The 144179-nt window shown below is 38.9% G+C and overlaps 2 protein-coding genes and 1 long non-coding RNA gene across 16 annotated transcripts; 2 read left to right on the top strand and 1 right to left on the bottom strand.

The window, feature by feature from the left end:
- The first annotated feature begins 23624 nt into the window (after window positions 1-23624).
- GPR151 (G protein-coupled receptor 151) lies at window positions 23625-27257 on the top strand. Its single transcript, XM_082454239.1, has 2 exons — window positions 23625-24777; window positions 25093-27257. Exons 1-2 carry the CDS (start codon window positions 24159-24161, stop codon window positions 25428-25430), a joined length of 957 nt encoding a protein of 318 aa, XP_082310365.1. The 5' UTR covers window positions 23625-24158; the 3' UTR covers window positions 25431-27257.
- A 1536-nt stretch (window positions 27258-28793) lies between these two features.
- Window positions 28794-88570, bottom strand: TCERG1 (transcription elongation regulator 1). Of its 14 annotated transcripts, XR_014261650.1 has the most exons (25): window positions 88457-88570; window positions 81874-82099; window positions 79503-79655; window positions 78013-78454; window positions 77583-77702; window positions 73452-73694; window positions 69154-69216; window positions 67753-67953; window positions 66915-67027; window positions 65695-65783; window positions 55616-55776; window positions 54232-54288; window positions 54021-54087; window positions 52889-52939; window positions 51364-51499; window positions 50460-50549; window positions 44670-44788; window positions 40514-40664; window positions 35797-35961; window positions 35351-35533; window positions 33221-33400; window positions 32471-32554; window positions 31064-31164; window positions 30147-30240; window positions 29735-29870 (listed from the first exon to the last, which is right to left on the bottom strand). XR_014261650.1 is itself a non-coding variant. In XM_082454072.1 (24 exons), exons 1-24 carry the CDS (start codon window positions 88513-88515, stop codon window positions 29669-29671), a joined length of 3435 nt encoding a protein of 1144 aa, XP_082310198.1. In that variant the 5' UTR covers window positions 88516-88570; the 3' UTR covers window positions 28794-29668. The 14 variants fall into 14 exon arrangements, 13 of the variants coding, with proteins under 13 accessions (XP_082310198.1, XP_082310193.1, XP_082310203.1 ...); XM_082454072.1 differs by lacking the exons at window positions 30147-30240; window positions 52889-52939 and adding an exon at window positions 52613-52642 and having other exon boundaries at window positions 28794-29870; XM_082454067.1 differs by lacking the exon at window positions 30147-30240 and having other exon boundaries at window positions 28794-29870.
- LOC309657215 lies at window positions 83404-101950 on the top strand. Its single transcript, XR_014261711.1, has 3 exons — window positions 83404-88438; window positions 88685-88792; window positions 100093-101950. It is a non-coding gene; the product is annotated as an uncharacterized lncRNA (long non-coding RNA).
- Window positions 101951-144179: the final 42229 nt, after the last annotated feature.

Consider the following 144179-nt stretch of genomic DNA (forward strand, 5'->3'; position numbering starts at 1 on the left):
TGGAAGAATCAACACTGTGAAAATGACTCTACTACCCAAAGCAATCTACAGATTCAATGCAATCTCTATCAAACTACCACGGGCATTTTTCACAGAACTAGAACAAAAAATTTCACAATTTGTTTGGAAACACAAAAAAACCCCCAAACAGCCAAAGCAATTTTGAAAAAGAAAAACGGAGCTGGAGGAATCAGGCTCCCTGAATTCAGACTATACTACAAAGCTACAATAATCAAGACAGTACAGTACTGGCACAAAAACAGAAATATAGATCAATGGAACAGGATAGAAAGCCCAGAGATAAACCCACACACATATGGTCACCTTATCTTTGATAAAGGAGGCAAGAATATACAGTGGAGAAAAGACAGCCTCTTCAATAAGTGGTGCTGGGAAAACTGGACAGCTACATGTAAAAGAATGAAATTAGAAAAATCCCTAACACCATACACAAAAATAAACTCAAAGTGGATTCGAGACCTAAATGTAAGACTGGACACTATAAAACTCTTAGAGGAAAACATAGGAAGAACACTCTTTGACATAAATCACAGCAAGATCTTTTTTGATCCACCTCCTAGAGTAATGGAAATAAAAACGAAAATAAACAAATGGGACCTAATGAAACTTCAAAGCTTTTGCACAGCAAAGGAAACCATAAACAAGACGAAAAGACAACCCTCAGAATGGGAGAAAATATCTGCAAATGAAGCAACTGACAAAGGATTAATCTGCAAAATTTACAAGCAGCTCATACAGCTCAATATCAAAAAAACAAACAACGCAATCCAAAAATAGGCAGAAGACCTAAATCGACATTTCTCCAAAGAAGATATACAGATTGCCAACAAACACATGAAAGAATGCTCAACATCATTAATCATTCGAGAAATGTAAATCAAAACTACAATGAGATATCATCTCACACCAGTCAGAATGGGCATCATCAAAAAACCTACAAACAATAAATGCTGGAGAGGGTGTGGAGGAAAGGGAACCCTCTTGCACTGTTGGTGGGAATGTAAATTGATATAGCCACTATGGAGAACAGTATGGACGTTCCTTAAAAAACTAAAAATAGAACTACCAAATGACCCAGCAATCCCACTACTGGGCATATATCCTGAGAAAACCATAATTCAAAAAGAGTCATGTACCACAATGTTCATTGCAGCTCTATTTACAATAGCCAGGACATGGAAGCAACCTAAGTGTCCATCGACAGATGAATGGATAAAGAAGATGTGGCAGGTATATACAATGGAATATTACTCAACCATAAAAAGAAATGAAATTGAGTTATTTGTAATGAGGTGGATGGACGTAGAGTCTGTCATAGAGAGTGAAGTAAGTCAGAAAGAGAAAAACAAATACCGTATGCTAACACATACATATGGAATCAAAAAAAAAAAATGGTTCTGAAGAACCTAGGGGCAAGACGGGAATAAAGACACAGACCTACTAGAGAATGGACTTGAGGATACGGAGAGGGGAAGGGTAAGCTGGGACAAAGTGAGAGAGTGGCATGGACATATATACACTACCAAACGTAAAACAGATAGCTAGTGGGAAGCAGCCGCATAGAACAGGGAGATGAGCTCGGTGCTTTTTGACCACATAGAGGGGTGGGATAGGGAGGGTGGGAGGGAGAGAGACGCAAGAGAGAAGAGATATGGGGATATATGTATATGTATAACGGATTCACCTTGTTATACAGCAGAAACTAACACACCATTGTAAAGCAATTATACTCCAATAACGATGTTAAAAAAAAAAAAGAGTACAAGGAAGAATGCGGAAGCAGGAAAAACTTAATCAAATTGGAGTTTTCAAAAGATGACTCTGGTTGCCGTGCCGAGAGAAATTACGAGAAGAACCTGGATGAAGACCAGAAAAATTCAGACGGACTTCTTAGGAGGCTCTCTCTCAGAGCAGAACTTGAGGGCGGGCTGTGGGTCACCAGCCAGAGGGTCACTCCGTCTCCCAAATTAAAAGTAAGACACCATCCTCACAAGTGTGGAAATAGTTATAGGGAAACAAGGCAGAATATTTAGAAGTCCAACAATCCCACAAAACCTGGAGTGTGTGGTCATTCCTACAGCAGTAGGCTTACTGTAAGTACTTATTAAAAATATTTTTATTATAGATACTCAGAGTAATTTATTACTTGAAGGAGAATTCTTGTCTAACAAGCAGGTCAACTCCTATCAGGATTCCAAAACAAAAGCTTCTTGTCATCTTGAAATTTTTTTTTTTTTTAGAGATTTATTGATTGATTGATTGCTATGTTGGGTCTTCGTTTCTGTGCGAGGGCTTTCTCTAGTTGCGGCAAGCGGGGGCCACTCTTCATCGCGGTGCGCGGGCCTCTCACTATCGTGGCCTCTCTTGTTGCGGAGCACAGGCCCCACACGCACAGGCTCAGTAGTTGTGGCTCACGGGCCTAGTTGCTCCGCGGCATGTGGGATCTTCCCAGACCAGGGCTCGAACCCGTGTCCCCTACTTTAGCAGGCAGATTCTCAACCACTGTGCCACCAGGGAAGCCCTCATCTTGAAATTTTAATCCAGTGGAGACTGCACAACTTCCCCCTGAAATATTAAAGCCACTCTACCTTTGTTGTCTAGACTTCACTCTCCCCCCTTTTAAAGAAATACAATGGAAATGTCCTTTTAGAAAAAGAGACAAATAAGACTGGGCCATTTATAATCCTGGGATCCTACAGATTTTTTTTTTTTTTTTTTTGCCCTGAATGATGCTTTAAAAGAAATTAAGCAATCTTTTTAAATCAGAAAATTTCAGAGAGAAATCTGGAATGTTTTCTCTCCTGAAAAATCAGACCTGGCAACACGAGGGCTTTCTTTCACAAGACAACCATCAGAGAACTGAGTGCAAGTTTGTGCTTTCAGACCTGGAACCCCTCTCCAGCTCACTAACGTCTCCACCACCCGTACCATCTAGGCGTCTGAATTCATACACGCTACACCTCCTTGGTTTTAGCATCAGCAAGGTATGTTAGTCTCTCGCCCTCTGCTGACAATTCCATGCAACTGCACAAAACTACCAAATTATTCCAGCCTGTTGATTGGAATAATTCGGTAGGTCAGCCGCCCAAAAAACAAAATTCTTTACCAAAACCAAAACAAAAATTCCTGACCTCCTCCCAACATCAGATGATATGTATTCAAAAAATGCAAACTGGGCTTCCCTGGTGGCGCAGTGGTTGAGAATCTGCCTGCTAATGCAGGGGACACGGGTTTGAGCCTTGGTCTGGGAAGATCCCACATGCCGCGGAGCAACTAGGCCCGTGAGCCACAACTACTGAGCCTGCGCGTCTGGAGCCTGTGCTCCGTAACAAAAGAGGCCACGATAGTGAGAGGCCCGCGCACCGTGATGAAGAGCGGCCCCCACTTGCCGCAACTGGAGAAAGCCCTCGCACAGAAACGAAGACCTAACACAGCCAAAAAATAAATTTAAAAAAAAATGCAAACTGAATTTGGTTTTCACAGAGCACCATTTGAAAGGTGCACAGGAATGCCAAACATCAAATACAAATCGCTTATTTCAGTTTAGATTTATTTGTGAAGAGAATTCAGAATTACTTCATTTACATAACAAAGCTTTAATTTTTTCCAAAAATAGCGTATGCAATCATTTCCCACCATATTCCTGAATATGATTAAGGCACATTAATTTCATCCCGAAGTTTCCGTGAGCTACACTGCACTTAATCATCCCAAAGATTGTGATGCTAAACTAATGTCACAACTCAGTGCTCACAGTAGCCATCACAGGGGTCAAAACAAAACAAGAGGCTCTTTGTCACTGAGTTGCTGCCAAATGCAACCCTCCAAGCAGGGGAAATCACCGCCTCACAGGGCATCCCCAATCTGCGTGCAGAGATTTTATAGCCCATTGCAACTTGATGTACTTCAACAGCTCTATTTGGAAAGTCATATATTCAATTAAAGAGATCCCTACTCTATTTTTTACCACCATTCTCTTCTCTCTAAAAGATAAAATATGACAAGAAAGCAATGCTTTGATCATACCCTGTAAGTTAATCACCAATTCCCAACTAGCAGCAGGAACAGCCAAAGAATACAAAATGTTACAATTTTTGCAGCTGAATTGGAAGTCTAGGGGTAATTGCCAAGGACACCTAATCAAAGACTCCCATGGAAATATGATAAAACCCACAGGTGTGTATGACCAATCCGAATTAGCAAAAACAGAGAATTATCAAACGGAGAATTATCATTCTTACAGAAATTCTGTTTCATGCATTTCAAGTACAGCGCGGGATCCCAGCAGAGCTTTGCCCTATTAAGCAATTAATTAATGTAGAAAATAAATACTTCAACTACATATATTTGCTTGCAATGAATGTACTTTCATCTTTTAAATCCCCAGTTTCCTGGGAGTCCCTGAGACATTTTCAGGGGGTCTACAAGATCAAACCCAATTCTTAGTAATACTAAAAAATTATGTGACTTTTTCACTCTCATTTGCTCCTGAGTATACAGTGGACTTTTCTAGAGGCCACATGATGAGTGATACATCCACAGACTGAATGCAGAAGCAGACCAAGAGAATCCAGCTCTATTCTATGAAGCCAGGCTTTAAGGAGATTTGCAAAAACGTGGAAAAATACCACTCTTCTCACTAATTTTTTTTTTCTCTTTTTGGCCACGCCACGCGGCTTGCAGGATCTCAGTTCCCGTTGAACCCAGGCCCAGGCAGTGAAAGCCCAGAATCCTAACAACTAGTCCATCAGGGAACTACATTTTTTTGTTTTAGAAAGTATAATTATTTCTTATAAAAGTATTGCTTAACATTAACATGTAGTGGGTTATTATTTCTTTTAAATTAATTAATATTTTTAAATGTTCTCAGCTTTAGTTTCGAATAAGGTCAATTTCCATAGATATAATCACATAAACAAAAAACTCTGTGGGGTCCTCAATAATGGTAAAGGGGAGAACCAGAAAGTTTGAGAACCACTGTTTTAAACAGTTTTCCTGCTGCTTCCTAGATTAAGCAAACTCTCAGAAAACTGGTTTTACCTTAAATAACCCTTCTTGCATCACTGATGAAAAGTGTGGGTCAAGTGTTCAGAGTTCAGCGCTCAAGGCTCCAGCCGGCCCAGGATCCACCTCCACTCACCAAACCTACAGTCTTCACTTCTTTAGCTGAGGAATTCCATTCCATCCCACTTGCTAAAGGCCATGCTTTAGAGTGATTATAATAATCACAGCTCATCAGTTTTTAAGATTTGATGAGACTTACCATTTGCCAGGCATGTAGCCTTCCCCATCCCATTCATGAATTCTTAAAAAAGTGCTTAGAACAGTGCCTGGAGTGTGGTGAGCCCTCATTAAACATTAGCGATGATGCTGGTGATGGTGGTGATGTTGGTGGTGACAGCTGCCTAACAATAATCCTGTGAGGGATGTACTGGTATTATTCCTCATTTACAGATGAGGAAACTGAGGCACAGAAATGTTACCTGCTCAAGTTCACCCAGGTAGTAAGTGGCAGAATTGGGATTCCAACCCAATTCTACCTAAGTCTTAAGTCCACGGGCCAAACACTTCTGCCATGCTGTACACCAGCGTTTCTCACACTTTACCATGCAGATGAATCATCTGCAGTCCTTGTTAAACGCAGATTCCGATTCGAGGGTCTGGAGTGGGACCTGGGATTCTGCATTTCTAACAAGCTCCCAAACAGTACCCACACTGCTGGTCCTCCATCCACAGTTTAGAAGAAGATTGTACACCTCCTCTCATGGGCATCTTTAACCATTTCTTATTTCCGTGTTCATTTTCCTCTGTCTATACTCAAACATGCTTATCCTAAAAGTATTTTTCATCCACGTCCCATTCAACAATCGTCCCTGACCTTCATTCAACTTGTATTTTGTATGTTAGTCACTGATGCCCACAAACTACCTTTTTTGTTGTTGTTGAAGTATAGTTGATTTACAATGTTGTGTTAGTTTCAGCAAAGTAATTCAGATATATATCTATTCTTTTTCAGATTCTTTTCCCTTATAGGTTTTTACAAAATATTGAGTAGAGTTCCCTGTGCTATACAGTAGGTCCTTGTTGGTTATCTATTTTATATATAGTAGTGTGTATATGTTAATCCCAAACTCCTCATTTATCCCTCCCCTCCTTTCCCCTTTGGTAATCACGTTTGTATTCTATGTCTGTGGGTCTATTTCTGTTTTGTAAATAAGTTCATTTGTATCTTTTTTTTTTTTTTTTTTAGATTCCACATATAAGCGATATCATATGATATTTGTCTTTGGCCTACTTCAGTTACTATGATAATCTCTAGGTCCATCCATGTTGCTGCAAGTGGGAAAAAACAAAAACAAAAAAACCCAAAAAACTACCTTTAGAACAAACACCACAATCATTCTTTTCTCCATCAGCTGAACTAGTGTTCTGAGCTGTCCGCAAGGGGCACTGCCTGCACATCAGTAGTTCAGGTTAGGCAGCAGGCTTGGTAGAGTTGTGGAACTGCATGATTACATGAACATATTATTAAAAATGGATGGGAATTGGAAAAATTAAATCGCAGGTGGTGACCAGAAGCATAAGTCTCAAACAGAGCACAACTGATACAGCAATAGCCTTGATTAAGTAGGCCAAAATGAAATAAAAATGAAAACTCTTTGGCCTTAGTAGAGGCTTCATGACAATAAGCTGTGTTTGTTTATGAAAAACAAGAAAATTAAGACCTTGTCTGATTCCAAGAAACAGATTGAATATTAATTCTAGAGCCAAGTTATTATTGGGTAATTTATAATATTTATTAATTGCACCTTGAACAGAGCTCTGTCTCATCGTCCCCGTAGGTCACCTCCACACACACCTCTGGCAAAAAAGTCTCTTAAGCAATGGTATTGCACATAGCACACAGTAAGAAAGAGTGAATTCCTGTATGATGGAATCTAGTAGGATCCCATTTTAAATCACATATATGTATATAATTTATTTGTAAATTTGGATAAAGACATATATGGAAGGGTGTTCACCAAACCACTGAGTTATTTTTACAGTAAAGCAGGGCTGCTGTTGAGAGGGGACCCCAAGGAGGAGATATCTAGGTTCTGGTCAATATGATGGGAGAAATAACCACTTCAAATGAGAAAGAGAGACAGTGTTTATTACATTTGTCCTATTCACCAGGGGCCTCCCTTTGATAACTCATTACCTACTGTTACCATTATTGGAAAGAAAGCCTATTTTGGAGACAGGTTAATGAGTTGGAGTTCAAATGCCAAAGCCAGAGTACCTGGGTTCAAATTTTAGGCCTATCACTCACTAGCCATGTAAACTTGAATCCATTACTTCATGCAGTGGAATGCTCAAGATTGGGTGGGACAAGACCTTGAAATAGATGACATGAAGAACTCAAAGCCTCAACGTGATTCAATTATTCATGTAATTCCTGTGCCCACATAACACAGGTAATGCAAATGACAGTAGCAAGATTTAAAGCCAATTCACTGATCTCCAGTGTCATTTGGCATTTATGCACAGGAATAGTTCTTTCTAAAAAATAATTGGTTGGTTCTGAGTAAAGAATATACCCAAGGATGTTGGGAAGGGCCTGGCTTAGATCAGTGACACGAGATCCTAAGGATGCCCCTTTCTCCCCAACCTATGCCCTGTCCCATACAACAATAAAAGAGAACACTCAAGCACCATTTTAAAGATGCAGATCAGGTGATAACACAGAGAGTTACTTATGACATAATAGAAAAAGAAAAAGCAAATTTACAATGGCATCTAGCGGTATCCTTTCAAAATTATATATGTGTATAAAATGTATTTGAAAGTATGCATATAGAGATATCTGGGAAGTATCATGTCTCTCCTTTCCATGCAGCCTTCCCTCAGAAACCCAGGAACACTCCTGCCTCTTAGCTTTTAAACCCTTTTCTGGACCTTGTCAGTGACTTATACCCCCTAGAGTTTCAGGGAGGTACCTCAACGGCCACAGCAGTAAAAGAGGGGGCCTCGGAAAATAGGACCATGATTCCACCCAACACTTGCTTCACACAGGACAGCTCCCCTTTTATCTGTCCAGTTATTGGACTTCTACCTACGATTTCATCTGAAAAAATATTTTCAACAGCTAAAGTAAGTGTGAACAACATTGGCCTTAACATTAACGTGGTACTTTCTTTACAACGTTTCCGATGACATAGTCTTATATAACATTACAGATGATCTTTTCACCAAAGTGCATGCTGTTTCCCCAGAGTTTCTTCAAAGACTTGACAGGCCCTTCCTACTTCCTTGATTCTCCCACAATTTCTAGACTATCTTCATACCTTGTGTTGAATGATTGAAGAGTTCTTTCACTAGGACATCCATCTTTAGGGGAGATTGTCAACTAACCAACACCCCACAAAGTTCCATCAAAGACTAGGACTCAGTGGTCTACAAATCTCCATTGGCTCTGCCCATGACACCTGAAATCCTGTCTTACTATTATCTCCCACCCCAAAGACACCTCCTTTTCAGAAGCATTTCTTGAAGCTATCAACAACCATTCTTCAAACGACATTTGATACCAAGGAATTACCAAATACAATATTATTCTCAAAAGTAAAGTAACTACATGGGCCTGGGCTAAACTTAAACATCAGATACAGAAGAATAAAGAACTGGGCTGTCCAATTTGGAAACCATTAGCCACATGTGATTATTTCTACTTAAATAATTTAAATCAAATAAAATTTAAAATTCAGTCCCTAAGTTGTCCTAACTGCATTTCAAGTGTTGAATAGCCACATGTGGCTAGCAGCTCCCATATTGGACAACGCAGATACAGAACATTTCCATCATTATACAAAGTTCTATAGGACAACATTGATATAAAGGCCACCAAGTTTAACGTTTCATAAAGTGCTCTGAAGAACACTAGCCTGGTAAGACGCCATGGCTCTGGGTAAATTAATCTGGAAATTTCTGCATCTTAAACCCCCTGCTTTCCATATTACAATATTAATATTATAAAACTCCAAGACTGGGGTGCTCCAGGATTGTGACGAGTTACAGCAGGGATAAGGGAGGATGGGGGCGTCAGCTGCTTCTTCTAGATGCTAGGGAAGGCAGCTGAACCTGGATCCAAAACAGGCTCTCCATATCGACCAGGCACAGAGGACAACGTCTGGCTGGAGGACTGCTCAGAGCACAGAAGGCCGGCCACCCTGTGCCTTTGGATTGCAGAATTTAACCCATTTACATGTAAGCTGTGTGGCTGACAGGGTCTTGGTGCTCTGGCCGGGTGTCAGGCCTGAGCCTCTGAGGTGGGAGAGCCGAGTTCAGGACATTGGAGCACCAGAGACTTCCCAGCCCCACATAATATCAATCGGTGAGAGCTCTCCCAGAGAGCTCTGTCTCAGCGCTAAGACCCAGCTCCAGTCAATGACCAGCAACCTCCAGTGCTGGACACCCCATGCCAAACAACTAGCAAGACAGGAACACAACCCCACTCATTAGCAGAGAGGCTGCCTAAGATCATAATAAGTTCACAGACCACCCAAAACACACCACCAGATGCAGTCCTACCACCAGAAACACAAGATCCAGCCTCATCCACCAGAACACAGACACCAGTCCCCTCCACCAGGAAGCCTACACAACCCACTGAACCATCCTTACCCACTGGGGGCAGACACCAAAAACAATGGGAACTACAAACCTGCAGCCTGCGAAAAGGAGACCCCCAAAACAGTAAGTTAAGCAAAATGAGAAGACAGAGAAAAACGTAGCAGACGAAGGAGCAAAGTAAAAACCCACCACACCAAACAAATGAAGAGGAAATAGGCAGTCTACTTGAAAAAGAATTCAGAGTAATGATAGTAAAGATGATCCAAAATCTTCAAAATAGAATGGAGACAATACAAGAAACGTTTAACAAGGACCTAGAAGAACTAAGGAGCAAACAAACAATGATGAACAACACAATAAATGAAATTTAAAATTCTCTAGAAGGAATCAATAGCAGAATAACTGAGGCAGAAGAATGGATAAGTGATCTGGAAGATAAAATACTGGAAATAACTGCTGCAGAGCAGAATAAAGAAAAAAGAATGAAAAGAATTGAGGAGAGCCTCAGAGACCTCTGGGACAACATTAAACACACCAACGTTCAAATTATAGAGGTCCCAGAAGAAGAAGAGAAAAAGAAAGGAACTGAGAAAATATTTGAAGAGATTATAGTTGAAAACTTCCCTAATATGGGAAAGGAAATAGTCAGTCAAATCCAGGAAGCACAGAGAGTACCATACAGGATAAAACTAAGGAGAAACACTCCAAAACACATATTAATCAAACTATCAAAAATTAGATACAAAGAAAAAATATTAAAAGCAACAAGGGAAAAGCAACAAATATCATACAAGGAAATCCCCATAAGGTTAACAGCTGATCTTGCGGCAGAAATCGTGCAAGCCAAAAGGCAGTGGCAGGACTTATTTAAAGTGATGAAAGGGAAAAACCTACAACCAAGATTACTCTACCCAGCAAGGATCTCATTCATATTCGACAGAGAAATTAATATCTTTAAAGAGAAGCAAAAGCTAAGAGAAGTCAGCACCACCAAACCAGCTTTACAACAAATGCTAAAGGAACTTCTCTAGGCAGGAAACACAAGAGAAGGAAAAGACCTACAATAATAAACCCAAAACAATTAAGAAAATGGTAATAGAGCATACATATCAATAATTACCTTATATGTAAATGGATTAAATGCTCCAACCAGAAGACATAGACTGGCTGAATGGATACAAAAACAAGACCCTTATATATGCTGTCTACAAGAGACCCACTTCAGACCTAGGGACACATACAGACTGAAAGTGAGGGGATGGAAAAAGATATTCCATGCAAATGGAAATCAAAAGAAAGCTGGAGTAGCAATTCTTATATAAAACAAAATAGGCTTTCAAATAAAGACTATTACAAGAGACAAGGACACTACATAATGATCCAGGGATCAATCCAAGAAGAAGATATAACAATTGTAAATGTTTGTATTTATAAATATTTATAAACATAAGGCAAATGCTAACAGCCATAAAAGGGGAAATAGAGAGTAACACAATCATAGTAGGGGACTTTAACACCCCACTTTCACCAATGGACAGATCATCCAAAATGTAAATAAATAAGGAAACACAAGCTTCAAATGACACATTAAACAAGATGGATTTAATTGATATTTATAGGACATTCCAACCAAAAACAACAGAATACACTTTCTTCTCAAGTGCTCATGGAACATTCTCCAGGATAGATCATATCTTGGGTGACAAATCAAGCCTTGGTACATTTAAGAAAATTGAAATCATATCAAGTATCTTTTACGACCACAACATTATGAGACTAGATATCAATTACAGGAAAAGATCTGTAAAAAATAGAAACACATGGAGGCTAAACAACACACTACTTAATAACCAAGAGATCACTGAAGAAATCAAAAAGGAAATCAAAAAATACCTAGAAACAAATGAAAATGAAAACACGATCACCCAAAACCTATGGGATGCAGCAAAAGCAGTTTGAAGAGGGAAGTTTATAGCAATACAATTCTACCTTAAGAAACAAGAAACATCTCAAATAAACAACCTAACCTTACACCTAAAGCAATTAGAGAAAGAAGAACAAAAACACCCCAAAGGTAGCAGAAGGAAAGAAATCATAAAGATCAGATCAGAAATAAATGAAAAAGAAATGAAGGAAACGATAGCAAAGATCAATAAAACTAAAAGCTGGTTCGTTGAGAAGATAAACAAACTTGATAAACCATTAGCCAGACTCATCAAGAAAAAAAGGGAGAAGACTCAAATCAATAGAATTAGAAATGAAAAGGGAGAAGTTACAACGGACACCGCAGAAATACAAAGCATCTTAAGAGACTACTACAAGCAACTTTATGCCAATAAAATGGACAACCTGGAAGAAATGCACAAATTCTTAGAAAAGCACAACCTTCCGAGACTGAACCAGGAAGAAATAGAAAATATGAACAGACCAATCACAAGCACTGAAATTGAAACTGTGATTTTAAATCTTCCAACAAACAAAAGCCCAGGACCAGATGGCTTCACAGGCAAATTCTATCAAACATTTAGAGAAGAGCTTAACACATATCCTTCTCAAACTCTTCCAAAATATAGCAGAGGGAAGAACACTCCCAAACTCATTCTACGAGGCCACCATCACCCTGATACCAAAACCAGACAAAGATGTCACAAAGAAAGAAAACTACAGGCCAATATCACTGATGAACATAGATGCAAAAATCCTCAACAAAATACTAGCAAACAGAATCCAACAGCACATTAAAAGGCTCATACACCATGATCAAGTGGGGTTTATGCCAGGAATGCAAGGATTCTTCAATGTACGCAAATCAATTAATGTGATACACCATATTAACAAATAGAAGGAGAAAAACCATATGATCATCTCAATAGATGCAGAAAAATCTTTCGACAAAATTCAACACCCATGTATGATAAAAACCCTCCAGAAAGTAGGCATACAGGGAATTTACCTCAACATAATAAAGGCCACATATGACAAATCCATAGCCCACATCGTTCTCAAGGGTGAAAAACTGAAACCATTTCCACTAAGATCAGGAACAAGACAAGGTTGCCCACTCTCACCACTATTATTCAACATAGTTTTGGAAATTTTAGCCACAGCAATCAGAGAAGAAATAAAAGGAATCCAAATTGGAAAAGAAGAAGTAAGTAAAACTGTCACTGTTTGCAGATGACATGATACTATACATAGGGAATCGTAAAGATGCTACCAGAAAACTACTAGAGCTAATCAATGAATTTGGTAAAGTAGCAGGATACAAAATTAATACACAGAAATCTCTTGCATTGCTATACACTAATGATGAAAAATCTGAAAGAGAAATTAAGGAAACACTCCTGTTTACCACTGCAACCAAAAGAATAAAATACCTAGGAATAAACCTACCTAAGGAGAGAAAAGACCTATATGCAGAAAACTATAAGACACTGATGAAAGAAAGTAAATATGATACAAATAGATGGAGAGATATACCATGTTCTTGGATTGGAAGAATCAACACTGTGAAAATGACTAAACTACCCAAAGCTATCTCTACAGATTCAGTGCAATCCTTATCAAACTACCAGTGGCATTTTTCACAAAACTAGAACAAAAAATTTCACAGTTTGTGTGGAAACACAACAGACCCTGAATAGCCAAAGCAATCTTGAGAAAGAAAAATGGAACTGAAGGAGTCTGGCCCCCTGACTTCAGACTATATTACAAAGCTACAGTAAGCAAGACAGTATAGTACTGTCACAAAAACAGAAATATAGATCAATGGAACAGGATAGAAAGCCCAGAGATAAACCCACAAACATATGGTCACCTTATCTTGATAAAGGAGTCAAGAATATACAGTGGAGAAAAGACAGCCTCTTCAATAAGTGTTGCTGGGAAAACTGGACAGCTACATGTAAAAGAATGAAATTAGAACACTCCCTAACACCATACACAAAAACAAACTAAAAATGGATTAAAGACCTAAATGTAAGACCAGGCACTATAAAACTCTTAGAGGAAAACATAGGCACGACACTCTATGACATAAATCACAGCAAGATCTTTTTTGACCCACCTCCTAGAGAAATGGAAATAAAAACAAAAATAAACAAATGGGGCCTAATGAAACTTAAAAGCTTTTGCACAGCAAAGGAAAACATAAACAAGATGAAAAGACAACCTTCAGAATAGGAGAAAATATTTGCAAATGAAGCAACTGACAAAGGATTAATCTCCAAAATATACAAGCAGCTCATGCAGCTCAACATCAAAAGAACAAACCCAATTCAAAAAATGGGCAGAAGACCTAAACTGTCATTTCTCCAGAAAAGATATGCAGATTGCCAACAAACACCTGAAAGGATGCTCAGCATCACTAGTCATTAGAGAAATGCCAATCACAACTACAATGGGGAATCACCTCACACCGGTCAGAATGGCCATCGTCAAAAAATCTACAAACAATTAATGCTGGAGAGGGTGTGGAGAAAAGGGAACCCTCTTGCACTGTTGGTGGGAATGTAAGTTGACACAGCCACTATGGAGAACAGTATGGAGGTTCCCTAAAAAACTAAAAGTAGAACGACCATACGACCCAGCAATTCCACTACTGGGCATATACCCTGAGAAAACCATAATTCAAAAAGAGTCATGTACCACAATGTTCACTGCAGCAGTATTTACTAATAGCCAGGACATGGAAGCAACCTAAGTGTCGATCGACAGATGAATGGATAAAGAAGATGTGGCACATATATACAATGGAATATTACTCAGCCATAAAAAGAAAGGAAATTGAGTTATTTGTAGTGAGGTGGATATACCGAAAGTCTGTCATACAGAGTGAAGTAAGTCAGAAAGAGAAAAACAAATACTGTATGCTAACACATATATATGGAATCTAAAGAAAAAAAAAGGTTCTGAAGATCCTAGGGGCGGGACAGGAATAAAGACGCAGATGTAGAGAATGGACTTGAGGACACGGGGAGGGGGAAATATAAGCTGGGACAAAGTGAGAGAGTGGCATGGACATATATACACTACCAAATGTAAAATAGATAGCTAGAGGGAAGCAGCTGCATAACAAAGGGAGATCAGCTCCCTGCTTTGTGGCCACCTAGAGGGGTGGGATAGGGAGGGTGGGAGGGAGACACAAGAGGGAGAGGATATGGGAGATATGTACACGTATAGCTGATTCACTTTGTTATACTGCAGAAACTAACACACCATTGTAAAGCAATTCTACTCCAATAAAGATGTTAAAAAAAAAAAAACTCCAAGACTCATGCTCTAGCATGAAACAGATCTGAGTTTGAATCCCAGCTCTGCCACTGATTTAACAATGTGAACTTGAGCAAGTTCCTTCACTTTTTTTGTTTGTTTGTTTGTTTGTTTTATTGGAGTATATCTGCTTTATAATGCTGTGTTAATATCTGCTGTACAACGAAGTGAATCAGCTATATGTATACATATATCTCCTCCCTCTTGGACCTCCCTCCCATCCCCCCATCCCCCCCATCTAGGTCATCACAGAGCACCGAGCTGAGCTCCCTGTGCTATACAGCAGGCTCCCACTAGCTCTCTATTTTGCACAGGGCAGTGTATATATGTCAATCCTAATCTCCCAATTCGTCCCATACTAGTTTCTTCATTTGATAAATGGGAACAGAACTCCTTAGTATTGTCATGAGAATGAAATGAGATAATACATGTAAAATTTAGCAAAGTGCTTCACAAATAGTGAAGTCTCAACAAATGTAAGCTTTGGTTATTATTATTTTTTTGATTATATATTTTTTAAAGTGCGAGAAGTCCTATTTAACACAGCATATACCAAATTTACTACCACCAAACTTTTTTAGACTACATGGAGGAGAGAATAATAACTTCCCAAAGGACGTCTATTCCTAATCCCAGGAACCTGTGAATATTTACCTTACATGACCAAAGGAACTTTGCAGATATGATTAAGGTAAGGATTTGGAGATGGAGAAATTATACTGGATTATTCGGTGGGCCCAGTGTAATCACAAAGGTCCTTTGTATAAGGAGGAAGTGGTAGGGTCAGAAGCCAGAGGCAGAGAAAGATATGCGATGAAAACAGAAGTTAGAGAAAGAGAGAGAGAAAGATGAAGATGATATGCTGCTGGCTTTGCAGATGAAGGAAAGGGGCCAGGAGCCAAGAACTGTGGGTGACCTTTAGAAGCTGGAAAAGACAAGGAAATGGAGTCACCCCTAAAGCCTCCAGAAAGAATGCAGCCCAGCTGTGACCTTTATTTTAGGACTCTCAATCTCCAGGACTATTGCATGTGTTGTTTCAAGCCGGTAAATTCATGGTAATTTCAATAGCAGCAACAAGAAACTAAAACAGAATACCTGAAAATATCTTTCAATATACTGATGTCCCACTGGGAGCCTGATCTGGGGGGAAGAAATGGAACCAGAATCAGGAATCCAGGGTCTCTCTCAGTTCAGTAACTAACAAGTTTTGTAACTACCAGAAAGTCAAAACCTCTGGGGTGCTTCAGTTTCTTCTACAAAATGATGACATTATCACTTCTTTTACCTAATATTAAAAAATTTTATGAAGGTAAACATTATAGACATTACAAGAATAAATCAAACTTCCATATTTCAACTTCTCAATTACAACTACTGAATAAGGGGTAAAATAATGCATACAGTGGAAAGTTTTAAACTTTTAGAAGAATTTCCTGAACTTTCAACAAGGATTTGTGAGGGATCGAAAAGCGTGAAAAGGTTTTGTTTTAATGCACTCAGCAGAAAAGCTGATTAACAGTGTTTTGTACTCAGGTTGAAACATTTGAAATCAAATTCAACCCCTCCTTCCCCTCCATCCCCTCCATCCAAACATCTTTTCTTTCCAGGATTTGGAATATGATATTACTGAGGATTTTTAAAAAAATTTTTTTAACTTTTTTTCCTCCCAAGAGTAAACATGAAGGGCAAGACCTACAGACACAAGAGCTGCCTCTCCCATTTTAAAAAGGAGGGCAAAGTCGGGGACTTGGGGATGGTGGTGTACTCTCGTTTCTAATAGGCCCCCGGGAAACTGCGTTAGCGTGAGATCTCTGAACACAGCGCATTCCCTCCCCAGCCCATCTAGTCCTGGGATGTCTGAGACGTGTGCAACGAAGCCACACCACCTGCTGGATTCAGTAGTCATGGAAACAACTCTAGGCAGTGCTGAAGAGAGCATCACATCTACACTAGCCACTTAGGATGGGCAAGAATGTGAAAAGAGTAAAATACCAAAACCCACTGAATTGTACATTCAATGGGTGAAGCGTATGGTATGTGAATTACATCTCAATAAAGCTGTTTTTTTAAAAACAAGTGTGAAAAAAATTCACTGTACAAGGTGGATATAGCAATAAATTTTTGATTTTTTTTTTAACAACTAGATTTTCCTCTAAATGACGGGACATATCATTCAGTAAGAACCCACAGCAAACTGTACCCTGCAAAAACATGCATCCAAAGCATGATTTTAACCATTCTGGGCCCATATATATATGTTAGTCCTTTACTTGCTGTTCTCCTAGGACTATGGCCTCTACAAAAAGCAGACTGTCATCTTCACTGTGGTGAAATCAACCCTGAGACAGTTCTCTCTAGGGTCATTTTGGACAATCAGCGCCTCTCATTACATTACAACAAAAATCAGAGCTTCAATTACAATTTGCATTCTAACAATGTAAAAAGCAAACTCTTGCAATGAAAAAACAACATAAAAGAAAATACATCATCATATTAACCACAGCTGTGTTTTGATAGGCCAAGAAATTTGTTTTTTTCAAGAAAAGAAAGTTTAAGTTCTACATAAGCTGGTGCAATGCAGCTACCTTATGTTCTCACCAACCTCTTTCTTTCCAAAGAGGCTTCGCATCTACATCCAAATTTTATCCTCCATAAAGTCAAAACACAAGTTATTAACAAAGGCAAAAAACCCAGCAGGAAAAAGTCCAAAACAGTATGAAGAACAAAAAGCATCCACCTAGCAGCTGAGATTCCTGGATCCCATCTGGTGCCCAGCTACCGAGGAACCAAGTGACCTAGAACAGGTCACTTACACTTTCTGAGCATCTGTCTCCCAATCTGGAAAATGAAGTTGTGACACAGACAATCCAAAAGGGTCCCTTGCAGACGGGAATAAAGACACAGACCTACTAGAGAATGGACTTGAGGATATGGGGAGGGGGTGGGGTGAGATGTGACAGGGTAAGAGAGTGTCATAGACATATATACACTACCAAATGTAAAATAGATAGCTAATGGGAAGCAGCCGCATAGCACAGGGAGATCAGCTCGGTGCTTTGTGACCACCTAGAGGGGTGGGATGGGGAGGGTCGGAGGGAGGGAGATGCAAGAGGGAAGAGAAATGAGAACATATTGTATATGTATAACTGATTCACTTTGTTATAAAGCAGAAGCTAACACACCATTGTAAGGCAATTATACTTCAATAAAGATGTTTAAAAAAAAAAAAAAAAAAAAAAGGTCCCTTGCAGATCTAACAGTCTCATTTTGTAAGGAAGGGTTCAGATCTCCTGACTCCCAGTCTGTGGAATGTGAAATAGACAGGATGGCCATCTAGTGTGGAAACGTGTGCTAACACATAATAAATAGTTATTGATGTTAAATAACACGGCAAGATAATGATCTATGTTTCCAGACCTGATGCCCGCTTTGTAACTAACAGCACAATCCTTCTACTTCCATCATCTTCCCCACGGCGGACTTAAGAGCTACCTAATCAACAGCAGAAGCAGGAGGGAGAGGGAAGGGGCTGTCTTGTAAGAGCGGCCACTCAGACCCAGCCAGACCTACCCAACACTTTCCTTAGAGATGGAGCTTCACTCAGCTTTGCACCCGCAGCCTGGAACGACACTCCAAGACACCGGACACGAAGTACTGGGACAGGTCTCTCAGGAAGGCCGCACAGCAAAAGATGCTCCACAAAAACAAGGAACTGTGGTCCAAAAAGCAGCACCGTTAGAGGACTGGAGAAAGGAAGCTTCAGCAAAGCAAGACGGTTGTCAGAGAAGGAACCGCCAACTGTGTGTTACTGACCTTGGGAGTGGGAGCGCAGGGTGATAAAGTGCGTGCACATCTGAGAACTGCGTTCTCTACTGCCCACAGAGACGGAACTGAGCATGCTCTACAAGCCAACAAAGTGCAGCTGGTCAAGAAGCCCCACCTGACCCACTCTGCTCCTCCCTGAGCTTCGCCTGCAACCTTCAGAACCTGAACACCCACAGGTGGAAGGAGGTTACTCTCAGAACCCGAAAGCCAGCCATTCTAACTTCTCTGATGAGAAGCAGCTATTTACTGGTGTGTTCGCTCCAGGCGCCCCTCGTGCAGGCATCATTAGCTGATATCTTGCAACACAGTCATTGCAACTTCTTGTTTGTTCACCTCTCCAACTACATGGTAACTCCTCTAGAAAAGGGACCCTTCTACCACAGTGGGTTCCCAGGGGTTGGCATTGTGTTTGGCCCAGGGGAAGTGGCTCAGCAAATATTCACTGAAAGAAAAATACACGAGATCTGGGTTAGTGCCCCAGGAGCCTGGGTTGGTGAGCCAGGCACATGCCTGCTTGAGGCATTGGAGACAGGTGCTTCCAGGGGTGGGGTGGCCCGAGAGCAAGAGGAAACCCAGGGATCCCCTTCTTCTCTCTCCACTGACGGATTTAGATCCCCTACTTCTCTTCCAGGATTCATGGAACATCTCCCCTCCAGAACTCAAGGGTCTAGGGCCTTTGGTTCCCTGCTAGGACCAAGGGATCCCAGACTCTAATTCCACACCCCACACCTGCTTCACATAAGGTCCAAGCTCTGATCTTAGGCCCTCAGCTTCTCTCCTGGACCCAGGCATCATCCAGGCTTCCAATTCCCATTCAGGACTGGGGGACCCAAGGTACCCATTTCACCTCCAGGACTGAGGGATCCCAGACAGCCAGCTCACACTCTAGACCCGGGAATCCCATATACCTATATAGCTGGGATCCTCTCTTGGACCCAGGTGTCAGAAGCACCCAGCTCCTCTTAGACCCAGGGTGTTCCAGGTTCCCAACTTACCGCCTAGACCAAGGTATATCAGATCCCCAGCTCCTGTCCTACACTCACAATGCCAGGTCCCCAGAAAAGAAGAAAAGAAAAAAGAAAAATACACGGGCTTTATATTCCCAGTGCCAAAGGGCTCAATACATGCTTGTTGAAGTGACCAATTTCATAATCACAATGCTTAGAGAACAGTGAGTATCCCACAACGTCCTTAATGGGGCAGGACAGCACACAGCTTATGAACACCAGCTCTGGAACCCCGACTTGGGGCTCAGACCCATGGGGGTCTCTATACCAACTCTCTCATCTACTAGCTGTGTGATCTACATTCTCTCATCTACTAGCTGTGTGATCTATAGCACAGAAGTTGGCACTGAGAACTCACTCAATAAATGATTGTTTTCATTATCTCCCCTTCCCTGTAACTGAGCTATAGGATAAACTTTACCTAGTTAACTCTAGTTTAAGAGCTCACACCTAGTTCTGCTTTTATCAGAAGCCACTTAACAATCATGGCCACTAATTTGCTTTGCCTGGGTTCTTTTGAGGATTAAGTTGTCTGAGGTCCCTTGTAAATTAAAAAAAAAAAAAAGGAGGTCTATGGCTCAGATTTTCCATTGTTTTGTTACTGTTTGTCAGTTTCCAAGGGTTACCTCTTGGCATCATCACTGTGGGTGGCGTCCCTGTCAGGGAAAGGAAAAGTAGCCTGGAACCCAGCTGAGGTATTTGGGTGTGACGGCTGCCCTGTTGCTAGTGTCTTAGCAGGAGTGTGGAAGCAGAGGGGGAAGGCTCTGATGAAAGCCCATGTCCAAGCTGGGGAAGCCAGGCAACAGGGGCAGCAAGTTCTGAATCCCAGCATTCTGGGTCTCCCTTCTCCCCACTGCCCTTTCCCACCTAGTACTGTCCTTTGGCTTCATCCTTCTAGGTCACAATCTCTCCCTGGCTCCATATATATTTTTTAATCACAGTTTCAGAATGGAATATCCCCTCATACTGGAGGTTACTCAGCATTCTAAGAGCAAAAACATCTGCGCTTTACCTTTTCTCCATCCCAAATAACTCTTAAAAAAGAAACAAAACAGTTTTATTGAGGTATGATTTACGTACCATAAAAATCACTCGTTTTCAGTGTACAATTCAAGGTTTTCAGTACATTTACAGAGTTCTATAACCATCCCCACGATCCCAATTGAGAACATTTTCCTCACCCCAAAAAAGGTCCTTTGTGCCCATTTGCAGTCACTCCCATTTCCCACCCCTAGCTCCAGGGAACCACTATTCTACTTTCCATCTCTATAGATTTGCCTTTTCTGGACGTTTCATATAAATGGAATCTCACAATACGTCATCTTTGCGTCTGGCTTCTTTCAACTGGCATAGTATTTGTGAGGTTCCTCCATGTTGTAGTATTTATTCCTTTATATTGCTAAATAGTAGTCCATTGTATGAATACATCCGTTTCTTTATCCATTCACCAACTGGTGGATAGTTGAGTTCTTTCCAGCATTTTGGGGTGAGGGTAAGGGGTTGTTTCCAGTTTTCATCCCAAACACTCTCAGTCTTTTTTCTGTATTGTACTTCTCCATCCACCTCACCTGTGTCATTTTTCCCCAGGATCCCTTCTATCAAATAAGAAAAGGGGGGCTTCCTTGGTGGCACAGTGGTTGAGAATCTGCCTGCCAGTGCAGGGGACACGGGTTTGAGCCCTGGTCTGGGAAGATTCCACGTGCCGCGGAGCAACTAGGCCCATGAGCCACAACTACTGAGCCTGCGTGTCTGGAGCCTGTGCTCCACAACAAGAGAGGCCGCGATAGTGAGAGGCCCGCGCACCCCGATGAAGAGTGGCCCCCACTTGCCGCAACTAGAGAAAGCCCTCGCACAGAAACGAAGACCCAACACAGCCAAAAATAAAAAATATAAAAATAAATAAATAAATAAAAGATTACTATTAAAAAAAAAAAATCTCAGTGTGTAGACACTACATACAAGTTCATTTCATCTGATGCAATATTGTGGGAATTTATAGAAAAAAATAAAAAATAAAAAATAAGAAAGGGTCAACTCCCCAAAATAAATAAAAATAAGGAAACCTAACAAATGTCCACCGCGCATATAATTTAATCCTGTATTTTAAATGAATATGCTATCAAGAAAGATCAAAATAACTTGAATTCATAATGTAAATAAGAAAAATTCATATGATGTAATTCTTCTTTTAGGTTGGCTAAGTTACACTTATCCTTTAAATGGAAATGATGTTAAAACAAAGAGCAGATACAAGCTACATATTACATTTGTCAAATACCTAGATGCACAAGTGCTGATATATCAAAAGATAAACGGAAACTTGGATTGGGTAATGAGGGTTGCCAAAGGAGAGAATTCCTTTTTGCTACAAGCACATAGTCTCAGTTTGATTTTTATATCTAATGATAATCCAGGAAGAAAACTCAAAAATTCATTTCCACTTCTCAAATGGTTCAGAAAACAATACATATGTTTATGTGTGTATATATATGCAAGTAAGTGTGTGTGTGTGTAGAGAGTGTGCACAAACTGTTAATAATTAGAAAATCAAAATGAAGTGTATAGGATAATTCTTTGTACTATTCTTGCTTTTTTTTTCCTATAAGTTTGCAATTATTTCAAAACAAAAAGTTAGAATCAAACTTTCATGCTGTTAAAACCTCCTTGAATCATTTAGCTTTTTGTCTTCTGTATCTTCAGGAGCCTTGAGCATGCCAAGTTTATAAGCCCTTAATGTAAAGTAGTATTTGTTTTCTGGTCCTGAACTCATCTCTTCCACATACATCAGGTAGGACTGGCTCTGCTGTAGCCTATAATTCACAAAACATTCATTTGCTCTAAGTAGCACTCAACGTGTTTCTCTGCATACTGCCCCCCACCACCGTTTGCCTTCCTAGAAGATGGTGTGGGCCTCTTCACCCTCAAAAGTGGTTCTATTGAGGCTTAAGGATATTTCATTGTCCGCAGCACTAACTGGGGGTTACTGTGAATTGCTGGGATGAGACATTACCCCCATTTACTGTTTCATAGATACAGCTACTTCCTGCAGGGAAAGGGAAAGAAAACAGAAAAGGTAACCCAGCACCACAGACAGCTTTCCTAATATTCACTACGTTTTTATTGAGTCAATACTTATTTGTTGAGTTCTGGGTCTTTGGGGAGATTTTAAATGTCATCCTTAGTTTCCAGAGAAAAACTGGTGAAAGCAGAGTTAGAACCAGAACCCAGTCGTCGGACTCTGAGCTCAGGACACTTTCCATTATATGACACTACGCATTTCTGATTCAGCACAGAGTAGGACACAAAATCCTTTCAATTCCACAAACCCTTTTCCCTGAACAATTCCAGCTCCTCTGACCTCCTCCAGAGTATCCTTCCACTGCCCATTATAAAACTTCAAGACTGGTTCTAGAATCATTTTATCCAAGAATTTTCTCTTTTCCCAACTTTAAAATGTCATTTTCTTTAAAATCTCGTAAATGTCTTCTGCATAGAAATTATTTTCCTTTTATTTCACTTGTCAGTAAATCCTTTAGGAATTCTCTCTGAAAAGAAGCCTAATGCATCATTTGGTTGCTTTAATCACCATCACTTGTTTAAAAGTCTTATTAGTATGTAAACTCGTTCTAATGCAGTGCTCCAAAATACCTCTAAAAAATTCGCACTAGACTAAACTTAGAGTAACCCATAATTAGATTTTTTTAATAGGACTTCTTACCAGCAGCTTTTTTTCATTATCTAGCTCTGTGTGATTGACCTCAGCCAGCCGTTGATGGGGCTGAAGTGGTGGTGAGGGTTTGGTAAAAGAAGAGGAAGCTCATCCCTGCAGAGGGGAGGGGGAAAGCAGTGTTGGTTCTTCCTTTAAAACAGTGTGGTTCCCCCAACCCGCATCATCATCATGCCCTGGGAACTTGTTAGAAATGCAAATTTTAGGGCCCTACCCCAGACCTGCTGGATCAAGCCATGCAGGTGATTCTGATATGTGCCTAAGTGCAAAGGACTCGGTTATTCAGATGTGGTATTCGCTGTATTACAGACAGAGGTCTAGATTTAGAAACAGCTAGTTGAAAGTAATTGCCTTGACTGGCTCTAGTGACCCCCCAGGAACATCACTCACTTACATGTACATTCTCCTCATTTATCATTGATGGGTATATTGGGGAGTTTTTTACTCCAAAGAGCTGACAATCTGATTAGACTTGCTAATGAGCAGCAGTCATACTCTCCTGCTGCTTGTCACTCATTGCAGGCAAGAAACAGCACACGCAGCAGACAAGAGCTTAGCAGTCAAACTTCTTCCACAGTCTGCAAGGGGAGGGTCCAGAGGTGTCATTTGACACTGACGATGACGTATTCACCTCTTACACAAAAGAGCCAAGGCAGAAAGACAAATAGAAGCTAACTTCTGCAAGTAGAAGCTGGATGGAAAGGGGAATGCTGACAGCTGCCTTGGCAGACTCCAACTCCAGCACCATGAACGGGTCCTTTGCTCACCTCCACTTTGCCGGCGGGTACCTGCCCTCTGACTCCAAGGACTGGAGGACCATAGTCCCAGCTCTCTTGGTGGCTGTCTGCCTGGTGGGCTTCGTGGGGAATCTGTGTGTGATTGGCATCCTCCTCCACAGTGCTTGGAAAGGAAAGCCATCCATGAGCCACTCCCTGATTCTGAATCTCAGCCTGGCTGATCTCTCTCTCCTGATGTTTTCTGCACCTGTCCGAGCTACAGCATACTCCAAAGGTGTTTGGGATCTAGGCTGGTTTGTCTGCAAATCCTCTGACTGGTTCATCCACACGTGCATGGCAGCCAAGAGCCTGACAATCGCTGCAGTGGCCAAAGTATGCTTCATGTATGCATGTGACCCAGCCAAGCAAGAAAATATCCGCAACTGCACCATCTGGTCGGTGCTGGCAGCCATCTGGGTTGTGGCTAGCCTGCTACCCCTGCCAGAATGGTTCTTTAGCACCACCAGGCATCACGCAGGTGTGGAAATGTGCCTCATGGATGTACCCGCTATGGCCGAAGAGTTCATGTCCATGTTTGGTAAGCTCTACCCTCTCCTGGTATTTTGCCTTCCGTTATTCTTTGCCGGCTTTTATTTCTGGAGAGCTTATGGCCGATGTCAGAAACGAGGAATTAAGACCCAAAATCTTATAAGCCAGATGCGCTCAAAGCAACTCACAGTGATGTTGCTGAGCATTGCCATCACCTCCGCTATTCTGTGGCTCCCTGAATGGATAGCGTGGCTGTGGATGTGGCACCTGAAGGCTGGAGGCCCGGCCCCACCGCAAGGTTTTATAGCCCTGTCTCAAGTCCTAATGTTTTCCATCTCTTCAGCAAATCCTCTCATTTTTCTAGTGATGTCAGAGGAGTTCAAGGAAGGCTTAAAAGGCTTATGGAAATGGATGATAACCAAAAAACATCCAACTGCTTCAGAGTCTCAGGAAACACCCGCTGGTAACTCACAGGTCCTTCGTGACAATGTTCCATCTCCAGAATCCCCATCATCCATACCAGAGAAAGAGAAGACTGGCTCTCCCTCACCCAGCAAAGAGAAAACCGAGAAGGCAGAGATTCCCATCCTCCCTGATGTAGAGCAGTTTTGGCATGAGAGAGACACAGTCCCTTGTGTACAGGACAATGACCCTATCCCCTGGGAACACGAAGATCAAGAGACAGGAGGTGGTGATAAATAGTTTCAAAGCAAAACAAATTGTGATTACTGTTATTTATTTGTAATGCTGCTTATCAATATTGTTGACTTTGCCATATGAAACATAATAAAATTACCATTAGGAATTACAAAAACGCTTCGCAGTCTGCATTTCCAAAATGTGCAATTTGGTAAGTAGGACACCATGTTAGAAGTAATAACTATGTTATAACCTGGTTATCCAGAGAATTAACTGTGTTGTTTGAAGATGTTTCTGTCACAAGTGATTAGAAAGGCCAGCTGTTTTGTCACTTGCCCACAATGGCTGTTTTACTGGGTAGTCCTTAGGACCAGCTGTGTACTGGCTGGAGTGGAGCTTATCTGTCAAAGGTTCAATCTCTTTACATTTAGTTTCTTCCTGAACCTGCTAACTCTAACTTCACTTATCAAACCTTATTGCACATAACCAGAGCTCAAAATCTACTTCTACTTGAGATTTTTAACACATAAATTTTAATGAGTTATCTTCATTTGCTTAAGAAATGTTCATTTACTTGACGAAAATCCATACAGAATTTCCATGACTGAAGGTTGAAGAATAAGGAACATCACCTTATTCCAACTCTGGGCTAATTTCAAACCATGGCTTATTTTGGCTAAGTTTAAGTAAATTCAGACTTTGCCTTATACTAAAATCTGCTTCACTGATCTTTTTAAAGCACCTCTGTGAGTCTTCAGTTTCTAAGTCTGGGGATTTTAGCAGCCTATCATGATATTCTATATTCTGATTTTGAGAAAGAACTTAAAAACCACCCTTAATTCTCTTCCAATTAACTCCTCTTCCAAAGAGTAGCAGGAGACAATCTTCTACAAACTGAAATCAATGTTTCTCCCAACATCTTCTTTCTCTCAAGATAAACTATAAGCTATGTTAACCATATCATTATGGTTAATGATAAAGGTATTAACTGGTGAATGTAACCCTCAAATATTAAGATGGTGATCTTTCTTGTTAAATGAGCATTAAATATAGCCCTAACAATGAACCCTGCCCAACTTTTAAAATACCTCAGGGTTTTTAAGTTACAAAGACTATCAAGAGTAACCAAAGGGGGGGGGGGGGGAGTGGGGAAAAAGAGAGAGAGGAAGAAAGGGAGGAAGGAAGAGAGAAAGAGAGAGTTAGCATGGAAAAGAGAAAATTCAATGGACACAAGACAGAGAATCTGGCTAATAGTAAACAAGGCAATACAGAAAAAGCAATAAAATTAAATTTTGTGTTCCCAAACATATTACCAGTATAATTTGAATAACAAGCAATAACTTCAATTTACAGCATGGTAAAGCATACCCAATAAAACAATGATGATGATAACATTTCTTCCCCTATTAAATATAATAAAGACATTTATCCATGATTCTTGGTTACTCTAATGGAATTCTGGGATATTTTCACTGAGGGGTTCTCTCTGAAAAAACAAACAAAAAACTGCATTTAGGGCAAGCAGTGGAGAAAATATAAAAATATGCTGTGGATGGAATATTTTTTTAATGTATAGTCTGTGGGTTTTTTGGTTTGTCCTTTATAAATGGTCATGATTTGCTTTTTTAACACAGAAGGTAAGGCTTTTTGCCTTGGTTCATAACATATTTCATTTTAAGGCTCACAAGAGGACATAAAGTACAGTTAACCCAAGTACCTAAAATACTGTCTTGTGAGACAATAGCTATATAATTGGATTACCTTTAAAACTGTGATGAACTATTTGAATTAAAGATTTTTATGTTCATTATCTATAGTAAATGTAGGATGTAAGCTTTCACTGTGTGACATCTTAACTTGTAATCAAATAAAAACAATTGTTTTACTTCAGATAGTTTTGGAGACTTAAAGCTGTCTTTGTCTTGAATGCTGCTTTCGAAATCATCATTGCACAAGGGGGCTTTACAGGGAGGTCAGACCTTAACACTTGCACAGGTATCAGAGCACAACGAACCATGTATTTTTAAAGAGCTTGCTGATAAGCTCCATATCAAAATGAAAATATTGAAAACACAATGTAATTAAAATGACCCTGTCATTAAGAACCTCATGGGGGGTAGGGGGGTAAATTAGGAGTTTGGGATTAATATACACACACTACTATATATAAAACAGATAAACAACAAGGGCCTACTGTATAGCATAGGAAACTATACTCAATATCTTGTAATAACCTACAGGGGAAAAGAACCTGAAAAAGCATATACATATGTATAACTGAATTGTAACCTGAAACTAACATGACACTGTAAATCAAACTATACTTCAATTAAAAAAAAAAAAAAAAGAACCTAATATACAAAGTCCTTGCTCCCTTAAAGAAATCTGCATAGAAAAGTTTGATTTACACCTTACGTGAAAAATCAATCCCAAATACTTTACAGCAAAAGTAGGAAACTAAAATAGGTATCACCAAACCATTTTCTTCACACTTTTCTATGGTGAGAAACGGAACATAGTGAGTAGGCAAACAATACTATGTGGAATTCAGAATTACAAAATAAAGCATTCTAGAAACTTCACCTTTGTAGGACAGTCCTATTCTATAATAGTTGTGTTCCTTTGGGCACGCATTTTGTTTCACTTCTGACAAGCTTCAAAATCACTCAATGGATTTATTAAAGAAAAAATCCTGTTAATTACCCATTTTATAGGTTAGACTTTAGTCAGATAACCCACTCCAGGTTGCTATATAAAGAACTCACATCATTTCTGTGGTGCTTCATACATGTAAGCTAAGCACTAAGTCACAGAGATGTGACTGTATTTTTGTATGTGTGTGATGCGTGTCTGGGTCTGTATGCATACAACAAATACAAATACCGTAGTCCCTTTTTTTAGGTTTTGTTGCAATCACAGCAGGTGTGAGTTAACAGGGAAAACAATTTATCCTGTTAACATATATTTTTCTTAAACATTTTATTTATGTGGTAACTCAAACTAGCCATCTATGAAGTAATGAAATAGAGGGATCTTTTTAAACTGGGGAGGTAAAGCTAGAAAGAGCAATTGGGAATCAAAGGTAAGTTTCACGGTATGATGTGCATGACACATTGAAAGGAGTCCAAAAAGGCATTCATCATCAATATGTTAATATAAAAGACAAAAACAAGAAAACAGACAAAAATCAGCATCTTCTTGCTATGAACCACTAAGGCACCGCTAAGAGACTGAGCACCAAAATGGTTCTTCACAAATTCCTTCCCTTTTATGATGCAAGTGATTTATTATATTCAAGCCTTTTAAAATGATGCGATATTCAAAATTTAAACTTTCTTTGTGCCAAATTACATTTGCTGCTGCTTTAAGAACAGGTTTAAAAGAAGTATTTATAAATTATATAACAATAATCATATACAATCCATGTATATAAAAAGGGTTGGTTTATTGTAGTTCAAATACATAAACTGAACATTCAAACATCTTAAAATTAAACTTTAGAAACAAAAATTTAACATTCAAATAGGAGTACAGTTTACAGGGAACACCCAAGAAAGGTAATTTGTTGTCTAATCCAGAATATTGATAAAGATCGCTTAATGGTGAATAAAATGTGTTTAACAGCAGTCCTAGTCTGGTCAACATGTTAGTTATGACCGTGGTTCCATACCTGAGAAGAAATTACTAAATAAATCTTCTCTTAGGCTAAACAACAAGACTTGGCCTATAATTCAAAGGGGATAATCAAAGCACATAAGTGAACAAATAAAACTAAAGTGTTCTTTAGAGACAAAGGTAAAAGTATGTCCATTATAATAATCTTAGCCTCTGGAAGATAAGAATTCAATTTTCAGTGTTTTGTCTTTTACCCGCTTTAAAAAACAAAATCAAAACAAAACAAACCCCAACTTAGGTTTTTCTGGAGTCTGTGGTATCTGCATCTTGCAAGTTCAAACCACAAATGCTCTTACGTCTTGCATGTATTATAACACTGCTAGAAAGAACGTCACCAAAAGTCACTGACTTCCACACCTCATAAAAGGGTAATTTTTTAGCTTCAAGATTTTAGATTTACTAGAGACAGCCTATATTTGAGTATGCAAGTCAGTCATGCCACACAAAGAAAAGCATAAATATTTCCAAAGTGTTCTCTGTTCAGAAACTGTTCACGGATGCTTCTCCTTCTGTTCATCAGATGGTTTTGCAATAGTTTGACTAATGCACATACATGTAAAAACCTGAAAATTGGCTCATGCAAGCGTTTTGAATTAACAGACACCCCTGTGGAAGAGTATTCAGAATTATTTTGTTGATCGTCTTGTGGGCTCTGATGCTGTGGGAGGTGGGGGTGGACCCCGGCGATCCAGGTCATCCACATATGCCACAATCAGTTTGCGCCTCTCCTCTGGCACACAGTCTAGTACTAGATACCGTTTGTCATTCTGCAAAATTTTTTCTACATCTTTCAGGTGCTGATCAGATTCCTGGATTAGCTTTTTGGATCTGAAATAAGAAAAGAAGTCCAAGAATTACTGACTGCTGTTCATAGGTCTTTCAGAAATGAGCTGGAAATGTCCATCTAGTTCCTAATTGTGTTTCCATTTTTTTTTTTTTTTTTTTTAAGAAAAATTTCACTGCAGTGGTCACCTTTGTAAGTCGCCTCAGCAAAGACTCCAAGGAGTGAAAGGGCCTCAGAAGCTGAATTACCCTCCCACCCCTACTGGTGGTCCCTCCAGATCAGGGCTGAGGGTGGGTGGGTAAATCTTGCCCGTGCTGTACCTGTTCTGTGGATGAACAGAGGACTTCAGTCTGCGGGGCTGCCAATCCCAGCATCTTTCACAAGCTTTCACTTTCACATCTTTCACTAAATTAACTATAAAAATGTAGAAAGAAGTCTTACTTCACATCTAATTTAAAAGCCCAAGCTGATGCAAAACATTAAGGATCCTGACCAAAAAATCCAATCACAAAATACCTAAAAACCACACCCTCAGCACTATCTATCCTCCCGTGCACATACCCTTCATTAAGATGTTTCAAATTTTTCTCTTAAAAGAAGAAAAGCTGGAGCATGAAACAAAAATGGTTTCCTGCATACTGATTGCTAAGCAATGTAAAATTGTTCTCCCGATGACAACTTGCTGGGGGTGGGGAACTACTGGGTATGTTACAGAGAAAATTTGTTTTAAAGCTCTGATTTTATAATTTAAAGTTTTAATTTAAAAGTATCCAGCAAACTGCTTTCCTCTGAGAAAAAATGTTTTTGCTGAGCTCAAATAAGATGATTTCAAACTTTAGAATGAACACTGAATAGTCTTCAGAGGAGGCAAAGATAACTGATAGTGAAAGTTTCTTTTTTTTAAGTCTCTTCATGAAATACAATTCTTATATATTTGGAAATACTTCTAAAAAAGCAGTGAAGTGAAAACAAAAGTATGTTTAAAAACTGGATGGGTGGGTAACACAAAATAAGAATTAACATCTGGGCCCTTTCTTTGAAAAAAAAAAGAGAAAAAAGAAAGAAAAAAGGTAAGGGTAGATATGGGCTGTATTCAATCTTTGATAAAGTTGCCTTCTTCTTATTCCTAAAAATTAATAATGTCAACATGTGTGTGAATGCAAAGTATGCTTTGGCCATCAGAGTAAGGACTAGTAAAGACAATGACTGCTGATATGAAACATTTCATTGCACACACCTATATGTTATAAATTTGGTCTCTTTCAAAAGCGTCCTGAAGTCAGCTTTGGCTGTGATGTATTTGTCTCTGATGTATTCTTCAAACTCTCTTTGTTTTTTCTGCAAAAGGACAATAAGATTAGGGGGGAAAATTCTACTAATTCCAAAATTAGTATCAATTATTTATTAAACAAATAACCTGTAAGTCACGACATAAAAAAATTCAAAAGAAAAAGGCAATAAGGTATGTTTTGTCCATGTAACATTCATTAAAAAGGAAAATCTGCAGTGTACATTTTTAAGGGAAAAAGCAAGAATGAGGAACCATATATTAGTAGTAGCTAAAACTTCAGGGCTTGCTATGTGCTACATTGTGCTGAGGGTTTTATAAGATATCTCCTTTACCCTTCATAACAACCTCAAGGGGTAGACACTCTTAAAAATAAGGAAATTAAGGGTTAAATGTTCATTCCTAAAGACTATTTATATCTTCAAGCACAAAAATAATGTGGCATAATTTATAAGATAATGCTCAGAACTTTAATAAGTTCAACTGAGCGTTTAGCTCAGTAAGGGAGCTTGGTAAGGGAATAGCAAAAATAAGTATAAACTCTGAGCTTTAAAAAAAAAAAAAAAAGACCTTATTATCAATTCTAAAAATCAGAAAAGTTAGAGACTGAGACTGGATCTCTCAGCTGTCTACCACTCTTTTCCAACCACGTATATTTTGTGGTCCACACATCTAAAATTCCACCTAATGGAGTAGGAGGGGGAAGAATATTAGATCATGGGCTTTCTGGTCTCTAGACCTAGAGAAACCAACCAGGACAGAATGATGGGAAGAAGGAACATATGAAGGCTGAGGGACAAAATGGACTGGAATGAGCTACACTTTCCTTGACATCATTCACTATTTCAGACCCTTGGTGAGTTCTTCTCCTACACAGGAGCCAGAGTGCACCAGAAGAGAGCTCAGCTTCTACAAACCTCACACATCTGAGGTTCCCCTACTCCAAAGTCTCTGGAGCATATAAGAACTAGAGATCATATTGTTTTTCTGCTAGCGTGGCTGTTAAGAGTCAAGCACTTTGATAGCCTGGTACCAATTGCCAGGCTGAATATATCTATCTAGTGGGACCTGACTATACAGTAAATAAAAACTATAGCTTCATTAGTCTCTTAGAAGATCCCAAAACACAGGCTTAACCCCAAGGATTAAATTTTTAAAGTTCCTCTTGTGCTGTCTTGTTAATATACTGTACAAGAAAGAAAATATAAACTTGAAATTCAGATTTATTTCTCATACACTTCAAAGTTATTCACTTAAAACCATCAACTTCATTTCAGTCAAGATACTAGTGCTGCTGATTAAGCACCCAATTAATATTTATAAACTGAAAGTAAATCTCAGACAAAATTTTCTTACCCTGTCACTGGAGGAGAACTTAATGCACCGAGGATCTTCCTTAATGATTTTTTTTACTTCTTTCCACGTGGATGTTAAGGTGATCTTTGAAAGACAAGTGAATAAAAAACATAAATAGAACTCACTTTTACTGAGGGGATCAAAGTGCAGCACATATGGTACATAATATTACACTGACCTGCAATCTCTTGTAATGCCCAAGCATAACTGGACTAAGTTAGGGACAGGGAAGCAGCTTTAATGCAGTTTCTTTTTGTTGGCTTACCACAAGAGTTATGTTCATGGCCATACTTTCAAGGTGACCTAAGACAATCACCTGCAAACCCTGTATCTCCATGGGCAACATCATAACTTCTGAAGAAACCATCACCAAAGAGAGATCAGATAAATAGGAGCAAAACCTGAACAAAGGGTACAAACTGCCAAACAAGAGGGCCACGGTACCAAATTGAAAATGGAGCAAAAGAAGGAATCTATTAACTCTATCATCAGGAAGCATCAATGATCACACACAGCTAAGGACATATGGAATTACTAAGGGAGCAGATATGAACTTAAAAACTGCAAAAGGAAGTAACTTCTAAACAGTGAAAATACCATCAACATTTTACTTAAGCAAACGAACAAAAAAATCGGAGAACAAAGTATCATAAAACCCATGAACTCCAGTAATGGGTCTAAAGAGAACGACATTAAAAGTCATATCAATGTTTTACTTTGGGAATTATTAACAAAGTAAGAGCCGCTTACTGCAGAAGTTTCATCCAAAAGTTGCCTAAAGTGCTCCCTCTTCTTTTTGGTAAGTGCTTCAATGTGTTCATTAAAAAGCTTCTCTTTCTCTTCTCTTTCCAACAAGGATCCAGATTCCCAGCGATGATCTTTCCGAAGAGTCCTCCGAGTATCAGACCAGGACACATCTGAAGAACGTACCTAAAAATAGAGAATGGTATCTATCACCAAACAGACTTACCTTTTCATATTTCATCAATAAAAGAATCACTTATTTGGTTTAGGAACAATACACTTAATAAAAGAAGTTTCTGATGACTCCATCTCAGTCAAGCAGTCACTGAAAATCTCACCTCCCAGAGCTCACCTAAGCTATGTAGTATGGGTTTAGAGGTGGCAAGGATGAAGAGAGGATATCTCCCATCAACCATGGTCCCTAAGAACTTTAAGTACCTAGGTACTCTCCTGAACATCTTACCAACTTCTGGTAGTAGCAGAAATGGATATAAATAAAAGAGGAAATACACCATCTCACAGCACAAGCAGCTCACCAGATAAAAAAATTTTTTCTTGAGCTCAATTTGGGACTTAACTACATCCTGGAAGTGACACTTTCACACACAAGCAGGAATTAACTTCATTAACAAGATAACAAACAGGTCTGGCTGGTTCAGCAACCAGCAGAAAGGTATGCTGCATGGATGGTAATGGCATTACAAGTTAAGTCACACCTCTGCCAATGCTAAGAAATATGGGATGCTGAAAAGACAGAAAAGTAAGAAAGAAGAAAAATATAAAAACATTTATTTAACCAACATTTATCAAGCACCTAAAAACATGTCAGGTGAACACTGAACTTGGCACTGGGAATACTAAATAAATAACACAGTTACGTCTTCCTTCAAAGGGCTTACTTTTTGTAGGGAAGATAGGCATATAAGCAAAGAACTGCACTAACATGTAATAAGTGCTGCAAAGGTATATGCTGAGCACAAGTTTGGTAAATGGCAACAGTGAGATCAAATCTGCCTAGATGGGTCAGGATCAGCCTTACAGAGAGATACTTGAGTGTGCTCCTCAAGAATGACAAAGTTTGCCACTGTGGTGGGAAATGTAAAAGCATTATAGGTGGAGGGATTGGCATGTGTAATGACAGCATTCATTAAACGTTAAGTATGGTTCATTAAAGGTAAGTTCAGCAAGGCTACAGCTTAGGGGGCAAGAGAGGAAACCAAAAAGGATAAGGTAATATGAAGGCAGGAAGTCAAGGAATGAACAGTTTTTTATATTATGCTAAGGAGACTGAATTTGAAATGTAGGCAACTTCCAGAAGTAGGGAGGACCTTAACCTTCTTCAAGTAACAGGGAGAGTGACAAGATCACCAGATTTGCTTTTTACAAAGACTTCTGTGATTGCAATAAAGAGGATGAATTTGGGGGAAGCAGAGGCAGAGAGAGAAAACAAGGAACAACTGTAATTGTCTAGAGAACAGAAAAAAGTCATTGAAAACAGATCAGCAGAAGCAAGGGAAGAAATCAGAAGAAGCAACAGAAGTGATGAGAAGAGCCTTGTTGAAAGAAAGAAAAGAAACAGTAGGAGAGACAGTGACAAAGAGAAGAGGAAAAAACAAGTAGAACAGCAGAGTGGTCTGGGGGCATTCGGTGTAGGGACAAAAAACCCTACCTACCTCAACAACCCTGGATAATACAGACGGATTTTAAAAAAAAATCCCAGGGGTCAGTACACCTCCAGTCCTACATTCCATACTGTCTACATGTACAATAACTGATCATCACAATGATGACCCAAATCATCAAAAGATGAACTTATGTTCAGAACACTTTATTACTATGACATGCAAGTGTGATGATTTAAGATGACTTCATCAAGGAAAATTTTTTAAAAAACTTTGAGACTAAAAGATCATGAATTTTCATACAAAACATCAAACCTCTGAAAATTTTAAATAACTAGGGTTTTCCTATTCTAATGGTGTTAATACCAAGTATTCAATTTAAAAATACTTTATAGGTAACTTACTAACTTATATCTCTGAGTCAATTTAAAGAATATTAAAATGTCCACTAATGAGGTAATATAATAGATTTCTAATATCCAGTACTTCAGAGAAAAAAGCAAAATAGTAATACCATATCAGACAGAAGAGCCTTGAAATTCTGGATAGCTTCTTCTCGTTTGTGCTGTTCTCTCTCTCGATCTATTTCTTTTGTTTGCTCTGAACGAGCCTTCTGCACCTCTCTTTCTCGTTCTCGAAGGCTTGCCTCAATGCGGGCTTGCCTTTCAAGCTCCTTTTCTTTTTCTGAGTCTAAATTCTGTAAAAGTGAAATTACATTAACCTTCTTACTAACTCCATCAAAATATGCCTCCACAGAATAACTAGTTTGCCAAATACAAAATTTCAAACCTAGTTTTTAACCAATATACCTAAACACTCATTTCAAAGTCAATTACTAGAGAGTCTATTAGGAATACCAACAAGAAAAATTCTAAACCCAAAACAGTAGCAAATGCCTTTATACTGCAATTAAGAATTTTACTATTCCATGGTTACTATATGAGTAAACACAATGGTTACCTTGGCTATTTTTTCAATGTACTGTTTGAAAAGGTCTTCTCTCATTGATGAACTATCCACTGCTTTGTAACGTGGATCACTTTCTACTTTGTCTTTTACTTTGCTCCATCGAGACTGACTGTCCAAGTGATGATTAGATAATAGTTCAAAGAAATCTGATTTTATCTGTATTTCAAAACAGGTGTGAGGTGGGAGGAAAACGATATGCCATAAGAAATTCCTCATATATAAATGTTTACAACTAGAAAAAAAGTTCACTTACCTTAAAGATGAGAATAACTTTTTTAATGCAGTTAGAGCAGAATTTTAGTAAAAAAGATCAGAATTGCTCTTTTACGAGAAATATAAAAATCAATACACATACAGGCTCTCATTTAAAATCTACCAAATTCAAAATAAATCATATTCAATGAAATTATTCAAATATAGAAACAACTTTTTTAGGTTGTTTGTAACTTTTGATCTCAGAACTGCCACGTTTTTATGAAGAATATGAATTTGCCATTTGCCATAAGATTCAGGCTTATGAACTAATGGCAAAAATACTTTAACATCAAGATAGCAAGAATATTTTAAAAAGTAGATGAATAAAACTGTTTGTTAAAATTAACAGGGGAGGGCTTCCCTGGTGGCGCAGTGGTTGAGAATCTGCCTGCCAATGCAGGAGACACGGGTTTGAGCCCTGGTCTGGGAAGATCCCACATGCCGCAGAGCGGCTGGGCCCGTGAGCCACAATTGCTGAGCCTGCGCGTCTGGAGCCTGTGCTCCGCAACAAGAGAGGCCGTGATAGCGAGAGGCCCGCGCACCGCGATGAAGAGTGGCCCCCCGCTTGCCACAACTGGAGAAAGCCCTCGCACAGAAACGAAGACCCAACACAGCCATAAATAAAATAAAAAAAAAAAAAAAAAAAAAAGAATTAACCTTGAACTCAAGGTCACAGGACCCTGGCTCCTTGAACCCGCACCATCCAACAGAAATATGAGAGCTGCAAATGGGAGCCACACATGTAATTAAAATTTAAAAAAAAAAAAAAAAAAAAAAAAATTAACAGGGGAATTTAGAACCAGTTGAGCACAAAGAGCAAGTCTTATTCATTACAAATCTGAAATGATACTGTCAAATGTGTAAAAACAAACAAACAATAAACTTTTACATTTTGGTTTTAATAAAGAGCAATGTTTTTACCTTTATATGTAAGAAAATTATAGAATTTCGATGGTCATAATTAGTCATTCCTAAAAAAACCACTACATTCAGATTTCCTGTGCTCTTTAGCCATTAAACATGTATGCCTTCACCAGAATATAAGTGTCAATGAAATTAACATTCTTAACAAATCAAGTACCAAGTTAGTAACATTATACTAAAGGTATTAAATAATATTAACCTTTTAGTGTCAACATATACAATACTTAGAATGTCTCTTCTAAATTGTTAAAACTGGAAAAATTTGTTAGAATTGTTAAAAATTTTACCTTTTTAATAAGAGAAGAAAAGAATAAACAAGGCATTTGTTTTTATGCACTTTGAGGACCTCTTCTAAAATTCAGTCGCATTTAAATTATTATGTACTGCTACCAGGGAAGACCTCCGAGGTAGCTAAAGTCATTTCAACAGAGGATTCTGACCAGGTCAAGAACGTCTGCTCCCCATAGGAATTGCCTTCCTACTTGACCAAGGGAATGAGAAATTAGAAATGGAATCAGAATTTTTGTGTGGGCACAAAATAAATGAATCATTCCTTCTGCCTATTTCAACCCTCTCACTTCTCACTGTAACCTCATTTCTCCTAATAGAGGATTAAAAGGGAGGTAAATGTCCTTTCTAGAAAACACTTGTAAGGTTATAAAAAAGAGCTTCTGCATTAGAGAACTTTTTAAAAGATGAGCTATTCAGCTGTGGATTTCTCCACTCACCTAACTTGGCTCTTGACTGTTTGGATTAATGAGAAATAACTCATAAGCCCAATATTTCTAGATGGCAATAAAGAAACTACTTGAGGTAGCGGTGTAACATTACTTTTCTGTTCATCTGTCTAACTTTGTATCTGACACAATGAACACCAAATTCCCAGATGCATGGGATAACTAGAAGGCAAAATTTACGTTAAATGAAACATGTAAGCTGTATCAAATAGGAATCTTTCTAAGCCATAAGAATATACATTAACTTAAAAATATTTCAAACATTAGACATGAAGCCTATAAAGAATTATCATATAGTTAAAAAAATATATGATGTATAAACAAAGTGAACTTTAAATAAAATTTAACTTCTTTCACTGTAGATATTACCATGACAGGTTACAAATGGCTTACCGAAGCTGCTTTTTATATGAGAATTATTTAACAACTGCATAAATGTCAATTTCCATTAGCAACAGTTCAAGGTCCTACTGTCCCTATTTTCTTCTCTCCAAAAATGGAAGTACCTTACCAACTAAGCTGTTTAGTTAAAAAGGGAGAAATAGTTTCCTCAGCCTAATGTACTGAAACAAAAATTGCTCAGCAGCTAATTCAAAAGAGAGGGAAGAGAGAAAAATGCCAACTTCATAAGAGGATTAACTCCATTATATACAACTTCAAATCTGTTGTTCCAAAAAATAAATTATTTGAAACATAATTTAATAAAAATTGGTTATAATAATAATAATAAATTATAATCAAATAAACAAAAACTAGAGGGTAGCTACTTTGGTAAACAAAACAGTCCAATAAAACAGCTTTGGGGGCATTTTTTTTATAAAACTACCAGTGAAAAGCTACATGAAAATGATGATTGCACCCTTTAGCTTCTTGAAAATGCCTCCTAAAGGGAAAAAAAAGGATTTCACCAAAAGTCAATGCCCTTCACAGGTTTTTGACTCAGCAAGTAATTAGCTTTAAATTTTTACTATTCAGCTATTGATTCAATTGTCTCAATGTTACAAAGACCAGTTAGGAATCTTAAGAACAAAGAAACTCCAATATACCAGTTTACCATTCAATTACACATAGCTAAAATGCCATTTTTAAAAAATGTACTGCCAATGTACTTCATAAAAATAAATACACAGTGAAAGTCATGAAGTGATAAAACTTCATTAACCAGATACTTCTCAAAATTTGAGTATAAAAAGTACATTTAAACCTTTACAAAGATTTCTGCTTTCATAACCTAGTTAGCAATTGATGTTTCATTCTTTAAATTGACTGAGAAAGTTTTACTTTGGTAATTTCCTTTTTTTTCAATGTAATAGTACAAAGATAAACCTTTAATTTAGAGAATTCAAATTTTACAATCAAAAGAAAGTAAAGCTGAATATATTAAGTTTATTTAGATGTAATGTCTATTTAATTTCTTATTTTAATTAACACATCCTGGGCACAACTCTCATTACTTCATAAGGAAAAAGACTAAAAAAAATGTAATGTACCGGAACTGTGGGAGGCTAAAGTGACCACACAGAGAGATATCAATGCTTTCCTCACTAGAGAATCCCATAATACTTTGCGTAGCAGTGACTGACAGCTCTCAGACCAAACTGATTGACAGGCCACATGGCACAAAACTGTAAAGCCTATCCACTTGTTATAAAACAGAATACATAAAATAATTACCAAAAAAAGTGTTTAGAAAAAGAACATCAGTTACAAATGCAAAGAGAAAAACATTCAATTTGTTTAAAAGCAATCATACGATATCAATCATTTATTTACTTGGTTTTCTTTAAAAAAACAGGTTCTTACTAAAAGTCAAAAGTAGCAAACAATTCACTGACATGATTCTAATTCAACAGTCAAAATGTTTATGCAGAACTCAACCTTGCACATTTCCTCTGAGAAGCATAATCATTTACCAGAGACAGTCAACAGTGAAATAATTCTGGAAAAATCTACCTTGAAGCATAATAAATCAGATAATCAGGAAATTTCAGTTATTTCTGACAAAAGTTATTTCACCTAATACTGTTGCTATTTTCAATGAAAGAGGCTTCCTCCCAACAAAAGTGGTGTTACTTCCATAACAACATTTCTTAATAGAATCTGTAATATTTTAACTTTCTAGAATAAGAGGCAATTTTAAATGTCAAGAATGATAAAGCTTCAGAGGTTCTTTTTCTCTATTCACAAAGCAGACAGGGTCACTAAGGAGAGTGGCTGCTATGTTTTGATGGTTTACGCACCACTGGTGCCACCTCCCTACCAGTCTGCCTCCTCAGTGGTGAGCTCCTCTCCACTCCTGACACCACTATCAAATGACATTTGGAATTCATTAATCTTTAATAGCTGACCTTTAATTCTGATAAGCAATAATTCATATGTAAGATATGTTTACTAAAAGATTAGAAAGTCACTAAAGTGCTATCTTTTAGAGGGCAAAAAATATAAAGAAGCTTTTTGAAAAACTTAAATGTTACTACCTATAAAGAACCTTGAAATCTTAGGCAGGCACCAGTGAATAGACAGGCCTAATAACCAGTTCTGGGTTTACTGCGCATCCTAGTATTAATAAAATTTAAAGAAAATCTATGCAGCTTAGTGACACTACTAAAATGTATGCATTATGGAAGTAAAGTGATATTATAAACAACTGTAAAAGTTAACTTAAAAAGCTAAACAATAAATGTGGGTCCTGTTATTTATGCCCATGAATGAGATTAGAAACACAGCACCAGCTCAGTCCCTTCCCATTCACACTCCCATCAATCACACCACTGGAACTAAAACCATCTTACCTTCTCACCTCTGGTCTTCGAATCTTCTTTCTCTTTCTTCCTTGCAGCTGCCACAAATTCATTAAACAAGGCTTCTCGATCTTTCATCTTTTCAATTGCTTTGAATCTTGAATCTTTAGCATGCTTGGCTGCAAATTCACTAAAAGTAGCTCTGTAACAAAATGGCAAGTGTGCTAACTTTGGTAGAGCTATTTCTACTTGTAGAAAGGTATAGCAGACGATACCATCTTCCCAGTAAGAATATGTGCCAACAAGACAATGAGTCCCAACATCTGCCTACAGAAAGGAGTGAAAAGGGCTGAAGAGTGAAAATGTGGTTAGAGATCTGTATACTATCAGCATGATGTTAGGGGGATAGACATCTGAGAGCAAAGAATTTGTGTGCTTCAAGAGACTTAAAAGAGTCCATCTATTTCCACCCTAAGATGAGGCTGAATTCTTGCTTCCAGCCATGGTGGAATAACTCTTATTGAATTAGCTCTCCTTCCATAAGCAACTATAAATCCAGACAAAATATATGAGGCAACTGATTTCAAGCAGTGGACAACAGGTAGAGTAAGACTGAGGTAAGAAGCCCCGTGGCACTGTGCCTCAGGACAATTTCCCAAAATGCAAAGAGGTAGAGTCCAAGCAGAGTACAGTGGTCCCAATGAGCTAGAAGCAGCAGAGATCAGAGTTTCGGTGCTAAAATGGCAGAGGAATAAGCTATAGAAAGAGGGTACTACCCCAGAAGAATACCATTTTGAAATCCCTCATGCATAAGTAGACAGCCAACGCCAAGCTATAAACCAGCAGAAAGACCACTCCCGGTACCAAACTGCTACATGCTTAAGAGCAAAAAAGAGATACCAGACAGTGAGTAGTGCTGGAAAAAGAACAATATTAAGACAACAAAGCCCACAAAAGATTCACAAGGGAGACAAAGTCGGAAGTTTGACAAAAACACCTTCCACTTTCTGAGATCCATACTAACAAAGCATAAAATCAAACCTAAAATTAAAGTGACTGGCCTGTAATTGGCCTGCTAAAATAAGAATACACACTCTTGAGAGAAAGGTAACAGATTCGAGTCTCTACCTATTATCCACAATTTCTAATATTCAATTAAAAATCACTAAACATACAAAGAAACATGGGATCCATACGAAAAAAAATTTTTAAGCCAACAGAAATTATCCCAGGATGCCCAGATGTTGTTTTAGGTATAGACAAATCCTTTAAAACTATTACAATTATATTGGAAGAATTTAAAAATATGTTCAAAGAATTTAAAACATGATCTTAATGGATGAACAATTAGGGAGTTTCAGCAGAGATATGGAAAATTAAGGTCTATGAGGGCTAATGAAACTAAGTATTAAAAAGGTTTCTTCATGAATAAAAGGCATTTATAATGCTTTCATATATTTGGATATATTTCACCTTATATAATAAGAATTCACTCTTATAATAAACACTCCCATATTTAGCATGTTTTTAGAGGTGAAAAATAAAGCTTACTTTCCCCTATAAAACTACTTATCTCAATTCAAAAATAAAACATCTCCTCTTAGGTATTAAAACAAAGATTAAATTACTACTTTAATTATCAAGAAAAAACTGGCTGGTTAACTTTAGAATTTAGAGTTTAAAACATCAACTGAAGACTAGGCGTACTACTCACTGCTAACATTTGCTATTTTTAAGCTTTGCTCACCAAAGCCAGATTCTAACAATCTTTTTATATGCAACTGGTATTACTCACAATATCTAACGTCATTAATTCAACATTTTTAACAAAAGGATACATTGCAAAACTGGGTATGTAACCATACATATACATACAATGGATATGTAACCATAATAAAATTATATGGTAAAATAAAAATGCATACCCCAGAAAAGGGATCATATGTAATCCATTAAATCTATTTTCTTTTCATGATAAATTAAGTATACCTTGCTTTATAATTTTAAGACAAAAAAAGCAATTATTACTGATTAAATAAACTTTTTAAAATGTAAAATCAATGTATAAAAGTGAGAATTCAATTATTTTATACGTATTTATATTATTTAAAATAGGTTAAAAAATATGTAAAATATATCTATTTTTTACGAGAAGAGACTAAAATGAAGTTTTAGCATTAGATTCCCATACAGATGTTTTCATATGACTCATCTTTTAATTCCAAAAATGCTACTTTATAACAGACAAGGTATAAGAATCCTTTGCAGGAAAAAAGTGAGGTGGATAGTTGGTTGGTGGTAGGGGATGGGAAAGAGCATAGTGACTCGGAGTTGACCATAGGAGGTATACCTGAAATTTCCATTAAAACAGAAAAAAGACATAGAAGAAATAGGCACTAAAGTTAGGTAATTCTCCCCAGTCATTCTTTCCCTTGGAATAAACTCCAGTGTTTTATATCTATGAACTCTACTGAAGAACTTTGTGCCAGTGGCCTTTTCCCAATTCAAAGTAGGTCTATGGACGGTATTTTCTCAACTTTAAGTTTTTCCTCTTTGTTTTCTACTACTTACTAAAATCGGTCCTAATCTCTATGCTAGTATTAAAATGCATCAATTTAGCAATACAGCACAATGCCCCAAGTGCTAAGACTTCCAGTTATGTGCCTGATGGCTTTACGTTCTGAAGCAACCTGCATAGTAAAGATCACTTCAACAATTCTATCTGCCCCAAAAGAATATCAGTAGGGTACTGTGATACAGCAAGACTTAATTTGTCAAATCCACAAAAGAGAAATCTCATTGGAGTCTCAATTATTCCCAGACCCATAAAGGGTTTTTATAGATACATTTTGCTGAATCATTTGAAAATAACCTGTAGACATCATGAGACTCCATCTATAAACATTTCAGCACGCATCTCCTGAGACTAAATCCTTTTTCTTCCATAACCACAATATCCAAGAAAATTACTAATCTCTATTATATAATACCAATTCACGTTCCAATTTCCTCAACTGCCTTCCAAAACATCTTTTATAACCCAGTTGCAATTACACTGACCCATGAACTTACCCTTTTGATTAAGAAAAAGCCCAAGACCCCCTGCAGAGTCTGAAACTCTGTTAACCTCTGAAGAATATTACATTCTTTATGCTCACAAATACTCAGCTTGCTTTTATGAAATCTATATTAATAACACTGTTAAGTTTCTCATTTTTCAAATATACACTTTTGAAAAAGTGTACCAAATACACTTTTCCAAACAACAATACTCTTCCCTGTCTCCACTGACAAAAATAACTGTTTAAACAAGATAAACTTTTATAAAAAGTGCCATTTAACCCAGAGACTCCATGATTCTACCCCATAGTTTTAGAGATTCTCCATGTTCTGGTATATTCAAAGCAACTTAATATCTCTACAAGAAAGTGACTCTCCCTGTCCTGACTATTCTGTGTAATACTGGAACCTAGTTGAAATCCCACATTCACTCAGGGAAGTTACCTAATTTGCATACATCTTACTTTCCTTATCTGTAAAATGTAGGATATGAGCACCTAAATCACACTGGTTGTTTTGAAGACTGAATGAGATAATATACATACACATATGCATGTACTTTAACTGCATATATGTGTAAGTTCATACATCTATCTAAAATATCCAATAACTGATGCTATTATTGTTATTATAATGCTAAGCACATAAGTTTAAAATGTCTCCTTTTCTTTAGTCCTTTACATATATTCAATATATATTAACAATTAAATGAAAATGTCAGACAAGACAATCATCTAGACACTTAGAAATTTTTGAAATGGAAGGTCCTTCACCACTTCAACTCAATCAAAATAATGTTCCCACTCTGCAATTCATTATGTGTAAAACTTTAAGAAGACAGGGACAGATATTTAATCATTTACCAGTTTCCAGAGAAGGAAACTTATTCTCAGAGGGAAGCTTTTAAAACAAAGGTACCTTTTCTTGAAAAGCAATGCCTCATAGAGCACCAGGGATTCCCTCCAAAGAACGAAGATTCTTAGAAAGGCAGAAACCAATAATGAAACAAGAAGTTTTTCATGTCCAGAAGTCCAAAAGATGTGTGTGTGTGTGTGTGTGTGTGTGTGTACACACACATATATATATTCAACTGATCTACGAGAAAATATATACATACTTTGATATTTGATAGTAGTAAACCATATACCTTGGATTAAATTTTGCTTCTTCCATCATTTTTTTGAAATCTTCCTTGGCTTGCATTATTTTGTTTTTCTTTTCCCTGCGTTCTTCCTCTGCCCTGGTCTTTACATACTGATCAAATACCTATTACAAAAATAAACCAATTTGACAAGTTAGTCTTTCATATAGGTAATCTAAATACCAAAGTGTAGAATCTATTAAAAAAAATACTAAGTCAATATCTTTGTCCAAAAATAGGAGAAGTATATTAATCATAGGTAACTCAATTACATGCAGACGATCTATAGCAAGTCTCACCTTAAAGCTTCAATTGACAGAACTACACAAGCATACACGCCCTCTGTTTAGGCTTCCAGAATAAAAGTTAAAAGCCCCTTTAATTTTCATTTTCTCTGATTACAAATTGAATACAGGTTTACTTTTAAAATTTCAAGCAATATAAAATGTTTAAATCAGTCTTCCCAAATCCCTTCTACAAAAAACATTAACAATATGGAACCTATATTTTATTTCTTTGCTTATCTTTAAGACATAATTATTTTCACCTAAAATGTAATCTTGCTTTACACATATTCTATATATTTTTTCCCACTTAATAATGTATAGTCAAGACGATGAACTTTTTAAGTCACAAACCAGTAAGAACACAGCAACTCTGGAAGCTGAAAAGCACATGGAGAGGTGATAAAGGATTTGGCAGACACAAGAAAGCTGACCCTAAACCAGCAGTCAAGAAAACAAAGTAACCAATTTTTTAAATTAGAGAATTCTCAAACAGCTCCAGAATTGATAGCACCAGATACCCATGAAGTGAGGATAGGGTAATGCTACAATAAAGCTTTTTAAGAAGCAGTTTAATCACTAGATCCTCCTTGCCAACTTTATGTATCTGGGGCACTGCCACTCCTAAAACTCAGTAAGGCAAGGGGTTATTCTCTAGAGCAAGGGTTAATTAGCAAATCGCGATCTGCTGGCCAAATCTGGCCTGCTGCCTGTTTTTTTACAGCGCAAGAATAGTTTTGATATTTTTATATGGTTGGGGAAAATAATAGAAAACTTCATGATACACGAAAATTAAATGAAATTTAAATTTCAGTGTCCATAAAGCTTTATTTGAACACAGTCATGCTCATTCCTTTACATAAATCTGTGGGTCTTCTCACACTACAACAGTAGAGTTACACAATCATGACGGAGACCACATGGCCCACAAAACCTAAAATATTTATTATCTAACCTTTTATGTTAAAAATTTTCTGACCCTTGCTCTAAAAGGCAAAACACTGTCTCTGGTCTGGGGGAACATAAATTAAGAATGAGGCGTACCAGATTGAGAAAACAGGGAATTAAGCAGTTACATACCACATATCAAGACACAGTTCTTTCAGAACCAATGCAGCAAGAGCAAGGAGACTTAAAGTCCTTATCCAGGATCTAACCAGCCTAAAAATTACTTGCTCTATAGGATCTCAACAAACCAGCCTAAACCACCTTACAGCAAGGGGGGTTCAACCTCAGCACTTTTGACATTTTGGACCAGATCATGTTCAGCAGCATCCCTGGCCAAAAGATGCCAGCAGCACTCCCTCAGTTGTGACAAACAAAAATGTCCCCTAGGGCAAAAATGCTCTGGTTGAGAACCACCGTTCTACAGTAAGGCCAACAATCATGAGAGCCCACCCAGATGCTAAGAATGCCCAAATAGCATCTTAGTGCCTTGTTCTTAATCATTAGCAGTTAGGGTCCACAAAGACATCTAAGGATACTCTCCAACATGAAAAAAAGAGACCAAGACGGAAAAAACTTAGGGGAAAGAGAGACTATACAGGAAAATGAAAAATAAGAAAAAAATCCTAAACAATCTCATAAAACTAAGACATTGCAACCATGAAACAAGAAAACTCAAAGAACAAAAAAAGAACTACTAAAACGTGACAAAGAAAATAAAAAATCTAACTGAAGGGTTATTAGACAATAAAGTTGAGAAAATCATCCAGAAAATATTTTTAAAAGACAAATAGAAAACAAGAGAGAAAAGATAAGAAACTCGAGGACCAGCCCAGAGCACAAATGCTCTGGCCCAGAATGGAAAAATAAAGCAGCTGGAAGCAAATCAAAAAAGCAATGCAAGAAAATCTACCAGAATTGAAAGATAAAAGTTTCTACATTGAAAGGGCCACCAAGTGCCTAGCACAAAGGGCCCTTCCACCAGCCATACATAATCACCATGAAATTTCAGAACACTGAAGACTAAGAGAAGATCCTACATGTTACAGAAAAAATAAGAAGGTCCACATACAAGGGAACAGGTAATAAACAGAAGTTTCAAAAATAACACTGAAAACTATATGCAGAGCAATGCCTTCAAAATCCTGAAGGAACAAGATTTTCCAACTTCAAATTCCTTAGCAAGCCAAACAATTCCAAATAAGGGTACAATAAAAGTGTTTTCAAATATATAAGGCCTCAAAAATTTATTTCCCATGCACGTTCTCTCAGGAAGCTACTACAGAGATGGAATGCATTAAAAGAGAGTAAACCAAGAAAGAAACGACATACAATGCAGGAGACAGGTAAACTCCCTCCTCCACAAAAAAAGAGAGATGAAGGAATCCCCAGGATGATGATCAAGAGCTGTCATCCTCAAAAATGACAGCTGTACATCAGGTGTAGAGGACAACCAGTCCAGACTGAAGAAAGTCAGAAGGCTCTGAAAGAAATGTCTTCTGGAAGATAAAACACTCTAATATTTTTCCAAACGTATCTTAAAGAATTCTGTGGCCCCTTAAAAATGTGCATGCACATCTTGGAAAAAGGTAAAATAGAAAAAGTTTTTATTTTTTAATACTTAAGACCTCAGGTTCGATCCCTGATCAGGGAACTAGATCCCACACCATGTCGCAACTAAGGAGCCTCCCTGCCGCAACAAAGACCCAGCGTAACTAACTAACTAAATACTTAAGACCTCTTTCCAGGTAAGTTCATATATATCCACAAATCTTTAAAAGCTATATAGAAATATATACAATTATCTCACCAGTCCCCTGCTAGGCATGTAGGTCATTTTCAAAACCTAAATATAGCACTGTAGTAGCTCATGAAAGTATCTGCAGGCTGACAGAAGTGGGGAAGAGTGTTGTTTCCAACCCCTCTCCTATCTCAGTGTATACTTTCTTACCTGTAAAAGTACTAAATTATAAATAAAAGCCAAGTGAATTTATATTGTTTCCTTTCAGAAGCTGAAAAAAACTTCGTATCCTCTACTCTAGGATATCCCACACCAAGGTTAGGATTCACTCTGAGATGAACATCTCATAGAAAATTAGAAATTCTGGTATGCTTCCAAGTTTCTCCTAATTATTTGCGCCATGCCTCCCAATACAATTGGCTTTACGTTCCCTCATTCCTTATACTTCAGTTTTAAAAAGACTTTTACTCAAAAAGTATGAGAACCTTTGAGTTTTTATTTAAAACAGAATAATGCTTGATACTTTTTCTCTTTCTAACTGTAACTCTATTAAGGAGTTAATAATACCACCAGCTTATAAAATGCCTTCAAAATTAAAAAAGAATTTTAGTTCTCAATACGCACTTGTAATTTAACTCAGAAACTGCAACACTCAGTGCCATGAAGAGTAAGTCATAAAAGTTTTAAAAAGTCTTCAGGGATATTCAGGTTAAAGCACCACATACAGAACAATGAACAAAACAAAGTTCCTGCCCTCTGTGGTAGGAAAACACGGATGGTTAAGATAATTTTAGATAGAATTCTGAGTGCTACAAAGAAAGTAAAGAAGGCAAAGAGACAGGTTAATCAGAAGGCACCTGGTCAAGTATCGGAATATAATGATTTAGTCAGCTATGCAAACACCTAAGGGAAGAACATTCCAGGAAAAGGGACTAATAAGTACCAGAATATGCCTGTATTGGCCAAGGCATATCAAGGCCAGCGTGGCTAGAATAAATGAACATAAGAAAAGAGGCTTGAGAAGTATGCAGACATGAGTGTATGTAGAATCTTATAGGCCATGAAAAAGAGTTTCAATTTTACTCTAAATGAAATAGTAAGCAATGCACATTTTTTAAGCAAGGGAACACTGCCTTAATTTGTCAGTCAAACTTTAAAATTAGTCTGGCTGCTGTGTGGAAAAAGAACTTGACTACAGAGGAGAGCAAGACTGGAAGGAGGCAAGGAGATCAATTAGAGGCCACACAGATGACCATGGTACCTTGAATTAGGGTATAGTGAGAGAAATGGTAAATAAGAGGTAAATAAATGGTAAATAATTTAGAAAAAGTTTTGGAGGTAGATTTTGCTGATAAGACTTGAAATGCACAGTGGGGAAAAGTAAAGAATCAAGCTAATTTACAGGTTTTGATAGGGCCATCAACTGAGGTGAATATGAGACCATCACACACAAATAGTTTAAAATAAAAAAGACTACAGTGCATGAAACACAGATGCAAATACATATGGAAAGTCATGTCTTCCTATTATGAGTCTAAAATACATGTCTGGCACACTGTAACTTTCATCTCTTCATAAAATGTCTATGATTAGACCTACATGCATAATGGTACAAACTGTGCAGAGAATTATTACAACAATTAAATTATAAATATGGAAGATGGACACTACTTCTACCAAATGAAATCGTGTAGCTCAACAGCACTATAGCAAGTGGTTCGACATACTCACCATTTTACAGAAATGAGTGTCAGGGTGGTCCAGGTAATTCAGGAATTATATAAGTTGGAAGTGTGCAATGCTTTAGAGGAAGCAGTAATCACTATGAGATGGTATGTGTCACTGAATCATCGTGGAAATAAATGGCAGCTCAGTAACAAGTTAACTCTAGTTCTTATAATCCTAGTTCAGTAGAGACCTTGAAGCGTCCATTATTACTCTAAGTTTACAATGAGAAGACATTTTAACAGTTGCCACTTAATAGATGTGGACTTTGTGTGGGTAGCATGTGTGAGATAAAAACACGCTGAGTCTTGTCTATCTACAATACAGACACATATATATGTATATGTATATTAGCACATAACAGTTGGGATGGGTCAAGTGTTCAACAATGGGCCTATCAGTTGGGAAGGATTGGAGGTAGGTTTTATTCCTTTTTACTCATCTGTATTTTGCTGTTTTTCTACTCTAAATTTGCATCATTTAACCAGTAAAAACTAAGTTAATAAATGCATGTGAAATGACCCTGAGACCTTGGTATAACATCAGTATGTATGAAGCATAAGGACAAAATGTGCATGAGGCAAAGCCATGTCCACAATGGCAAAAAAATCCAAGTATTTCTGAGGCAGAAATGTCCACACAAAGGATCACTATGTTCTAAGGTAGAAACTGTTCTTAAAGTACTATGTTAGAAAAAAAAAAAGGATCGTACTTTATTCCTTACAATATAAAAATTATACTGGGGACTTCGCTGGTGGCGCAGTGGTTAAGAATCCACCTGCCAATGCAGGGGACACGGGTTTGAGCCCTGGTCTGGGAAGATCCCACATGCCGCGGAGCAACGAGGCCCGTGCGCCACAACTACTGAGCCTGTGCTCTAGAGCTCACGAGCCACAACTACTGAGCCCGCGTGCCACAACTACTGAAGCCTGCATGCCTAGAGCCCATGCTCTGCAACAAGAGAAGCCACCACAGTGAGAAGCCCGCGCACCACAACAAAGACCCAACACAGCCATAAATAAATTTATATTAATTAATTAATTTAAAAAATTGTGCTGGCAAGGGATATACATTACTTAAATACTGTTATTTTCCTTTTACCTGTTTTCTCTCTTTTGGATTAAGCAATAAGTACCGAGGATCAAAAACTATCTTGTGTAACTCCTTCTCCCATGTTGAAAAAGCAGACACCTTTAAAATAAAAAAATGTATTGCCTCATAATTAAGTTGGCTCTAAAAACAGAAAGGTCACATAATTTTGCTTGAAATCTACAGGACATCTGCTTAAAAAGGACACATAATAAAAACCATACTGCCGTTTCCATCACTAATAAATGACAAGCAGTGGGAGGCTAGCAATAGCACACTTCCACACTAATTGGCTCTGAACATTTCTATATTATATAGAAATAACACACACTTAATTACTCATTAAAATAACCACTACTGTGTGACATTTTAAAAATCAGTACATCAGAAAAAGCCTTGAAGATTTGCATTTTGATTTCCCAAGCTTGCTCCAACCTTGTGAACAATGTTGGGATTTATAGTTGAACAATTTTACTTACTCAAATGAATCTGTGAATATAATCAAAAGGTTGAAATCCCTTCTCAATTAAGCTTCATTAACAGTAATATCATAAAGTACCAGTTCTCCTTTAACCAAAAGCCATTCTGTAGATATTAAAAGAATCACATATACCTTACCTATTCCGCGTAGTCCGCCATTCTGTAATGTTAATATTCGTCTTATATTACTCACCAAAATTTAATGACCCAATAAATGTTAAATGTTATTTGTACTTAAAAGGACAGTAAAATGGCATCTAGTTAAACATGATATTAGCCAGGAAAAAGGCTGTTTGAAAGAGTACAGTGATTTGACAGGCTTCCCTTATCCGCCCCCCACAACATGAGCACTAACCTTAGATTTGACCTTTTAGCAAGACATATTTATATTACTTATACAAAACAGAAATATCTCCCCCAAAGATTGTTTTCTGACCCCTCTCTCTAGCAGCATGTCCTTGAACTGCTTCATTCGGGCCTCCAGAGGGACAATGGCCCTTTCTCGGGCAGCTTTAATTTCAGCTTCCATGGCAGCTTCTTTCTCTGAATCAATGTCTTTATTATCGTCTCTCCTATAAAAAAGAAAATATAGGCATCAACTGACAAAATATTAATAAGGAATCTTATTAAAATCTTAAAATCATTGGAATATTCAAGACTCACTACTGAGCAGCATATTTGTGGCAAAAAAGAATTATATTGAGGGTTTCAAATAAACTCTAAGGGATAAGCAACTTTCACTATAATAATAATAATAAAGTTACAATGAGCTTCTAATGATGTTACAGCGGCTGCATTGTTAGGAATGAAAAATACCTTTAATGTGCTGTCTCTCCCTGACACTAGCTGATACACAAAATGAACTACCTTACTTAAAAACAGAAACAAAAACAAAAAACTTACCTAATATTGCACTAAAACTCTATGTGCTAGAATCAAACAGCACAGAATATAATTTTTAGTTCTTGAAATGATACAGGAAAAACAATATTTTCCAAAATGTTTTACATTATAAATGCATACAATTTTTAATCTAATAAAAATTGGTATAAGTCTTAGTAATCTCAAATATTTATTTTGAAAATAAAATGAAAATATCTGCAAAGCTGGCCAAGTGGATATGTGAGATATATACCTTACCTACCTGACATTTTCTTTACTCACTTTCTGGGTGATAAGTTGAGATTTAAGTTGAAGGACAGGTCCCAGAGAGCAACATAGGCCCCGGAGTAGTTAGGTGGAATTAGAACTGCTCATCAATGACTAAACTACTTCTTGTTTCTCCAAAAATGCACCTCAGGGCTAAGGGCAACCCTGCTGCTGTACGGTACTCAAGTGAGATTGTAAACATGCAATTGAGTCACCTCTCAAACCTCTGCCCTATGAAGAAGGACCATTCATGTGAATAATCAAAAAAAGTAATTCAGTAACATTCAGGTGTGTTTAAGCAGATCTTCCTTCTTAAATTTGATCTGCTAAGTATAAAAATAAAACTGGTTCATATTTCCTGCATAAACTTAAGAGAATTAGGAAAACAGAACATCAGGAAATTCAAAAGCATGCTATATAGGAAAATGAAGGTAGCCCAGGAGATGAATGGAACTAATAAGGCCAGCCCACAAATATAGTGAGAGGTAATTGGCAATTTAGGGAATGAATCAAAAATAGAAGATATAGTCCGTGACCTGCAGGAACTTAGCGAGATAGTCTGTGACCTAAGATATGCACAAAACAAACAGGTAAAAGCAATTTGCCAAACAATATACCCTCTTACAATAATTCATTTAAGAACTATTTAAATAAAGAGTTAAAAGACATCCAAGAAATACAACTAATGAAAACAAATAACCTTTATAGAATTATACTAAATGAAAATGTCACAATACAAACTATCACTATCTATCTCAATAAAAGAAATAAAGAAAAACTAAGCCAGGAAAAATAGGCTTTTAGCTTTGTACCTAAATAGAGAAGCTCGGGCAATCCACATAAAGGACTTCTTTGACATTCTCCTGATAAAAGCAGTTAAAAACCTTACAGAGTTGTCTATAAGAACAAACAATTAAAAACAACCTGAAAGTTTAACATTGTAGGAACATCCAAAATTATGGTACATAAACAGAATGAATACAGTCATTTATAATAATTAAGAAAACAAACGTCGTATCCTCCTTTTTTTAAAAAAAGAACACAAATTCAGTTGATTACAACCAATAAAAATACTTATACATTTGGTCAAGAACTAAAAAAGTCAACTGTAAAAATTCAAACAGCTGTTGTTACTGTGGTCAATTATGAGTGACTCTTTAATATCTTACTTTCTTTAACATTGTTGCCAATAAAGAAATTTTTTAATAAAAGAACCACCCTTGACAGGGGTTGTCTTACTGATTTCTTTGCCATAATTTGGCTGCATTCAATCTGTCCTTTTCAGATAAGGACTACCATAAACCAGTCCATAGTAACATCTTCAAACTTTCCTTTTTGCTGCTAAATAATGGTCCCATGCCTCCCCGGCCCATACACAAACACCCTCTACCCCACCCTTTCACCCCCCATAGTTAGTAACATTCATATTTTACCAAGCATTGGTCAAGCTAATACTTCCACTTATACCACTCTCTTTCTCTCAGAACACTTTCTAATAAGCTGATGGGTTCCCTCCAAGTAATGACCACGGACACAAGGACTAGTGAAGTGACCAGTATATAAAAAGAAGAGAGAAATCTGGGTCTACATTTATCACATTTTTGGAATGGTGTCTGTTGGAGTCTACATTAGGGAGGAAACATTTTTATAAAATTCAGGCATAATGAATGTCTGAAATAATTTATCAACTAACTCCTAGAATGTCATTTGACTTTATAATACATATTTAAATAACCAAATCTTTTGCACATCTAGCAACAGAAGGGACACCATTTCTACATCCTGAAGCAAAGCTTTTTAATAACAGGCCTAAAGAGAGCAATCATGACTTCTGTCTCCTAACACACACATTACCTGTCCCAATCATGAACTGACTGCGCCTAAACACAGTTTCCAAAAGGTAAAAATCTACCTAAATTACATAAACTGTTAAGTATTACTTACTTCCGTTTTTTGGCTTTAACAGGTTCATCTTCATTCATTTCTTCCATTAATTCTTGTTCTTCTTTAACTATAAGAAAATTTAATTAAACTATCAGAATAAAAATAAGCAAGCCAAAATTTAAATAGTTAGGTATGAATCCTTCCACTAACCACTACTGGAACACTGGTGTTAGCAGCATTTGTTTAGAGCTGCAACTTATAGTTCACTCACTTGCGCTCATAGAGAACTGCCACTTTTGGATGGACAGCATTGTTGGGGTTGGGTGCCCTGGCAAAAAAAATATTTCAAATATTATGAATAGTTATATGCACATGGTACACAATCTTTTCTTTTAAAAAATTACTGTTTATATATCTATCTCATAACACTTCTTTATAAAACATTAAACAAAGCATGATAATTCTACACCTCCTCTATTCATCTTCCCTTTACATTAAGTCTTTGATTCATTTTGAAATGTTTATTAACACATGTATTTATCAAATAAATGAATCAAACCCTTATATCTTCTGCACCGGGTAGATGAAGTTTCACTAATTTGGAAATCACTAGTAAGCAGAAAATGTTAGTACCACGTATACATAATCTACGAAGATTTCTCAATTATTATAAATGACATACCAGGATTTGTTTCAATTGAAGTATTAAATGATTCATTTATCATGCTTCTATACTACACAAGGGGGTTCTTTAAAAACACAATCATAATCTGCCTGCCAATGCAGGGGACACGGGCTCGAGCCCTGGTCTGGGAAGATCCCACATGCCGCGGAGCGGCTGGGTCCGTGCGCCACAACTACTGAGCCTGCACGTCTGGAGCCTGTGCTCCGCAACAAGAGAGGCCGCGACAGGGAGAGGCCCGCGCACCGCGATGAAGAGTGGCCTCCGCTCGCCACAACTAGAGAAAGCCCTCGCACAGAAATGAAGACCCAACACAGCCAAAAATAAATAAATAAATAAATAGTTATTTTAAAAAAAACACACACAATCATATCAATACAATGGCAAATTACCAATAAAACACATGCAATAAAAATATGTACAAATATTTCTATTTATTATATATCATATATACTGAAATGCTATCTGAGCATAAAGTAGATTAAAAGATTATCTCTTAATAAGGTGCAGGAGTCTCCCTAGTCTCAGGAATAAGGCTTATCTTCCCTAAATTTCATCAAGTTTAAAAGACCTTTGCATTTTTATTTTACAAAACTTTAGTAAACTTGATTTTAAAAATACTCTGTACAGTTTATTTCAAAATATATATTACTAATCACAAAAGGTGCTAAAAGGCTCACTGAGGAGCATTTTAATAAGCATGGAGCAAGCATGAGCAGTACCTACGTATCTTGGACTGACAACCTTGAAAAGGACAAGAAGTTAAAAATATATATATATAATATTTTACAAAACATAATTTTACCCAAATTCTCTACTTTTTAATTACTGAACTCAACCTAGAAGAGCAGTCTATTTTCCATTTCTCAAATATTCCTTGAAAACAGAGAGGATTTCTAAATTGCCTCACATTTTCCATAAAAATATTAAAAGAGTATTAAAATTAGAGGGTAACTCCTAATTTAAAACTTACTCAGTTTCTTCACTTCTTCCATTCCTTTTTTATGAGGGGGCTCCTGAATAATTTTGTCAACATCCGCCCTTCCAATCAGATCATCAGGTCGGTCCCACATAGAAAGACGGGTGGTAGGATTATAAAAGAAGACCCTCTCATCACCAGTCCAAACAACACACCTATGAATTGATTCAAACATTATTTTCTTATGTAATGGAACATTATTTTATAGTTAGGTCTTTTACTACCAACCAACCAAAAGGGGAAGTGGTGGTGGGGAAGGACACACTCATATTATTATTACTTACAGAGAGCAAAATATGATTTTTAGAACAGAAGAGAGCTGACTGGCTGAGGGTAAAATAGCAGCTCAACATACTAATGGAGAAAACCAGGAAAAGCAAAGCAATTTGTGATCAGAATTTAGAGTGCTCAGGAACTGAAGTTTGGCACACTTAATTTTAACCTATCACAAAAGATGAATTTACTAGCAAAAAGTAATGCTATTAAGCAGTTCTGAAGCTAAAGAATAGACCATGGCACCCTACGTATTACATAATACTTCTTAATATTTCTTACCAAACCAGATTACAAACTCAAATGCAATCATTTATGAAGGCTTTAATATTTGACTATATCAAATATTAAAAAATAAAGAGAAGTCCCCATCGTGCTATGGCACTGTAGCCCACTACAGCCCACTGTTCCTATTAATTACAACTAGAAACTCAGCAACAATACAGAAAAAAACAAGTACGTGAGAACTCTGTAAGGTTTTTTTAAAAAAACAAACAGACGTATGGAGTCAAAATTTAGAGAAGCAAGGGTATAAATTTCCCCTCCTCCCTCAAACCTCTGCCCTGAGGTGGCCCCTAGTTGCACAGTGATAGTAGCACAGGCAGCTAAAACTCTAAGAGAAACCAGGTCTTTATGACCAGATAATCAAAAGTTAATCCACAGCTGCCATCAAGGTGACCTAGATGCTGAAATTATCAAACAAAGCCTCTATTGTTGAAATAATCAAAGACTTTACAGCAGCAGTTATAATTACGTCTCATGAGATACGAAAAACAAAAACAAAGATAAGCAAAAACTTGAAATGAATGAAGACAGAAGTTCTAAGCAGAGAAACTGTGAAAAAAAAGAATGAATAGTGTCTCAGAAACCTATGGGACTATATCAAAATGCCTAACAGACACGTCATTGGGATCCCAGAAGGAGAAGAGAATATTGGGGCAGAAAAAATTTGAAGACAAAATGGCTCCCCAAAATCTCCAAATTTGGTAAAAGACATAAATACTAAGGAAGCTCAGTGAACCCCAAACAGGATAAATTTCCAGAAAATCATTTTTAGACGCACATAATCAAACAGGTGAAAATCAAATATAAAGAAAAATCCTTGATAGCAGCTAAGAAAAATATGGCACAAAACAAACAGGGAAACAAGTCCAATGATCGTGGATTAATTACCAGAAATCAGAGGCAAAAATACAGTAAAACAACATCCTTAAAGTTCTGCAAAAAGGAAATGCAAACCTAGAACTCCATATACAGCAAAAATATCCTTCAGGAACAAGGGAAAAGAAGACAATCCCCAATGAAGGGAAACTAAGAGATTTCATCTCCATCAGAATTGCCCTATAAGAAAGTTTTTCTGAAAGGAAATGATTCTTCAAAAAAAAAAAAAAAAAAAAAAACAAAACCCTGGACCTTTAGTAATGAAGGGAAAACAACAGAAATGGTAAATATCAAAGATATTTTCTCCTCTTAAGTTCTTCAAAATATGTACGAAAAATTATTCAAAATGAAACTATATGGTAGCAAGGTTTCCATATTTTATGTGAAGTGGTACAATAATAACTCTAAGTAGGCTATAATGGTTAGGTATGTACACTGTAATCCCTAGAACAACAAAAATTAATGCAAAGAGGTATCACCAGAGAGCCAACAGATAAATTATTAAATGGAATATTAGAAAATGTTCAAATAATTCAAATGCAAGTAGTAAAGGGGGAACAGAGGAACAAAAATAGGAAAGACAGAAAAAATAATAGATCTAAATCCAACCAAAAGTTACATTCATGTAGTTGTTCTTTCTGTTTATTTTTCTCAGCCTTCTCAAATGTTTCTTCTTGTTCTTGACTATGTACCAAGCAGAACCTGTTCACCTTTCTACTATTTCCAATGTGGTTTTAATTTGTTATTATATTCTGTTATTTCTGATTTCATATTTCTCTTCCATTTATTTCATGAATTGCATCAGAATTGACAGAGTGAATAAAAACACAAGACACTACTATAAGCTGTCTTAAGAGACAAACTTTAAACATAAAGTCATAGAAAGGGTGAAAGTAAATGGATGGAAAAAGATATACCATGCACACAACATTAAGGCAGGCATGGCTATTTTAATAACAGATGAAGACAAAGGGTATTATGAGATAAATAGGGTCATTTCATAATGATAAAAAAAGACAATCAGGAACACATAACAACTGTAAAGTGTATATAAGCTTATTTACAGAGCTTAAAAATAGATGAAGAATGGACCAATTAGAGAGGAATACGCAATCCCATTATAAAAGATTAATAGAACTCTCTCTCAACAACTGACAGACCAACCAAACCCTAAAACTAACAGTACTAAAGGCCATCTGCTGAACAATAACAAAAAGACAGTGACTTTGAAAGTATCAAAACCAAAGAAAGTGCATGCTTTGACCACAATTAAATCAGTAACGGTGAAATACCTAGAAAAACCCCAAATTAAGGAAATGAAGTGACAGACTTCTAAATAATACATGAGTCAAAGAAAAAATCAAAAAGTAAATTTCATAATAGTAAGAACTGAATGGTAATGAAAATACAACATACCAAAATCTGTAGGTTGGTGCTAAAGTAGTGCTTAAAAGGAAACCATGTTAAGCTTTAAATGATTATATTAGAAAAGAACTAATACTAATGATGTAAGAGGACATCATAAGAAGCTAGAAAAAGCATAAAGTAAACCCAAAGTAATTAGAAAAAAGACAATAAGAGCGGGAAAAGGGGGGAGGGGCCTAACCACCCCAAAGCTGGTGGTCTTTACGAAAGACCACAAAATTGGCAAACCTCTGGTTTGACTGATCCAAAAAAAGAACACATCACCACTATGTGGAAAGAAAAAGGGGTTATCACCACAGATCACAGACATTAAAGGATATTAAGAGAATAATTAAGAACAAAGACATCTAAAGGATATTAAGAGGAGACTTCCCTGATGGTCCAGTGGTAAAGAATCTGCCTTCCAATGCAGGGGAAAAAAGTTGGATCCCTGGTCAGGGAACTAAGATCCCACATGCCGTGGGGCAACTGAGCCCCCACGGTGCAACTAGAGAGAGAAAACCTGCTAGCCACAACTAGAGAGAAGTCCATGCACTGCAAGGAAGGCCCAATGTAGCCAAAAGAAAAAATAAAGAAAATATTTAAAAAAATAAAAATATAAAAAATAAAGGATATTAAGAGAATAATTAGAACAAATTCAACCTAGATAAAATAAGCAAATTTCTTGAAAAACTTACCAAAGCTGACAGAAGAAACTACAACAAAAATAACTGAATAGTCCTATAACTATTAAAGAAGTTTAATTTGTTATCAAAAACCTTCCCAGGGCTTCCCTGGTGGCGCAGTGGTTGGGAATCTGCCTGCCAATGCAGGGGACACGGGTTCGAGCCCTGGTCTGGGAAGATCCCACATGCTGCGGAGCAACTAAGCCCATGAGCCACAACTACTGAGCCTGTGCTCCGCAACGGGAGAGGCCGCGACAGTGAGAGGCCTGCGCACCGCGATGAAGAGTGGCCCCCCACTCGCCGCAACTGGAGAAAGCCCTCGCACAGAAACGAAGACCCAACACAGCCAAAAAAAAAAAAAAAAAAAAAAAAAAACCTTCCCAAAAAGAAAACTCTGATCCCAGATGGTTTACTTGTTAATTCTATAAAACCTTCAGGAAAAAGTACTATCATCTTACAAACTTTCAGTAAACAGAGGAATGGAAATCACCAATCACCACCCAACTCATTTTTATAAAACCAGCATAAGCCTAATACCAAAACCTAACAAAAAACATTACAAAAGAAACTTACAGATCCATATCCCACAGGAGTATAGATGCAAAAATACTTAATCAAACATTAGCAAATCAAATCCAACAATATATTAAAAAGATTAATCTACCATGACAAGGCTTATTCCAGAAATGCAAAGCTAGTTTAACATTCAAAACTCAGTGTAATTCACCATATTAAAAGAATGAAGGAGAAAAACTCATTTCGAAAGGTGCAGATTTATGATAAGAACACTAGCAAATTAAAAAAAAAAAAAACCTATAGCTAGTATTATATCTGATGTAAAAGACTGAATTTTCGGAATTCCCTGGTGGCACAGTGGTTAAGAATCCGCCTGCCAATATGCAGGGGACACGGGTTTGAACCCTGGTCCGGGAAGATCCCATGTGCCATGGAGCAACTAAGCCCGTGTGCCGCGACTACTGAGCCTGCGCTCTGGAGCCCGCGAGCCACAACTTCTGAGCCCGTGTGCCACAACTACTGAAGCCCGCGAGCCTAGAGCCCATGCTCTGCAGCAAGAGAAGCCACCATAATGAGAAGCACGCGCACCACAACGAAAAGTAGCCCCCGCTCACCGCAACTAGAGAAAGCTCACATGCAGCAACGAAGACCCAACACAGCCAAAAATAAATAAATAAATTTATATTAAAAAAAAAAGACTGAATTTTCTCATTCTACATGGCGAATAAGGCAGGGATGTTCACCTCTTCTATTTAGCATTGCTCTGATATGATAGTCCTAGCAATAAGAAGAGAAAAATAAGTGGCATTAAAGATCAGAGAATAAGAAATAAATGTGCTCCCATCTGCAGGTGATACAATTATTTACGTAGAAAATCCCAGAGAATCTACAAAACAGTAATAAATGCATTTAGCAAGAGTCTAGTCTACAAAATTAATATATGAAACCTTATCACATATAAATTTTATATTTTTATGAGGTCAAATTTATTTGTCTTTTTATTTACAGTTTCTAGGTTTTGTGTGTCTTTCTTAGGAAGCACCCCATTCCTTCTCCAAAAATGCAACTATATGGTCCTAGTGTTTTTACAGTCCATCTGAATACACGGAAGATAACCACTTGTCCAAATTATCTTCCAAGTTCTGTTGATGAAGGAATGTACTATCAGCGTAACCTTAATTCCCTAATTTATTATTTTCTATTTCTCATAAGATGGGTAAGTGCTAACTCTAAGTTAAACAAATTGTTCAGCTAAGCAAGTATGCTACTTCATTTGGATAATCAAATTTTATTAGTTTATTTTTTTGATATCTTTAGATGTTGCTCTTCAAATCATTATTTCTTTAGAGATAAGCTAAATGTAAAACGTGAAGTTCCATGTTTTCCTTAACTATACTAGAATTCTTTTCCTAGTATCTCAGAGCATCAAGCTGACTTTTTGTTGTTGTTGTTTTAAGAATAAAGAGAGGTCAAAATTAGAAGCATTTTATATTTCCTAGATCAGCAAGCTTTAGTTTCTGGTTCTAAGAGAGTTTTTAATGTTTTGACAAAAATTTTTAAGGTCATTGAGAACTGTAACTTTTTCCATTGCTTACTAAGATTGCATCACAAAGATTTAGCCTGCCATAAATTTTTTACAGTCCCGTACAAAGTGCAAATTGAGGGCTGCCTGTATTTGCCATGTTTCATTTGTCTGTAATCTGTGTTAGGTTTTAACTTATGAAAAATTTATCTTTGAACTTATAGTATTTAAACTTTTGTATTTAACTATAGTGGCACAGGGACTTTATTTTTATTTATATATATATTTATATCAATCGACTGCTGCTTTTTTAGGGTTTTTTTTTGTTTCCATAGTTTTTCACCCCCAATATTATGAAAAAAATTGAAACATACAGAAATATCAAAAGACTGTTTCTAGAACAATGAACACTATATACTGACCACCTAGATTTTACATTTAACATTTTATCATATATGCTTTATCACTTATCTATCCTTCCATCAATGCATCTGCCAGTCTTATTTTTCTTGATACATTAAAAAATGCAGATTATCAGTACACTTCACCCCTAATCACTTTATCATGCATATTATTAGCACAGGGTAGTTTTGTGACACAAGAATTCTTTGTCCATAGTGTTTCTATTAATGCTGAAATGTCCTGACAGTTTCTCACTCCACATTTATCACTAATACCATTGGAGCTGTATTAGCACACCTAGGTATTCTGAAGCCAACATGAGTTAGTAGAATATCACCTCCATCTCAAAGTAGTTATTGCTACTAATATGGATCAAACAGTGTTTCAGAAATTGGAATCGAAAATTTAGGCTTAGTTTTTTCCCAATAAAGTTAAACATCTAACAAGATCGCTTAAGTGTCTCAGGATGGTTCTAATGGAAATTCTTGAAGAGAACTCTGCACTGAATAATTGGATGAAAATGTATTACAGTCACCACCCCCCAACTCCTGCCTTTAAATTAATTATAAAGAGAGATCAAAACTAGAAGTATTTTGTATTCCCTAGGATCAGTAAGCCCTAGTTTTTGGTTGGATTCCATGACAAAAAAGACTTCCACAAAAGATTTCACCTAGCAATAATGACTTTGAGATTCATATGTGTTGTTGAGTGTATCTATAGTTTGTTCCTTTTTATTGCTGAGTAGCATGCCACAATTTGTTTATCCATACACCTGTTGATGCACATTTGGGGTGTTTCTAGTTTTCTGTTTTTCCACTCCTAGATACCTGCTTATTTGTAATAGCCAAAAACTGGAAACAGCCCAAATAAATTACAAATAAAACTGTTACGAACATTCTTGTAAAAGTATAGACATATGTTTTTGTTTCTCTCGAAGAAATAGTGGAATGGCTGAATTATTTATTATATGTTCTTCCTAGGAAACTGTCCAACTGCTTTGCAAAGTGGTCCTACCATTTTGAAATTCCCATCAGCAGTGTATGAGAGTTTCAGCTGCTCACCATCCTCTAAAACATTTGGCATGCTCAGTTTTCAAAACTTTTAGCCATTCTAATAGGTGTGGTTTTAATTTACATTTCTCTGAGTACTAATGACAAGGAGCTTCCTTCACATGTGCTGCTTGTAAAGTACATGTTCATGTCTTTTGACTACTTTTTTGTTGGATTCTTTTCCGTATTATCGAGGTGTGCGAGTTCTTTATGTCAGAGTTAACAGCAGTATACATAAAAAGCTCCCACATACCAATAAGAAAAAGACAAGCCCATAAAAAGATGAGCAAAAACTGTAAAGAGGCAATGCACAGCCAACAGACATAAAATAGGTTCAATTATACCAACATTCTGGAAACATACAAGATTTCTTTTCTTATCAGAATACTAAAGATTTAAAAGGAATATCCCTACACTGGTGAGAGTGAGAGAAAACTGGTACGCTCAGGCTGTTGCTGGGAGTATTAACTGGTACACCCCCTTCTTCCCACAAAAAAAACCCTTTCTGAGGTCTATTTAGCAATATTCACCAAAATTTTAAATAGCTGTTATCACTTGATTCAACAATTTCACTTCTAGAAATAAATCCTACAGAAATACTTGCATGTGTTCCCAAAGAAATATGTATGTATAAAGGATGCCCTAAACAGCAACTTTCGTAATGCCAGGGCAAAAAAACAAAACAAACAAACAAACAAAACCCACAAACAATACAAAAACAGAAGACCACCTAATCACCCATTTGTAGGAAAATTACCTATTTTCATACAACAGAAAACTATGCTATCACAAATAGATTTACATGTACTAAAATTGCAAAATGTCTAGGACATATTTACTAAAAAATTCAGAAATAATATACTTTCTAAAGACACTGTAATGTGCATATATAACACACACACATCTCTACACACATGTGCATAAAACACAATATAGCAAAAGGTGCAGAAAGCATATGTACCAAACTTTTACTAACGAGGAAGGGCTTGGTGACAGTGGAATTCTTCTATGAAGTAATTTTTTACTTCATATAATTCCTTTATATTGTACGCTTTTTTTTTTGTATGCATTCATCTAATAGCATATCAGGTCAATGAGAAAATGAGCAAAGCACAGGAATTATAAATATAAAGCATAAGAGAAAAAGTAAGGGATTTAGAATAAATACAAGATACTCAACAAGCAAGTTACAAATGTTCCAGAAAGGGGGAAAGAAACAGATGAAGAAAAAAAGCATTAATTAAACAAATCCCAAAAGAAAATTTTACTAATCTGAGGAAAGACCCAAGTCTGAAAACTGATAACGGCCGCAAAACTCCAGACTGGTAGGGTATGGAGTTGGTTACCGGCTTTTCATGTACAATACTCAGAGAAACCACAATCTAGAAATACATTCTTTTAAACAAATTGTTTTCATAACTTTGATTCTAGAACTGGGTAAATATTTTGCACAATTATTTTTAAAAGGGAGCCTGTGTACCAAGTTGGTAGAATAACTACATAAAAAACAACTATTCCAAAATGCTTTTAAAACACAATGATTTGACTATACATCCCTAGAGTAATATACCCTAAACATAAAAATAACCGGAAAAAAAAAGCTTAAACTGTATTCAGTAATCACACTGTTGGTGATAGTACTGGTCTTGCCTGTGAGAAAAGCAAATGAGTAATTATGTTGCTATCACTCAAAGATGGTTTCCAGAAGAAAAGGAGATACTGAATTAAGATAGATGATGAGAGTCAATAAAAATCTTGTAGTAGACTTGAACTGCAAGTAATGGTGTGAACTTAAGATGTATCTTTAAATGTTTGTATCTTCCACCTCTGTCTACCAAAGAGGTCTAAAAATAATGACTTATTCAGTAGTAACAACTATCCCTAGATCCCACATGGCCTATAAATGCCCCTTCTCACAAAAAGAAACCAGGGCTCCTTGGAAAATGGTTGAATCTAGGTCTGAAATAGGAAATGTATGAGATAAAGATCAAACATGAATCCGATCACATCTCTGTAACTGCCTGCTAACTTGCAGGAAATTCAGGAATGGAGGATTCTATTAAAGAGTACCATGAGAATGCAATAATAAAATCCAGACTGTGGGACTCTATAGAACAAACACATTTATTTTTTCAATATAAAAGCAAGGAGGAAAAAGCAAGGAAAACAAGTTGGAGGGGAATCTGTAGATTATAAAACTTAAGAAACAAGCCAACTCATTGCCATGTGTAGACTGTACACGGATTAAATAAGTTAGAAAAGGAACAGGAGAGAAAGCCCTGATGTGGGGAGAGGAAGAAAAGGGAAAACCAAACATAAGAAGGAAAGAAAAAATAGACTGTTCAATGCTAAGATAAAAAGACATAATTTTACAAAGTTCTATAAACATAATCACATATGAGAATATATACACAAAAGCAATTTTAAAACATTTTAAACAATAAAAAAGTAGATTCAGAATCTTAGTGGTTCAAATCTATAATTTTAAACAATAAATATTAATGGAGAGTTCCATGAAGGGAGGAAGACACTGCAGCAGTCGAATTTTGAGCACCCAAAATACAATGAACAAGAACCAAAAAATATTCAGTAGATAAAAACAGGTATTTGAGGACTTCCCTGGTGGCTCAGTGGTTAAGAATCCGCCTGCCAATGCAAGGGGCACGGGTTCGAGCCCTGGTCCGGGAAGATCCCACATGCCGCGGAGCAACTAAGCCCATGCATCACAACTACTGAGCCTGCGCTCTAGAGTCCGCAAGCCACAACTGCTGAGCCCACGTGCCACAACTACTGAAGCCCACACGCCTAGAGCCTGTGCTCAGCAACAAGAGAAGCCACCGCAATGAGAGGCCCGCGCACCGCAGCGAAGAGTGGCCCCCGCTCACCACAACTAGAGAGAAAGCCCATGCACAGCAAAGAAGACCCAATGCAACCAAAATAAATAATAAATAAACAAACAGGTATTTGACACATGCTTTTTTAAGTACTTTTTCTTCCTATTGGATAATAATAATCAAGCATGGCAATCAATCAATCAAACAGCTTAAGTCAAGTACATACCATGGAGTACCAGGAATAGGAGTAGTAGCCACTGGTTTTGCCTTCTGGGCAGCCTTTTCTTCTTCAGTCATCTCTTCTTCTTTGGGCTCCTATGGGAAATGATATTACTCCCATTAAATTAATATCACAAAACTATACCTGAATATCCCACCAATATAAGAAAGATTGCAAATACCTTAAAGTACAACCAACATAAGGTCTGTTGCTAGCATACAGAGGAGAGACTCAGAGTCAGAATTTCTAAATAAGTTCTAAATCCTTGCCCCCTAGACAGAGCCGAATTGCATAACAGTAGACCCCATCAGCAGCAGGTCCTATCTTACAGACTCACTAACCATCTGTTTAAGAGTAGAAATAAGGAAAAGGGTATAGAAGATTAGAGGAGACCTCTTCATTTAAGGTCGTTTCTTTTTTCTGCTAAATTCCTTACTGATAAGACAAGACTACCATTGGTCCCTCATTGAATTAAAAAAGCTTCCAAAAAGCAGAGCTCTTTTAGTGCTGTACAGAGATTATTCCATGCCACGAGAGGACAAATAAAATGCAACGATCATTCCCCAATATGAAGTTGTACTTCTAATTATAACATGTACCAGTCTGTAAGTCAGGAGGGGACATCAGCTCTGGTCCAAGGTCCTTTCTTTCTAGCGGGGTCTTGGTTTAGTATAAGAAGTAATTTAATGAAACTTTCAAAGGAAAAACTGAATTAGAAATTTCAAAGAACCCTAAAATTTCAGGTCAGATTTACAGCAATTATCTAAAACTACAGCAAATGGGTTTCCCTGGTGGCACAGTGGTTAAGAATCCGCCTGCCACTGCAGGGGACTCGGGTTCGAGCCCTGGTCCGGGAAGGTCTCACATGCCGCAGAGCAACTAAGCCCGTGCGCCACAACTACTGAGCCTGCGCTCTAGAGCCCGCGAGCCACAACTACTGATCCCGCGTGCCACAACTACTGAACCCCACGCACCTAGGGTCCGTGCTCTGCAACAACAGAAGCCACCGCAATGAGAAGCCCACGCACTGCAACAAAGAGTAGCCGCCTCTCGCCGCAACTAGAGAAAGCCCGCGCACAGCAACGAAGACCCAACACAGCCAAAAAAAAATAAAATACATTTATAAAAAATAAAAATGAAACTACATCAAATGGATTTTCAGTTACAAGTAAACTGCACCCAACAATCAATGCTGGCTCCCAGGGAAACAGGGAATGGCCCTTTACCTCTTTTATCTCCTTTATTGGCTCTTCTTTAGGGTCCTCCTCCTCCGTCTCCATTGGCAGAGGTTCTTCAGAAGGTTCTTTAATTGGCTCTTTAATCTTCTCCTCTAATTTTTCTATTAAAAATTGAGATAACATCACACAGTGGTTCTGATGTAACTTCTGATGAACTTTCAGAGACTAAGCAGTTAAGATATTCCATTTCTAGTTATTAACCACAAAAATAAAATGTTCTTCCTTGTAATATCATTGATTTGAATCTAATGTAATGTTCAACTTCAAATACCTTGCTATACCAATCAGGAAACTGTCAGCAGAAAAGAACTACTAGGATTTCAGAGGGACATAAAGTCTTTCAGGTCATTCACATATCATCTGTAGCAATCATTCATTCTGCTGAAAGGGATAACATACTAAAAAACAGAAATAGGGACTGTGAAATAGAAAATTATGAGTCCTCTTCCTCCAAGATTCCAACAGCCTAAAGTTTTTCTTCAGGACACATACAATAAACACATTCCTTCCTGATCATTACTATCAATCTCAATAATGATAACGATAATTATTCAGTAGAATAATTATGCAATTCCTGACAAGAGTAAAATATATATATTAGTGTGTACATATAATTTAACTTCTCCAGATGATAAAGTGATGGACAAACACATAAGTAGAAGAACTGGCTTTTTAAATACATACATATTTATCAATTCAGAGGAAATAAATAATCCAACACTATGTAACCAGAAAATCCCTCAAACGTTTTAAAAAAGGAATTAACTCAGAATTTCAAATAGCATTTCTATTTATACTATGTCCCACCAAGTCATTAAAACTATACCTTTTTCCTTTAGCTCTTGGGGTTTTTCCCAGGTTGATTCTAATGTTCTATTATTATAATAATATGTCTTCCCATCTGCTGTTTTATATTCAGTCCACTCAGAAACTGCTGTTGCTCCAGCTAAGGTAGCAGGTGAAGCTGCAATAGCAACCTGGGGGTGTATCATGGGTACAATAGGAGGGGCCATTCCTGGCAATACACCTAGAAGAAGAATAATAAAAAAATTAGATCCAAGTATCAAATTGTGATACAAAATAAAGCTTTAAAATATGAGCTAAATCTTTCTATTAAACATTAATAATGAATGAGCCAGTTGAAACAAAAAAAAATCATATAAATTATGATTTAATTACTTAAATCTACATCCCTGGCTTACTTCTAATGCCTAAATTCAATTAGGTTCAGAAATTGAACCCAAGAAGTACCTTAAGAACAGTCAGAAATTTGGGTCACAACTATAAGTGAAATCTTAATAAATTATAACATAATAAATTATAAAAATAATGGTATATTCTCTACTTATTAATAGAAATATATTTTTATAAAGAATTTCCTCAAATTCTAATGAAATCAAGGCAACAAGCACATTTACTAAGCATATTTCCTGAGGCAAAATTGTTTTCTTGTTCTAAGGTACCTAAAAAGGATATGAATTCTACTTTAAAGTAAATGACTGAAAAAATAAATACGTAAAAATAAAGTAAATGACTGAGTTTATTATCAAATCAACTTTAATATACTAAGTGATTAAGTGAAATATGCCTGTAAACTCTTTGACAGTTTATTCTTTTCCGGAAAGAGAGCTATGTTTCTTTTTTTTTTTTAAAAGATAAGCCAAGATTTATATTTTTCACCAGACAGCTAAACAAGCTGGTATTATAAATAAAATAATCAAAAACGTGAATCAAAATTGAAAAAAAAAACCCTCAAATCCTATATTAGAATTTAAGTTTCAGGTAATTAACTTCAGTAACTTTAAAATGCAAATTTATACTATACACACAAATATTCACACACATATACTCACTAGCATGCAAGCATAATCACATCACTTTACACATGGAAATGATTTTTTTATATTTAACTTAAAAACACACGTCAAAAAATAAAATTAAATGTTATGAATATGAGAATGAAGTTGTTTACACTTATTACAAAAATTAAGATACAAAGTGATTTGACCTTATTTGCTTTTGTGAACCAACGAAGCTAATACTACAGGCAATTGGGAAAATTAAGTGTTGGCCAAATATGACAACTGCATTTATACTGCTCATTAAAAAGAAAAATATAAAAAAATCCACTCACTTGGGCAAAATAAATAAATAAAAGGATAAACAACAACATTCACTACCATGCCAACTTACAGACAAAACAAACTAAGATGGTTTTAAAAATTACCGGTCTTGGTGGTAGCGACTGTCTTTACATACGGGCAGCTGACTATTTGCATCATTGCTACACCTGTAAAATGGATAAGCAAGCATACGTTGGAAAGCTGCCATTGTATGTCGGCTACCACTGGGATTCAGGGAAATAATTTACCACTACAATTTAGAATGTTATTTCCAATGAAAAAGACCAAGGATGGAGTAGAATTTCTTTTTGTTTGACATTTTGTGGGAAGTGGTGCCAAATCCAATGATAACTAATTCTAAATTACAGCATCAATTACCTTTTTATCAAACCAGCTGATAATATCTGAAGGAGTCTCAAGAGTTTAAATTCAACAAAGGAAAGCCCCTTCATTACGTATGCATAACAAGTTTTCATGTTTTCATGTGGGACATTTTCCCACAGGACATCAAACCCATGCTGCTTAAGACACCAGTGAAAGGCAGACGCAGCATGACACTAACAAGACACTTTCTCTGTGCTGCTAAGTGGGAACTACATGCAAAAGCAGAGGCACGGAGCATAACCATGCAGAAGTAGAAGAAGAGTAAGATAGGACAAAGAGGGGCGGGAGGAAAAGGAAGAAAATAAAGTATGAGACAGATCCAAATATACCACTGCAAATAATACTTTAAATAAAAGGGCAAAGATGAAGAGGAGGGTAGCATTCAACTAATGACAAAATATCCATGTGTAGTGCCTGCTGTATGGAATGCCACGGGCTTGGAACACTGTGGGGGCAGGCTAACAAATTAAGAAGAAGACAGCCCCTTTAGTATCATTTATGACTACATGGGCTGATTACTTTAGAAACCTCAATCGTTTAAGCCAGCTAAAGGAGTAGCACTTGTATTAAAGAATGGAAATTACGTACAGTTCTTAGAAGAATGAAGACTCATCATGATGCATTACAATGGTGATAAAAAGGGAATGAAAGGAAAAGCTGGAAAACTAAGACTGATTAATTGAGGAAAATCAAAATTAAGAGTGAATTTTTTAAAACTTTTAAAGGAAAAGGCTGAAGGCAAAGGGTTGGGAAGTTAAATTTTATTTTCTATTTGTTTTGGCTCAAAAAAAAACTAAACCTATTTTGGTACTGATAAAAATTAAAAGTAATAAATTCTTTTCCCCACTAAAGTACATAAAAATAAATTTTTCCTAATTCAGAGACAAAAATTAAATTAAACCCCTGCATTTGTAAATAACATACCTATGTTCACGCGCACACACACACAAAATACTGCCAATTTTTGAAAAGTGCCTTAATTTCTTAATTACTATTTTAAGTAAAAATATTATAGCTAAACTTTCTATTAACAATGAAACTAAAACAAACGCACTGGATCAAAAAAGTATGCTGAGTAAAGTTATATGTATAGTTTTATTTTCCATAATGTTTAAAGAAAGCAATGGAAAAATTCGTTTGATTAAGGAAGTTACAGCATATATTAGGTTTAAATTAGTATAAATACTGCTATCTGCAGGATCACTGAGTCTACTAAGTCAGCACTAGAAATTCAATTCTTAGACTATATGAACTTTACTCTCAAAGACTGTTCTCCAAAACCATCCCCTAATAAGTAATTTCAACTATACAACTTAAACAGAAGAAAGTCAAATATATTCATATTTAGGCCTAACTGCCATTGTTAAATATCAGCTGCGCCAACACAGAACTCTTGTATTTGACTATCAACATTATAGGCCATAATAAAAGGACATGTCTGTTTCTTCTCATGTTAAAAAGACCAACTTAAGGTTTTCTAAGGGTGACTATATGCATATCATGAAGACTCACAAAATAACCAAACATCTAAATTTTTAACCTTCTTTAAAAAGGAGCATTTGTTCAATTTTCCTACAACTCTACCCTCAAATTATATTCTACCAGGAAATTAGAAAATTCCATTTAGAATTCTGGATAATCCTGATGTCACTGACCATAAGCTTCTTAAAATTACAAATAAAATTTTACAGACTAAGAAGTAGAAATCCTGTAATCCTAATCCAATTCACTATCCCCAACTCCACCTCTTACTCCTATATTTTACCTAACTCTGCCACTCCTTTTCTTCATCTTGTTTGACTATCCCTTCTTTAATCATCCTCATTAGCACCATACATTGCTATTTCAAATAGAATATAAGGCTCCAAGATAAATTACATCCAAATTCCTCCTGTTTACCTTACTGTTGAATTGATATAAAAAAGGAAAAACAGAGATAGATGGCATTATACATAAAACCAAAGATTTGGGGAGGAGAAAAACAGGTCTTCTTTTCCATTCGTTTTTTTACTAAAGTACCTTAGATGACTGAATTAAAAGGGGAAATGAGAAAATGAACGAATTCTAATATCTAAGATGCCTCACTATATAAAACAAATATTACTTTCTATAAAACATTAGTTCCCTCTCCAAAGAATCTCTGGTATCTTGCATAAAATTTTACAGATTATCTAACTCAGGTTCTCTTCCAACTGACCTACAAAACATCATTAGTGGCTGCCATTTATTAAATGCCTTTTACTGCCAAACTTCATAGGTACTACCTCATCTGGTAACACAAACGGTTACCATCTGTTCTAAAATTTAACGGTGGGGTGAGGACCAGAGAAGACCAAGACATCCAAAGACAGCTATAACTGAAGGGATTTTACTGTGACAAAATTCCACTTTCTACAGACATAAATTTTGCTACTCTTTCACCCACTGGTCCTATTAAGAACCTCTAAAGCAAAACCAAAGTCCTTTTAGACAACAGCCTTTCCAATACCTCATATATGTTATTATGCTACCTCTCAATCTTCTCTCTACAGAATTAACAACCTCAGCTCCTTATGATCACTCAGAATCCAGGATCTGGTCTTAACACTGTCCCTGACCCTAAAGCAGACCAAGATTGCAAGAGGTTATGACGAATGTCAAGCTTTTATCCATTCATCACTTAATTTTCTACAAAGAGTATATCCAAAGAGGAAAGTATCAGTTGCTTAATCTTAAATTTAATTTTGAAAAAGGGTAATCCCTAGTATTAGAGAAAACATTCTTTATTTTCTTCTTACTTTTAAATGATTTCGGTTTCTTAAACATCACATACTGGTCATTTAATTACCTAACACTATATCAACAATATGTAAAAAGGTTTTCCAAAAAACCCACTAATTCTTAAATTTTTGGTTTCTTTCTTGCTAAGGTGTAATATAGGAAAGTGTTCTTTTCGAAGTAGTTACGAGGAAATAGACAATGTGATAATTAAAATGTGTGCAAATCTTAAGAAATAGCTGTATCACAACCCTATTCTTACACAAAAACTAGTACAATAAAGCAGCAATCATAGTGGAAGGACTGTGAAATTAGGAGATAAGAGGCCTAGGTTCTATTCATCTTTGCTGCAAACTAGCCTTGTGAGCTTGACGTCTCTAAGGCGTCAACATTTTCAACTGTAATTCTAGGAGAACGGACCATGGATTAAGGAGTAAGTATGTTTGACAACAGCAAACACACTCAAATTACGATGCCAAACACTACCACTGTTTAATCCCTATGGGAAAAATTCTACTCCACAATCTTTTAATTCCTTCTCTAGTTGAAATGATTTCCCCTAAAAAAATAAAACACATGAACTCACCATAATTATTTAAACGTTAAAATGGTGCCTGTTATACTTCACAATTGTTACAAGGGAAACTTATGCTTTGTTTTAGATGATTTTTTTAAAGTTAAGTGACTCACATTTTCTTCTCAGTAAAACGTAATTATTACGAGCATGATTTTTGGATCTGGAGTGCCCAGACTCAAACCCCAACACCATGCACTTATTAGCTACGTGACCACGGGCAAGTAACTTAACCTGTGTGTGTATCTACCTCATAAGATGGTTGTGAAAATTAAACGAATTGTTCCATGTAAAGTGCTTAGGCCAATGTATGATACAGAAATCACTTAACTTGTGTTACTTATTGTGACCTGTGATTTCTCAACTTCATACACTCAATCTCTTAAAATATTGCATTTAGAACATATTTACACAAAAAGATGATCATTTTTAATTCATTGGGGCCATTATCCAAAATGAGTGTTGCTTTAAATGTGGCTCTAATTTTAAGACATGTAAACAACAACAACAGAAAAGGACATTTACCAAAACTGAAGAGAAAAATATTGCAGTTAGCCATGAATCTTTCAAAAATGTTTCAAACAAGTGAGATTCAAGGCAAATTTCAAATGCAACAGACACATGAGAACAAACTAACTGACAATATGAAAACATAGCTGGAAAAACTATTATAATCTACTGGTTTACCTGGAAGTGGAATTGGCATGCCAGGAAGGGGAACACGAAATGGAGGTACCATTACGGGTGGAAAAGCAGGTATTGCTGCTGCTGGCTGAGGTACTGAATGAGGAACGGCAGGAGGTAACGCCTGGGGGTGCGGCTGAGGAACGGTTTGCACAGGTGTGGCTGTAGGAGCAGGAGTTGAAACACTAACTGTAGGCGTGGCAACTGAAACAGCAGAACTTGGGGTCTGATCTTGTGTTGTGGGTGCTGATAAAAGATAAAACAGAAATATGTATCACTCCTTCTTAAACCATTTTACTATATTCATTCATCATTCACTCATTCAGTAGGTAAGTATTTAGGGCCCATTCCATGCACTGCAAGGAATTTATAACAAGGTCTCTGTCTTCAAGAAGCTTGAAAATAGTTAAATGAAACATAAACAATAACTAAAACACAAAGTGAAATGGGATAAATGTATAGGAGTGTAACTCAAGACCCAAAGACCATTTCTTACTGTGAGACGGTACAGAAAATTTTATGCTGTGGTGATAGGCCTTGAAAGATTAGGATTTCAACAAGGAAAATGACAAAGTGAAAGGAGAAAATAAGCAAGTGGTGAGAAAAGTGAGTAAAAGCAAAGAGTAGGGGACAACAAGGTATTGTTTAGAAAACAGAAGACAAGCAGTCAACTAGTAAAACACTAGGCATACCAACAGAACCAGTGAGTTACAGCTGGAAAGGCAGGCCAGAGGCATAAAGTGGGAGGCCTTGAACAGATGACTAAGGAGTCTGCACTTGACTGGGTAGGGAAAGGGAAGAACTTATGTAAACGTAGAGAAATGATCTAAAAGAATGAACACCAAAACGTATCTGTGTACACCTTTTACTTTTTACTACACATGCTTCGTTAGAGTTTGATTTTTTTTTTATAAGAATGCATTCACGTGTTATTTATGTGACTTCATGAATGTAAAAGGGATGTGGGGGAGGTAGAATGAAGGTTTCTTTATGGAAGAGTAACAATCACTGTTCATTTGATGAATTAACCTGGCAGATGCATAGGAAGAAAAGGAAGAACAGAGGTGGGAAAATCAATTTCAACATATCTGGAGTTGTCCAAGCAAGGAAGAACAGAGAGAAAAAGGTATGCAATAACTAATAATTGACTGGATATGAACAAATGGAGTCAAAAACGACTTGGGTTTCTCTATAATTATTTCAAAAGAAAAAGGTAAAAAAAGAAAAAAAACCCCTCAGGTTTCCAGTGTGAGAGACCAGCAAAATGTGAAATTCAGGATAATTTGGTTCTGCTAATATGTTATTTTTAAATATCAAAAATAAAACATCTCATCCCTAGTAATCACACTTTGTGACCCCCGAAATATTTAAAATTCGTATTTCCTTTTTTTTAAGTTTCAGTTCTCAAATATTACAAAACATTTTTTGTTATTTATTCACAACCCATCCAGTTCCAAAACAAAATTCATTTTCATAATTCATTGGTAACTAATACTTTATCTTGATATAAAGAAAAATGCCAAACTTTACCTATATTGGAATAAGAATGAATTTATCAAATTAAGTAAAACAGTGCTTTCCCAATCTTTATGCCAATTTTATTCTAAGGAAAAGCACACTGTTTAATGCAAACCACCCAATAATCCAACTGAAAAAATTTCTCACTGTCTTTCCTTCAGCTCCTAACAATGAAAAACTCACTTAGGCTGGGAAGATGTCAGCAATTTCATACTTGTTAATGAGGGACTCACCTTGGCTAAATAGACAGCAGGGCCAAACAAGTATCTTCAGGGGCCCAGGAATGAATTGGTGGTCTAGCATAGACCTAGCCTTAGGGTACAGTATCATATTAATATAATTTTATAACAGTATGAAAAATACAAATTACATGCAACATTTGCCCAGTCCCATACATATACCATTTAGCATTTGTAATCTACTGCAGTGGCTGAAAATATATCAAGTTATTCTTCCCAACTTCCCTGAGGAGGATATCATCAGCATTTTTCACAAACTTGCACAGGATAAAATGAGTTTATGCTCAACTAAGGTTAAAATATAAATTCCTTAATTTTTAGTTCAATTTACCCACAGGTTTACACTGCAGTTCACAGAATTACATTTTTTAAAAAATCATGGTAATAGTATTTAGTAATATTTGCTAAACTCACAATACAAAGTACTGAGTCAGGAAAATAAAATGAGTTACAAAGGCATCAAATTTCAGGGGGAAAGGAACACCAAATGGAGATGGCAAAAAGTATGCACTCAACCTATTCCTCTTGCTGACACAGGATTTTCTGAATCTGATTAGTTGCCATGCGTCATGAGAGAAAAGGGACAAAGGCAACAAAAGAACTACCTGGGAGGCTGGGAGAATGGTAGCTAGGACTTTATAGTAGGTAAATTCCTACTAACTCCATTTGCTAAAATGACTAGTGTAACACTAGACCTCAAAATACACTACTAATCCAGCCTCAGATCTTAACTAAAAAAGACAAGTGACTACCTCTAACAGATGGAGAAACATTAAGACTGATAACACTTCTTGACACTGAATCAAGTGAAATAAAAACAGCTATCAGGAATACTCAGAAAGACAACATCAAAATTGATGTTTAAAGGCAGTAAAAAGAACAAGATTTTGCTATTCTGTTCTTAGAATAAAGGCCTCCCTATCACTGAAGGGTAGTACAAAAAATGAAAAACAGGAATTCTGAATAGAACGGTTGGTAATGACAAGATACCTATGGGCCTACTGATAGACCACTCCGATATGGAAATGGAATACAAAGAGAACAGTTAAAAGTTTTTGGCTACCCATCTCCCTTAAAGCAAAGTACTACTATTTTTCCTTCCGAAGAGGCAGGGAACAAAACAGAAGCAACACAGAGCCTCCACGTAGAACCACACTGCTTTTAATTAATCTCCTTTTCCCATCACCACCACAAGTACCCCATAAAACCTGACTGTTTTCTGCCTTGCCCCACAGGTTTTAGAAGCATTTGCCTATAAAAAGGCAAAGATCCTCAACCAACTAGCTAGTATCACTGTTAATCTGTATTTTCAGAATTCAACTTAGCTACAAGAGTCCTATAAAGCATTATTTACATCTTCCTATTAAGTACATTTTCTCCCAAGCCCTCTAAAAAATATCAAATAGGGCCTTTAAAAAAACTGTCTCCGTATCACATGTACCTTACTTCTTCGGTTACTACTCACGTCAATAAAATAAAATCAAATTTGAATTTAAATTTAGTAGTATGACTAAATTTCTCTCGTGTACGTATTTCTTACAAGGTAATATACACTAATAATTCCCTAGTCCCTGAAGCTACTGGGGGAGGGAAGAGAGACAGCTTTTTTTTTTTTTATTCTCACCCATTATCCAGGTAGCAAAATAATCTAAATTATAATCGCCTTGTAGGGATAACTATGTATCTTCATGCCAGTAGCATAATAAATAATCAAATCAATAAAATTATTTAAATATTTGGGGGCTCAATCTCAGCCTGTAGAAAAAGTAGCAGCATACTTATATCAAAAAACAAAAACAAAAACAAAATAAAACCCAGAACTAGTAGCATAAATATTAATGACAATCTTTTAAGCAAATTAATATTCTTCTCTCCTCATCCCTGAAATCTATTAATTGTCTCTCATATTTATAAAAAAGATGTAACCTTCGGGCCTCTGTGTCTTCATACCTGAAAATTCTCTTACCTTTCGCACTGCTTCTAACACAACTCCACATTTCATCTGCCTGCATCCCATTCTGGGACCCATCTACCTCTAAACAAGATTATTGAAAAGTTCCTAAGTTCTCCTGATTTCAACACTACCCAAAAAACGAATGCCATAAAAATCTTCCAGAATACTGCATTCATATAGACCGCCTAGTGCCTGCCTACCTCACCCATTTGCCTGGTTCTTAAAACTCTTCATAACCTGGTCTCTTATTCAATACATTAACCAATATAAATCCTCCCACCTAACAATTCATAAACTATATTTATCCTCATTTCTTGATCTACGTTTCCCACTACCTGAAACACCTCTCCGAAACTTTGAACCTATTCAAATCCTATCACACATCCTTTATGATAAACCTCAATACCCATGTAGTCCACTCACTTGTCTCTCCGTTTTCTTGAATTCTTATATCTTCTATTTTCGCTGCATAACTTTGCACGCTATTCTCTAATTGTTTCACATGCATTATTCTTGCCTCCTCAATTAGAAAAACTGGAAACTCTGCAAGATAGGGGCAGGGGCCAAGACTTACACTTATTCTGCAAACCCCACATCACCCAGCATTACTGTTGGCCAAGTTGAATAGCTAACTCTATACTTCCCCAGTTTAGCTTCATGAATTTCAACTGAGCAAATAATTTCTTCTACTAATGTAAATTTCTGTTCTTTTTAGCCAGAAGTCTTAATGTCAAAAACATATTTTAAATAACATCAAGGAGAATACCTAAAACACTAGGATCATTTTGGAATGCATTCCCACTTGTCCATTTCTCTAGCCCCTAAATGAAAACACATGCTGACTAGTACTCACTTGATACTGTCTGCGAAACTGAAGAGGCAGTTGTTGTGGTAGAAGTGGTAGAGGATGGGGTTGATGATGACGTTGAAGTGGATACTGCAGGTGCTGGGCTACTGGTCGTAGGGGTGGAAGCTCCCACTGCTTGTGCTTGCACTTGCGCCTGCACCTGGGCCTGGGCCTGGGCCTGGGCCTGGGCCTGGGCCTGGGCCTGAGCCTGTGCCTGTGCCTGCGCCTGCGCCTGCGCCTGTGCCTGGGCCTGCGCTTGAGCTTGAGCTTGAGCTTGAGCTTGAGCTTGAGCCTGTGCCTGTGCCTGTGCCTGTGCCTGTGCCTGTGCCTGGGCCTGAACCTGGGCCTGGGCTGCAAGCATAGGTGTCAGTTCTGACTGCTGAATAACCTTAACTCCGTCTGGCTTGGTCCATGCAGATTCACGTGTCCGAGCATTGTAATAATAAACCTGCAGAGAAAGCAAAATCATCACTATCAAAGAATCTGCCAACTATCATTTATAAACAATAATACAACTATATTTTGTCTTAAACAGTATTAAAAAAAACCTTAGAAAACAGAAAGTACATCAAAGTTGGCTGTTTGTATATGATGAGACTAAAGGTAATTTTTCAGTCCTTTTTTCCTTCCCCCCAGTTTTCTATAATGAGCACACTATATTTTTAACACACACCAAAAAAGGAGAACCAAGGTTATATTTTGTGCACAAAGTTAACATAGCGGGCCTGAGACTGCTATCCTTAGAAAGCCCTGCCCACAATGTTGGTCCTTGGCTGGCATCTGGAAACTTAGATTTCAGGAGGGTTCCCATCATTCCCTAACCGATAAGAATGGCTCATTATGTTTAAACTGTTTATGCAAACAATGCAGTTTATGCTGAATACATGCCTTCCTTCTGGGAGTCTGGAATTTGGTATGTGCCGGGCAGATGGTGCCAGATATGGGACCAGTCCCCAATGAAAACCCTCGACTCCTCAGCTCAGGAGAGCTTTCCCAGCAGACAACACTTCACCTGTGTGTTCACAATGCCATGTCGCAGGAATTAAACACATTCTATATGATTCCACTGAAAGGACTCCAGAAGGCTTGTGCTTGGTTGCTCCAGACTGCAGCCCATGCACCTCTTTCTCTTTGCTGGTTTTGCTTTGTATCTTTTCTCTGTAATTAGTCTTAGCTGCAAATACAACTACATGCTGGGTCCTGTGAGTTCTCCTAGCAAACACTAAACCTGAGGGCTGTTTTGGGGACCCAAAGCACATATTTAAAATACAGGCTTCCAGAATCATAGGCAAACCTATGTAAGTGCTCCAGGCCACCTTATGTCTGTGCATAAGTCCAATCCAGTGAGCCTTTCCAGGAGTCCTGCCCCACCCTGGCTTACCCAAGGCTCATTCTTAATTGGCAAAGATACAGTCACTGATCTCAATCTGCCAGAACTCCTGTTTTACTCTTCTGTTACTAAGAAGTTAACAACCTAAATACATTTTATAATTTACCTTCCCATCTGGAGTTTTATTTTCAACCCATATCTCCTCAGTAGGAGGCAGTGCTGGAGTACCAGGAGCAGTCACAGGAGGCATTCCTGGTGGAAACATCATACCCGGTGGAGGAGGCATGGTTCCCATGGGTGGAGGCATGAAAGGTGGTCTCTGTTAATTCACAAGAAGTAATGTCACTTGTGTTTATCTTTTTTCCTTCAAATTATTACTAAATTCTACCCAAAAGTAAAGCACTATAAGAGAAACTAGTTTTATAGTCAATTCAGATACATTTATCTAGGTTGTGTAAGAGAAGTTTCTCTGTAATAAAAATGATTACTAAACAGACTAGAAAGAAGTACATCAAAATACTAACAATAGTCATCTCTGGGTTATAGCATTATGGGTGAGTTTTGCTTTGTTCTTTATACCTTAACTGCCTATTTCATACATTGGGCACTAGATTACTTTCAAAAGAAAAAAACTGATTCTTATTTACAAATAACATAGCAATAACTAAAAAGGAAAAACCAGATATACCTAACCTTTTGTTCTCTTTTCCTACAAGAAAAAAAAGAATATTAGCTAGGAAAATATTCATCATTTCCTATTTTTCAAATAATAATAATGTAGCTCACCAAAGATGTTAACATCAGTAAGTTTAAAAGATACAATAAAAAAAATTATCCCTTTTACTTATCGGGAAAACAAGAATTTAAATGGTATATATTATAGTTAAAAAAAAAAAACAACTCCTGGAACCATTCATTACTGATTCAACACTATCTCTGATAATTCCTTCGACGACTGCTGACCCAAGCCAAGGTCCTGAACCAAACAATTTAACTGTAACCGCTATATCTTACTCACTAAAGCAGAAAAGAGGTCTGCCATTTTGAAAACAGATTTTGAACAGGGATTAAAAGATTTCCTCTATAATCTACAAGTAACACTAGAATTCAATTATCCAAAGCATCTTAATCTGGATAATGGAATTGACATTATGCTAATAATGTGCAACTGTATTTCATTTTCCTAAAAATGTTTTCTTTTCCATACTCCAGTTTTTCTGGATTCAGCTCGCTGTCTTTCAAGCATCAGCACACAGGCCCATGTTCTATAAAATATCCACCCCAAATATATCTCATGCACCAGGAGCTGGAAATCACTTGCATTTACTATAAAACCACACAATCATCCATCAAGACCAAGAAAAGCATCACAACGTTAGAAAGTATCCCATTATAACATCTGATATACTTCCATTAGAGGGTTACATTAATCCATTACATTTTATAATATTCTGCAAGGACTTTAACTATTAAAGGCACAAATTAGAATAAATTCACATGTAACAAGTTATACCACAGTCAGCAGGTCAAAAAGTTACTTCCTATTCTAATCCTGAAGAAAAACATAAAACCATTTAACAATTTGTTTAAGGGGGGTGGGGGAAGGGGGGGCTGCTCATTACTAGGAAGGCAACAAAATTACTAAGCAAAGTATTAAAACCTGGTGTTTCTTCCATAAATATAACCCTATTGAAACAGAGTTAACATCACTTAAACAGCTCATTATCTCTTTCTATTTTTAGTAAGTTCATTCTTGATTATCCAAGCTAACAGAAAGGAGATGATACTACTGTATTTATTTCCTTTCAGAATGGTACAGGCTGAACAAACTAAGAAAACACAGAAACATACTCAGTCAAAAAGAATATAATCTCAAAAGTAGGTATTTTTGAGAGTTGATACCTTCATAACCTCATTTCAGACAATAACTGGGTCTATTTACACTTAAGAGGGATATATGCCTCAGGTTAAAACACCAGAAAAGTTTTTATTTAAAGAAATCCCACAACAATTCTATTTCTAAAATTGTAAGATAACCGTACTTTTTTTTCTGGGGAAGGAAAAAAATCCAAATATTGTGCTTAAAAAATGTGTTTGTTGTCACTTTCTAGATTCTATACTAGGCAACATTTCTGGGGAGAACTGCTCAGGAATATACATACATATATATTTAAATTTACTTGCAATATGTATCACTGAAAACAAATTTCCCCTACTCTATACATAAGATTTCAAACTTCATTTCCCATAAAGAAGATGGATTACTAAAGACAATTCTCAGAGACGAAGGCAGGTTAGAACTACCTTATTCAATCCTAACTTAACACATACATTTTTCTATCACCATATACATTTCCAGTCTGAATTTCCATACTAATTATTGTTACCAGTGCTTTTACAGCAACACATTAATATAAGGATGTTCTCTTTAGTTCCCATTTTCCTAAAAAACCAAGAACGCAGGTTTTAAAGGCAAAACTCATATATAATATTGACACTAATGCCAACAAAGAAAGAGCTACCTCTATATTCTTTACCTGGAGGTGTGGAGGGCCCATAGGTGGAGGAATCCCTCCTGGAGGAGGCATTGGTGGCATATTAGGATCAAAAGGAGGACGTCCAAATGGGGGCCGAGGTGGTGGAGGAGGGCCTCGCATCATACCAAAAGGTGGAGGAGGTCGCATGAGAGGTGGTGGGCCTCGCATCACTGCATTCGGTGGGGGAGCTGGGCCTCGGAACCTCAAGGCCTGCTGTTGAGCCATCCTGTGTGGGAAAGCCATGAATAAATTTTTCTTTCTCAATGTAACAAAAATGTAACTACTAATCTCTAATTACATCAAATTTTAAAAGCCCTTAAGAGCAAGTACAGTTGGAAAGTCATGTTGTACCACTGCAATAGAGTGCATCAGTAAGAACGATCAATGGACACCAAATCTAGGAGGAAATTTAGATGAGGGAGGTTATTTGGATGGTCTTAAAGTATCTTCCCACATGTTTCTTACAGTTGCAAAGAAGGATGAACAAAACACCTATGCAATAGAGAAACTGACCTAATGTGACTGAGAGGGACACAACATTACCTATTCCAGGCAAGAATGCATAACCTCAATCTAATAAGGAGCTATTCGACAAACACAAAATGAAGAATGTTCTATTAGAAAGGGGGCAGCAGGGAGTATGTTCTTCAGAAATATTGATGTTATACAAAAAAGACAAAGGAAGGCTGTGGAAATGTTCTAGATTAAAGAGGCCAAAGAGACATGACAACACAATACCAACTCTAGACAGGATCCTAAACTAGAGGGAAGAAATGCTATAAAGGACATACTGGATTAATAGACAACACTGGAATACGGACAACAGATTAAAGTATTTTATCAATGCAAATTTACATTGATAACTGTGCTGTAGTTAAGTAAGAGAAGATCTCTATCCTTAGAAAATAAACATTCAAGTATTTAGGGGTAAAGGGCCGTGTGTGTGTGTGTGTGTGTGTGTGTGTGTGTGTGTGTGTGTGTGTGTGTGTGTGTGTGTGTGTGTGTGTCTTACCCTCAAATGGTGTGTGTGTGTGTGTGTCTTACCCTCAAATGGTGTGTGTGTGTGTGTGTGTCTTACCCTCAAATGGTGTGTGTGTGTGTGTGTGTCTTACCCTCAAATGGTGTGTGTGTGTGTGTGTGTCTTACCCTCAAATGGTGTGTGTGTGTGTGTGTGTGTCTTACCCTCAAATGGTGTGTGTGTGTGTGTGTGTCTTACCCTCAAATGGTGTGTGTGTGTGTGTGTGTGTGTCTTACCCTCAAATGGTGTGTGTGTGTGTGTGTGTCTTACCCTCAAATGGTGTGTGTGTGTGTGTGTCTTACCCTCAAATGGTGTGTGTGTGTGTGTGTGTGTGTCTTACCCTCAAATGGTGTGTGTGTGTGTGTGTGTGTCTTACCCTCAAATGGTGTGTGTGTGTGTGTGTCTTACCCTCAAATGGTGTGTGTGTGTGTGTGTGTCTTACCCTCAAATGGTGTGTGTGTGTGTGTGTCTTACCCTCAAATGGGGGGTGTGTGTGTGTGTGTGTGTGTGTGTGTGTGTGTGTGTCTTACCCTCAAACGGCTCAGAGAAAGAGAGAGCATGTATGTGACCAAGCAATAAAGCAGAACAGGTAAAATATTAACACTAAGCGTACTATTTTTGTTTTTGCAACTTTTTGGAAGTTTGAAATTACTTCCAAATACAAGGTTTTTATAGCAGGGGAGGGTAGCAGCTTAAGAGATCATTAGTATTCTCTAACTAAAGGGAAAGCCCTTCTGTACACTGCACCCCACCCCACCCTTCAATCTCTAGCTAAACACCCTACTGTATTTTCTCCATGGCATTCAAGCAGATAAGCAATATCACATAAGATGGCATTATCTATCTCCTAAGTGCTTTTTAAAAAAAATTATTAACTCTAACAAGTGCTTAGTATGTGCCAGGCAGTAACCATAAGCTCTTTTTAAGTTATTTAATCATCATAGCAACCCTGAGATCGATTTTATCAACCTCATTTTACAGATTAAGGCGCACAAAAGTAAAATAACTTGCCCAAGGCCACACAGCTGGTTCAGTGGTAAAGCCAGAATTCAAACACAGGTGAATGGCTCTTAAACGCTATACCATGCTTTCTATCTAAGCCCCTTTTGAGCAAGAATTGTTTGTCCTGTTCACCTTTATATCCCCAGCACATAGTTATGCCTGCCCATAGTAAGGCTCAATAAGTATTTGCTGAATGTACCATTGAACACCTAGGTAATACTGTATCTTACAAATAGAGTATATAGAATCTTAATAAAATCTTTACTATAATTTGCCAGTCAATTTACTGAGCACCTATCACAGTCTTCCAAGTAGCTACGATAATCTCTCCATTATACATGAAATTTACATTTCAGTGCTCAAGAGATGATTAACAATTATATTCCTCATGTACATTTGATGGTAATCATTCTTATACTCTCGCCTCACCAGGCTCTTCCAACTTTCCTACATTTTTCAATCCTGTACTTAAGACTACCCCTCTAAATTTTCCACATCGTAATTCAATTCTGACACAAAAAATCCTAATAAAGAACCAATTTGCCTTCTAGGAGAGCACTAGGATTGTAAACACATCCAGAACTACTATACCAAATATATTTCGCCAAATATGCAAATGATCCTACACTCAATGTTAGAAGGTATGAGTTTAAAAGTGATTGCAAAAAGAATAATCAGTCTTTTTCAAATTATATGCACTCCCAAAAGACAGATGGTCACTGTTATTGAAGCAATGTCTTAACCTTTGGGGCAGGAAAAAACTTAACCACCAAGGAAAGCTATTCCATTTCAGCCTTCAGTTAATAATGTATCTTAATCTTAGATTTCCTGAATCTGCTTCTTCCTTTTCAAAAAATCTACACTATTTCTCTTTAGAATTTCACACTTCCTAGTTATAACTTGAAGTTAAGCATTTTAGGTTCTAAAACCATGAAGAGTCAAATCAGGGCTCTGCCTTTTGTTGTCAGGCTGTTCACATGTTTTCTGAGCCTGAATATACTCAGATGTAAATGAGCGGGGGGGAATAGAAATAAAACCTCTCTCTGTTCAATGAGATAATCCCCATGAAACATTTAGGATAGTACCTGGTACACAGTAAACTATTTTAACTATCATTACTTTCATTCCCCCACAAAATCTAGCATAGTGCTGTACCTGAAAAGCACTTGGTGGCCAATCTGACTAGATGGCTTTCAAAGTCCGCCATGAAAATGGCGGCAAAATTCACATAATTTCCTCTATCGACAGCCTCAAGTTGCCATTTTCTGATGTCAGATATGTATAGCACATGTGCTGAGCTCTTTATATACACTGCTTCATCACTACAACCTCACCAGACCTGCACTGAGGATTAAATGAGCTAATAAAGAACTTGGAACAGCACCCAGCACATAAGTATTAGCTACTATTGCTGTTGCTGTAACATCAGTATAGTATTAGTAAAATACTAATAATTTAGTAAAACACTAAAATTACTGTTAAATGGTATTAATATTAGTAGTGTTAACTATTACTATTACTATAATTATTATTAGCAGGCTCTATATAACCTGGCCCTTGCTGACCTCTCTACAGACTCTAGTCTTTCTGATAAACTACTTGATTACCCTGAAGCCTCTGCAGTTGTTCCCTCTGCCTGGCATGCTTTTCCCCAGATCTTTATATAACTGACTCACTCTTCAGTCTCAGCTCAAAGTTCACCTTAAACTCCTTTCTCACCCTAGTCTCTCCCAGCCCCTCTCTATTTCATCACCCAATTTGAGTTTACAATTATGATAAATGCTATGAAAAAAAATCTCACTTATCTGTTTACTTTTGTATTATCTCTACCCACTAGTACATAGTTTCTCCTTATTATAGTGATGCATCCCAGTGTCCAGGATGGTAGTGTTCAATTATTGTTTTAATAATGATAGTGAACCCTGGGTACTTCCTATATACCTGGTACGGTTTTAGGGACATTATTTGTACTAAGTCTTTCAATCCTAACAACAACCCAATGAGATAAGTTTGGCACCATTTTTACAGAGGAAACTATGGCACAGAAAAAGAACTTGTTTATGGTAGTTAGTCAGTGGTAACACCAACATATTCTTATCCCCATTATACAGCTGAGGAAATTTAGACTGCAAGTACCTTGTCATAAGTCATAAAGCATTAATAAGTAAATAAAGGCCCTGGGTAAAGGATCTATACAAATATAACTCTAAATCTTAATGGCCCTCAACCATAAAGGAATAGAAAGGCATTTGGAACTCCAAATAAATTCTGTCTATTGTAGGTTATTTGCATTCCTACCACTTTCAATCTTTAGGAAAACAGAAGCCTACTTGCATGAACAGAGACACAAAAAATTTTTTTTACAAAAACAAATGTATTTCCTTAGAAGTACTAAATCCAGATATGCAATCTTCCCAATGGTGAAGACAAGTCTGCAAATACTTTAATATAACAGGAAGAGCAAAAATTTTTTAAATGCTGATATATGGCAGGCAAATTAAAAGGAAGACTAAGTGAGGAGACCTAGGTTCTAATCCAGACCCTGCCAATACCTCGGTGACCCTGTGTAAGTCTCTTCACACTTGCAGGCTGATTTCCTCATTTGATGTGGTTAGTTTGGAATTTAGATCAATCTTAATTAGCATGGAAGGTCCCTGAGGAAAAAGGTTTTTAGTCTGGTTCCAGACTCTACTGCCAGCACCTAGGTCAGTGACTCTCACACTGCACACACTTAATAAATGTGGGTCCACTAAATGGACCATCTCTAAATCTCCTCTATTCATTTATTTACAATATATATACACTGAACACCTTATTCGTCAGGCCTTATGATAGTGACACACCATGACATGCATTCAGAATACAAATACAAAAATTAAGCCCCAATTTCTGCCATCAGAGGCCACAAAAACAACTAATTTCTCTTAAACCATGACAAATGTTAAAATAAAAGTCTACAATATGCTCTGGAAGGAACTTCCAACCCAACAGGCTAAGGTATAAAACATTTCCAACAGAACACACCTAATTTAAAGCCCTATTCAAATCAGTTTTGCAACAATGTCTAGACTACTACTAACGAAGTCTAAAAGGCTACTCATTGTAAAACTGAAGAAAAATACTCTCTAAAATGCAAAGTAATGTTCCCAAATAAACCTGTAAGACTAGTAATCTTCTCTTAAGATCAGAATCAGGAATGAACCTTTCATCACTAACACTGAACGACCCTGGCAATGCACTTTGATCACTCATTACTGAAGTGTACACGTGGGGTTTAAAGGATTTGAGATACATCCCTGAAATAAGACTTTATTCCTGCCAAAGTAAGAATTTTTGTGACCATTCAGAATCTAAAAGACATGACTTTTTCTTTTTCCCTGAAAACCTGAGTAACAATACCCGTTTTCCTTATACAATTTCATCTGGTGCTCTAGACAATACCAGAGTCCTCATAACTTATTCTGCGCTTTTTCATTCTCAAAGACTGACACTGGCACAATTCAGAATGGGAGCTGAACATCTGACATGACATTTTTCCCACCCAGAAACATTAAAAAAAAAAAAAAAAAGTATCAAATACACGTAAAGCTCAGTACCTCGTCTTCCTTAAAAACCACTGACTAAAGATTTTTCTCTCCAAGACACTTAATTACAAATTCCAAAGGCAGGGAAAAACCAGGGCAAGAAAGGTCACTGCCATCCTTAGGGCGATGGCGTGAGCAGACAAACAGAAGGGAGAGGAATGGAAGACTGCACCGAGCCTGGCTGCCTGGGTTCAAGCCACTTCCTGGAGCCACGATTCCACCAAACCGAGCCGGTTCTACTTCCCCAACCTCTACGAGGCTCAGTTTCCTCACCTGTAAGATGGGCAAATCACTTAACTGAAGATGGCTCTTGCACTGGGGCCTGCAAAATAAGAACAGCAACTACTCCAAAGGATGGGTGTGAGGATCACAAGAGACAAGTCGAAGGAAAGGGTCCTCTGGCCCCTGGAAGCACCTAACAAACGGCTGCTGCTATTGTTACTACTCACAAATACGGGATAAGAAACCAAAGGATAAGAGAAAGGAAGGCCGCACGAACTTAATGAAAAGCAAGCACTGTGGGGAAGAAGGAACAGGGCAGACGTGGGGACCCCAAAGGGCGGCGGAAGGCGTGGAGAAGGCCGAGCCGGGGAGTTGCCTGCGGCGTGGAAGGCTTCCGGGAGGAAAACTGGGCCCGCGCCGGCGTCGCGCCGGGAGCAAGGCTGAGGCGGCCCGCGCCTGAGGCGGGGCCCCAAAGCGGGAACGCCGGGTCCGGCCCAAGGACCGCAGACCGCGAAGGGCGCCGGGGCCCCGCGAAAACCGCAGGAAGCGCCCCGAGAACGTGCAGGAGGCCGCGACCCAGCCCCGGCCCGGCTCCCTCATTCAAGCCGCCTTCCCTTCCCCCTTCTGCAATCCCATGCGGTCCTGTCCCCCAGTCGCCGCGCGTCTTCGGCCCACCCTCCATCCCGGCCCTCCGCGCGGCGGGCCGAGCCCCTGAGACGCCGGAGCGCCAAGATGTAAGGTAGAGCAGCGCCCTTACCTGAGCTCCCCCGGGTTGAATCGCTCACCGTCCCCCCCGTCCCCGCCACGCTCCGCCATTACAGAGGGCCGCGTTCTTCCACCCGCCGCCTCAGCGTCCCCTATTGGCCGGGCGGATCGTCAATCTCGCGCGAGAGAGGCGGAGATAGCAGAGATCTGTGAAATGACTGGTCAGACTTTCCATCAATCCTCGAGCTGAGGATGGTATCTGCCTTATTATTGGTGAAAGGGCCCGCCGACTTTGAAAGCGGTATGGAGACAGCCAGTTGATTGGTCGCTCGGAGGCTTTATGGGAAACGAGACTTCAGCAACGGGGAACTGCCGGCGCCCTCTCGCGGTAAGTGAAACTGGGTCCTCCCACGTACTGCTCGGCCTGCGGTAGCCACGTGTCTGCCGGCTTCCAGAAAAGTCAGTTGTGGAGCCATATTGGCCTCATACTGGACATATTGGCTCGGGCCGAGACCATGTCCATTGCGTGAGCCAATCAAAAATCGATCTGGGTCGCCGGTAAGCCAGTCACAGAGTTGCTGTGGAAATGAGCTGTTTCCCCGCTTTTCAGAATCAGGAGTCTTAAGGCACCACCGGATTATACACGTGTTATTAAATAATATATTACTAACTACAAGAATACCTCAAATTGTATTAAATAATTAGTCGCAGGCTAAGAAGTGTTGTAAGTTGCTGTATTAAGTAAGTTGTGGGAGGCAAGCCTCGGCAATATACAGTTTAAACCATCTGTCCTTCAATTTCAAAATACACTTGTCTGAAATTAGCATACCCTGATACCCAGAAGGAATTCTGAATATTCATTTATCTTTTTATTAAAGAAAAAAAAAAAAAACTTTAGGCACTGGAGTTTCAAAGTCACGATGAAGATGATTTCTACCATTAAGGAACTCAAAATATTAAACTAATAATAGATATATTTTACTCAGACTTAAGCATATATACCAAGCACTGTCCTAATTACTTTCCATGTATTATCTGTTTTAGGCCTCATAAAAAGGCCTTATTAAGAGGTGAGTACTGTGAATAGCCAGTTTATAGATGAGACCGAGGCAGAGAGAAGTTAAGTAACTTGTCCAAGTTTACACAGCTAATAAATGGCAGAGCCTGGCTTTAAACCTGAGACAGTATGTCAGCAAAGCCCCATTGCTAAACACCGTGATCCAAGAAAAACTGAAAACATACATGTACACAAAAACTTGTACAAAAATATTCATAGCAGCATTATTCACAATAGCCAAAAAGTCCAAACAACTGGTGAATCAATTTAAAAATATGGTATATTTATACAAAGGGATATTATTCAGCCATAAAAAATAATTAAGTACTGATACATGCTGCAACATGAATGAACCTTGAAAACGTTATGCTAGGTGAAAGAAGCCAGACACCAAAGGCTACATATCATATTGAGGCAGGAGATAGGTGGGCCCCCCCGCAGGGTAAGCAATTGAAGTTTCTGTCCACAGGGAACGAACTCCAGTTGCTTACGCTGGGCAGGGTGGGTGGCCAACTATGTCCTGCCTCAATCTTGGCTGATAGAGTCGTGTCCTCGTGGTAGTTTACAATCATTTATGTGGGGTATTTCTTACGGGTTTTCTTTGGCCAATCATTTTGATTTGCCTGGTTCAGAGTCCGTATTTGGTATATCTCAGGATCCTCCCACGTGTGTGTGCGCATCTCTCAGTCAAGATGGATTCCAGCGAAGAGGCCTATGGGTAGACTTGACATCATTCCCCTTTTGACCTCCAAGGAGCTTTCTAGTCGGGAAGGTCTCCTTGACTTCAAGAATGAGAAATATGTGGTCTCTTATCTTTTATCTGGGCAGGGCCCAGCCTCCTCTCTCAATTGTCCTGCTGTTGATATTTTGGAGTTTCTGTTCACAGGGAATGAACTCCAATTGCTAACCCTGGGGGGGCCCATCTACCTCCTGCCTCAATATGATTCCATTTAATGAAATATCCAGAATAGGCAAATCCATAGAGATGGAAAGTAGATTTCCAGGATGGGGGTGGGGAGTGACTGCTAATGGGTATGGGATTTCTTTTTCGATGATAAAAATATTCTAAAATTAGATAGTGGTGATGATTGCACAATTTGGTGAATATACTAAAACCTGTTGAGGGCTTCCCTGGTAGCGCAGTGGTTGAGAATCTGCCTGCCAATGCAGGGGACACGGGTTCGAGCCCTGGTCTGGGAAGATCCCATATGCCGCGGAGCAACTGGGCCCGTGAGCCACAACTACTGAGCCTGCGCGTCTGGAGCCTGTGCTCCGCAACAAGAGAGGCCGCGACAGTGAGAGGCCCGCGCACCGTGATGAAGAGTGGCCCCCGCTTGCCGCAACTAGAGAAAGCCCTCGCACAGAAACGAAGACCCAATACAGCCAAAAATAAAATTAATTAATTAATTAAAAAAAAAAACCTGTTGAATTGTACACTTTAAAGAGTGAATTTTATTGTATGTGAATTACAGTATTTCAATAAGTACCCTGCTATACTGAATACCAGTTAAATATTCAAAATCAGCTAAGTATGATAAAATGTGATAAAGGCTGAACACAGTTCTGACCATGATCGTTCGGAAGAAGGAAAGTATGGTTAAAATTTCACTAAATACGTAACATTTGAACAAACTGGAGCTTGAATGAGAGTGAATGGTTAGATCCCTTTTTCAACATCAGCATGCATCTCCAAGTCCTGGCAAACTATTCCAAAAATAATACTTATATAGATGGCTCAAGACAGACTAATCCCCACTGCTGGAAAACAAAACAAAACAAAAAACAAAAAAAACCCACCTCAAAATGGATACCTTACAGAAAGATAGTCACTGGCATATAATAAAAGATGACAACAAACTGTCAGTTTGAATGGATGGAAGAATGCCTTGTGGGGCAGACATATATACATATGTAGATGTAGCACACATGTTAGATGTAGATATAGAGATAGATAGATAGATATAAAATCATTTCATTTCGTCACTACTATAGTTTACTCACATAAACATGTCCTTGAAATTCAGGTATTTTGCACTCAATAGTTATTAAAAACATAATGCAAATATGAGCTGTGTCTTCAGTGAACCATTTTATTAAATCAATGTAAAAAAAGAATTAAAGAAACTCAGTGAATCTTTTAAGAAACCAAATAGACTTCCTGTAGTCAAAGCTTGATAACTCTTAAGATACTACAGATGGGCATAGCTGTACAGAACAAAAAAACAAATACCATCTTTGCCCAATTGGCAGCAACTGAGGTATAGATCCTAACATTTAGTATATCAAAGTGAACTGAAGAGGCAGTGTTGGCTCACAACTGATTAATACCATCAGGGCTCTAAGTCTTTGTTATGAAGTCACTCTTCAGAAGTGACTCTTGAGAAGTGTTTCCAATGCTGAGTCAGTTTTTTTTTCTTAATAACTACCATTTTTGAACACTTATCTTAAGCCCATGGTAGGTACTTTCCATACACTATTTTTAATCCCCTGCAGGGCAGGCATATTGTCCCCATTTTACATATGGGGACACTGAGGCTCAGGGGTAAGACTCACCCAAGGTTGTATTGATAGAATCTGCTTCTGAGTTCACTCACATGATTGTTGGCATGTGTCACTTCCTTGTGGGTTGTTAGACTGAGGACATACCACATGGGTCTCTTCACGGGGCTGATGACAACATGGCAGTTTGCTTCTCCCAGCATGAGCAATCTAAGAAAGAAAGAGAGAGAGACAGAGAGAGAATACCCAAGATGGAAGCCACAGACATTTTGTAACCTAATATTAGCAGTGAAATTCCATCACTTCTGCCCATACTCTATTCATTAAAGCAAGTCAATACATCCAGCCCACAATCAAGGGGAGTGGATTGCACAAGAGCTGAATACCAGGAGGTGGTATCACTGGGGGCCATCTCACCTACCACACTTCCTTTCAGGTCTCAACTTACACAATTACTTCCTCCAGGAAGCATTCTTCAGAGAGAAAATCTGACCGCTAGCCACCCCCATCTAGGTAATTTCCCCTATCATATTCTCCTATAGCACACAAGATGCCTTTGTAACATTCCAAGCTCTTGTTACTACCTATTGTAACATTGAGCATTATGTGTATAATGTGTTTTACATATTTTACGTTATTTCTTTTCCTGTCAACTCACTTTATTCTTTTTAATTCTGAAGTATTTTAAAGTAAATTATAAACATCATGACATTCCATCCCTCACTACATCAGTATTTATCTCTTTTAAAAAATTCCAGTTTTCTATATATCAAAAATAACATTTTCACTTCTAACAAAATTAGCAGTAATACCAAATCCATATTCAAATTTCCCCAACTGTCCCTAAAATGTCCTTTTCAACTGGTTGGTTCTGATCAAATCAGGATCCAATTCAGAACCATGCAATGCATATGGTTGCTATGTTACTTAAGAACCTTTTAACCTAGAACAGTCCGTTTTTTCATGACACTGACTTGCTGAAGATCCCAGGCCAGTTCCACCTTTTGGATCTGTCTGATTGATTCCTCTAACCCTTGTATTTTTTATAAGTTGGAAGTTAGATCTGAAGACTTGATCAGATATAAATTGAACATTTTTATCAAGAGGACTTCATAAGTAGTACTGTGTATTTCAGTTACATCATACCAGGAGACACATGAATATCTAAATTTCCCACCCTTAATCACTGACATTGGGTTAAGGTTATGACAGCTCAATCCTTACATTGTAATCAGAATGTTATCTGCACTATTAATAATTCCTTTTGGACAACAGTAATAAACCAAGACCATCTCCAGCAAAACTGAACAAATGGTCACCCTACCTATCCACCATGAACCTAATGGTTTAATGATTTTATCTTTTCCTGAATCAATACTTTCCTTAGGGCTAGCAAAATAATGATTTTCTAATTACATGTTACTTTCTACATTTACTAGCTAACAATTCTTCTGTAAATTAGAGATTTCCTTCAACAACAGGGGCTATTGCCCCCAAATACAGTTTCTATGCTAAAAGTGGATAAATGCTTAGTTCTTTCCCTTTATTTATCAACTTTCAAAATAAAATGATGGTTTGATAGTCATCTCAACTGGGGACAGATTCTTTTTTCTGACTTCTTTAAGTATTATTACAGACTCACGGGTTTTCAGTTATTCAATCCGTTTCAATTAGCTACAATCAATAATCATTTTTGATGCTAGAATTTTCATACATTATCCATTTTCTTTTCACAACAGTCATCTAAGTAAGGTAACATCACTGTCTCTTTTACATATCAAGAAACTGAGACAAAGAGAAGTTAGGTAACTAAGAAATTTACTAAGGTGGCTCAGATAGTAACTTCTATGTGCAGCTGAATACAGACTCCAAGAGAGTAGGAATGCATTCATGTTTTTTAATCAGGTTCTCCTGAATATACCTCAGTGCCAGTTAATAAATAAGTCAATGCGCAAATTAGTTAATGATTATCATTTCTAGTTGACACCAAAAAAAAAATTCTAATACGTACTGAAGACTTTCGGATAAAATAATATCTGGGATTAGCTTCAAAATAAACAAGAATGAGGAGCAGCAAGGTCAGGGAGAGAATGTGAGGGGAGGGCAGCAGGTTATAGATGAAACAAGGTTGACTATACCTTGATAACTGTTGAAGCTGGATGATGGGGAGATGAGGGTTTATGATACTATCCTCTCTACTTTTTAAATATTGAAATCGTCCATTCATAGAGAAAATATTCTAAGCCCTTGAAACATTCAACTATAGGAAGCTGCCTAAAAGTATTTAAACTGATACACAGCAAAATGTGTCTTCTTACATTGTTAGTTTTTAGTTGGACAATCGATGAGAAAGTAAAGGAGATGATATGATGTACCCCAACACACGTAAAGAGTAAAAACATCTTCATAAGGGAGATTAAGGTGACAAAAATCTCATGTTTGACTTCTTAAAAATTGAGATATAATTAACTCATGTTTGACCTTTTGTTGGAAAGCCAACAATGCTGTATGCTTTTTTTTTTTAATGCCAAAACTTATAGAAAATCTGATGACTACAAAAGGAAGGGGAAAAGAAACTTGTGAATCTGTCTTCTAGAAGAAAAGATATCCTCAAGAGAAGAACTTATCCAAGTTGACCAAACTGAGGAGCCAGATAAAAAGACACCAGGTCACAAAACACACTGCGGTACAAATAGATATCCATTTAAAACCTTGTTTTTAAATAAACATGAAAGGAATGAGGAAAACAGAAAATTACCATTAGGACACCACGGTAATCATTGCTGCAGGCAAGGTCTACTGATGAGTGCTAAAATTAGTGGGTGAAACTTTAAGGAGCAACAGGATATTGCATTACTCCAACTATCTCCACCCCAAATTTATAAAACACTGTGGCGGTTTTAACATATGTCCATAAGTTCTTTGACAGTCCTCCCTTCAGAAGGTGGAGTTAAGTCCCCTCTCCTTGAGTGTAAGTTAGACTTAGTGACCACCAGATACAGCTTACATTTGCAGTGGAGAAACCCAACAGACATCATCTTAACCAAGTGATGGAGATTAACATCTTCAGTGACAGCATGCACCCCTAATATGACATGATGAGAAGGGCTCTTCACCTCTGTGCTATTCTAACGCAAAATCTGTAACCTCCATCTAAACTCGAGGAAACATTAAACAAGCTCAAATTGAAGAACATTTTACAAAACACCTGATCACTACTCTTCAAAAGTGGCTAAGTCATGAAAGACAGGTAAAGACAGAGAAACTGTTTAAGGCAACAAAGGAAACATGACAACTAACTGCGATGTGGGATCTTGGCCTGCATCCTGGAACCGAAAAAGGACACTAGCGGGAAAAGCCATGGAAATCTGAATACAGTGTGTAGTTTAGTTAGTATTGTACCTCTTAGGTTTGTTTGTTTGTTTTATTTTTGCCTGTGCTGGGTCTTCATTGCTGCGTGTGGGCTTTCTCTAGTTGCTGCGAGCAGGGGCTACTCTTCATTGCGGTGCGCAGGCTTCTCATTGCGGTGGCTTCTCTTGTTGCGGAGCACAGGCTCTAGGTGCATGGGCTTCAGTAGTTGTGGTATGCGGGCTCAGTAGTTGTGGCACGTGGGCTCAGTAGTTGTGGCTCGCGGGCTCTAGAATGCAGGCTCAGTAGTTGTGGCGCATGGGCTTAGCTGCTCCGCAGCTTGTGGGATCTTTGTGGACCAGGGCTCAAACCTGCGTCCCCTGCACTGGCAGGCAGATTCTTAACCACTGTGCCACCAGGGAAGTCCCCTGTACCTCTTAGTTTTGATAAATGTGCCATGGTTATGTTGACACCAAGGGAAGCTGGGTGCAGAGGATTTTGGTATTAACTTTGCAACTCTTCTGTAAATCCAAAATTATTTCAAAATAAAAAGTTTTTAAAATACGTTTTCAGCTTCCAGATAGCTAACTCTCAATGATGCCAATTGCAGAGGGTGGAAACCACAGCCATATTGTGATATATGCCTTATTATCCATCTATAAAATGAGAGGGTTGGACAAGATGCTGATCCAATGATCAGGGCAAGCAGTGCACAGAAATGTCCCTAGAAAAGGCTCAGTTACCTGAGTGCCAAGAGAGCACCCAAGGTACCCTTGACCTTGGGAAATACGTGTGGTTAAGGATTGTACTCCTAGCTTTACAGTTCTCCAAATCGATTTTCTTGGCAAAATAAGACTAGAACCAGGGACTTCCCTGGTGGCACAGTGGTTAAGAATCCACCTGCCAATGCAGGGGACACAGGTTCAATCCCTCATCCGGGAAGATCCCACATGCTGCGAAGCAACTAAACCCATGCACCACAACTACTGAGCCTGCGCTCTACAGCCCACAAGCCACAACTACTGAGCCCATGCACCACAACTACTGAGCCTGCGCTCTACAGCCCACAAGCCACAACTACTGAGCCCATGTACCACAACTACTGAAGCCTGCGCACCTAGAGCCCGTGCCCCGCAACAAGAGAAGCCACCACAATGAGAAGCCCGCACACCGCAACGAAGAGTAGCCCGTGCTCGCCACAACTAGAGAAAGCCAGCACGCAGCGACGAAGACCCAACACAGCCAATAATAAATAAATAAATATATTTTAAAAAAAAAAAAAACACTAGAACCAAAGATCCATTTCAATAAACCAGAATGCCAATTTATTTACAGAGAATTACACCTGTCAGGTGAGCCAGACGTTCCTATCCTCTCTGTGGGCAGATTTACAGAGCAAGCAAAATTATCAGAAAGCAGCTCAATGTGATTGGACCAGAACAAGGGCAGTAAGTTATTTGATTTGAATCTTTAATGGGATTGGGTCATGATAATCTGAAAATTCACTGTTCCAAATAGAGATATACTTTCCACTTAGAGCATCTTTGCCTACTCTTGCATTGGGGAACTCCCCGTCCCACCCAAGAGCCTCTTCCTTGTATATATAGCTAAGCTTACTTCTCTAGCTAATAGGAAATTTAAAAAGAGGTGTGTTCTTTTCTGTTCCGCTCTATAGGAAGCAAACAGAAAGGAAGTCATTTTTATTATTAACATCATTGGCTGATTCAGTCAACAAACAATAAATAATTAGTGAGCTCATGAACTTGCAGTCCTTTAAGATAATTTCATGGGCCTCCTGGGATCTGCAAGCCACAGAGTAGAGTACAGTACTCTGCGATGACCATCTATGTTTTGTTTCCACAATTTTTTCCCAATAGAATACCATATAATTATTTAGGCTTCTACTTATTAAATGATAATCACATTCCCTAGGATTACCCTCATTTGGATTTGTCCTAGAATAATCAACCACTCATTTGCAATCTCTTGGTTTATTAACATAAATGACTATACCTAAGCCCATTGTATTATATATGCATTTTACTGGTTTAACTCAAAGAAACTCTGGATTTGTTCCAAAATACTCAATGACACATTTCTAATCTCTTGGTTCATTAATATAAACTGTTAATCAAACGCATTGTTTAAAGTAACTGCTATTTATCTTACTAAATTGGTGAGGCATTTCTCTTTCCTTCTTCTAGCAACAACAATTACGTCTTTTGGGGTTCATTCCAGCTCTAAAATCATACTATTAAAATTTTTCTGTTTTTCAAAATTAAAACAACATCATCTCAGGAATCCTCACATAATGGTTATTTTTTTAATTAGGAAGTTAAGGATTTTGTTTATTTTAAGAGGTGTTATGATTGAAAGCTGTGAAAGGACAGCTCTAAAAGATAACATTATTTTTAAAAGACTTTAATTAGCTAGCTAAAACAACAAGTACTTTCCCTACACATAGTAAAATGAATGGGTGTACTGTCTTAGACAGTGTGTCCCTAAAGCAATCCTGGGACCCAGGGGAAAGTGTTCAAGTTGGCTAAAGAACATTCTTAGTCTTTATTTTTTTTCATAAAAGTAATATTTAAGACTCTATTATAATGCAATTGTTTTAAATACTGTCATACACAATTTCCCCAAATTGCCACCTTGCGAAGTTGCAAAAGCAGTTAATTGGAAAGCTAAAAAGAATCTTTGAGATCATCTAGTCCAACATTCTTTGCACAAATTTGATGAGGAAGCAGAGACCCTGAGAGTTTGATTATTAACTTTCTTACAGTCACATATCCAGTTAGTGGCAAAAACAGGACTAGAACCCAAGTCTTGACAACATTGTGCTTCCTCAGTTCAATTTGAAAGCTCTGTCTCTTAAAATTTACAAAACTCAACATCTGTAGTGTATCATTAAGCACCACACCAGTCTCAGGACAAAGTAAAGTAATAATTTGTTATTGCTGTAGCAATAACTCCATCTTAGAAGTTACATGAACTCCTCTCCATTACAAAAACATATCAGACCAAGTGTTCTAATTTTGAATTCAGAAGATAATTCATTTGTCCATTTGGCAAACATTTGATGAACACTTACTGTGCGCCAGGAACTATCACAGTTGCTAAAGAAATGGGTCGCTGTCCATGGAGTACACAGCCTAGAAGAGGAAGTAGATAAACCAAATCATAGCCATGGCAAATGACTAGTGTTGACTAAGTGATTACCACATGCAAGCATTTTACATGGAACTTCCCAGCTAAGTCCTCATGACAATCATATGTGGCAACAATTTATCCCCACTTCACGGATGAGGTAACTGAGAATTAGAAAGGTTCATTGAGGGCTTCCCTGGTGAGGCAGTGGTTAAGAATCCGCCTGCCAATGCAGGGGACATGGGTTCGAGCCCTGGTCCGGGAAGATCCCACATGCCGCGGAGCAACTAAGCCCGTGCACCACAACTACTGAGCCTGCGCGCCACAACTACTGAAGCCTGCAAGCCTAGAGCCCGCGCTCCGCAACAAGAGAAGCCACGGCAATGAGAAGCCCGTGCACTGCAACAAAGAGTAGCCCCTGCTCTCCACAACTAGAGAAAGCTCGCACTCAGCAACGAAGACCCAATGCAGCCAAAAATAAATAGATAGATAGATAAATAAAATTTTTTAAAAAAAGAAAGGTTCATTGAGTTGCCCAAACTCATACAGTTTAAGTGGTGTAGTCAGGCAATTCCACACTATTGCATTTGCCCTGAATCTTTATGCCATACTGCTGGGAATTCAGGCAGAAACACAGAAGCAGGGGCTCTGATTGGAGGGAAAGTCCACTGTGAAGATGGAAACTGAGGAAGCAAACAAGGACCAGGAAAGGATGCATTAAGGGATAGCATTTCGGGAGCAATTTTAGGAACTAAAGCACTGATGTACCGGGGAGTGGCAGGAGATGAACTAGAAAGGTGGGTGAGGTTATATTTATTCCATAGGTAATACGTTTTTATTCAGGGGTTTCAAGTAGGGAAGTGACAGGATCAGATTTGCTGACTACAGTCAGTATGATGAGTTAGAATAAAGCAAGTTTGCAACAGTAGAAATTGTTGTGATTGACCGTAATGAGACTTTGAGCTAAGACAATGACAGCAAGACTGGAGAAGAGGGGACAGGTTCAGGAGCTTTTTTTTTTTTTCCCCAATTAGAAGTTATATATATATATATGTATATAACTTTTCAGAAATATATTTTGTAAAACAGGATGGAATCACCTGTAATTAAACAAGGAGGTTGCAGGTGTAATATCAAAAAAGAAGACTTTAGAAACTTTTAGCGATTTGTCCATTTTTCTGCAAACTTTTTTGTGGGTAGCCCTTGCTTGAAATATCGGCGTATTCCATTTGGAACATACTTCTATTCTCTTTCTTCCACTCAGGTGGAAGCAAAGTGAGGGGTTTTTTTTGTTTTTTCCTTTTTCTTTTTTTTTTTTTGCCGCAACCTGTGCGTCTTGAGGGATCTCAGTTCCCGGACCAGGGATTGAACCCTGGCCACCGCAGTGAAAGTGCCGAATCCTAACCACTAGACCACCAGGGAACTCCCGAGGGTTCTTAAATCTCAATGAGATTATGATGATTGTTGAAATGCAAAATGGTCAGTTATACAAGCCTCAGCCCCCAAAGATCTGCGTTGCTGAAGCTAATGGCTAAGTGAAGACAATTTAAGAGAAGGGAAGGCAGCAAAGTGACACATGTTGAAGGAAAATGACTAGCTTTCATACCTAATCTGTTACTTCACACCTTATCTCAAAGGCCATGCCAACAGTCTCCCTTCGCCGGCGCTGTTTTCCGCCAGCCCTCTTTCATGCCTGACCTCGTGAGATGCACGTGTGCTCCACCTCCTCTGGGGCACCTCACCTGACAGATTGCTGGTTCCCGCACTGCCCCAGAGCAGGAGCTATTTAAAAGGTAGAATCAACAAAACTAGGTGAGTGATTGGATTTGAGTGTGGGACAGGTGGGGAATTTTAGGCCACATTAAGATTTCTAACTGGGGCAGCCTGGGTTACATAGGGATAACTTCTCCAACCTTAAAGATCAAGTATATAGTTATAGTCACAGACATAAATTCTAAATAGACTTGCTGGGTTTGGACTCTCTTTATCATATTCAAATTTCCTTGTTAACCAGATACTGTAGGATTTTTAGAACGAAACAGAACGGAGGAATGTGGAAATTAAATAGTTTACCCACAGCCGAGTCACTTGCATCAGAACATCAAAACTTCATGAGATTTGAATTACGAAGTTTCCAGAACTAACATGAAAGGTCACAGGTCCCTTTATGCAGAAGAACTTGTTAGGCTAAAGTAATCATACTAAAAAGTAAATAATAAAGCAAATCACTTTTAGTGGAATTCACTATTAGTGAAATGACACATTCATTCATAGCCTTTCTAACTTGTACAGTTCTACACTTGTAAATGGAAACAGTATAATGAGACCCAGCTCCTGCCCTCAAGGAGCTTATGGTCTAGTTGAGGAAGACTAAGAAGCAAAAACTGCAGCACAGATGATAAAATTTCCAACAGGGATTAGCTCAGATGCTGGGAAGCCCAGCAGAGGGTAAGGAGACCCAGCCCTGTGGGCAGTGGCCCCTCCTCCCTGAGGTCAGGCCAGCTCCCCTGTAGGAAGCATGTGATTGTATTAGGCACAGACAATGTGGTGGGCATTTCAGGTAGCAGCAAAGCATGGGATGGAAGAAGGACATTTTGACTCACCCCACCATTTTGTTCCAGGGGATGTTTCAATGCTGCAATACCAAGAAGTAAGCAAGCAATATCCAAGGACTGCTGCAGCTTCTCTGTCACAGGTTGCCTGGGTTTGAATCCTGGATCTGCCTTTTACCTGCTGCATAATTTGGGACAATTTATTTCCACTCTTTGTGCCAAAGTTTCCCCATCTTAAAATGGAAATAATAATAATAATTGTATCTCCGCAGAGTTTCTGTGGGGGTTAAATGAATGTAAGCCCATTTAAAGTGTTTAGAACAGGGCTCATAGTAAGTGCTCAATAAACATTAGCTATTACCATTTCTATAAGTATAATATTTTTTCTTATTATTTGACCTCCTCTTGCTGTCTTTATCTCTCATGTCTGAATCTTTCTCTCTGTTTTACCTGGCTCTCTCTGTTGCATAATCTGCTCTCAATTTTCTCACAGGTTAGCTAAGTAATAAATACAAACTATTAGTCTGGTGTCCAATTCATAATGGATATTTCTGGTAAAAATAACCAATACAAATTGAAACTGAAAGTAGCTATCATTGCATTGTAGTAAAATGTGATATTGACTAAAAATTGACTGAAGATCAAATCTTAAAGTGCAAATCTGCAAAATTTGAGCCAGGAAAGTTGAGCCTGGTAGAAATAACAGTCATTGAAGAAACTTCACACAACTGTATAACAATTGGTAAAATTTGATGCAGACAGAACTGCTGGGTGACTCAAATCTTCACTCTGAAATTTAAATGAAGAACTAATTCTGTCAGAAATAACTTTAGGGACTTCCCTGGTAGAGCAGTGGTTAAAAATCCACCTGCCAATGCAGGGGACACGGGTTCAATCCCTTGCCCGGGAAGATCCCACATGCCGCGGAGCAACTAAGCCCATGCGCCACAACTACTGAGCCTGCGTGCCGCAACTACTGAGCCTGCACTCTAGAGCCCGCAAGCCACAACTACTGAAGCCCACGTGCCTAGAGCCCACGCTCCGCAACAAGAGAAGCCACCACAGTGAGAAGCCCATGAACCACAATGAAGAGTAGCCCCCGCTCGCAGCAACTAGAGAAAACCTGTGCACAGCAATGAAGACCTGATGCAGCCAAAAATAAATAAATAATTTTTTTTAAAAAGAAACTTTAGTAAATAAAAAAACTAATAGCAAAAAATGAAAAAATACTGTCTAATACAGAAAACTGATCCAGAAAAGTATTGGTGTTTGGGGGGAGGATTATTTATTGGGGTTTATGATTTATTGGACTTTGATCCTGAAAATGCTTTCTCAATGAACATGTAACAGTGTTGGTATAATTTTGATTCAATGTCAAAAATGCCATTAGGGTCCAAAAAATTAGGGTCAGGATGGGGGTATGGATCAAGGGGTGTATGTGTGTGTGTGTTTGTGTGCACAAGTGTGTAGAAGTTAGGGAAAAACAAAAGGCAGCATGGCCTCAGAAATGGAGCGGCATGTAGATTATCCCCCATGCTATTAGTAATCTCCTGTTAACCTAATTGATGGGCCAGAGACAGAGTAGTGCACAGACTTCAGGATCAGGCAGACTTGGGTTAAGAAAGGGTTCCATCACTCACTAGCTGTCACCCTGCAAAAGTCACCACCTCCCCAAGCCTCAGCCTCCTCATCTGAAAGCAAGAATGGCAATAGTACTCACCTCATAAGGTTATCATGAGGACCCCCTGAGACAATGCCCCTGGCAGGTACCTGGCTTTCCGTCTGCCCTTGGAAGAGATGTTAGCCACCATTACTTGTTACTGTTCTACTTTTTCAGTGCGTCTGTACTCCCGGAAGTTACTCATCCAGCTGGCAGCCAGCTAGATGAATAACTTCTTCTGAATAGGGTCTTCATATCATATTTCTTTACCCACCCTCCCCAGCCCAGTTTCCAGGACCCCAACACAATGCCATGCTTATCATATGATCCCAGTGATTTTTAGCTGTATGTTGAGTGCATATTAAAGAAAGAGAGAAATAAAAGGGGAGAAAGAAAGGGAGTTTGGGGTCAGGGCTGTGAGACATATGCGGTGCATCAAAGGACCGCCAGACAGCTGGTGAGCAGGGGAACACTCCTAGGCGCTAGGTACTAATTAGCTGACAGGTGGGTCAAGGGTTGGAAAAGGTGGGAAACAGTATGTTGTTTACTTCCCAGAATGAGAGGCTGCCCCGAGGCCAGGTTCCCTAACATCCCCACTCCTCCTGGCTGAATAGGTACAAGTGAAGACTGTGCCCCACTTCACCTTGAAGAAGCCCTGGGCTGAGTGAAGAGGAGCTCTGCAGACAGATTTGATAACTAAACTTACAAGAAAGGCTCTGGGCCACTGTGGCCTCGGCTAGCACTCCACTTCCTCTGGTCACATCTTCCCTGACACTAAAATACAGCTTGGAAAGACAGCTCAGTGCCCTTACAGTCGCTGTGGCTTCCTCGAGCTGCAGCCCCCTCTCTCTTTGATGAGCCTGGGGGGCTGTAATTCTCATCCCCTGACATTTATGGGAGGCTGCGTATTAGCAAAAGGCTTTACAGCCATTTTTATGAGGGCTGCCTCCCTGAGACCTGTCAGGTGTAGTCACCCAGGCCGAGCACAAGGAGAGAGCAAAGGCTTGCGAGTAATGGTCCTCGCCCCCGGGCCCGCAAAGAGCCCGGTTCGGAGCCTTGCAGGTGCCACATTTCTTCAATCGCGTGTCACGGCTGATCGGCGTGCCCTCGTAGTCTTGGCAGCTGTCAGTCATCCTCTGCCACGTCTGACTCATCAGTGGGTCCTGAAGGTGCAGCTCCCAAAGGCATCTTCTGTCCATCCATTTCTGCCCATGTCCACGGCACCACTCTGGTCCAGCCTACCTCCCACACAGCCCCCGCCTGGCTCTGCCTCCTAGGCTTGTCCCCTGCCCTACCTTCCATGATCCACACCGGAGACAGAGTGATCCTCTAGATGTTTACTTATTTCTTTCATGTACGCACCTGTAAACTTTCTGATATTTCTGGAAAAAACTTTATGGAAATCCTAGAGTGAAAATGTCCTACTGAAAGAATAATCTTTTTAAAATTTTATTTATTTATTTTTTTGGCTGTGCTGGGTCTTCGATGCTGTACGCGGGCTCAGTAGTTGCAGGGGCTTAGTTGCAGCATGTGGGATCTTAGTTCCCCGACCAGGGATCGAACCTGGGCCCCCTGCACTGGGAGTGCAGAGTCTTAACCGCTGGACCACCAGGGAAGTCCCAGAATAATCTTTTAAAAACAAAAATAGCGACCTTTCAACAGCTTCCTCTATTGGGTAAGATTTATTCAGAAGAAAATCCAAGTTCCTTCGCAGACTGCAGGGTCCCTGCATGACCCAGCCCCTACCCGCCCCTCTGGCCTTCCCTCCACACTGGCCCCTGCTCCCACGCCATGTTCAGGGACCCACTTCTCAATCTGCCCGCAGAGCCCTGGGCTCTTCTCTCAGCTCAGCTGAGTTTGTCTCAACCTTCCAGTCTCAGCTCACGTGTCACCTCCCAGCCCACGAATCTTAAATTGCCCGTTAAGTGCTTTCAGAGCCCTCTGAACAAACTTCAAATGTTTCTTATTTGTTGACTTTCACATAGTCTGTCTCATTTGTTAGAACGTACATCCCAGGAGAACAGGGACATGTATTTTTTTTACCGTTGCACTAATGCTTAGCACAGCACCTGCACAGGGTATAGGCAAAGTATACTTATACACGGTAAATATGTGTTGAAAATTAAATGAAGGAATGAAGCAATCCACTGAAACACCGCTCTCCATCTCGAACCCCCTGCTAGTCTTCATCATAATCAGTAGAGGGCAGCAAAGACGCTAAGTTATCTAATTTCTGGGGTTTCCTCCAGAAACTTTGGAAAACGTATTCCCCTTTGCCAAATAGCAGCGTCGAGTTTATCAGGAATTTCAGGGAAATGTCTTGCCTTAAAATTTCTTTCTTCTCCTTATTCCTGAAGCCTTCTCCTCTCTGAGTCATTTACAGGTTTTTTGTTTCGTTTGTTTGTTTGTTTTAAGATTCCAGGGACAATGCTCCTTAGGAGATGATAGCAGGTGTTGTACTGACTAAGCCAAAAAGAAACCCAATGGCCTGGAGCCTGTACCTCCCTGCCAGACAAGTTAGTGTGGAAAAAAAGACGCCCCTGTCATCACCGACAGCTGTTTGGGACATAAGGATTTACGGCTCTCCCTTATGGTGCTTGGGGAGGGGCAGGTACTAGCTAGGCAGCTGCTGTTTATGTTTTGAGCATTTGTAAGAGCAAGTTGTGTGTGTGTTTCTAGTTGTGTCTTCTGCTTGGATCTGTTTCTGCTTATTCCATCTTCCCTTTTTTTTTTTTTTTTTTTTTAGCTGGTTGATTTTTCTTTCTTTCTTTTTTTTTAATGAAAGCTTCTTTCTTTCTTCCTTCCTTCCTTCCTTCCTTCCTTCCTTCCTTTCTTTCTTTCTTTTTGGCTGTGTTGGGTCTTCATCTCTGTGCGAGGGCTTTCTCTAGTTGCGGCAAGTGGGGGCCACTCTTCATCGCCGTGCGCGGGCCTCTCACTGTCGCGGCCTCTCTCGTTGCGGAGCACAGGCTCCAGACGCGCAGGCTCAGTAGTTGTGGCTCACGGGCCTAGTCGCTCCGCGGCATGTGGGATCTTCCCAGACCAGGGCTCGAACCCATGTCCCCTGCATTGGCAGGCAGATTCTCAACCACTGTGCCACCAGGGAAGCCCTTCCCTTTTTTTTTAACAATCCCCCACCCAGGGCAGGAACCTCGGCATCTCCTGCCTCTGTGGGCTCCTTCACCAAGAATGCACCCTGAATCCAGGTAATCAGCAGTAGAATCAGCATCCACAGAATCCCAGGATGGTGTTTTCATTTGATCTCTGCCCTACAAATATTTACTGAGCCCTGTGACTTACCAGGCCTGGGTGTGTGCTCTGTGGGCACAGATGCTCCAGTTGATTGAAAGAACAGTTACTAGAATCAAAAGGGAGGCAGAGTTTCTCAACCTCGGTACTATGGACATTTTGGATGAGATCATTCTTTGTCGTGAGAACATTCTAGGATTTTAGCAACATCCCTGGCCTCTCCCTATTAGATACAGGTAGTACTCATCCCCTAAGTTGTGATGACCAAAAATGTTTTCAGACATTGCAAAATGTCCCTGGGGGGCAAATTCCTACTCCCCAATCTTTTTTTGTTTTTTTTTAATTGTATTTATTTATTTAATTTTGGCTGCGTTGGGTCTTCGTTGCTGCACGCGGGCTTTTCTCTGCTTGCGGTGAGTGGGGGCTACTCTTCGTTGTGGTGTGCCGGCTTCTCATTGAGGTGGCTGCTTCCATTGTTGCAGAGCACGGGCTCTAGGCGTGCGGGCTTCAGTAGTTGTGGCTCAAGGGCTCAGTAGTTGTGGCTCGCGGGCTCTAGAGTGCAGGCTCAGTAGTTGTGGTGCACAGGCTTAGTTGCTCCGCAGCATGTGGGATCTTCCCGGACCAGGGCTCAAACCCGTGTCCCTTGCATTGGCAGGCGGATTCTTAACCACTGCGCCACCAGTGAAGTCCCTACCCCCCAATCTTGAAAGCCATTCTTTTAAGGATCATGGTGGAAATCTTTTGGGGTGTCTTTCCAGCCTGAGTCAATGACCTCTTTCTCCTAGTTCTGCTCCTCACTATCCCATGCTTGTGTGTTGTGACCTGAAGCCTATGGACTGGGCAGATTGGACATCTGACCCAACTTAGGTCTCTCAGTTTCTTTCCTTTGGGAATTTGAAACTAGGACCCAGGGACTGAGTACCAGCTGGGTTCTTCAGGGGGACAAAACTTAAACGCAAATTTAGAAGGTGTGGGCGGATGTATGATAACATGGGGAACATGAAGCAGAGATATCCTACTGCAGAGATAAGAATGAAATAAACTACGGGGATGGGGAATAAATTAGGAGGTAGGGATTAACATATACACACTACTATATATAAAATAGATAACCAACAAGGACTTACTGTATAGCACAGGGAACTATACTCAATATTTTGTAATAACCTATAATGGAAAAGAACCTGAAAAAGAATATATATATAACTAAATCATTGTGCTGTACACCTGAAACTAACACAACATTGTAAATCAACTATACTTCAAAAAAAAATGCAATAAACTACGGAGAAACACAGAGGAAGAGGCAGACAGAAGTCACCTCATTCTGGCCCTTTCTGGTTCCAGTACTTCCTAAGGACAGGGTAAACTTCCTGCCTTGGGTAAGAAAGACATTGATAACTAATTCCTCTTTTGTGCTAGGGCAGTTTTTGTTTGCTTTTTTCTGAGTCTAACTGGTACATTCTCTCTAGCCTGGAAGTGAAATCATAACCAGAAAACATCAGGGATCTAGGCAGTTTAGGGAACTGTTTCTATCCCTCAGGGCAGCTCCACCCACCTCTGCAGATATGCGCCATTCTCCTTTCTCTACCAAATGGCTTCCTCACCCTCTCTATAGAATTTTTCTTGTCATAACCTTAGCTTGTACATGGCCTGGTGTGTCATGGCCTCAACTCAACTTCTGGTTTGCTGTCCATTCACTAACAGCAAACCCAGGCTAGGTTTCTTGGCTCAGATTTCTGAGCAAGAGAGTCTGATTGGCTCATGTGGCAAAACACTATTGGCTGCCCATCCCACAATCATCCCTCCCAATCAGTTTTGTTCAGGTGAACAACCCAAGGTGATGAACCAGAATTGGTTTGTTAAGGGCAATGAGATGTAAAAGGAATCTTCTTGGGAGGCTTATGGAAAGAATTTTATCCTTGATAAAAGAAGGCAAAGCCCAAAGAGGAGCTAGTCCATCCCCTTCCTGCCTACTTTGGATATGTCATGTGAGGACATGATATATGAAGCCATGGCAGCCATTTTGCAACCATGAAGTAAAGCCAAGAGACTTAGAGGGGAACTGGCAGAATCGGGCTACAAAGCCTCGAGCTGACAAATTAACCAACCTCAGAGCCATGTACCTTTAAACTTCTTGTTACATGAGATAATTAGGTATCCTTACAGTTTAAGCTACTTTGACTCCAGTATCCTGTTACATGAAGCCAAAAGGATCCTGACCGATACAGTATAGCTCATCTTTTCAGGCCAGGTCACTCAGGTTCCAGGTCACTAGCTGGCTATCCTGTCACACACCTACCTCCAATCCATGTGTTTATTCCCCTGCCCCAAACTTTTATTATGAAAATTTTTACACCTACAGAAAAGTTGAGGAAATAATACAGTGAACACTGAAATGTCCCTCACCTAGATTGTTAACATATGCAGCTAAATGCTGTATATGTTCATTGTATAATATTTCCATATTTATGAGGGTATTTTTTTCACTGAACCATTTGAAAGTAAGTTAGAGAATTTATGAAGCTTCACCCCAAAGTACTTCAGCATTTATCTCCTAAGAAACAAGAACATTTTCCTATATAACCAAACTGTCATTATAGTAGATTTAACACTGATTATTCTCTAATATAAAAAATCTTGCTAAATTCTTCAGTTTTCTCAGTAATGTCCTTTGGAGCATTTTTTTGGTTTGTTTGGTCCAGTCTCCTTTATTCTAAAACAGCTCTTCTGCTTTTTTTTTTTTTTTTGGTTTTTCCTGTCACTTTCAGGCCAGTTGTTTTTATCTGGTTGTTTCTTCAGAATTAGATTTCATTAAAGATTTTTAGCAAAAACTCTACAGAGGTGATGTTGGGTCCTTCTTAGCACATCACAAGAGGCACAGGAAGCCACTGTGTCCTATGATTGGTCGTGCTAAGTTTAATCAGTTGATTAAGGTGCTATCTGCTAGAATTCTCCATTATAAAGAGTTTGAAAAGATGTCTTTACAATTAATAAGTAATCTGTGGGATAGTACTTTGAGAATATCTTGTTCCCCAACAACTTTCACCCAATGTTTTAGCAGCCATTAGTAAACCTTGCCTGAATCAACTATGTGATTACAAAGATCACATTGTTTTGAATTTTATCATTTCCTCTCTACATTTATTAGCTGGCATTCTACTGCTTAAGGAAAAGAGCTTTCTCTTCCCTCACACTCACTTTTTAATTTTCTTGAGTATTATTATGAACTCAGATTTTTCATTACCACTAATTTTCTTTTCGATTCTCAATTTGTCCCAAATTTGGCCCCTTCAAGGTGGGAGCCCCTTCCAGCTGGTCTCTGTCCTTCAGACATAACCCCATCATTGTTTGAGCACTTCTTTGCTCTCTAGCAGAGGAAACCCCAAGATCATTTTGTACTTTCCTTTGATTCAGACCTAGAATCAGCCATTTCCCCAAGATAACTTGATTACTTTTAGTGAGAAGTAGTTCACAGAAAGCAAAAACTGAGTGGTAAGAGTGCTCATTGCTATTGGGGTGTCATTGTGTCTAGGTCCTTTCAGTGGACAGAGCCAGGAAGTATGTTTGATTTTAAATCGTAAATTTATCTTGAGCCCCCAACTCCAATCCAACACCACAGGATTCTTCCTCTTTTCCTCCCAGTCCATATTTTTATCTCTTTTCTCCCACATTGAGAACCTGGTTTTCAATCCAGCATCAATATATTTACTCATTTGCTCCTCCCTACAATACACCCAATATATCAGAATTATTGTATCAGTACCACTACCAACAACAAATCTACCAATAAAGTTCCAGATTGTTTGCAGTGCTTTTTTTTATCCCTAGAATATAGCCCACTAAAGGTAAAAAGATCTGTTAAAAAAACTTTTAACCTCGAAATAGGTTCATTTGTTTCTCTTTATATTCAGTGTTAGAGTTTTCCTTTCCTTGTTGACTTAATTTTTTTCTTTGTGATAGTGGGCTTCTTAATTTTTTTCCAGTTTTATTGAGATATAACTGCTATATAAGATTTGTAAGTTTAAGGTATACAACGTAATGACTTGGTATATGTATACATTGATACAATTACCAAAGTTTAGTTAACATCCATAAAAAAATATGGAATGCTTCACAAATTTGCATGTCATTCTTGTGCAGGGGCCATGCTAATCTTCTCTGTATCATTTCAATTTTAGTATACATGCTGCCAAAGCAAGAGCTAATTTAATTTTTTGAATACGTAAAACAGTAGCACAGTTAAAAAGTCAAAACTATATAAAATGTAACTCAGAGTAGTTTTCTTCAACCCTTGTGCATAAGTTTCTGGTTTATCCTTTCTTAATTGCAAAAATAAGCAAATAATATATATGTATATGTGCATGCATATACACACATATATCCTCATTTTTGCCTTTTTTATTCAAATATTAGTATACCACATATACTCTTTTGCACGCTATTGTTTTCACTTCATATTGTTTTGTTATACAAATACAAGTGTTTTATAGCACTGGTGTTTCACTTATTTGCTCTCTCAAATGTATTTGGTATTTAGGAAGGTTTTATTTTTATTTTAATGGTTACTTTTATACTAAAACTAAAATAAACTCCATCCCCCCCATCTTATTTTTGTTATTTTCTATTGGTTCCTCAACAATATTGAAATTAATTAATAATTTCTTCTTTCCTCTCTTATCCCTATCCAGCAGTATCTCATTTGAATAAATATCCTTTTATCCTCATCAGCAACAAGTATATTCTATATTTCATCCGTCTTACCATTCTTCCCTTTTAATTATTATATAATATCTACTTTGCCTGGTCATGTACTCTTCTTATAACCATCATAGTTTTACAGGTAAATACATATCTTATGCCCACCATCAGTCCTTATGTCAATGTCTTTCCATTTTGGTTGTCTAAAAAACCTTTCTTCAATAAATTCATGGGAGCAATAGTCTCTGGTTCTTTCATGTTCATTATTTGTGGCATGTTGACTAGATATAAAATCGTTGGCTCGTGTTTTCTTTCCTTGAATATCTTCAATATGTTACTCTATTTATTTCTTTATTTGGCTGTGTCGGGTCTTAGTTGCGGCATGTAGGATCTTTGTTGCAGTGTGCGGGATCTTTTGTTGCTGCATGTGGGATCTTTTGTTGCGGCATGCAGGCTTCAGAGCACACGGGCTCTCTAGCTGTGGTACATGGGCTCTAGAGCACGTGGGCTCAGTAGTTGCAGCATGCGGGCTTAGTTGACCCGTGGAATGTGGGATCTTAGTTCCCCAACCAGGGATCGAACCCGCATCTCCTGCATTGGAAGGCGGATTCTTAACCACTGGACCACCAGGGAAGTCCCTGTTTCTCTACTTCTTCTGGAATAAAGTTCAAAGACAATTATTTCTTTCCCATTTAGGTGACTTGATATTTTGACTAGATGCCCAAAAGATTTTTTTCTTTTCTTGTAAAGTCCAGAAGTTTTCTGAGAATATACCTTGACATTGGTCATTCTGGATTGATTTTCCCAGGTACTAGTGTCAAATCTCTTTTTACCTCAGGAAAACTTTTCTTAAATGTTTGCTTTTTAAATTTAAATTATTTTAAAATTTCCTCTGCTTTTTTTTTGTGGGTCTTCTATTATACATAGCTTGTTCATTTGTATACCTTTCTACATCTACCACTTTCTCACAGATCTCTTTGATTTGTTGGAATTCCCTCCTTTTCACCTACTGTTATCTGATATATTTATTCACTCTTCTGTTTTTTTCTATTTTAGTCTCCATCTCTCAAATGATTAATATTAATTCTGAGTTCTCCGACATCATTTCTAAGCTTCTCTAATTCTGATTTATATAGTCCTTCCCTCTCTGATATTATTTTATTAGTTTTTAAGCTCATTTTGAAATAATAAATTTTTCATCTGTTTTATAAGCATGTCTTTCTGATACGTTTTCACTATTAGAATGTTATTCTGCCCTTTCTTTTCTTTTCACTTTTTCTTTTAATTAATTTATTTATATTTGGCTGTGTTGGGTCTTCGATGCTGCGCGCAGGCTTTCTCTAGTTGCGGCGAGCAGGGGCTACTCTTAGTTGCAGTGCATGGGCTTCTCATTGCAGTGGCTTCTCTTGTTGCAGAACATGGGCTCAAGGCGCACGGGCTTCAGTAGTTGTGGCATGCAGGCTCAGTAGTTGTGGCTCACGGGCTCTAGAGCCCAGGCTCAGTAGTTGTGGCGCATGGGCTTAGTTGCTCCGCGGCATGTGGGATCTTCCTGGACCAGGGTTTGAACCCATGTACCCTGCATTGGCAGACTGATTCTTAACCACTGCGCCACCAGGGAAGTCCTCTTTTTTCTTATGATGACTTAGTGTTGGATTTTTTCCAGCTTTATTGAGATATAATTAATATATAACATTGTGTAAGTTTAAGGTGTACAATGTAATAATGTGATACACTTATACATTGCAAAATGATCACCACAATATGGTTAGTTAACACGTCTAACTTAGTGTTGGATTTGAACACAATCTTATTCTATTGTTCCTTTTTATATGAATTTACTTTTTCTTTTATGAAGGAAGGGTGAATCAGGATAACTTTTCTGGCTTCACTACTTTAGATTTCCTTCTTGTGGTGTCCTTACCAAGAATTTTTTAATGGCCTGTACTTTCTGAGATGTAGTTCCTCTGCTCTTTTATCTAGACTTTCTTTTTCCTTTGCTTCTATTACCCCATCCTTCTTCATTTGGATTCTACTCTCAGAAGTATTCTTCTGGTGTGAAACTTTCTTCTGAAAAGGAGCTTTGTAATTTGAAGTTCACGGAGCCCAAAACCACACCAGCTCCTTTAGGCCTTATCTTGGACCCCACACACCCACATCTTTACTCAAGTGTAGAAAACCCCCTCCCAGTTTTAGCAGTTGTTCTCAAATTGGTCTACCCCGCTTTTCAGTGAGTACTATTGCCAGTTTTAGAGCTCTGTTCTCAGATCTGTCAGATACCTCACGGTTCCCTCCTGCGCAGACACTGATACGATGTGGTTCTTGAGCTATTGGTAGTTTTCCTCCACCTGCTCATATTTTGAGGTTCATGAGAATATCTTGTTCATCTAGAACAAAAATTTGAAAAAACAAATGTCAATCAAGGAGGAACTGGCTTAAAAATTTAGTGATATCATTGTAGTTTTTAATAAGGTGAAGTCAATGTTGAATTTTATATAACAATATGGAAAGCAGTATATAATATGTTAAGTCAGAGAAGAAGCTTCCAAAGTTTTTATAGTATGATATCATTTATATATTTTTTAAAACGTTAAAAATATATGTGTGCGTACGTTAGTGTAAAAGTTGCCTAGAAAAAGAAACACCCAACTGTTTATATGGTAATTTATTCAGATACTAGTGGGGGTTAGCTATTTCCACTTTATACATATGGGTTGCACAGATAAGTAGTGTTGAATTCTTTTATTGAGCTCAGGATGACCCTTAGATCTGGTCAAGAGGGGCTCCTACCGTGGACCTCATGTATTAGAGAGTCTGAAAATTGCAAACACACAATGAAAAGGTAAGCTTATTAAAGAACCTATGAGATTGGGAACCCATTGCTGACACAGAGCAGCCATCACCCTAAACATCCACACTGATGACTAACACCATTCAGGCCATAGGAAATGCTTCTCCACATCTCTTGCCCTCTGTCCTGAAAGCAAAAGGCGACTTGATTCAACTGTCAAGAAGAATCATGGGTTGTCTTGCTGCCAGCATTGTGAAAGGACACTGCTTAGGAGCGTAAGGAGAATTTGAGCTGTGGAAGCATTTAGGTAAGAGAAAAGACAAATTAATTCACTTGTCAAATCCTTCCTTTCAGATGTCATGAACGCTATAGATTCTTGCATAATAAAGTATCATTTCCCAGGAGTGCTGAGCATCTACTTTCTTCCTTTCTTCGAGTTCCAGTTTCTAGACCTGTAAGCACTCGCGAATTACTGCAGTATTTGCAATAGTTACACGAGGCAGCCAGAGAACATTCTGCAATGTTAAACAATATTATCCTTAAATCATTTTTAGGGCTTCTCTGGTGGCGCAGTGGTTGAGAATCTGCCTGCCAATGCAGGGGACACGGGTTCGAGCCCTGGCCTGGGAAGATCCCACATGCCGCGGAGTAACTAGGCCCATGAGCCACAATTACTGAGCCTGCGCGTCTGGAGCCTGTGCTCTGCAACAAGAGAGGCCGCGATAATGAGAGGCCCGCGCACCACGATGAAGTGTGGCCCCCACTTGCCGCAACTAGAGAAAGCCCTTGCACAGAAACAAAGACCCAACACAGACATAAATAAATAAATAAATAAATAAATAATTTTTTAAAAAAATCATTTTTATGCATACTCGATATAACATGTTTGAGGCATGAAGCATAATACCAGTTTTTGGCATTAGCAACTGATGGATATTGAATGTAAGAATTGCAAATAATTTTGTTTATGAGAATATTTTATAAGATATAATTACATTTTAAAACTAAAGTAAAAACTGAGCTTTATTTGAATAATTTTTGTTTAAATTTTAATGATCATTATTACTTTTATTTTGTTTTTTAATTTTAATAGATTATTTTGGATATTTTAGAAAAAAAGTGGCTTTTTGAGGAGAGGAGGTCCCTCTCCTCAGGGATCCCTATTCTGTGAGACACAACAAATAAGAAAAATAATTTTAATTTTTCAATATTTTAACATTTACTTTAATTATATTTTTGCTGACACATATTCAATTTTGGAATCTTTTGAATATGATTACATTTTATCTTTTAATTCTATGGATCACTGAGAATGAGAACAAGTTGAGATTGGGGTAGAACCACAAAATATGAAAGTGGGGCTCAGGATACTAAGGACTGAAAAGATATAAGTAAAATATATTCAAAAAGGTGGTCTGCTTCAATTTTTTAAATTGCAGACATTGAAAGTAAACAGACTTTTGCTGGGCATGACCCACACACAATTCACAAACAGGCATGACAAGTTCTTTACTTAATATATTTTAGTTACTGAGCAAAACAAGGAAAATACGCAACCAAAGTATTCTTAGCATCCACGACTCGAAAAGGTTGAATGAAACACCTGTTACTTTATGTTCTTTACTAATTAAATTTTTTTCCTGATCAAAAGAAAACAAGGAAAAATATACTTTTCCTATAAAATTCACAACTCAGAAGAAACACACGCAATTCTGGCCTGCCCATCAGAAGATAAAGAAATTGCAAGAAAGCTGGCAAATTGGATGAGAAATATGAAAACTTTGGCTCTTTACTGTTTGTTGGAAAGTATCCTGGAAAAAGTCTGTCATACTCTTCTGAAATCATGAGACTACTTCAGGAAAAATGTAAGATGACTCAAATTATTGGCTATGAATTTTCCATTGAATAAACATGGCAGAAAATTTAATTATTTTAATTACTTCACATCAAAATAAAATGTTTTTCAAATAGAGAAAGAAACCACAGAAACTTTTTAATATTTTAAGTTGAAAAAGACCGAAGTATTTTGTTACTCTTGTTACATATTTCACAATTAGCTTTGGCCAGTGAAACGATTTGTGACTGGAAATGCTGAGGTTCTCAATTAAAAGAATACAAAATGTTACCTGTACCAAAAACAAACAAACAAACAAACAAAAACCCCAGCATATGCAAATACTAGAACTGAAAAAAAAAAACCCTAAAAGAATAGCAAATAGTAATCAACCAAGAAACCAGTAAACATGTAAATACTGATATAAAATATTGCTATGATATTCTTAAAGAATAGTCATAGGACTCAATATTTTGTAATAACCTATAAGAGAAGAGAATCTGAAAAAGAATATATATGTGTGTGTGTATGTATATGTATGTATATATGTATATACGTATATATATATGTAACTGAATCACTGTGCTGTACACCTAAAACTAACACAACATTGTAAATCAACTATACTTCAAGTTAAAAAAAAAGAATAATCATAGGTGTTCTATATTTAGCCAAGCTTTGTGTGGCAACAGCACAACATTCATAGAAAACAATGGACATTTTCTAGTTTGGTAGAAAAAATTACTTTCAAATTTGATGCCAGAATGGCCAAGAATATAAGATAGATTAAAAACTAATTTTAAAAAAATCATATAAAAATAGAGAATTCAAAATGGTATTAAAGGTGAGAAAAGAAATTACACATACAATTTTTAACATTAATAATAACTAATTTAACTAGTGTATACTGGGACAAATCATATTGAACAAATAACATTCATCACACGTATTGTCAAACTATCAAAAGATAAAAATCGAGGAAGTCAAAATTAATGAACATTTTATTGGTTTCATGCCGACTGTAAAAAGTTGAACTGCAAAAATAACTTTGAATTTCAGGCATTGATTGAAAGACTAGTGAGGGCAAGCTAACAATAATAGCCATTGGGAAGGAACAAGCATTTTTCGTGATCCATGGACAATGCATCATTTGAATTTCTTATTCAGAGACATGTTCTCAACTGTATTAAGTATGGCATCTTTGGAGCAATTCAATGATTACATAAGATATTTTCTATATTTGCCCAAATATGAAATATCTTGATAAGAAAAACATGTCATATTCACCACTACAACCACTTTCAGACACACAAAGGGAATGCTGACTAAACACCATTAAAGCAATAAAAATTAATTTACACAAGATGACAAGATGCACTAGAATTGTACAAGAGAGAAAAGATGATCCTTAAGTAAAGAGAATGGTGATCTTTGACAAAAAATTATTTTTGAATTTGCACTACCCACATTTATCTGTGTACTGCTGCTTGCTATAATAATACTAGCCAAAGCTTGCAGAAACTCCAAAAACTCAAACTGATACAAGTTTGGCTATTTTGCTTTTTTAAGATGAATTCTTTTGAATTTAGAGAAACTATTTTCCCTAAATTGAAATAAACGGTATATGAAGTATGTAACAAATGTGACATTCTTATAAAATATAAGAAAATCAAAACAAGTAAATAAAAATATTTGCATCACTCTAAAAGAGTATTCACATATAAATAATCTCCAAACTAACTTCTTTTTTTTTTTCTTATATATATAAATTTATTTATTTATTTATTTATTGGCTGCATTGGGTCTCTGTTGCTGCGTGCGGGCTTTTCTCTGGTTGCAGTGAGCGGGGGCTACTCTTTGTTGCGGTGTGTGGGCTTCTCATTGCAGTGGCTTCTCTTGTTGTGGAGCACAGGCTCTAGGCGTGCGGGCTTCAGTAGTTGTGGCTCGCGGGCTCTAGAGCGCAGGCTCAGTAGTTGCGGTGCATGGGCTTAGTTGCTCCGTGGCATGTGGGATCTTCCCGGACCAGGGCTTGAACCCGTGTCCCCTGCATTGACAGGCGGATTCTTAATCACTGCGCCACCAGGGAAGTCCCCAAACTCACTTCTAATGAGACTATTTTTGGGTTACTATGGATCAAGGCACAGTGTCAATTAAATAGAGATTTGAATAAATCATAGAACATATTACCAATTTTTGGTCTTCCTTATAATATTTCAGACTTGAAATTTTTTAAAAAAGGACTTCAATATTTTATGGATCTAGATATTGCTTATAGAGAAGGTGAAAATTGCAATACAAGTGATGATTTATCTGATGAACTTAGAATATTTTATAATATTTCTATGATAATAATTAACATAAGACCCCATCACACTACTTGAACTTTATGTGTAAAATTCATTGTTAATTTCTGAATGCAAATGTTACTATAATAATTTTATTGACTATTTCAGTTGCTATTGGCTAAACAGCAAATTTTCTCCATAGGAAAATTAATTTAAAAATAAAAATACAATGACTTAAGCAAGGTTGACTAATTTGGCATTACTATCACTGGAACACAAATTATGTAAAAATCCTAATTATAACAACATAATTAGCAATATTACTAAAGTGAAAATAAGAAAAAAATTTTTTTTGACATCTTTATTAGAGTGTAATTGCTTTACAATGGTGTGTTAGTTTCTGCTGTATAACAAAGTGAATCAGCTATACATATACATATATTCCCATTTCTCCTTCCTCTTGCATCTCCCCCCCACCCTCCCTAACCCACCCCTCTAGGTGGATACAGCACCAAGCTGATCTCCTTGTGCCATGCGGCTGCTTCCCACTAGCTATCTATTTTACATTTGGTAGTGTATATATGTCCATGCCACTCTCTCACTTCATCCCAGCTTAACCTTCCCCCTCCCCGAGTCTTCAAGTCCATTCTCTACATGTGCGTCTTTATTCCTGCCCTGCCCCTAGGTTCTTCAAAACCTTTTCTTTTTTTCTTTAAGATTCCATATATATGTGTTAGCATACAGTATTTGCTTTTCTCTTTCTGACTTACTTCACTCTGTATGACAGTCTCTAGGTCCATCCACCTCACTGCAAATAACTCAATTTCATTTCTTTTTATGGCTGAGTACACATATATCATAATGTATGAATTACGTATGCCTTTTCAGCCAAACAACAAAACTCTCAGATATGTGCAAAAAATTAAAGATCAGTCAAGACAAACTAGAGAACAATTATACCACAGAAGTCCACCCACTGGAGCAAAGGTTCTGAGCCTCATGTCAGGCTTCCCAACCTGGGGATCCGGCAACGGGAGAAGGAATTCCCAGAGAATCAGACTTTGAAGGATAGTGGGATTTGATTGCAGGACTACAGGAATGGGGGAAACAGAGACTCCACTCTTGGAGGGCACACACAAAGTAGTGTGCTCATCAGGACCCGGAAGAAGGAGCAGTGACCCCATAGGAGACTGAACCAGACCTACCTGCTAGTGTTGGAGGGTCTCCTGCAGAGGCGGGGGGCAGCTGTGGCTCACCACGGGGACAAGGACACTGGCAGCAGAAGTTCTCTGAAGTACTCCTTGGCGTGAGCCCTCCCGGAGTCCACCATTAGCCCCACCAAAGGGCATGTAGGCTCTAGTGCTGGAGCCTACAGGCCAAACAACCAACAGGGAGGGAACTCAGCCCCACCCATCAGCAGACAAGAGGATTAAAGTTTTACTAAGCTCTGCCCACAAGAGCAACACCCAGCTCTACCCACCACCAGTCCCTCCCATCAGGAAGCTTGCATAAGCCTCTTAGATAGCCTCATCCACCAGAGGGCAGACAGCAGAAGCAAGAAGAACTACAATCCTGCAGCCTGTGGAATGAAGACCACATTCACAGAAAGATAGACAAAATGAAAAGGCAGAGGACTAGGTACCAGATGAAGGAACAAGATAAAACCCCAGAAAAACAACTAAATGAAGTGGAGATAGGCAACCTTCCAGAAAAAGAATTCAGAACAATGATAATGAAGATGATCCAGGACCTCGGAAAAAGAATGCAGGCAAAGATCGAGAACTGTTTGCAAGGACAAGAAATGTTTAGCAAAGACCTAGAAGAATTAAAGAACAAACACCTAGAAGAATTACAGAACAAACAAACGGAGATGAACAATACAATAACTGAAAGGAAAAATACACTAGAAGGAATCAATAGCAGAATAACTGAGGCAGAAGAATGGATAAATGACCTGGAAGACAGAATGGTGGAATTCACTGCTGTAGAACAGAATAAAGAAAAAAGAATGAAAAGAAAAGAAGACAGCCTAAGAGACCTCTGGGACAACATTAAATGCACCAACATTCACATTACACGGGTCCCAGAAGGAGAAGAGAGAGAGAAAGGACCTGAGAAAATATTTGAAGATATTATAGTCGAAAACTTCCCTAACATGGGAAAGGAAACAGCCACCCAAGTCCAGGAAGCGCAGAGAGTCCCAGGCAGGATAAACGCAAGGAGAAACACACCGAGATACATAGTAATCAAACTGACAAAAATTTAAGACAAAGAAAAATTATTAAAAGCAACAAGGGAAAAAAGACAAATAACATATAAGGGAACTCCCATAAGGTTAAGAGCTGATTCTCAGCAGAAAGTCTACAAGCCAGAGGGGAGTGGCACAATATATTTAAAGTGATGAAAGGGAAGAACCTACAACCAACATTACTCTACCTGGCAAGGATCTCATCAGATTCGACAGAGAAATCAAAAACTTTACAGACAAGCAAAAGCTAAGAGAATTCAGCACCACCAAACCAGCTCTACAACTAATGCTAAAGGAAATTCTCTAAGTGGGAAACACAAGAGAAGAAAAGGACCTACAAAAACAAACCCAAAACAATTAAGAAAATGGTAATAGGAACATACATATCAATAATTACCTTAGGGGCTTCCCTGGTGGTGCAGTGGTTGAGAATCTGCCTGCCAATGCAGGAGACACGGGTTCGAGGCCTGGTTTGGGAAGATCCCACATGCCGCGTAGCAACTAGGCCCGTGAGCCACAATTACTGAGCCTGCACGTCTGGAGTCTGTGCTCCGCAACAAGAGAGGCCGCGATAGTGAGAGGCCCATGCACCGCGATGAAGAGTGACCCCCGCTTGCCACAACTAGAGAAAGCCCTCGCACAGAAACGAAGACCCAACACAGCCATAAATAAATGAATAAATAAAAAATTTTTTTAAAAAATTACCTTAAATGTGAATGGATTAAATGCTCCAACCAAAAGACATAGACTGGCTGAATGGATACAAAAACAAGACCTATATATATGCTGTCTACAAGAGACCCACTTCAGACCTAGGGACACATACAGACTAAAAGTGAGGGGATGGAAAAAGATATTCCTTGCAAATGGAAATCAAAAGAAAGCTGGAGTAGCAATACTCATATCAGATAAAATAGACTTTAAAATAAAGAATGTTACAAGAGACAAGGAAGGACAATACATAATGATCAAGGGATCAAAATCCAAGAAGAAGATATAACAATTGTAAATATATATGCACCCAACATAGGAGCACCTCAATACATAAGGCGAATGCTAACAGCTCTAAAAGAGGAAATCGACAGTAACACAGTAATAGTGGGGGAGTTTAACACCTCACTTACACCAATGGACAGATCATCCAGACAGAAAATTAATAAGGAAACACAAGCTTTTGACACAATAGACCAGATAGATTTAATTAATATTTATAGGACATTCCATCCGAAAACAGCAGATTACATTTTCTTCTCAAGTGCACACAGAACATTCTCCACAATAGATCACATCTTGGGTCACAAATCAAGCTTTGGTAAATTTAAGAAAACTGAAATCATGTCAAGCATCTTTTCCGACCACAACGCTATGAGATTAGAAATCAATTACAGGGGAAAAAATGTAAAACACACAAACACATGGAGACCAAAGAATACCTTACTAAATAACCAAGAGATCACTGAAGAAATCAAAGAGGAAATCAAAAAATACCTACAGACAAATGACAACAAAAACACAATGATCCAAAACGTATGGGATGCAGCAAAAGCAGTTCTAAGAGGGAAGTTTACAGCAATACAATCCTACCTCAAGAAACGAGAAAAATCTCAAAAAAATAATCTAACCTTACACCTAAAGGAACTAGAGAAATAAGAACAAACAAAACCCAAAGTTAGCAGAAGGAAAGAAATTATAAAGATCAGAGCAAAAATAAATGAAATAGAAACAAAGAAAACAACAGCAAAGATCAATAAAAATAAAAGCTGGTTCTTTGAGAAGATAAACCTTTAGCCAGACTCATCAAGAAAAAGAGGGAGAGGACTCAAATCAATAAAATTAGAAGTGAAAAAGGAGAAGTTACAGTGGACACCGCAGAAATACAAAGCATCATAAGAGACTACTGCAAGCAACCCTGTGCCAATAAAATGGACAACTTGGAAGAAATGGACAAATTCTTAGAAAGGTATAACCTTCCAAGACTTAACCAGGAAGAAATAGAAAATATGAACAGACCAATCACAAGTAATGAAATTGAAACTGTGATTAAAAATCTTCCAACAAACAAAAGTCCAGGACCAGATGGCTTCACAGGTGAATTCTATCCAACACTTAGAGAAGAGTTAACACCCATCCTTCTCAAACTCTTCCAAAAAATTGCAGAGGAAGGAACATTCCCACACTCATTCTACGAGGCCACCATCACCCTGATACCAAAACCAGACAAAGATACTACAGAAAAAGAAAATTACAGACCAATATCACTGATGAATATAGATGCAAAAATCCTCAACAAAATACTAGCAAACAGAATCCAGCAACACATTAAAAGGATCATACACCATGATTAAGTGGGATTTATCCCAGGGAGGCAAGGATTCTTCAATACATGCAAATCAATCAATGTGATACACCATATTAACAAATTGAAGAATAAAAACCATGTGATCCTCTCAGTAGATGCAGAAAAAGCTTTTGACAAAATTCAATACCCATTTATAATAAAAACTCTCCAGAAAGTGGGCAAAGAGGGAACCTACCTCAACATAATAAAGGCCATATATGACAAACCCACAGAAACATCGTTCTCAATAGTGAAAAACTGAAATCATTTCCTCTAAGATCAGGAACAAGACAAGGATGTCCACTCTTGCCACTGTTATTCAATATAGTTTTGGAAGTCCTAGCCGCAGCAATCAGAGAAGAAAAAGAAATAAAAGGAATACAAATTGGAAAAGAAGAAGTAGTACTGTCACTGTTGGCAGATGACATGATACTATACATAGAAAATCCTAAAGATGCCACCAGAAAACTACTAGAGCTAATCAATGAATTTGGTAAAGTAGCAGGATACAAAATTAATGCACAGAAATCTCTTGCATTCCTATACACTAACAATGAAAGATCAGAAAGAGAAATTAAGGAAACAATCCCATTCACCATCGCAACCAAAAGAATAAAATACCTAGGAATAAATCTACCTAAGGAGACAAAAGACCTGTACTCAGAAAACTATAAGACACTGATAAAAGAAATCAAAGATGACACAAACAGATGGAGAGATATACCATGTTCTTGGATTGGAAGAACCAATATTGTGAAAATGACTATACTACCCAAAGCAATCTACAGATCCAATGCAATCCCTATCAAATTACCAATGGCATTTTTTACATAACTAGAACAAAAAAAATCTTAAAATTTGTATGGAGACACAAAAGACCCCAAATAGCCAAAGCAATCTTGAGGGAAAAAAACTGAGCTGGAGGAATAAGACTCCCTGACTTTAGACTATACTACAAAGCTACAGTAATCAAGACAATATGGTACTGGCACAAAAACAGAAATATAGATCAATGGAATAGGATAGAAAGCCCAGAGATAAACCCATGTACCCATGATCAACTAATCTATGACAAAGGAGGCAAGGATATACAATGGAGAAAAGACAGTCTCTTCAATAAGTGGTGTTGGGAAAACTGGACAGCTACATGTAAAAGAATGAAATTAGAACACTCCCTAACACCATACACAAAAATAAACTCAAAACGGATTAATGACCTAAATGTAAGACTGGATACTATAAAAATCTTAGAGGAAAACATAGGCAGAACAGTCTTTTACATAAATCACAGCAAGATCTTTTTTGATCCACCTCCTCGAGTAATGGAAATAAAAACAAAGATAAACAAATGGGACCTAATGAAGCTTAAAAGCTTTTGCACAGCAAAGGAAACTATAAATAAGACAAAAAGACAACCCTCAGAATGGGAGAAAATATTTGCAAATGAATCAATGGACAAGGGATTAATCTCCAAAATATATAAACAGCTCTTGCAGCTCAATATTAAGAACATAACCCAATCCAAAAATGGGCAGAAGACCTAAATAGACATTTCTCCAAAGAAGACATACAGATGGCCAAGAAGCACATGAAAAGATGCTCAACATCACTAATTATTAGAGAAATGCAAATCAAAACTCCAATGAGGTATCACCTCCCACCGGTTAGAATGGGCATCATCAGAAAATCTACAAACAACAAATGCTGCAGAGGGTGTGGAGAAAAGGGAACCCTCTTTCACTGTTGGTGGGAATGTAAATTGATACAGCCACTATGGAGAAGAGTATGGAGGTTCCTTTAAAAACTAAAAATAGAATTACCATATGACCCAGCAATCCCACTACTGGGCATATACCCTGAGAAACCATAATTCAAAAAGACACATGCATCCCAATGTTCATTGCAGCACTATTTACAATAGCCAGGTCACAGAAGCACTTAAATGCCCATCGACAGATGAATGGATAAAGAAGATGTGGTACATATATATAATTAAGTATTACTCAGCCATAAAAAGGAACGAAATTGGGTCATTTGTAGAGATGTGGATGAACCTGGAGACTGTCATACAGAGTGAAGTAAGTCAGAAAGAGAAAAACAAATATCGTATATTAACACATATATGTGGAACCTAGAAAAATGGTACAGATGAAGTGGTTTGCAAAGCAGAAATAGAGACACAGATGTAGAGAACAAACGTATGGACACCAAGGGGGTAAAGCGTGGGGGTGAAGTGTGGTGGGGGGGTGGGATGAATTGGGAGATTGGGATTGACATATATACACTAATATGTATAAAATAGAGAACTAATAGGAACCTGCTGTATACAAAAATAAATAAATAAAATTAAATTAAAAAAAAAAGAGCAGTCAACTTTAAAGTCTGCTGATATTCAGTCATATAAAACTTGTTCTGTAGGGACTTCCCTGGTGGTCCAGTGGTTAAGAATTCACCTTCCAATGCAAAGGACGCAGGTTCGATCCCTGGTTGGGGAACTAAGATCCCACATGCCGTGGGGCAACTAAGCCCGTGTGCCACAACTACTGAGCCCACACACCGCAACTAGAGAGAAGCCTGTGCGCCACAACAAAGATCCCACATGCCTCAGCTAAGACCTGATGCAGCCAAATAAATAAATAAATAAATAAATAAATAAATAAATAAGCAAACTTGTTCTCTAGGTCTCATGTTATATGTTCTTACCACAAAAAAAAATTTTTTTTAATGTTTAAGGACAAAAAAGACCTATTTTCAATTTTGTTTTAACAGTAGGAGGATAGGACATATTTTACTATATTTAACAGTTGTTAGCTTGTCTATAACTTTAAATATTTAGACATATGGTTCTCCATTTATATTTTTGCCCAGGTCCACAAATTCAGGGGTGGGTCTAATTCAGCACATGTTCATTTTATAAGTAATGCTGACAAGAACTACCATTAAGTACTTATCATGTACTGGGCACCAAGCTAGGTACTTTTTATACAGTAGGCTCACAACACCTCTACAAGGCAAATACTCTCATTTCATTTTACAGCTAGGGACACTGAGGCTTTAGAGGGGTTAAAGTCGCTGCTCAAACACTGTCAAAATTGAATCAAATGGACATTTACTGTACCCATCCTGAACTGGGACTAACTGTTAGGGCTGACAGAGTACTAGGGAATGGGCTTTATAAATGCAAGGCCTCTTCTGGGAAATGTCTGTCACTCTATCCCAATTCATGCCACCTGAAATTCCACCGTTATATACAGTGATTACTTTTAGTTTGAAAGCCTTTCCAGTCTCCAAAAGAAACCGGTGGAAATGCAAATCCTCCCAGGGGGTAAAAGATGCTCACATATGAAGCCAGGAGTATTTCTCATATTTTTTCCACCAAAGTAACCTATTGGACCAAAATTGAATTCTTAACCCACAGGAGTCTGAAGGCTCAGCCCAAAAGATTCTGATCAATTTCTTCTAAGTCTTGTGTTATTTCTTTAAAATCATGCATATATTTTTCTCCATAATATATATATATTTTTTAATATAAAAATGTTTCCCTCCAGATCTCCAAGTAAAAATGATGCTTCACTCCACGTTCCTCTTAGAGCTCAAGAACTCCTTGGCATACTGTCCAGCCCTCTGGCTTAGAAAGCAGAGCCTTAAACTGCTATCAGTAGGCACTTGGGTGGGGTTTACTTGACCTCCCCAGTTGAGATAAAGGTCCAGCAGAAAAATGAGAAGCTGAATTAACTACTCCCCGATTTAGCTCAGGACTGGTCATGCTCATCTTTTATTTTACTCATCTTCCTAAGTAACTCAAAGTCTACCTCTGACTATTTTGAAGGAGGTGAACTCCTTGTCATTAGATGTGTGCAAGGAGATTGAACAATTGCTTGCTTGGAGATCTATGGCAGGTAGGGCATGGAGCAATGAATGGAGGAAACTTTCAAATGTGATGCCATATGATCCTGCAATGTTCTAAGTCCTCTGCAGCAGTAATTTCCAGACAAATGTATTCAATTCAGTAACTATTTATTCAGCACTTTTCAAAGTGCCAGATACTATGCTAGGCAGTGGTGAATGGGACAGTCTTCCTGAAACTCAGTTGGCTACAGAGAGCTAGAAACCGGCATGTAACTATAAAACAGTCTAGGTGCTCTTGCAGGAGAATCGCAGTAGTTATGGAAGCTCAGGGGAGGGACACCAAGCCTGAAACAGTGGAGATGGATCCTGGTAGGCTTCCAAGAAGAGGTGACATTTAAACAGAGGTTTGAGGAATGAGTAGGAGTTTGCCCAGGTCCTTCTGGAAGCCCCTACAGTTGCAATTAATTTCAGCTAGTTTCAGGCCCCTTCTCTGCCCTGCTACATTTTGTTCACCCATTCTACTTGTCAACTCAAGCTACTTAGGAACAAAAGTGCTGACTTTTTAATTATCCATTGTAACCATGAATGTGTAGAGAGAATAAGTGGTCCATCTCATTACGTAAAACTATATCAGACAGGGGGACCAGATTCCAGGTTTGGGGCATCAAAGTTACTGGGCAGACTCTAAACTCGTTTTAGATATTCACAGCTGTTTAACCAAGGGGAAGGGAGGGGGTGAGTCATGCTGCACTTGCCTCCTGGGCTGTGAACACAAAGGAAAGAAAATATTGTTAAGGGAAGAAGCAGGCTCCTCCTTGCAATAGTATGTTGTTTGGTTGTCATGCAGTAGACAGCAGAGCCAATAATCCAGTCTGTGATGTTGCCAGCTAAAAAAACCAAACCTTTTGAAGTAGCTAATGAATACACTCTTTTTAACTTATTCCGATCTCATCGCTGAGAGCTATGCAGTTGCTCCTGGGCAGAAGTTTCACTAATGTAGGGATGTTGACTGGCCACTGCATCAAATATTTATCAAGTCACAGATGGGAATCTACAAAGAGTTTGCAGAGAGGTTTAGTGTCTCCCTTTGGTTCTAGGGGAAGCACGTCAGCACTGCAAAATGCAAGTCCACAAATACATACCTTTAAGCTTAGGCGTATGGTTGCTGACCCATTTAAACAGGTTAAGTGGGGCCCGATTTAAAGAAATCACCTTTTTTTTTCCCCTTAAAGTGAAAGTAATACATTTTCACTGTAGACATTTTTAGAAAATACCTTTACACTAAAAGAAGAAAAGAGAACTCACCCATAATGTCACCATCCAGATATAATGTACCAGTCTTTTAAGTCAAAATTAAATCATCCTGTATCCGATGTTCTGTACCAGTTTCACTCTTTTGCTTTTCTCGTTTAACAATATATTCTTAACATCTTTATACAACATTTTGTATTTTTCTACAGCATTTTTTATATATTTCCACTATTCTAGTCTATCGATGTACCGTGACTTACCCAGCCAACCTCTTGGGATTGGATATTTAAGTTGTATTTAGCTTTTCACTGTTACCTGTAAGTGATGTTTTTGATGAGTAGCCTTATAATTAATTACTTGTGCCCAATTATGATATTTTCTCAGGCAAATGAGTGGAAAAGGAATCACTAGGTCAAGGAGTTAGCCTGACACACCAGTTTGCATTTCCATCATCAGAGTATGAGAGGGGGTGGGGCTGCCATTTTTAATGGGCTATCAGCTTGCCCATCTCAGGTGAGATGGTCTTCAAGGCCACTGAGAGCTACATATTGGTCTAGGAGTTTGGGAGTTGGTTTATTTGTATATTTGTTTGTTTTTGTAACAGCCTCCTTGAAACTTGAACTTTTTTCCTCTTTAATTTAACAGCTATCTTATTTCGCTAATCTCCCATCTTTATTTAGTTACACTGGAGAGAAACAATGATCTCTTCAATGATAAACAGCAGCTCCTGGGTTCAATAAGGATTTATGGCTTGCTTTTTATGCATTGCTATTAACCACAATTATAATGGTGGGTCTATCGATACCTTTTTCCTCTAACTATAAAAGGCAAGCTGTTTCCTGCAATTGAAGTCTCCTAGAACAGAGATTCAGTGATATATAGAAAAACATAGAGGAGGAGATTGTTATAAGATTGCCAGCTTTTTGTTTTGCCAAGTAAAGCTATTGGGACAATCGCAAGAAACAATGGTCATCTGTTATCATCAAGCAACCACTGAAGCATGGACATTTAACACACATGCACTCATACCAAAATAAGAACATAATTCCAGAATAAAGCACATTCTTACCTAAGAAAGAACAACTGGCATTCCTGCCCTGACATACACAGTGTCCTTATTTTTCTTCTCACAAAGGATTTGGAAACAGCATCTTGGACTGTGAACCCTGGCTTGAGAACCACTGTCTTCCAGGCTCATGACCATGTCTTCTATGGGGAGCAGGATCTGACCCAGTCCTCTTCTCCCCTGGAAAAGAGAGAAGTGAGAGAGACCCTCTAATTCCTTCCAGGTGTCTCTTCCTACTCGCTTGGTCTATGCAGTGTTCCGAGGTTGCAGTAATTTGGGTATTGTTTTCATGACTTGCCCATCTCCACAAATCATCTGTATATTGTTTATTTAGCATTTGTTTTAAATCAACACTTGTCTTAACTTCAAAAATAAATTTATTTCAAAGGGAAACTGAGTACCTCAAAAATCAATGGAAAAACCAATATCGCTTGTCATAAATAAAGCAAAACAATGTTATTAGATTCTAGATCGAATTTATCTGCCAAAGGTTCTGAGACAGAGTCCTGCACTTTCTTGGTTTCTAAAGAGAGAGGGAGATTAGCAAGTAAAAGGTGTTAAAGATATATTAGCACAGACAGGAGACTTTGCCCTTGGCAGAACTAAAGGGCAACTAAGATTGAAGGAGAAGTGGAGTGGAAATAAACTTCTCACCAGGTGAGGTCATGTACTTTGATGCTCTTGCCTGTGTGTCACTGGTAGCGGTCCCTAGTTTGGAAAGTACCAGTAAAATGGAAGGAGAGTTGGACTTGGTTTCTAGCCCTGGCCTGGCCACTTGCTGATTATAAGTCCTCAGGCCGATCATTTCACCTCTTCTTAAAACCTCAGCTTCCCCAGCTGTAAAATGAGATGATAATAATCTCTGTAATGGGGATGTTGTGAGGAATACATGAGAATAGTTAAAGCATTTTGTAATCTCTGAAATGCTGTACATGTCATGAAGAATTAGCCTCACTTGTAGTGCTTTTATTTGCGGGTATCAGATTTTTTTTCCCAGTGGCCCAGGATATACTTCCAGGCCAAACATCTCACTGTAGCCTAAAATAAATAAGTGGATTAAAGCCTTTGTTGGATCCCAAATCACGTAGGATAGGTCCTAGTAGGACAGAACGAACCATTCTTAAGAATTCTAACGGATTTTCCTGGTGGTGCAGTGGTTAAGAATCCGCCTGCCAGTGCAGGGAACACGGGTTCGATCCCTGGTCCGGGAAGATCCCACATGCCGCAGAGCAACTAAGCCCGTGCACCACAACTGTTGAGCCTGTGCTCTAGAGCCCACGAGCCACAACTACTGAGCCCACATGCCACAACTACTGAGCCCGTGCGCCACAACTACTGAGCCCACACGCCTAGAGCCCATGCTCCGCAGCAAGAGAAGTCACCGCAACAAGAAGCCCGCGTACCACACCAAAGAGTAGCCCCCGCTCACCACAACTAGAGAAAGTCCGCGTACAGCAACGAAGACCCAACGCAGCCAAAAATAAATAAATAAATAAATAAATAAATAAATAAATAAATAAATAAAAAGCACTAAAAAAAAAAGAATTCTAATTATTTGATCAATGGCTCTAATTATCAGGAGGGCAGAACCATGCCTGGTTTGTTCACTTCTGTGTGCCTTGCACCTAGTTCAGGGTGTGGTACATTAAAGATGCTCAGTAAATGCTGTGTGAATAACTGAATGAGTGAATGAATGAATGCCTAAATCAATGAGATGACAGCCCTATGTTAGACCTTGGTTTTCGTAGTACATATCTGTGGCTTTTTATCACCCCGTACTGTATTAATCATGTCTTTAACTTTCTATATTTTGTGATGCTTTCACATCTTGAGGCCCTGTGGACCCAGAGAAGAACTGCCCCTCCCAGGGGTAGCTAATTCCTAGAAATAGCAAACAATTTACCAGTGAGTGCATCTTTAATAAGCAAACCAATCAATCCTGAGCCCATACCCCATATCTACCTCCTTTTACCAGGCTCCTGCCTTCCCGGACACCATCCCCCTACCCTAAATCACCCAGGGCTAGGTACCAGGTAACTAGGGACCACCCCTGCAGTCCAGAGCCCTCCAAAATTATTCAAAGTATTCAAACTCTAAACCTGCTCAGCTGTTTACCCTCCCTAGCCCATTCCTTCCTGTGGAAACCACAATCAAGGCTTTTACTCGTGCTCTCCCCTTGCTCCTTCTGACTCCTGGTGCTTCCCCTCTGCGGCCCTGCATGGCGTGGCATGCCCCCTCCTCTTGGGAACTCTGGGTAACAAACCATCTTTTCAACAGCAGTAACCTCCTGATGTGTTGACCTGTCCATATCTGAATAAAAACAAAATCCTAGGTACATTTTTTTTAATTAATTTATTTTTTGGCTGTGTTGGGTCTTCATTGCTGCACGCGGGCTTTCTCTAGTTGCAGTGAGCAGGCTTCTCATTGTGGTGGCTTCTCTTGTTGCAGAGCACAGGCCCTAGAGCGTGTGGGCTTCAGTAGTTGTGGCGCATGGGCTCAGTAGTTGTGGCTCGCGGGCTCTAGAGCGCAGGCTCAGTAGTTGTGGCGCACAGGCTTAGTTGCTCCGCGGCAGGTGGGATCTTCCCGGACCAGGGCCCGAACCGCTGTCCCCTGCATTGGCAGGTGGATTCTTAACCACTGCGCCACCAGGGAAGTCCCCTAGGTACATTTTAAAACAAGTATCAACCCTGAGAACCCACCCCAACTTCAATCTCAATTCATGATTAAAGGGGAGCTGTTCTCACCTCTGGCTCAGGGAGAAATATACAGCTCAGGTCTAAGCCAGTCAACCTGTCACATCACGAGTGTCTCAAAGATGGACGTATGACCACAATAAAGCTGCACAATTCTCCTCCTGGGACAAAAACTCTTGATATGTTTTTTTTCCTGCTGGATTAGAGACTGGGAAAGTTTTAGGTCTGGAGCTAAGCAGCCATTTTGCTAGCTAGAGGCAAACAACCTGTTTGAAACAGAGCCAATCAGAGAAAGTAGAGCCAAATGACAGAGGAAGAGAGAAGTCAGTTCCTGGTGGCATCACCTGAGGCAACCCAATTCCTGGACTTCGCAGTAACCTGTGTTTAAGCCCATTGAAATTGGGTTTTCTGTACTTACAAATAAAAGAATCCTAACCTACAAGGTTTTCTTTCCCCTTTTCTTGCCACCCAAAGCCACATGTGGAGATATTTAAAACAGCAATTTGAATTAATCCAGTTCCACACTTAGTGTGTGCCAAGCACTGTGCTGGGCCCATGTTGATACCACATCTAAGACAACCCTCCAAGAGCTTCAGTTTAGACGGGAAGACAGACATGCAAACAGTCAGGGGAGAGTGGAGTAAGAGCTTCCCCAGAGGCTCCAGCAAAGGCTGTGGAGCAGCGAAGGAGTAGCAAATCTGCCTGGAGGTCTACCCGCTTCAACCCTGTATGAGTTACAGCCGTGACTTGGCTGGATCCTGTGTGTTGGGGGGGGGGGGGGGCGGGGGGGGGGAGTGGGGTGTCTTTCCACTTCCAGGAGCATCAACTCTAATGAGTGCTGACATTGAGTGAGGATTTCCTGCGTCACTGTGTCCATGCTTATTTCATTCTCTCTGTTCCTTTACAGGGCAGATATTACTATCCCCATTTTAGAGACGAAGATTCCTCCATTCAGAGGCTTAGCTAGGGTAAACAGTCTTACTTCACTCAGTGGTAGAACCCAAACTCAATAGAATGTGTGACCCCAAAGGCCAGGCACTACATTGCTAAGCCACTCCCTCGTATTTGCTGAGAGCTCCTTGTGTGCCAGACTGCACCCCATAATTGTAGAAGAGAAAGCAGTTCTCCAAAAGCACTCCTTATTTTACAACAGATTTTGCTTTAGGATTCTTTTACTGTATAGTACATGGAAAACAATAGTCAACTTAGAAAAATCTGTTGAACACGCAAGTGATTTTAAGGGCCACATCTAGTGGGTAAAATGATGTCCACCGGGCTTCCCTGGTGGCGCAGTGGTTGAGAATCTGCCTGCCAATTCAGGGGACATGGGTTCGAGCCCTGGTCTGGGAAGATCCCACATGCCGCGGAGCAACTAGGCCCGTGAGCCACAACTACTGAGCCTGTGCGTCTGGAGCCTGTGCTCCGCAACAAGAAAGGCCGCGATAGTGAGAGGCCCGCGCACCGCGATGAAGACTGGCCCCCCACTCGCCACAACTAGAGAAAGCCCTCGCACAGAAACGAAGACCCAACACAGCAAAAATAAATAAATAAATAAGTAAGTAAATAAAGGAGTTCCTTTAAAAAAAAAAAAAAAATGACGTCCACCTGTGTATGTCCACATCCTGGCTCAGGACCCCAGCCTCTCATTTGAGATGTCTCCTCCTGGCAGTCCCCTGAGAGGTGGAGCAGCCAGGTGCAGCACTAAGCAGCAAAGAACCTCCTGGGCCCCAAGATCAGGATTGCCTGTGGTTGGAAGGGGCTAGGCGAGATCTCCAATTGACACAGTCAGTGAATTGTGCCTTTACCTCCAGCAGAGCATGTGGGGCTTCTGAGAATTTCATCGTGCCTGATGGAGGCACCGCATGCAGCCTGAGCCCCAGGCACTTCAGCCACCGAGGCAGATTTCCTTTTTAAGCTTCCTGTTGCCTTGTCAACCTCATCATCCCAAACCAGTTAAACAAACAATTTATTCGGCTGGCAGCCCCTCTGGACGCTGTACCTTTTCTTTAAGGGACTGTTGGCTTTTCCATTTTCCACTACACTTTCATGATTTTCTTTCCAGAGGAAAAAGGGTGCATCTCTCAGCTTGGGTAAGAAGTGTATTGTATCAATATGGACATGTAGTTCATATACTGGCTATGAATATTCATAGGCTGTCTGGGACATATCACATCAAATCTGTGTGAGGAAGTAAGTATTTCATTTTAAAATCAAAGCTGAATAGGATGCTTTTAAATCATCATTAGGTTTTTATTATAAATGAATGCATTTATATTAAATTGGATTAGAATTAGATATAATTCACACAGTACATAATTAGATAACTAGCTTTCTTCCCTTAATGGTATTTCTCCAAGATCTTTTTATGACCATTTAATTTTGAGTCTTTTGAAATAGATGTGAATAGACACGTTGGGTTTTGTAACACATTGCTGCCTCCTTTATTTCAAAATTGCTATTTTAGGCTTCTTGACAACTAAGAATGGCCTTAGTTTTTTCTGGCACTTTTTAAAATAATCGGTCAGGAAAATGTGGATGTCACTGCCCTGTTTTACTTTGCTTATTCACAGATCTCCTTTGCATTCAGTTTTCACTCCTATAAAATTCTTTTATTGTTCATTTGTCCTATGAAATATACAAGGCTTCATAATGACAGTCACTACCATTTGGCAGTGCTTACCCTGTGCCCTCCGCTGTGCTACATACTGCATAGCTTGTTCAAACCTCACCTGTAACCTAGGAGGCAGATAGCATTTTTTCACGCTTTATAGTTGAGGAAACCAAAGCTCAGAAAATTCAAGATATTTTGCCCAAGAAACCTGGCTCATGAGAAAAGGAACTGAGAGGTCAGTGACTCCCAAGTCAGTACACTTATCTTGCCCATTTATTCTTTCATTCCACAGACATCTGTTGAGCCCCTTCTAGGTCCCAGCCACTATTCTGGACACTGGAGATACTCCGGGGAACGAGACAGACAAAGCCCCCTGTTCTCAAGCAGCTTGCAATCTTCCCAGCGTCCCCATCGAGCCTGAATCATAAATCTGGATTCCCATCCACAGATGTGGTGGAAAATGCACATCTTCAGCACGACTGGATTCCCCGGCTGGTTTGAATCCACCATTGAGCAGGTCTCATTTTGGGGGGCTGGGACTTGTATCAATACCTAGCTCAGTGGCTGCATCCTTGTAAGTTCTTAATAAATATTAGTAGTTGTTGTTTGACATTTAGGCTTCCAAAAGCGGTGGGGGGCGGACAAGTTGCTTCATATGAAAACACTTCATTTAAATATCCCTTTTAAAATGTTCCCGCTTTGATTTTACTCTTGACCTGAATTCACTCCCGTTCTTCCTTGGCTGCAAGTGCCTGACATGACTCTGAGGATGATTGGGAAGGGACTGCCATCTTACGCCTCACACAAGCATTGTTATTGCTGACCCCCCACCCCCAAACCTGAGGACCAGGGCGAGACTCCCCAGACCTGGTCTCTCCCCTTCTGAGGCTGCCTCCTTCCTGATAGTTGGGGCCCGGCTGGCTTCCCACTCCCTCTTGTCACCATAACACAAGAGGGGAGATGAAAAGAGGTTTGCTACCATCTCAGCCCTTGCCATCAGATTTACAGCGCCTGCCTCTTGATCAGCCAAAGAGAGGGGAGATGAAAAACTCCTGTCAAACTCCTGTCTGTGTCAGAACTGCTTCTTCAGGCTCCAAAGCATTTGGAGCTTTCTCACGGCAGGAAACTAAAATGCTTTTTTCCCCAGACATGATTGCTTAGGTCCTCCCCAAGCAGTGAGACCTGTGTGTCTTCCATTGGAATCTTTCATCTTCGTTTACAATCCCTCCATTCGGAGCCTCTTCCGTAACTGATGGTGTTCTGAGTGGCACGTCCGTGGATCTCAGGGTTGAATCGGGGTGGGAAGGATGGGGGAGAGGAAGGTGACACTGATGTGGCCTCACAGCAGCCTCAGCGGTGGCCCGTGTCCTCCTCTCTGTACCCCCTCCTCCATCGCCCTTGCCCAGCGCCATGTCCGTGAAAGAAGTTTGTCTTAAATCAGGTTCTCTAGATGCAGAGGCCCAGATGGCGATTCTTGTGCAAGTGATTTATTGAGAGACTACCCTCAGAAGAAGCCTTTATTGGGTCAGCGGAGAGGGGATAGAGAGAGGGAGAGAAGGAGAACAGGGCAGGAAAAGGAGCTGGGCAAAGGTGGGATTTAGGAAAAACCCAGCCTAGACCCAATCTCCCTGGGATCTCTGCAGGATAAATTGCATCGCCAAGGTTGTCCTGCCCAGGTAAAGGGGCTGGACCGTTATGCTCCCCCCATCAAGTAGCCAAATGCCATGTCATTCCCACCCTTGGGGTGGGAGGTAACCTTCCAGGCATCTCCCACCATGAGGCTCTCTGCAAGCGTGGATAGCCCTCTAGAGAAGAGTACAAGTATGTGAGCCGGTAGCAGCCAACATCTGCAGCAGCTGGGGGATGGGTGCGCTGGCCTGGTAAAAGCATCCAGGTTGGGTACCAACTGCGTCTGCTACGATGCTTAAGAAACACTTTTTGAGAATGTGAGAATGACTAAGCAGTTCTGTTCACGTGGACAACATCTGTTAACGAGGCTCCCTCCCTCCCTTCTTTCCTCACTTCCTCCAACAGATACTTTAGTAAACTAGTCCTCAGGGTGCTTCGAGTCTAAGTAAAGAGTCAGGCAGTGAACAAGGAAATGAATAAACACACAAAATAATTCCAAATTGTGACCATTGCTCCGAAGGAAGTAGAGTACCGGGATAGAGGATAACAGACAAGCGGGGAGAGGCACCTATTTTCGTTGAGGTAGTCACAGAAGGCTTCTCTGAGTGGGTGACTTGTAAGCTGAGGCCTGAAGAGAGAGGAGGATGCAGTTGTGAGAACGCAGGGCGAGGCACAGTCCGGGGAGGGAAGCAGCAGATGCAAGTCCCCGGGAGAGAGGTGCGCATGCTCTCAGAACTGACGCAAGGTCAGACGTGAGGCGGGGGAGTTTGACCTGGCCTAGATGGTGCCGAGCTCTGTAGGCCTTGCATATAACTTACCTGCAAGTGGAAACTTACTCCACTGCTTTCAGATGTGCAAAGAAAATGCAGCCTCTATTTCCTCACGTGGATCCAATCTTAAAATTTTCCTAACTCCAGCAGGAACTTGACTTTTCAGTATTCATCGTATCTTGGTCTCAGAAAATGCCAGGAGGATTTGGCCCTTTTTCTTCTCAAGATGGCCCCTGGGGTATGGGAGCTTACACACAAATCCTTGTGGTGGCCGGGGGAGGGCCTTGGACCTAATGTGGGTCCTTGTGAGGGTCTCGGGGTGTTTCTAGACTCTGCAGCAGGAATGGGCCCTTGCTTTCCTCTCCTTACCTCCCTGCTGCAGAGAGGCTGTAAGGCGTGAGCATGCCTCTTTTATCCATGGTGGTGTTCCCAACCCACAACATCCCAGCCCAGTTGACCCAGTTTTGATCTTGCTGGTGCTACAGACCTGCAGCCTGCCCTTGACTCCCATTCAACTCTGGGCTTGGGGGGTCAGCCTTACAGTCCTCAGTTATTCCACGGTCAGTAAGCTTTCCAAACAGCTCTGCTACATCCCTCCACGGAGCACATGGGAGCTGCTGGATACTTTCCATGCTATAAGGGGCCAACGCTGGATTTTTTTGCGATTTAACTCTACTGATGCCATGCCACTGGTTTTACCCTGAAGTGGCTTTTCCACATTTGCCCAGATGGCACCAGCAAGGCAGTCTCCTCCCAGAGTCCAAATCAGAATCAGAAAGCCAGGTAAAATTCTCCCCTCAATCCACCTAACAAGGGAGATTGGGCACACGTGTTTCACCATCTCTGTCCCCTAATCTTACCTCCAGCCCCCTGGGGTAGAAGGATTCAGCCTCCCTCTTCTTCTTCCTCTGGTCGGGACTTCCTGTATCACTTTCTCCTTCCTCCAGAAGAGACATCACCATTCACTCTTACCAGAGGCTGCTGTGGCCGATCAGCTGTTTGAGATTCTCCTTTATGGGGAAAAGAATGGTATATTAGTTTAAATTTTCCACGTTACTGTTACAAATGATATAAAAATCTCTCTGCAGTTGCAGTGTGGAAATTGAAGAGAAAGTTGGAAGCTGGTTCATTGTTCTCCAGGGGAAATATTAGCAGCTTGAACTGGAGTTGCAGTGGAGCTGGAGAGACGTGGACAGATTGGGTACATATTTGGGGTGTCGATCTGGCCAAGAGTCTATTTAACAAGACTTTATTAAGCACATGCTCTGAACAAGGCCCAGAAAAGGTACAAAGATGGGGAGGACATGGGCTCTGAATTCAAAATGCTTATAAAACAATAGGTAAGAAAAGACATGTAACAACTGATTTCATGCTAGGTGAGCACTAGAATTATGTATAAGGAAGACCAGAAGTAGGAATTACTAAGGGCAGACTTCGTAGGTCCAGTAAATGGTTAATGGGTTTCAATACCATCATCCCCATAATAGTCATGTGACCTTGGGTAAGTTACTTAACCTCTCTAAGCCTCAGTTTCCTCAGGCCAAAAAAAAAAAAAAAAAGGGATGCAATAATAGAGTCTACTTCACAGCGTTGTGTGAGGACTCAGTGAGATTATATGTGAGGCACTTCGGATATGCACTGACTCATAACATATAGTTTTTAGCCATCAACTTAATTGAGCACCTTTATTAGCCATGTACCCTTACTTCACTTCCCTGAAATGCACTTCCCTGACTATATACTTCTCTACATCGATAGGAGGGTTTCCAGACCGTGCAATCTTCCATGGCAAAGATGATGTCAATTAGCTGCTAACATCCACCCAACACCGCTGCCTAACACTTGTACAGAGGATGAAAGCTGACCCATTATGGAGCCTCTGAGCTGATTGGAAACAGAAGGCTTTAAATGTGTGAATAAGGAGCAACACAAGGCAGCACCAGACTTAGTGATTTCATTCAACACTAACTACTCAAGGCATATAGAGTGATAACAGGCTTATTCAATCCTCCCAGCTGCCCTCCCAGGAAGGCATTATCAACCCATTTCACAGATGAAGAAACTGAGGATAAGTAATTTCCCCAAGATCACACAGCTAGTAAATGGCAGATGTCGACTTGACTCCAAAGCCCACACTTGAATATGTGTTTTCAGCCAGTCAGTAGCTGCCTTTAAGTTCCAGCTATGGACCAAGACACTGCTGAGCTCAGGGTATTCAATTTGGGCAAACTTCCAGACTGTGATATAGATGCACAGAAGATCAAAGGTTAAATGTGTGCCACCCTAGCTGGGAAGGGCATTGGACAAAGAAGGGGCCCAGAACAGCTTTTATGACTCTAAAGGAGGCTCGTAGCGTGGTTTAGAAGCAAGGCTTTGGAGTCAGACAAACCTGGGGTGAATTCTAGCTCTGCCACTTAACAAGCTGCATGCCTGTGGGCAAGTTTATTTTACCTCTCTATGCCTCAGTTTCCTCATCTAGAAAATGGGAGGAAAAATCTACTTCTTAGGGTAACTGAGAGCATTAAACGAGATGATGTATGTGAAGTGCTTTGTCAGTGCCTCACCCAAAATCAATGCTTTAAAATGGTAGCTGCTCTTACATGACATTGGATAAAACTGGGTGTAAGTGATGGTGAACACCACAGGTTTGCAGCACAGCATTGCTTCTTGGTGCCAGCCCTGACCTCATGAAAGCTTATATAACCATTTTGTTAAACAAGCACATCTTGTGGGGTGTAATCACAAAGTCATTTAATGTCTGACCCCTCTGTCCATTTAAATCTGCCCTGTGGGGAGAGTTCTTCTGCCACAGGATAAAAATTTAGGCAGGTTCCCACGACTACGCTGTTTACTCTTAGGCAAATTTTATTCACTTTAATTCATAAAACATCATCTCAGTTTGGTAATTAAGATGCCCAGTCACCATGTACTAATAAATATATCTAATATGACTTAAAGTTAAATGTTGAGCTCTCCTGCCTTGGAGATGGAGCTGGGGAATGGGCTGTGACAGACTTCGGTAAGTACTCCTTATTCCTAACTCCCCCTAAGTCCTGCAGGGCCAGGCGGGCTGAGGAAGAAGAGGTAACAGGATGTTGGGCTGAACCCCACAGGCCTGCAAGGCCTGCACTTGCCCAGCTTTAAGACCAAAGAAAGAGCTCAGAGTCAGTGACAGAGACATCAGTGGTTTAATGGATGGGGGAGCTTACATGTCTGAAGCAAGGTCCCGGAGCGACACCCCACTGTGTGCAGCGCACAGTGGGGAGGACATGGCAGCAGGCTCCGCTCCCGGGGGAGGAAGAGATCGCCAGTTATAGGGGGAACTGACATCAGGTTGGCTCATTAGTTACCAGGGAAACCAGCAGAGCTGCACGCCCCTCCCCTTTGATAAGAACAGTCACCAGCTGGGCCTGGGGCAAGTATGTAGGAAGGTCAGTCATGTGCGAAGGGTGTAGGTGAAGCTGGCACTGGTCGGGCAGGGGGTGTACGGAGAGCAAGAGAACAGCCATCTTGAGTGGCCTGACCATACACAGAAGAAGGAAAGTTCTCCCTGAACAATGCTAATATTAGACTTGGCAGAAGCATACAGCTCACCCTTTCTTTTCTTGAGACGCTTTCTTGGGTTCTCTGGAGACCCCCATCAATGCAGATCACGTGCTTCCATTTCCTTGATGTGAACGACTTCGCGCCTATTCTGGTCATTGCTCATGCCTCCACCCATCACCCTGGGCATCTTGGATTCCACTTCTATGTTCTTTCTGCCAAGACCCCTTTGCCTCTTGTGGTGGACTTCTTGGGCAGAATCCACAATGACCCCAGGCTGACTTTCTCTTGCACGTGGTCCACATCTGATCATGGGAAATACTCATGCATCCTTGGCTCCATTAAACTCTAGGAGAGCAATTATTTCCCAAGTTTCAGGCCTCCATTCAGTGCCAGAGGCCACTCCAGCCAACCTCATCTTCCTTAGATTTCTCGGACACGGCTCACACCCGTCCACTGTACACCAGGAACAGCAAAGGACTCATTTTAAGCTCTTTGCTGGTTTACTTGAAGTCTTTTTCCCTGAACTTCAGGTGAAGTTCAGCCTCCACCCTCCCCCTGGGGTGAAGAAATCCTCTTCGAAACTCCTCTCATCTCCAACTAATGGCCCTTTTATGCCCTTGAGGTGAGTGAGGGCTTTCTCAGCCGCCCCCTTTGAAAACGTCTGTGTTTTGTTCAAGCACCTCACTTTAGAATGTGCCTCAGTGAAAATTTCCCTTTAAATGTCCTGTTACACTTATGCTCGGTGACTGAGCTAATGACTCCTTCTCCCTCAAGGTGGGTGGGAAGGCGCCCTTAAACAGCCCTTACGAGCCCTCGGTTCTTCTCCTAACCTCGGCCCAGTATTTCCAGGTGACCTTGGAGCAGCCCTTTCATCGCTCTGGGTCTCAGCTTCTCCTCTCAGTGAAATGGAAATCAAATCTCTGTTCTGGCCCTCTCTCGGGGGAGGTATTGTGAGGAATAATAAGGCAATGCCTATAAAGTGCTTTAAGTACTTCGGGGAAAGACGTTGGCTAAATACCAAATGATAATAATAACACCGTCATCATCATCCACATTATTATTCATGGGTTGAGAGGAGAAAGCGGTTGCTGATGGTATCTTTGCTCTGTGGGAAGAAGGACTTCAGGCCCCAGGATGTTCTATCGATAAGTCAAAGCCAATAAATACAGAGCGCTGGAAGTGGAAGTTATCTAGCCATAAAGGCTGAATGCACATGCCCATTTGTGTTTGAAATGACAACAACCGACTCCGTTTCTCATTTAGTATTTTTACAGTTAGTGCCCAGGGCAGCTAGAATTGAGGGGAAATTGCATTCCTTTTCTGGGAGATGGGGGAGCAAAGGGATTACGTTTTTTTTTTAATATCTTAGATTTGACTACTCACCCCTCTTCTTAGCATTTCTTATTTTCTATACTCCCCATATTTCCCTCACCTCTACCCTCCATGCCACCCACCCCCAAGTCACAGTTCTAATCAGAGGCAGGGGAGGAGTCTGGTAGGGGATGAGAAGCAGAGAGGATCAGAGGTGAGCTATGTGGGGAAGCAGACTCAGAGCTTGGGACGGAGAAGGAAGGGTCTCCCTCCTCTAAAGCTCTGATTCAAATTCATTCAGTCTTTTGTTCATCAAGAAGAGTATCACATTGTGTCATGCGCATGTTAGGGGCCAGAGCTAAAGCTAGAACAAGAGGCAGCCCCTGCCCAAGTTTCAGTCCCTTAAATTCCTGCAAAATCTTCATTAGAGGCCAGGTAGGACAGCACAATTCCCTGATCATCAGATCTGTTTCCAGTAACGCAACTAACTGGGGTTGATAATGTATTACCTTCAGAAGCCTTCACCCCAAGTCATTGCCAAGTTGATACTTGTGATTCTAGAGGAAAATTTTCTCATCACCATCCCAAATGAATAGTGTATGGTTCAGAATTCACGAGATCATTCCCAAATGCGCACACAGCTTAAAAGATGTGGTGGTAAATGCTACGGACTTCAAGTCCCAGGCTACTACTTACCTTCTACATTTCTGTAGCCTCAGTTTCTTTATATGCAAATTGAGAGTAAAAACGCTGCTCTGTGTACTTCCCAGAGTCGCTGTGGGATGGAATGAGATGTTGAAAGCAGTGCCGTGCTCTGAAGCTCTATCCAGATGGACGCTATTATTACTGAACTCTGGTTCACGCTGCACCAGGCACTTGTGCTGAGTGAACTTGCCCCCTGAACTCTATACACCTGGAGATTTGAGTGCTAAGCTGCCTGGGCAGTTGAGAACTTGCTGGTTTCTGCTCTAGGAGTCTGTGGGCACTGAGGGGACAGGCACGCAGATTTGTTATCTTTTTTATTTTCAAATTTTATATAGATAACACTTTTGTGGTTATAAATGTAATACATTGGGTCTTTGCACAAAAAAAAATTCAGAAAATAGAGAAAGGTATAAGGAAGAAATTTTAAATATGATACAGTCTTAGAACTGTGAATTTTAGGGAGTATAGCTTGCCAAAGTTTTTGCTATATATTCACATAATTTTCTTCCAAGGATGGGGCCTTTTATATGCACTATTTCACAACCTGCCCTTTTGATTAAAAATATACCCTGGAAAGCTTTCCACCTGACTTCACTTAAAAGGCTCTCTGACCAGATCTGGAGGACTCTTCTTGAGACATAGCAGCCCCTTTGAGTTCTTCCAGCATCCTTTAGGGTCCCTTTGATAGCATACAGTCACTTTCAATGGCCACATTGGGCCATTGAACTCCCCCGCACACACCTCCCTGCTCAAAGCAATCCAGACTGGGTACATTTGCAAGCCCTCCTTGCTGGGTTCCGAGACTTTGACATCTTGTCATTTTTCCCCCTCTTTTTCAAATTTCAAGTTGAAGTTTGATGTTGAATTAAAAATGTTGCCAGGGGCTGCCTGCAGGGCCCTCAGGCTAAAACAGTGGCAGCATCTGCCAGGGGAGACCCACAGGTCCTTCTTCGGACCATGGCAACATACAGCTGGCACCTGAGCCCAGCAGAGAAGGGGAGAAGTGTGCCTGTGTAGGGAAATTTAAGGATCACTACTTTAAAACAAAACAAACAGAAAACCAAGCCTGGCAAGTGCTTACCCATTTTATTTGGGTTTTATGACTAAATACCTGTGGGACATTTGTGTTCAGATTTTTCTAAGAGGATGGAGAGGGAGTAGCCACTTGTGGGAGAGACACCAGACCTCATTAAATGCCTCAGGACGCTGAATGAGCGCTGTGAAGGGGACACGTGTGGAGCTAATCAGCAGATTTCCTTCACACAGTTGGGCTGTTTGCGGAGAGGATCGGAAGAGAAGATGCTCTGGATGTGGATGTGCTCTGGAAACAGGAAACCCTCTCCAGATGAAGCCCTGAATTTCACCTACATGCCTGTTTATGCAGAGGTCCGGAAGGACTCACATAGACCTGGTGGCAGGAGTCGTCTCTAGAAAAAGAAAGTCGGTGACTGGGAGACAGGAGAGGGAGAGAGCCTTACTTTTCACTCTAGATCTTTTTTTTTTTTTTTTGATTTTTGTACCACGTGCATGATTTGCCTTTCAACATAATACATAAGTAAGTAAGTAAATAAATAAATAAGCTCGACTGAATCCTGGCTCCTAGGACACATCCTGTAGGAAAAATACTCTTTCATAAAGGCAGCCTTTCCTTATCCCTCAAATCATGTTAAACCCACTGAGTCTTTTCACTGAACAGAACTCTTGGCCTCATTCTTTCCTACAGAGTGCTCTTCCTTTGAAAATAAAAAAGAAGGCTCAAATCAAAGAACCAGCCCAAAGTCTTAAATTATTCTTGCCTTTATGATTTGGTGTGCTATATCTTTTCTGACTGTGGAAAAGAAACGATGGCCTCAGATAGCATTTGTAGCTGTCAGTGAGACTGACTTTTGCATGGGTCTTGTGATTGCACTGTATTACTTAATAAAACCTATTTTTTTAATAAGTAGTACTATATATAATATGCTTCTAATATACTTACATTAATATACTTTATCATTCCAGCTCATTCTCAGTTCTAGCTGTGTGCCTTGGACAAATTACTTAACCTTTCTGAGCCTGTTTCTTCATATGTAAAATGGGGGATAATAGTAGGACCTGCCTCACAAAGCTGTTACGAATTAAATGACAGTGCACATAAGGGCTCAACAAATGTTGTTCTTATTATTAGTTTTTTTTTTATTACTACTATCTTTGGACAGAACCAGTTGTTGAAACCTCAGACCGATTTATATGTATACTGAGGAGGAAAGATGGCTGTAAAAGGGAATGGAAGCAGTACAGAAAAATACTCAATGTCTCGAGATCTATAAATCCTCCTGAACAAATCCACATAATTCTCATAAGCAGTACCTTCCTAGGCAGCTTGCCTCTCAGTGTGTCTTTATTCTGATGCCTAATTTTCTTCTACTATCCTTAACTTTGTACCTTTCTCTCCCACAAGTTGTCTTGCATAAAAACAAGGACAGAGCCAGCCATTGTGTTCAGTGAGATTTACTGCTTTTACTGCTCTAAGGTGAAAGCTGCCCCTAAGATGATTATGGTAAATTATGAATGCTGTGAGAACCCATGAGGAATACACACACCTAAAATTGCTCATCCTTGTTTTCTTTCTTTCAGCGAATAATGATTGAATGTCGGTCAG

Source organism: Balaenoptera physalus, assembly GCF_965194825.1.
Source record: "Balaenoptera physalus genome assembly, chromosome: 3".
Taxonomy (NCBI): domain Eukaryota; kingdom Metazoa; phylum Chordata; class Mammalia; order Artiodactyla; family Balaenopteridae; genus Balaenoptera; species Balaenoptera physalus.

Excerpts from the sequence above, each read along its gene's own strand:
- GPR151 (XM_082454239.1), top strand. The coding sequence starts at position 24,159 with ATGGAAAGGGGAATGCTGACAGCTGCCTTGGCAGACTCCAACTCCAGC. Across the intron at positions 24,778-25,092 it reads AGAGTTCATGTCCATGTTTG|TGATGTCAGAGGAGTTCAAG; the intron begins GTAAGCTCTACC and ends TCATTTTTCTAG.
- TCERG1 (XM_082454067.1), bottom strand. The coding sequence starts at position 88,515 with ATGGCGGAGCGTGGCGGGGACGGGGGGGACGGTGAGCGATTCAACCCG. Across the intron at positions 50,550-51,363 it reads ACATGCTGCTAGAGAGAGGG|GTGTCTGCTTTTTCAACATG; the intron begins GTCAGAAAACAA and ends TTTATTTTAAAG. Across the intron at positions 33,401-35,350 it reads AGGCTCTTCTGTCTGATATG|GTACGTTCTTCAGATGTGTC; the intron begins GTATTACTATTT and ends CTCTATTTTTAG.